Source organism: Calliphora vicina, chromosome 1 (assembly GCF_958450345.1).
Source record: "Calliphora vicina chromosome 1, idCalVici1.1, whole genome shotgun sequence".
NCBI lineage: Eukaryota > Metazoa > Arthropoda > Insecta > Diptera > Calliphoridae > Calliphora > Calliphora vicina.
The window spans coordinates 105,445,901-105,548,356 of record NC_088780.1 but is presented as its reverse complement, the minus strand read 5'-3'; the positions used below and the strand labels follow the sequence as shown (position 1 = coordinate 105,548,356).

Sequence of the window (102,456 nt, the reverse complement as noted above, 5' to 3'; positions counted from 1 at the left end):
TTTAAAAAAAATTTTAATTTATTTTAATTTTATACTTAATATTGTCGAAATATTAAGTATAAAAAACACTCACAAACCGACCGTTCCTCTCTAGGAAAAAAAGTGCTTACGACAAAATATGCAAAAATATGCTCTTAAGGGTAAATTATGCAAAAATCAAACTGTTTTAAAATTAAGATTTTTCTTTAAAAATAAGCAGAATATTTTACATATTTTTGATTGCACAGGTAATAAGTCTTTCAATGTTTCAATTATCAATCAATTCCTTTTTAAAAAAATTATGTATTTATTTATTGAAAGTATGGCCGACTTCATAAACGCAGTAATGCAAAGCAATTACAAGGCAAAGCTATACTTTGTGACATTCATGTACGCATAAATGTTTTGTAAAGAATCATAAATAAAAACAGTTCACAAATTTGACAGATGCTGCACATTTACAAGCATTGCCATACAATAATGAACTTGCGACATTGCCAAAACAAAATCTATTGCGTTTATGAACATTATGCTTTGCAGTGTTGCTTTGCAAAATGCGTTTATGAAGTCAGCCTATGTATCATAAAAAATTATAAATATAATTATAAATGTTCTGTCACATTTATAAAATACATACAATAATTGAATAGTATGAGATTTTTGACCTATTTTTTTGTATCTATCCTTCCTGTTGTGTAAATCGTAAACAAACCTGCGGGCAAATTCTCGAACTCGCAATCGAAATAAATTTCGAGCGCTTTTTAGCATTCGGGTAAAAACATACATTTTATTCGATATCGAATAAGAGAATCCCAAAATCGTGCGATTTGCCGAACATAAATTTGCATAATTCGACTATTCGTTTTTGAAATCACTCGACTTACGGAACAGGGGGTATAAACATTTCAAAGACTTTACTAACGACGTATATAACACCATGGAAATTCAGACCAACAACGGGATCGACATTGGGACAAATATTTTTCACCAAACAATTTTTTCCAAAAATTCAATTCTTAGCATCAAGTATACTTTAGTGAAGGGTACATAAGATTCGACACAGTCGAATATAGCTCTCTTACTTGTTTTAATTCGATTTAGCTAACAGTTCATGACAATTTTACATGTACATTGTTTATTTTTTTTTTTGTTATAATAACAAAACTCATGTTAAATTTTCATTCGCATGGGATATAGAAACTTTACTACCAGTATCTATATCCCATGCTAAAATTGTATGAAGTATTTTTATATAATTTGTGACTAATGAATAAACCCCCTTGTACGGTATTACCAATAAAATTTACATAAAACATTGAGGACGGTTCATTAGAAAACCTTGGCAAGAACTATCCAATAACATTTCTTTAATTTTCTATTTAACAGTTATAAAATTTTAATATTGAAAGACTTAATTACAATTCAATAAAAATCTATATATGTATACATACAACAAACATGTTATAATATTTACAAAACTACACATAAAAAAGAAATATTCCATTAAAGATTTTCACACAATGTGTAAGATTTTAATGAAATTAAACTAAAACAAATTCAGCGCGTTTTATGTATATTTACTTTAATGTTTAATATTATTATTAGTATTAATAAAATTTCAAACAACATACATACATTTACTTTAAAAAATTCCTTTACTCCTTCCTTCTCATTCATCCAAAAACTAACGTATGTTGTTGTTTTTATAATTCCGTATCTACATATACATAATATATATATATATATTTAATTTTATTATTATTATTTTAATAATAATAAATATGTAATGTACATTTTAAGTATGTAAGTTTTAATTATTTTAACCTTAATCATAATTATAATTTTTGTAACATAATATTTTTTTTTATAATTATTATTTAGCTAAATATAAACTACTAGTTATGTTTATATTTATTATTTTATTATTATATACATTTGTATTTTTTCTTATACATTTAGCTGAAGTAGTAGTGTATTTTTCCCTATTTTTTTTTTCAATTTAATTAGGTTTCATAACATAATTGCTAATGTTATATTTAATTTTAAAATAAAACAAACAAAAACGAAAAAAAAGAATTAATGCCACTGGCAAATCAAAAAATTAATCTAGTTTTTAAACTAATTTTATTTTATATTAAAATTAAAAACAATAAAAAAAATAATTTTTTTTATATACATACATATATTTATAGTTGTAATGATTAAAACAGACAGAAAAATGTTTTGCTTATGTATTTTGATAAATGTCGAGAAACAAATATATGTATATGTATTTTAAATATATATATAAAATATAAATATATTAAAAAAATAAAATAAAATGTATTTAATTTTTTTGTTCATTATTTATTGAGCTTTAATATGATACGTAAGTAAACGTTTAATTCAATTTTCAGGTTTAAATGTGAAAAATCGTCTGTCAGGGGTTTAACACGGAACTCAAGTATTTTTAGCATATTATGAGTCGTACGTGTTTATAAGTTTTAAGATTTTGCATATGTTTTGATATGCAAAATATTGGCGAAATAAAACTGAAAAATTTCCATTATTAAAACATTTGAATTTAAAAAATTGAATGAATCTGAAGATGCTAAAACAAACTCGAATAAATTTCTATCACAGAATTCCACTCCGATCGAAAGTGAAATTAATTCCGTATTTTTCTTCTTCGGAAAAATTATAACTTAGTACATACATTATTGATATTTATAGACCTACTTATGTAGGTTGCATTCAATTAGAGGCTCAACTTTCATAGATTTTAGAACCATAAACAGTTTTTAACATTTTCAATTAAATTCCACGTTCCTGAGATATAACAGTTAAAAACACGTTTTTTAGAGAAAATCTAAAAATTGAAATATTTCGAAAAAATCGTATGGTTAGATTTTTAAATTGTTGCCATAATTGTGTTCAGCGTAAAAAAATTATATAAAAAATATGTTTTGCAAGAGAAGCCCTTTTTGGCTGTAGAGTATGTATTTGTGTTTGTGTCAGTAGGTGGCAATTGGAGCTGGAGAAACTGTGCCACCTCAGAAGGTCTTAACTATAGGTCTATGGGTCGCAATTTATAGCTACTAGGACAATTAATAACAGGTGAAGTGCCAGAAAAAGGCGGGACAAAGACTCAATGAGCCAGGAATACGATAGGGAGATCAAAAAGATCAATGTGGCGTAGCTACTGTGAGAATATTGATAATCTCCTGGGAGCTATTCGGTGAAGTGCCAGAAAAAGGCGGAACAAAGATTCAATGAGCCAGGAATACGATAGGGAGATCAAAAAGATCAATGTGGCGTAGCTACTGCGAGAATATTGATAATCTCCTGGGAGCTATTCGGCTACAAAATACCTGATATCGGGATCATATCAATGGTCTATGTATGCCGAAACGTCCAGATGGCATGTACACGACCTGCAAACTTCTTCTGGATACTCATTTTACTGGTTCAATGTCCAACTTCGAAAGTAATCGTCGCACAGTGGCGCCATTTGAGTTTTTTCGTTGCAAAAATCATAACTTTTGAAACAAATGAAATAATCAAAAAATTTAATAGATAATTGATCATCATCAATTTTATAATTGATAGTTTTTTTTTTTCCATCAAAGTTGAGAAATATTGAAAAAATTGATAGTTGGTAAATATAGATTTACATGGACAAAAACAAAGCAAAAAGTACAATTTTTGTTTATTCTTTTCTTAATAATAGGTCTATCAATAGTATCAAAAATAATGACGATCCGTTACATAGTTTCGATATATTGTCTCTGAAAGCGGACCAAATTACCTAAAACTGGTTATATCTTCTGAACCAAAAATCAGATTGTAATAGTTTACTGTAAAATAGGTTTATTCAGTACTTTTAGGGGCACATGAAATTTTTGATTTTTGCAACCTCACTTGTTCTACGGGCGCCACTGTTCGTCGGTTGGTAGATATAATCTTTGGTTTAGAGCGGGTAAAGTGAGCGTGATATAAATTTAGCCCATTCAAGAACAGATGGAATTTTTCCATGCTTTCTACAAAAAGGAGGTGACATTATTGTCCCTCAATTATCGAGAATCTTCAAATCAAGTCTTTATGCAGACCAATAAGTCCCAGCTCGTTTTTCGTGAAAACGATGGAGGAACTACTCGATAATTACATAATCCAATACACCGTTTTCAATTTGCTTATCAACCTGGCAAATCTACGGTGACTGCTATCCAATTACCTACGTCATACGGTGCTATTGATCTAAAACTGCATAGGAAAAGGGTTCCGTACATAATAAGGAAATTAAGAGGATCATCCGAAACCCTTAGAGGAACTAGGGGATGCCCACAAGGTGGAGTATTATCGCCTCTATTGCAGAATGCTCTGAATATAACCAAGAGGGTTAACCATTAACCCAGTCAAGACAATTCTTGTAACATTCCAAACGGAGAGTTATTCGACTCATAAAGACTACATTGAATGACCCATCTACATGGTTTTTTAAAGGGTTAAAATATCTTGGGGTTACTTGATATGACTATCACTTGGAATTCTTACTTACCCAACACTATAAAAAAAGCTACTAGGGCAATATATGCCTGTCAGCGAATTATGGCTCATCTATATGGTTTTTAAGGGGTTAAAATATCTTGGGGTTACTTGATATGACTCTCACTTGGAATTCTCACTTACCCAACACTATCAAAAAAGCTACTTGGGCAATATATGCCTGCCAGCGAATTTTAGGTAAAACGTGGGGGTTAAAACCGAAGATGATTTACTGGTCTTTTATTACAGTTATAAGGCCAATAATAACATATGCTGTCTTGGCATGGTGGAATAAAGTGGAACAGATGACTGCGAGATCATTACTTGATAAGGTCTATCGCCTCATCTGTATTTATTTTACTGGGTCCATGAGAACTTGTCCCACTCATGCTCTGGGTACAATCCTACACATATTTTCTAATTTTTTTCTTTTGAAAATCATGATATATCTCTTGCTTTATATACCATTTTTAACATGTTTTTTAGAAATGTTGTTTGCATTGATACAAATTTGAAAAGTATACAACAAAATCAAATTTTTTCCAAAATTACAAGGTCCGTCCAATAAATTTTGATAGAGGAGACAAAAAAAAGACACGTGTATCGGCGTTTTGAAAGTTTACATCTGAATTTCATTTGAGGGAGGGTTAAAGTTCCCCACTCTGGCACATTCTTATTGTTAATCGTCATAAGATACCATGTGATCCTTACATTTTAGGTATAAAATGTGTTCAGTCGGATCAGCTATTTCTTAATAAATGCGAAATTAACCATAAGCTCTCTTTTGTTGTGTCTTATTTCTGACTTTCTGGTTGAATTTTCCGTTTTGGTGTATTCAGGGACTTATAGTAAAATTTCACGGATAATATTCAGGGACTTATAGTAAAATTTCACGGATAATATTTTTGCGGAACATTTTACCCCTTAAATCCCTGTTTTAATGGTGTTTGTTGCTCTTTATTAAAAGAAGGACAAAAAAAATACCCATGCCTTGGGGATTTAGAGGGTTAACATATTCTACAAAAATATTCTCCGTAACATTTTACATGACTTTGCTGAACACATTTTATACCTAAAATGTAAGGTATCTTATGACGATTAACAATAAGAATGTGCCAGAGTGGGGAACTTTAACCCTCCCTCAAATGAAATTCAGATGTAAACTTTCAAAACGCCGATACACGTGTCTTTTTTTTGTCTGCTCTATCAAAATTTATTGGTCGGACCTCGTTGTTGTTGTTGTAGCAGCAGTGTTTGCTGAGTTGACAGCCCTTGGCCGAGTGAACTCGGGTCATTCCGGTGCGTAGAACCGGTTGTCGTGGGATGTCGGACCTCGTAATTTTTTTTGGTGTTGTATAGTGTTATTGCTCATTGTTTGTTTAATCAATAAAATAGATATCCGAGTTAAGGCGATTAACATAGAATAAACGATTTTAAATAAATAATTTTTTTTAGGTAAACAAAATTAATTTTTTTTTTCAAAGTTGTTTTTTAATTTTTTAGAATTTTTTTAAAATTAAAATTTTTTGAAAAAAAATTTGTGAACAAAACGGGTTAAATAATATTTTTTCCGATTTTGACCCATTGTAGGTCCAACTTACTGTGGTCTTATATACGTCGTTGCAAAGGTCTTTGAAATATCTATCATTAGATATCCATATCTATATTAATGACTTAGTAATCCAGATATAGGTCAAAAATCGAGGTTGTCCTGGTTTTTTCCTTATATCTCAGCCATTTGTGTACCGATTTTCTCGATTTTAAATATCTACCGAGCCAGAAAAATTCCGGAGATATTGATGTATGAATCGTGTATGAAAGTAATTTGGGGGCTTCGGAAAGTTGATTTCAACAGACAGACGGACATGGCTTAATCCGACCCTATCCTTAATCCTTAATATAAGGATCCAGGATAGGGTCGGGAAATTACAAACGGAATGACAGTCTTATATATACCCTTCTCACGAAGGTATTGGGTATAAAAATTACTTTCTTTTCACACATACGGGTCATACAATAACAAAATACATGCAATACATTCTCATGAATTTGGTTTCTGACAATAGACTTAGGTTTTTGGTTCTCAGTTACCTATCTAGTTGTCATCTATGGCGAATAAGATTTAAAACATGAGCACTGCCTTACTGTAAGGATTTACCGCTACTCTACTTTCTATACTGTTTTATTGTGCGAAGTCATTGGTATCAGACATAACCACACTCCTCTTATCCTTACCTATTAAAATAATAAAACCATATAATTTTGTTTGTTTAATAATTAAAGTTATATTGATTTAAATTTATTAATATAAGTTCATTGTAATTTACGTAATTTTTTTGTTGTTGTTTGTATTTTTTTATTATTAAAATGTGGTTTTTATTTAATTCATAATGAAGTTGATTTATTTATTTTTGTTTCTTTAAAGTCTAAAGTTTTGTGTTGAACACTTTTATGTATTTTATTATTTTTTTACTTAATGCATGTTTTGTTTTTAATTTGTTTTATTTTTGTTTTGTTTGAAATTTTATCTATGAGGAAATTTTACAAATGAAAAACAATTAAATTTAATAAACGAAAAAAAATATCCAACAAAAAATTAGAATATTAGGAGTGAAAATAATAAAAATAAAAAAATATAATTATAATTAAAATTAAGAAGTAATAAAGAAAATAAACCAAAAAATTTTGTTTTTTTTTTGTTTAAATATAAGCACAATTAATTGTACAATTATGTATAATAGTCGATCGTATAGGATGTTAATTTTTGTTGTTGGTGTTGTTATTGTTAGTTTCTTTTTTCGAGATGATCATGCAGTATTTGTTGTGGGTAGGTGATTTGAGTTTGGGATTTTAAATATTTCTGTCGGTTTGTTTTTATTGTTTGTTATTTTTAGAGAAATTATGAGAAGCCCAGTTGAGTGAAGTTTTCCAGGAATTGGCTAAAGCCTCGCTAAATTTCGAACGGAAATGTTCAACAGCTTTTTCTTGACTATATTCTAAAACCTGAAATTGGAAAGAAAACAATTTAAATAAGTTTTATTTTCATAATTTTATGAAAATTCAAAGTTTAAGTTCGAAATTGACATATGTACGTTCATATCACTCAACACAGATTACACAGATACGATACAAATGATAGTTCTCAAAAAAGTAATATCGAACCGTATGATTATTTTCCCGTTCAACAACCCCTTTTCAATGATTGTGGTTGCAGAGTGAGAGAAAAAATAATGATTTTTTTTAAGTTTTTAAATTATGTATTTGGTTTTACAAAAAATTTCACCAATTTTTTTTTTTTATTATACAGAAAAAATTTAATATTTTTACTTTGTTCAGATTTTTTGAAAAATACCAATTTTTATTAAAAAAAATGTCAAATTGATTTGAGAATATTGACCAAATATTCGATTTCAGTTTTGGATTAGGCCAAAAATCCGCCTAATGCCAGTAGTCGATATTCGTTCAATTTATTATAGATGAAAAACAAAGATTAAGGAATTTTAAAGTACAAACATGTTTTGAATATAATTAATAGAACACAAACGTAATTTGTATCGTAAAATATCGAATATTAGATTCGAGTTCGGCATGAAAAACCCGGGTTCGGTCGAACTCTACTGATTTTTTATAGTGACTTAAGTTTAATTTATATTATGGTAAATAAAATAAAAGTTGAACTTACCAAAGTCTCTTTTAAATAATTTAAATCCTTTTCAGATGATAATTCGGGCAGACCCGTTGATATCATCATACTAAATAAGGAAAGTATAAGGCAGCCGTGTTTGCGTAAAACCAAAAATGCCTGCAACAAGAGAATAAAAAACAAAATTATAAAATAACACACTTACAAAAACCTAGTGTTGATTTACCTTTTCACACATATCTTGGAATAAACGAAATTCTTCAGCCATACGATCGGCACGACCCTTATTTATGACATACACAAAATCGTGTGTCAAAACAAATGGTACACGTTCTCGTCTAACGCCAAATTTCTCCTTGAAATGGCCTAATATGTGACCAAAATCAATATGGAAAAGCTGAAATAAAACAAATATATTTATTAAATGTGTAATTAAAACAAATTAGAAAAAAACTTACTTGACCATTACGTTTCACCATAATGTTATCTGAATGACGATCAGCTACACCCAAAACATATGTGGCTACACAATAACCAGCACAACTTAGCGTAAATTCTTTAACAGCTTTGTTCATTTCTTCTTCAGTTTTATTGTACTCCTTAAGCCAACTATATAAAGAGCCTTTTTTGAAGGGCGAGGTGGCCGAAAACATACCCTTCTCCTTTTGTATGTTGGCTATAGTTTCGGCATTGAGTACAACCTCAATCATACCCAAGCGACGCTCCATACTAATGCAATTGTATATGTTCATGCGGAAATCCATGCTAAATATATGTAAAATAAACTTTTGTTACGAACAACTTTTTGTTCAATTTACATCATTCTTACCCTTCATTTTTCCACAATTGATCCATAACTCTTAGCATTTGTAGTGTTAGCATGTCCTGTCTTAAGTCATCACCATTTTTAAAGATTATATAAATATCGTTACAGTTTTGATCGGCATTTTCGAATACAATCCATAGCGGGCGCATTTTTGAGTCCATAACTTTGCATTTTTCGGGCTTAACGCCCTTACAGCGAAAGCTGGGATTCAAGGGATTCTGTATGCTTTGGAAGACACCACTATTTCGCTGATTGCGCAAAAAGTCTTGTAAGAGATTTCTTACTTTTTCCTTGCTGCCCTTTTTTGCCAGCACCGAACCCTGTTTCAGTTTCTCTAAAACATGCAACTGTTTGCGCAGCAGCGGTACATGAGGTTTACAACCTTTGAGATAGGCCTCAAGCAATAGACCGAAACGAGTTTGCATTGAAGGCGTTTGCATTTCAGAGCGTAAATGCCAAAAGAAATAGTGTCCGATGCGTTGATTGCGCAAAGCTCGCTCTAGGACAAAGGTGGTGAGTGCACAATCCAAATAAGATTCATGTTTCATGGCCTGTACCAATTGCAGCAGATACAGTAAAAGCTCTTCGTCTCTGTTGGTTGTTTAAAAATTTGTTTCATTTATTCACGTTTGCTCACAACTTATGTATACTTACTTTAAATTGTTTAGACAACGAATGGCAAAATTTCGCACTGCCGGATCTGGATAAGCATAATCTAGTAATTCTAAAGAACGTTCTACTGATATTGTAGGCCATTCCTTAAGCAAATGCCACATTTCGGCCACCTCATCACGTTCATTCCAGTTAACACAATGCAGCAGGATAGAAAGCTCTTCGGGTTCATCTTGTTTAATAGCATATCTAAAATATGTTAGGTAATTGTTAATAAGTATTCGTATTTACAGTTAAAAAATATTGGACTGCTGGAAGACTATTTGGAGGTAAAAAAACTTCAAACTAACTTTTTTTTTCTTGGACCAGCACTCAGGGGATGACCCCTAGGAAAATAGGTTATGGGAGGAAGGATAGAGGTAGTAGTGTTTGTGGACATTTGATTTGAATTTTCCCGTATTGAAAGACTTCATGAGGAAGCTTATTCCACATACGGTCAGTACGACTAAAGAACCAATTTTCCCTGTAATATGTTGTGCGATCCACTGTCCAGTCGACAACGAATTGATGTGCCCTTGCCTAAGAGCGTGTGTTGCGTAAAAAACTACGGGTTTCGCGAAAAGTTCCCTAATTTCAGCAGAGCACATACCATTGTAGTATCGGTAGAACAGTGAAACACAACCCACATTTCGATAATGTTCCAGTGAGTCAATAGAGCTGGATAGCCTACTGTCACCGATAAGAATCTTCGCCCTCTCCTGTACGCGGTCGAGTAACTCCAAAATAGACTTCGAAGCACCGATCCACACATGAGAGTTCTATTCCATTTTGGGTCGGATATAAGTGGTGTAAATAGTAAGTAGATCAGATGGATTTAAATATGCCAGGACTATACCCGATATATTACTGTATCTATCATATTTGTAAGTTATTTGAGGGCTTTCAAATTTTGTTTTCAACATACATAATTTCCATATACAAATGTGGAAATTACAAACGAAATGGTACACTTATTCATATGTATATAAACTTACCTCTTCTCCCATATATCATTGCGATCTTGATCGTGCATTTCATAAAGTTTATTAATAGTACGTGAATACTGTGATAAAACTTTGCTAACGGTAGCCGCCGCATCCTGGGACGATCCGCGACTTAGGGGCTCTTTGCAAGCGGCTAAATTGGAGGCATATTGCAGAACTGTCTCTTCCGAAGGATACTGTATATTTTCGTAACCGTAATTATGGAATGTCAGTTGCACCACAGCACACTCATCTTTACGTGGATTTGGTTCGATCGTGCCCAACGGATGGAATATTTCATCCGACTGTATGTCATCGGCATACGTCCAGGTGTGTAGTGTTACGCAGCCCGTTTTTAATTGATGTTTGTAATCGAACAGTGTAGTATTGACCCAGGCCAACGAATTCACATTTACATTGCCATCTTTTAGTATTGTATTCTCTTTGCTAGTGTTGGATGATTTCTTGGAGCGTGATGTCTTTGTCACTTCATAGACGACCATACAGAGTCTAGTCATGCGTGGCAAGTTTTGCAGGGGAATATCTAAGACTATGTCCTTGTCAAAGGTAAATGAACGATTATTACTGCTGGCTATATCGACTGAATGTTGAGCACACAACTTGTGTTCGCCGTGATAGAGGCCGATGTGTACACCCACCTTAATGCCACGCGCCAAATCACAGTTCACATTATCAATGCGGTGCAGTCGTAGACGAAAGTGATCATCGATTTCCCATGAGTTTTTCATTTTTCTCTTTACCATTTCATTCGATTGATGGCGCAGACTTTCGGGTTTTGGTGGTCTCTTAGGGGCAGCATTTAATTCCTGTTTATAGCTAATGTATGAAGGTAGGGTATGTATGGGTTTGAGTACAACATTTGGAACATCTGAACCAGAAAGGCTTTCCTGTGTTTAATGAAAATTAATAAATAAAAATGTATTAAACGTTTATTTTATTTAACTTACCTGTATATAAATAAACTGTATTAGCGGATATTCACCAAACAAGTATTCGTCTCGACCACGCACTTTCAATATGTAGTCAGAGGCGCGATCGCTAACTTTTATTTGAGATTTACGTACTTTCGACAGGACCATTTCAACCAGTGTTCGTGGGGTATGCTGATCACTGACCGAGATCGTGAATGAGGTCTCATCATTTTCCAACTTAACAACAACTAAAAAATTTGAATTACGAAAACGTGTACGAATTATCTCTGGCATAATGGGATTGTTGGCCAAACGTAGGGGATGCTCGTACAGCAATTTTTCTGCCCAACTATACTTGGAACGTTCCAGTTCGATTTCATCGCAGAGCAGTGTCATTTTTCGACGAAAATTATCCTCTTCGGGACTGCGTTGGGCACTGTAGTCTTCGAATGATTTACCAATCATATTACTGACCAATTTCGACAATTCATAATCGCTGGAAATGGCAGTCGTATCACTACGTTCGCCCAAGCGTAAAAGGCAAAAATAAGGCTGGACTTCACACAAACGTTTTGTTTCATCTGTAAACGGCTCGACAAGAGCAATGGCCGATATACCACTGACCTCATAATCACAAGCATCTTTAATCAGATTGTGAAGTGGATAGTTTTTTGATTGTTTAACCATTTCCTAAGGTAGAATAAATAATATATTTGTGTTTTTAATTGTTATATATTTGTTATTTTTTTATTTTTTTTTTTTAGTATTATATTTACCGTTTTTATTTCTCTAATAGTGGCAGTAGCGGGTACATGCAAAGTCAGAAATATGCCATTCGGTAGAAAACATTTGAGTTCCACATCTGGGGGATCATTCTTCCAGGTGTCTATTGAAAATGAAGGGCCTGCCAACGGTGCCATTTTCTATTTATACAAAATTTGGCAAGACGTTGGCTTTTACGAATAATATTGTTAAACCAATAAAGTTGCTAAAAAAAAATAAAACATAGAAATTTAAAATTTTCGTTAAATAGAACAAAATTCAGAACAAAATAGTTGACAACACTTTTCTTTTGAAATCTATGAAACCGACCTTAATTGTTCATTATTTCTTAAGTGTTTTTGATAGTAAATAATTTTGTATCAATGACGCTACTAGCAACAAAACTGCAAAATTTCAGAATCCAAGGTATATATCTTAATTAGCTATAGTTTCCTAAAGTTGAAAAATATTCACATAGTATGTATGTATTTATATTCAGGATTGGTCTAGTGTGTCTTTTTTTATATTATGTACTATAAATAAAAATATATAAATTTTGAAGTCAACATTTTGGTTATTTTATTAGTCCCGGTCCACACTGTGAAACATTTGCTGCAAAACATTTGAGTTTGTCGATGAAAGGGGAAAGAGGAATGAAAAAGGGAACTTTGTTTCATGTACATGAAGTTTTTGTTGAGTATGTCATCCACATTTATTCGTTCGTATTCGTACTGTACAGAAATGTCAAAAACTGAAAAGCAAAAACTTCACTGTGTGGACACGAATGCAGTTTCAAAAGAGAATTTAAAAATGTTTTGCAGCAAATGTTTCACAGTGTGGACCGGGACATACATACATAAATTCATAAATAGAAATAAGTAAAAACAAGTAAGGAACTATAGTCGGTCAAGCTAGCCATATAGAAGATTATATTTGAGCTATGACTAATAAGGAGCAGTCGCCATAAAATTAGGTGGCATGTCTTTTGTGTATATGAAACTTATTTGTGTTGAATTTTATTTGAATACTCGTTAAAATTTACTTAAGTTTTTTTTTCGCTAACAAGGACCCTTTGTTTCTGAATAGTTATATTTATATATCTTTTATACAGTGGTGGCCAGCTATTTAAGACAAATACTTGAATTTTTTTCATCAACTGAATTTTAAGTGCGATAGAGCCAAAACAAAAGTATCTAAGGGTGTGAAATTTATTATTAATATTTCTAGTTTCTCAAAAGTGTTTGGAAAAATCGGTACAACATATATGGACAAAGATATGTGGAAATACGTTGACCCACCTCAGCGAACATCCGCTGTTAATAACATGTTATGACCGAAACTAATGGAACTAAAAATACGAAATTTGGTTCGAATATTTTATAATAATAAAAATATATGTATGTAATGATATAAATGTTAGAAAATATGTTTATTTAAAAAAAAAAAAAATGTTGGTCAAGTTGTAGAAAAATCTTATGTGTTCGTGGTGAATATGTATGATTTGACACAGTTGAATAAAACACACTTGTGTGTTAAAACAGTCCTCATGCATACATATTTGTGGAAATATTTGAAAAAATAATTGACAATAATTGACAATTGGCTGGGAGGCCATAGTTTTTAATTTTATTATGTTTTGTAATCATCAAGGCAAGGATTTTCATGCACTAAACAATTAAAAATATGCGCTAAAAATTACAGAAATATGCAATAAAAACAAGTTTTTAATTTGAAATATATTTATTAATAAACGAAAAATATAAATTTCCCTAATCGTAAATAACTTATATGGGGGCTAGGAGAAATAATAGACCGATTCTAACCAAATTCAGTAGATTTCGTCCTTGGAGCAATAGAAAAGATTGTACCAAATTTTTTCGAATTATCTTTGACAAAAAGACACGATTTCGTTGCATCATATGTATACATCCGACGGTAAATGCAGGTGTTATCGAATTACTTCGTTAGCAAAAGTTTAATGATTTCTTCCAAGCATTCATTTTCTGACATTAGGTTGGATAAATACTAGAACGGAATACTTGAGGTACATGGCCCTTATAGCAAAACATTGGTCTTCCCAAGACAAAAATATTGATATATCATATTTTAAGATCCGATAAAGATATAACGAAAAACATAAAAAGGCGACCCCTAATGTTCGTAACAGTCTTGCAGAAATACATTATATTAGGGGGTGTACGGGGATTTTTTTTGAAAGAAAATTAAATATGCAATAAAATGGAAAAATATGCTAATATTTGCATTTAAAAGAAAAATATGCATTTATAACAAAATATGCAAAAATATTCAACAACAAATCGGTGCCATTTTGTTGCAAATTCTTCGATTCGGAAAGATAAATGTCAAAAGTGATTTTGAGTTACTGACTACAAACATGCATTTACATAGAAATCCTTGCCCTGGTAATCATAAATAATTTGTTATACTCTGTAGTATTTACTATTAGTATTAATATGAATGTATTAGTATTAATGTTATTGGCCAAATGCGGCTTTCAAATATTACAATAAATTAAAAAAAAATGATTTTCGGAAGTGAGCCTTATATGGGAGCTATGACTAATTAAGGAACGATCGACCCCACTATGGTGGTGTATGGTATACAAATTTGTTACCAAATATTTACATATTTTGCAAAATCTACATGATAATTCCCAAATCTGTATACCTATACCTATATATTGCACAGATGTGCCAGATATAGTTTTAAGATTTGAAAAGATAACATTTCTCAACATTTTAAGAAAAACTTTTAAATACCTAGTAGTTGTTTTTTATAAATACAGTAACTAATTTCACAATAAAAATTATGAAAAAAAAACTTTTTTTGTTTTTTCAATAAGCTTTTTAAAAACATCTAATTTTTTAAGTTTATAATTTTTTATAAAAAGCTTGTTTCACAACAAAGTTTTTTTTTACAAAAAAGTGTTTAATGAAAAAAAAAAATTATTAAATAGAATTTTTCCTCTAACATTGGCTATTTATATCATGCACCACAGGAAAACAAACATATGTGATGAAGACAGTCGCTAAAAAAAAGGTGCGCAACAATTTGAATCGTAATGATAACAGATGCAATATTTTGAGAAAATTACTTAGTAATAAAAATATTTTCTCCATTTTTTAATTAAAATATAATTTTAAAAATAAAAATTTTAAACGCAATTACTTGAGGTCCAATATAAAAACAAACTTTCTACAAAACATAAACAATTGTACTCTCAACATGTAAAAATATGACGAATATTTGAAAAAAATCCTTTATGCCGCATGTGCGCTAAAATAAACCACATAGTTCGTACAAACATACAAAATTACTTAGTACTTCTTCAATAATAGTCTTGTAGTAAATACAAAATGAAAACTATTTTATTCCCCCCACTCACTCTTTATGAACAAAAACAAAAAACATGTAATAAAAACAAAACCCTTTTAACGTTTGTAAGTGTACTTTGATAAAGCAGCGCTGCCGACGTCGCGTATCTAGACGTCGTCGCCAAAAGTTTAATGTCGCACCCAAACTAATGAAAAAAAATACACACTCATCTTTAATTCATTGGAAACCCAATCTAACACTTTAACTCTTCGCTACAAATAATGCTATTTTTTAATTAATACAGATCACACTCACCTTATTTTGTTAATATCCTTTCTATATGGTTTGTTGGAAAAAATTTGGCCAACGGAACAGAAAATTCCTTTCTATTTTTTTTTACTCCAAACTGAACAAGTAGAGCGCAACCTCACTGTTTTCTAAGAATTTTTTCTGACTTGTTTTTCACTTAACAATTTGTAGCTTATTTTTACAAGAATTATTTAAACTCATATTGAATATGGAATTTGCGTAGAAACACTTAAAATTCTTTGATAATTTTACTAATTTTTGATAACTTTTTCTAGCGGAAAAAAGAATAATAAACTTTTTTTCGTGGATTTTTCTTCTTTTCAAGTATTTTTTATTTTTCTATTTGTCTACTTGCGTAGATTTATTGTAGTTTATTTTGTCTGACATTTTACCCGCACAGAGTTGCATTTACCAAATCGACGATTGTGTCAACGTTTTCAAAAAGCACTAAAACATAAAAATTTATAATTTTTTTTGAAGAATTATAGCACTATTCGAGAAAACGCCATATTTAGCCAGGAAAAGAACGGCAATGATTGATGATGTGGAATTTGTGTGTATGGATGGACGATCTTTTTTTATATATATACAAATAATCATTTTTTTTTTTATTAAAAATTGGCTAAAAAATAATTTTCAAAGTTGTGAAAATAATTGTGCACATCAATTGAGGTGAATAAAATTACACATCTAGTGACCCTAGGTCTCACGTAGCAATATTTATTGCTGCAATTGTCAAATTTGATTGCGTCAATAAAATTCGCGAATGTAGACTGCAAATTGCCATATGTAGCAATCCATTGCGCAATGATTGCTCTACTGATTGCCTGAGCAATTATTGCTAAGCAATAAGCTGTCAGTTCAGTTGTCATTAATGTAAAATTGCATCTTTCTATGATTCGGTGCGATTAATTCATAAATATTTAATTTATTTAAGATCCAATAGAAAAAAAAGCGTTTTCTCCACCTAAAGCAATCAGCAATCACTCTGCTGTTGTTCTGCCGACGTTATTGTTTGAGCTTAGCAATAAAAATTGCTACGTGGAGACTTAGGGTGAGGGAATCAGGACAACTAGAATTTTTTACTGCTAGCATTTTTTTCTGTTTATCAATATTTATAGAAATTCTGGTAAATCAATATTTTGTTACGATTTGTTAACGGTCTGTAACGTTATTTCTCAGCTATTATCATGTTATCAACATTTCCATTGGTGAAAACTTTTCCTTTTACACAATGTAGATGGCACTCTGTTATTAATATTGATGGGGAGTATGACAACATTAATGAAGCATTGGATGATCAATATAGAACAATCGAGTGTCCCCGCTAGATAATACCGGAAATATAGAATATAGTGGCAGCAGTTAATTTGTGAATCTTGATTTAGCCAACATCAAAATGGCTAATAATTTAAATATGTGTATTATAAAAGTGTATTTTTATAAAAACAGAGTGACTATCTAAAGTGTTGTTGTTTAAATTTTTTAAATAAAGTCTCGTTATAATTTTTAACGTATTTTATTAGCAATGTAAAAGAATCCGGTTTATTTAAAGGAAATAAACCACCATTTTGAAAATGTAAAAAGCTATCAATATAATGAAATTTTATCTTAAAATGTATTATAAAAAGGATAATTTTAAATATATTTAAATATATTGTTGAAATCAATTTTATAATAAGGGTGCCGTTTACATTTATATATCAAAACTTTGGAGTCCTATAACCATGGCGAATTTATTTTCAGGTAGTCCCAATACTACAAAAAATACAACTCTACAAAACAAGAACATGGATTCTTTTTTGGTAAAAATATTTTTTAGGTGTCAAAATTTACCTGAGTCAAAAATATTTCTTTTAGCACAGCAAAAATATGTATATATTTTCTCACTAGGGAAATTGTAATTTGCATTGGAACTTTGATAACGTTTGGCACACGCTCTCATAATAATAAATAAAATATGAAATATTTAAAATCATTTAACTATATTTTTTCACCACATTTTCCGTTATTATAATTATGTATATCGTATTGCTATTAACATCGTTGTAATTTCAAGTAGCGGTGTTTATAATATTGGCTATTGTGAATTGTTTACAGCAAATATATACCAAAGCTATGCCATACAAAAACTTAATATTTAGTAAAAATAAACATTTGGAGTTTTGAGATGAAAATTTTTGTTGACTATCCGCAAAAAGTGAAAAATATACGAAATAAATAGTTTAATTAGAAAATTATATGTTATTTGTTCAATACAATTATAAAAGTTTAAAAAAAAATTACAAATAGCTTGAAATAAAAGTGCAATATAGTGAATTTTTAACTAATAAAAAATATGAGTGACTCGGACGAGGGTGAGTTTATTTTGCAATTAATATTTAATTATGACGAAATAATATTATTGATTTTATATGGCTGTTCTGCATTAGTTGTGCATTTGTGATGACTTTTCTCCAGAGGTTTTGTGTAAATTTTGATAAATATAAGCCAACCAAAGTTGTTTTCATTGAGTTTTCACTTTTATTGGCTTTTAGCCATTTATTCGCAAGGGTTGCCAAGATCTGTAAATTAGAAAGAATTATGTGATAGCGAATAAGACGTAAAATTTAAATACCATATAAAGAAAATATTATAATTAATGTGTAATACCGGCCAGTCAAAATTGGAATTACGTATTTCGCTTCTTCAGAAAAACAAAAACGAAAATTTCTTTCGGATTTAAACCACATTCAAAGTGAAATTGATATTTCTTTATAATTATTGTTCTAATCGCAATAAAAGTTACGAACAGGCCTGATAGTGAACAGTTTTAATTAAAATATCAGATTGGCTACCAATTCAAAACGGTTAAAAGGAAACGCTAATTTGGATTATTTCTCATTTGGCAGTTATTTAGGTAACGGTAGCTTAGCGGTAACAGCATCTGCAGTTATTTCGTTAAAGGTATTTTAATAATAAAAGGTGGTATTTTATTATATTTAAAATTTTGTTGATTTCGTTAAACTCAATAAAAAACATTTTTTTATAATTAAATTCTTTATAGAATATCGGCAACGGTAGCTTTGCTTTAACAGTAGTTGTCTTGAAGTGTTAGCGGCAAAGTTGTTTTAAAATTTCTTGTTACTTATTGAAAATATAGCTAATATAATATCGGAAAGAACATAGATTTCGAAAAATATAAGTAAATTCCGAACTATGTATTTTGAATTTCGAAAAACGGAAAAAAACGTTTCTGTGAACTTATATGATTACATATATTTTCAGAAATGGTATCCTCAAACAGGCTAAACTTTCATTTTAGTAGGGAGCATCGATCCTTTATTTTTTATTTATATTCACATGACTTCTAAAATTAGATTTTTGAGAAGAAATTTTAAGTGTAATAAAGAATAATCTCTTATATCTAAAAAATTGTTGAACCGGGTTTGCTGATTTTCAATACCAACATTCATAAAAGCATAATGCAGGCATATAACAAATAACAGTTTCCTTATTTTTTATTTATTTTATTCATTCATGTAATGAAATGCCATACAAAAATTCATATTACATAGAAAATATCCTGAGCAAACAAATGCACTAATACTATACATTAAAACTAAGTAATTAATAATAAAATCTTCCCTAAACGGCTCACCAGCCATAACCAAAAAAAAAATAATAAAATCATCGATACAAAAAGCAATTAATAAGAAATAACCAGTCCTAATTAGTGGTGCATGTTAAGAATTGAAACAAGAATAACTAAAATAGCAAGTATAAAGTATAATAGTAAACTTATATCCCAGTTAGCTTCGGAAAGTTGTATTCAATGAATATATACAATTTCCTTAAATATAAGACCCTTATGAGTACAATACGGCCTTGTCACAATTATAGAAAAATCGCCTACATCATACAGTTGTATAAAGCTTTACGTAAAACCATGAAGACTTACAAATTTAACACATTTTCCAGTAAACATTTGTCTTTCTTATATAATAATCAAATTAAATAAATATCTTGTGCAAAAAACTAAATAATTTGCATAAAACCTATAAAGAAAACATATAGCAACAAGGCAGACTATGTTCCATATGGATGGATATATTAGATTATCATACCTAAGTGCCAAGTATCAATTACTTCCTGTTTTTCTATTTAATCTATAAAGCAAATGACATAAATTCAATTATAATATTAAAAATACCCCGCTCCAAGAGAGTACATACAATATTTATTATAAGATTTCCCTGAATAATGGAAACAAATAAATCTTGCTGTGCTTAGACCTCAATGCTGTAGTGCAACATGAGTTAAACGTGCAACAGATGGTTGCTTGGTTGAATGGATGGCTGTTTAGTTGTTTTGCCATTTAATGTGCGTGTCTTGCGCAGTTGTTGTTGCCATCCTCACCACAACTCTAAAGGCAATGGGTGGGTGGTTGTTTGGTTTTTGTTGTCATAAACAACACAATCCCTCGGCTGGACGACTGGTTTTATGAATGAAATCTAAGAAACAGTCTCATATAACATGTTGACAATTGATTTTTAACCAAATCCAACGATGGCATTTGATTTAACGAAAAACGAACGCAAACATTAGTTGGTTGAAATAACTGCACGGTTTAGGGTGTTGACTTGGGAGTACAGAATTAATTAGATTGGTAACGGAAGCATTTTTAGAGACATTTTTTGTATTGTATTTTTAAAAAATTATACTTGAATAAACTTAAAATCCACAGACACAATTAAACATTATTGAAAATGGATTGGAGTTTTGTTGAGAAACCAAAATCGGGTACAGAAACTGCTCTCGATGCTTGTGATTATTTTCTTGATGAGGTCATTGAAGTGACAAAATGTTTAGGTGAATCATTAGCATAAACATAGAACATAATAAAAATTTAAAGAATAAATATTAATCAGTTTGGTGTCAATTGTTTTTTATTTTAAGATGCCCGGGAACAGGTGCGTCTGATTAAACATCGTGAATTGAGACAAGCGGTTACTACGGGCGATGAACGAACTGTACGTGTTCTTTTGGAAGCTTTGGGTAGTGAGAGACAAATCATTGTCAATATGGCTCCGGGTGGTGCTAATACTTTGTTATTTTTGTAAGTTCTTTAATTCTTTATATTTATTAAACTTATTTTAAATGAGTATTTTGTTGTTTATATGTTTATATGTATGTATTTTTTTTATTATTTTAGAGCCTCTCAGTCTGGTTATGAAAGTATAACAAATCGTTTATTAGATGCTGGTTCGGATGGTCGTTCCCATACCGTAACAAAATATTCACCCTTGTATGCAGCTGTGCACCATGGTCATTATAATATTGCCAAAACTATGTTGGAAAAGTTTCCAGATTTGATACAGGTAAATAATAACAATTTAAATTATGAATGAAAAAACTATAAAATTCTGTACATCAGTGGTAAAGTACCGCTTAACGATATTTATTTTTGTTTATAACAATTTCACACTTCCAGCAACCCACTGTTGAAAAATGGCTTCCTCTACATGCGGCCTGCATTAATGGTCACATTGAATTGCTCGATTTACTTATCAATTTTCACTATCCCGAATACCTCTACTCAACATATCGCGATGAAGAAGGCGTATGGGAATGGCGTCTGGCCTACGATCCTAATGCTCAAGATGTCACCGGACAAACTAGTCTTTATATAGCCAGCATTTTGGGCAACAAAGCTCTAGTCAATGTTTTAGTTAAGTGGAAGATTAAAGCTCGCAAAACTTGTGCACAAAGTCCCCAAAGTAATCCCATAACACCAACACGTAAACGTATTTCCTTTGGTATACAAGCCATAATGTCGAAACTAAACATAAGTGGTGATGGAGAACAAGCGATTAAAGAAGAGTCTCTAGAATGTGAAAAATGTCCTATAAATGTTAATTTATTGTGTGGTGCAGCCCGGGAGACACCTTTATTGGCGGCGGTAAGAGGCGGATTTTTGGATGTGGTTACTGTGCTCTTGCAGAATGGTGCAAATCCAAATATTATTGCCAAACCGGTAGAGGATCACAATGATCCAAAGTGCAGTGAGGAAATCTATGGTCTGAGTAATGTTCCTATAGCGGAGGCATGTAAACAAAGATCTTTGCCCATGGTAGAGTTGTTGTTAAAGTAAGTTGATTGTTATTAAATGTATGATAATTGTTTAATGTTTAATGACTTTTGTTCAAGGTATGGTGCCCGAGACGATAATGGCTCGGCTTTAAGTGTGGCTGTTGCTTCAGAGGATGAATCTATTTTAAATTGCTTACTTGCCAAACGTGTCCACCCAGATTCTGATTATAAAATCAATAAAAAAGGCTTGCCTACACCTGTGGAAGTAAAAGTATTTCTGCCTTCTGCTACAAATATTTCCTATAGTACAATGTTTCCCAACACTCCGGTCATTATTGATTGGCACAACAATACCAATGTCCAATTGCCTTTTGTGAGGTAAGTGAAATAATATGGTTTTGTTTTAAAGGATTTAGATTTTCAGGTTTTATTTCCAACTTATCGCAAACTAAAGTACTTAAAAATTCATTTTGTGAAAGTGTCTTGTTTTTTAACGTCTATAAAACATTTAGAGTTTTGTTAAGAAATATAAATAACAATGCCATTTGTGCTATATTATATACGATATTTGCAATCTTTCTGGCGAGAACTTCAGAACTTCGTACTGTCGGATATTCTCTTTGAGCGCATCCATAGTTAGTGGTTCAAAAAACAAATTATAGTCTGTACTCATTGATTATGGTTCTCCGTCGTTAATTTTCATGGGAGCTTGTATTCCTAGTTCTTAAGAAACTGCAAAATAAAGCTATGAACTATATGCCAACGATTTTAGGATACATAAAGCTACAAATAATGCCACGAAAAGATGCCTATTCTACAAAGGATTACAGTTGTTTAACACATTACCACCAAGTGATGTAAAAAATTAAAGAAATATTAATGTATTTAAGAGAAATTGTGTTTTTTTGTGAAAAATAATGTATATCAGAGCCTTTAAAAGTAATATGAATCAAATTGTTATATAGTTATAAGATAAAGTATTTAAAATACTACTAAATAAATAATAACCAAGAAATGACAAAACATATAATATTTGTATAATAAACAATACACTACTACTAACTAGTACTAAATATAAACAAAATATACAATACTTTTTAATTAAAACATTTTCCATTGTAGTTCTGCAAAGAATTTAAAACAATTTGGAAGCCTTAAAATGTGTAACAATTCAAATCATTTTACAAATACCGCACTTGTTTTACATTTTTTAATCTTCACAGAAAATAAAATACACTATTGCTTGTCTTTATAAAAGCTGTTTTATTCATTTCCGTTTATATTTTTCTTTCAGGGTCAATTGGATGGTTAATGGTGTTTTACAATTAAATCCGAAACTTCAAGGTCACCCTAAAATCACGGAGGTGGCTTTAACCGCCATAACACGCATTGATTTTTCTCACAATCACCTTATTAGCTTGCCAATAGAGATTTTTGGTTTGGTTTCTCTAAAGTAAGTAAATGTTCAACATATTTTTCCTCTACGTCGCTAATTCTTTTAATATATCTTTAGATATTTAAATGTAGCACAAAACAAAATAACACAATTGCCAACACCTCTCGCTAATACCCCGGGAAGCCGGGCTTCCTATTCATTGCCGGTTTTAGAAGAATTCTATATACAAGATAATCAATTGATAACGATACCCGCTGAAATGTTTCATTTGCCAGCATTGGCCATATTGGATATATCGAATAATAAGCTGCAAGAAATGCCCTTTGATATGTGGAAAGCTCCTAAATTAAGGGAACTAAATATTGCCTTTAATTTGCTAAAAGACTTGCCCGTACCACCCATGCAAACCTCATCGTCACAATTGAGTTTGGATAAATTGGACTTGGAACCCTTTTCCAATTTTGACGTCTATGGCAATGATAATAAAAATAAGACCCGCATTCTAACACTACAGCCCTTGGTGCACCGAAATATATGGTCTTCTAGTTTAGAGATCACAGACAACGATATGAAATGGAATGAATCGAAGAAGGAAGAAGGTGTTTCACAGCTCAACAGCTTGAATATAGCCAATAATTTATTTACTAGCATACCGGCAGCATTGCCCTGCTTGGCCGTCAATTTGACACGTCTGAATATGTCCTACAACAGTTTGCGCTCCATGGGTCATGTCACCAGTTATCCCGCTACTCTCAAACAATTAGATTTAAGTCATAACGAAATATCTTGCTGGCCCAGTCTGCCTCGCATTACAGAATCAGATCCTCATCTTTTGTGCTACAGTTTTGTGGCTCAAAACCAAGGTGGTGAAAATGATGAAATACCTTCATTTGCCAAACATAATCCGAATAATCCCAAATCCTCATCGTTTAGAAGTACCGTATTAAAAAGTGTTTGTCGACATAGAAGACACTTGCGTTTAGAATCATTGAGGACTTTGATTTTGGCCGACAATCTATTGACACGCATACAATTGTCCACGGATGATGTGACAACGCTGTTCAATGATTCCGATGATTCAGATTGGAGTGTGGTGGGCTTAACTAAATCCAAACTCATATTTCCCAATCTCTCCATGTTGGATATTAGCAATAATTGTCTCAAAGAAATACCCACTGCATTACATGAACTCACCAGTCTTAGTGTTTTAAATATAAGTGGCAATGTGAATGTTATGGATTTACCTCCCCATTTGGGTCTACTAACACGCCTGTGGAATCTTAACACACGTGGATGTCTTTTGCAGGATCCGCTCAAGTCCATGATTGAAAGTAAAAAGTATAAAACTATGGATATCATAGGCTATTTAAAATCGATTTATGAAGATGCTCAACCCTATGCTCGCATGAAATTGATGGTGGTTGGAGTTCAAGGTATAGGTAAAACCACACTACTAGATCTATTGCGACAGGGTGTAGGCTCTCAAAGATCTAGAGCTTCGGAAAATCACTGGGCTAAACGGATGGGTCATACTAAGAACTTGTCAAAGTCTCAAAAAGGTGGCAATATTTCTACAGTGGGTGTTGATATTGGTACGTGGATTTGTGAGAAGAGAAAAAAGGCTCCTGGCTCTCATGGTCCGGTAATGTTTCGCACTTGGGATTTTGGTGGACAAAAAGAGTAAGACTTTATTTATTAATTGCTTAATTGGAGAAGTAAGTGTAAATATTTTCTTTCATTTCTAGATATTATGCCACCCATCAATATTTTCTCTCTAAGCGTAGTCTGTATTTAGTTTTGTGGAAAATCACCGATGGCCACAAAGGTCTGGCTGAGATTCTGCAATGGCTGGGCAACATACAAGCCAGAGCTCCCAATTCTCCAGTCATTATAGTGGGCACATATTTCGATGCGGTGGGTGAAACATTTTCCGCCGAAAAAGCCGAGGAATTGCAACAAATCATTAGGGAAAAATTCATTGCCATACCAGATGCTGAGAAAATTGGTCTACCTCGTGTTATAGACTCTATAGAAATAAGTTGTCGAACGATGCATAATATACGCCTTTTGGCAAATATTATCTATGATACCGCCTTTATGTTAAGATCACCTGGTTCCAAGGAGCCACTACTACTACAGAAAATACCCGCTAGTTATATTGCCCTGGAGGATATTGTCAATGTTATTTCGTGCAATCTGAGAGGAGCCGGCTTAGATCCTGTTTTAGATGCCGAAAACTATAGAAAACTAGTGACCGAAGAAATGCGCTTGCACAACTATAAAAGTTTTCGTGATTCGTCGGAACTTAATCAAGCCACCATGTTTTTACACGATAATGGTGTGATCTTGCACTATGATGATGCCACTTTGAGAGACTATTATTTCCTAGATCCTCAATGGCTGTGTGATATGCTGGCTCATGTGGTAACGGTTAGAGAAATTAATCCATTTGCTCGTACCGGCATAATGAAATTGGATGATCTAAATTTACTATTTCGCAATACGAATAGTCAGCAGGGTATGAATGCTAATCGCTCATATATAGTTAGCCTTTTGAATAAATTTGAAGTGGCTCTAACATGGGATTCCAGGACACTATTAATACCCTCGCTGTTGCCACAAAATGAGGATGTGACACCCAATACGGGGACAGTTGTTAAGGTAATAATTCTGCAGTTGTAGTGAATGTTTATATGTACTTACTTTGTCTTATTTTTTTTTTGTAGATTTCTCAGCGTACTCGTGGTCGTAACTTAAATTTAGGTTGTTCCGTTTCGAATGAAATCAATTTGAATAGTTTGTTTTATAAACCGTTGGATAACAACAGCAGCACCTCAAATAGCGATTCCAATATTTTGGAAATGGGCCTTAGGCGTATTTTACTAATGACCTATTTTCCTTCGGGTTTTTGGTCTCGTTTGATAACCAGACTTTTAGCAGACGAACAGCTAACAGAAGCAATAAAATCAGCTTATGTACCCTCGAATGATGTATGTTATTTTTAAAAATATATTATCTTAATAGTTTACAACATTCGCTCAATTTCAGCAATCTCTTGATTTCGATTTGCGTACATCTCTGGAACATGACACCCAATGGAATTTATGGCAAACTGGTGTGTCGCTGTATTACGGCCCCATATTGGTGTTCAAAATCTGGGAAGTCCCATTTCAATCGGCCGTCAATACCCAACCGTTTCGTAATACTAATAATCGTTTCAAACTTAAACTCGATGGTATCTGGAGCGATATAAATTTATGCAATTCTAGCATATTGGAAATTTATTTCCCTCTCACACACATAAATATACTGCAAGAAATCGACGATGGCGACAGGCAGCATTTGGCACGAATTGAACCAAATATGCCAGTTATTGCTAAACTGTTGGCGTTATCTGTGGATCATATTGATTTGTTGCTAGAAGATTGGTATCCCTCATTGGGTACACGTTTCGTGCACACGTCAGAGGGTCGGTTTTTAATAACTCGCCTGGTAATGTGTCCAAAGTGTTTGAAAAAGCTGGCTTTAAATGGCAAAAAATCGGATAGCAGTGATGGCGGTTCCAATGGTGAATCTTCGGATAATTCAGGGGCAATGGGTGCTGTTGGTTACACGAATAAATATCGAGCTAGAAGACCTTTGTATTTGCACAATGACAATAATGAGGATGGAGCACTCAATGTTTTTTCGGCTTATTTAAATGCCACAGCAAAAAGGGAAAGAAGATCGGAAGTGAGTTTTTATAAAGATAATCATATATTGTGAATTATTTGAATTATTATTTTACTTCTAGGATTCCCTTTGTTCAGATGCAGATTCTGGTGTGGGTCCCGACTCTGCCGGCTCTTCGCGTAACACCTCTGTAGATAGTCATCCTTTATACAATATACCCGATATATCAAATGTCTGTTATACGTGGATGATAGAAGAATGCATACTGTCCGTTTATAATCAAAACAAAATCTCTTGTCCTGTTCATCTGGAAATGCACATGTTAAATTTAGCTCCTGATGTAATATTTGCTGACATACCAGACAAGTATACCATTAATTCCGAGAGCATTATAAAAGGTTCCCTATTAGGGCGAGGAGCATTTGGTTTTGTTTTTAAAGCCACTTGTAAAATCAGAAATTCTCGTTCCTTTAGAGCGGTGGCCATGAAAATGCTGCAACCTGTACCGCCAGGCCCTAGAGCAAAAGAAAGTGCTCTAATGGCTTATAAGGTGGCTTTGGGCAAATGGGATCGTGATCCTTTACAGCATGCTTGCAAGGCTTATTGTACAGCCCGACAAGAACTAGCTGTACTATTGACTCTTAAACATCCCAATATTGTGCCACTGGTGGGTATTTGCATAAAGCCATTGGCTTTGGTCTTAGAATTGGCCCCTATGGGTGGTTTGGATTCCATTTTGCGACAACATCGTCGCAGTGGTGCTCATATAGGACCTCACACATTTCAAATATTGGTGCTGCAAGCTGCTCGTGCTATTGAATATTTGCATCGTAGACGTATTATTTACAGAGATTTGAAATCGGAAAATGTTTTAGTGTGGGATTTCCCACAGCCTCATGCGTAAGTATATGTTATATAGGCCTTCAACATGATCAACATATTTGGATAATATTTGACATGTTTGTTACATTTTTAAAATAAATTTGTTTTTATAACAGCGAGGATAGTCCACGTAATAGTGTCCACATTAAAATTGCGGACTATGGTATAAGTCGTCAAACGGCTCCTAGTGGTTCTAAAGGATTTGGTGGCACCGAAGGTTTTATGGCTCCGGAAATTATACGCTACAATGGCGAGGAGGAATACACCGAGAAGGTATTGTTGTCATTGAAGAGTTAATAACTTGATCCGGATTCTTTTATTATTTTCATGTTCTTTATGTAACAGGTTGATTGTTTTTCATTTGGTATGTTTATTTATGAGAACATAAGTCTACGTCAGCCATTTGAGGGTCATGAATCTATCAAGGAATGCATATTAGAGGGCAGTAGGCCAGCTCTCACACAAAGAGAAACACAATTTCCCACATATTGTTTGGACCTAATGGTGTTATGTTGGGATGAACTGCCTAAAAAACGGCCAACAGCCAGTCAAATTGTGTCCATACTAAGCGCTCCTGAGTGTATACATCTTTTGGATGTTATCGCTCTGCCGTACAATGATAAAGTTGTAAGCGGAGCGTTTAGTTATAATAGTACAACTAATACTGAAGGTAGGTTTTATTTAATTGTTATTGTAATTTTACTAAATATGGGCATTTCCACAGAAAGCTCCACCATGATTTTTCTAACATTATATTAAAAAATTTCTAAATTTTAATAATATAATGTATTGCTAGGTAATCTTAGTTGTTATCATGAGAAAATTTTAGTGAAAACTGAAAATATATTTTTTCTTGCTCTGCTATTTTTTTATGACATTTTCTCGTTGTTTACATATTTATATCATGATTTCATATCTTATAAAATTTCGACATTTTCGAAGCAAAAACAAACTTTGTAGTTTTATACTATAATGTTCAATAACTAAGTTAGAGTAAATGACAGATATGTACTCTTCAAAATTAAACGAAAACCGCGTTCATCTATTGTAAATACCGCAATAGTTTTTGTGAAAAAAATATAAGATTTTTGTGTAATATAACGTTTTTGATTAAAAAAATTACGTTTTTTTTTTTGTAAAAAAAGTATGTTTTTTTAAATACGATTTTGTTGCGTATTTTGTATAAAAAAAGATTAAATAAAATGTCATGCCTTTTGGGAAATGTGATACATAGTTGTTATCATAAAATTTAATTATATATTTTATGTCTTCTTTTTCTACTCTTCCAGATGATACGTCCGGTCTAGAATTATGGTTACCTGCTTACAACTCACACATAGATATTTTAGATACCACCCTACAAGGTCAATTTTTACAATCGAGTAGTATTAAATGCACAAATAAATTTTCACCCCAAGACCAAAAATCACCGCGCGTCGAAGATGCCAATCACAAATCTTCCTCCGCGTCGCCCATCAATACGCCTTCCTCCCTGCAAGCCGGCTCATCAGGCTCATCGTCTCGCACACCCTCAGCTACACGTTTGCCAAAAATCAATATGCTGTGTAGTTGCATTATTGAACAAAGCATATGGATTGGTGATGCTTCCGGTACTCTACACTCCTATAGTCTGTCCGATTATAGTCATATATTTTCATATATACTGGATCCAGCCATCAAATCGCCGCTTATAACACTTGTATATTTGCGTGATATACAACGTGTGGCTGTAGGGCTACACAATGGTCGAGTGTTTCTGGTGGATTCGTCTAAGGTGCCCTCAAATTGTGCATTTGCCGAAGGTTCGTTTGTTTTGACGGAAATTTGTTCGGGCTTGATCTTGCATTGTTCGTGTGCGGTAATGATTGAGGGGTAAGTCTCAAAATAAATAGGAATTCGAATTAATAATTTAAAAAATTAAGCCAGCAGCTTTATAATTAAATTTTTTTCACAAAAACGTAATTTATTGAATTTTTCGTTGCTTTAGCACTTATGAATTGTGGTGCGGTGAAATGGCTGGTAAACTCAATGTATTTCCTCTCAGCAAAACGGGAGTATGCGGTCATCAGGCTTTATGTCACAGTGATGAACCAAATGCCATTGAAGATTTAAAGGTGGCACGAATGTGCAGTAATGAATCTTATGTTTTTACTTGTCTTTATCCTGGTTTTATGGTTTATCAATGGCATGCCATCAATAAACAAATTGAAAATAAATTAGATTGTTCCAAACTCTTGCCCTGTTCGGAATCATTAAAAAGCATAGCTATAGACGAACATCTTAGTCTAATAAAATGTCAAATTTCTGCTCTCTGTATACATGGCAAGGAATTGTACATTGGCACCACATGGGGTTGTCTAATTATAGCTGAAGTGAATACTTTACGACCAATTACCGTTTTTCGACCATATGAAAATGAAGTGAGTTTCATTTAACATTAAAACGTTAAACATATTTTGTAATGCTCATTTTCTTTATGTTCATAATTCACTTTTACAGATCAAAACCATTATAGCTGTACCAAATCAAAATGTACCTCTCATAGCCACCGTTGGCAGGCGTTATCGTTCGCTAATCTCTCGTTATATGGATTCAGTGGAATCTTCTTCAAGACATATGGCTACACCCACTCACGCCTTTGAACATTTGAAAAATCAATATAAAAATCAACCACAGGATGTGGATAATCATATACATGTTTTGTTGTGGAAGGCAAAAAATTGGACATAAATTTTAACATAGAAATATCAACAAGATTCGAATATTACGATGTTTTTCAAAACACCAGCACTACATCTACTATTATGCACCCCTCTCTTATATAACTTTGTAACACATTGATACTCATTTATGAACAAATTTTTATTTTTAACACAATTTCTTTCTAGTGTTCTTTTTAAAACAAAACCATTGATTTGTGTCTTTAAGAAGTTTATACCTACAAGTTGCTTTCTATACAAAAGTGATTTAACAAATAATTTTATTTTTCTTATTAACAAATGCAAATCAAGGTTTTATAGACAATTAACAGTTACCAATTGTTTTGCATTATAATTTTACAAACATATATGTAAACAAATATCAGAATTTGTCGAATTTTAACTTTTCTCAAATTATTGTATTTTCCTTATATGTTTACTAATTCTTATACATTCGATTAATATTTTAGCAGTATTTTTTATAAATTTCTTTATAATATTTTAAGTATTTATTTATTTATTAATTTAAAGTTTATTTGATTTTGAAAAATTATGTTAACATTCATTCCATTTATGTATTTTAAAAATAATAAACAAAAACAAACTTTTAACTTTTTAAAAGCTTATTTTGTAAAACAACTAAATATTAAGCATTGTAATTGTTAATTATCTATGGTATTTATCTCAGCATCTAACGATTCTATATTTATGGATGAGTTGCGGCTGCGTGAATAAATCGAGGCGGAATTTTTCAATTCTCTGGTGTAGGTGGTAAATTCCAAAACAAATTTAAATTCTTCTGCAAATGCTGCCTTTAAAGGTACCTGTTTTAAACAAATATTTATTATTTATTAATTTTGTTTCTTTTCATTTCATTTGTTGTTTTATGTTTTATTTGGAAATTTATATATATATTTACCCTGTAACTTCGAGCCTTGCGAATAACAAAGCAAATCCAACTTATTATGCCATGTATCAATGCCATGCCACTGCCAAACACTAATACCCAGTAAATACCTTCCAGATTTTTCATATTCAGGGGATTGGCATCACTTTGTTCTTTTTTCGACTGTAAGTAATATAAAAATAATTATTTCAGTTACTAAATATAATGTTATAAATATGATGTTTATAAATCGGTTATTCCTAGTAAAAAATAAGTATTTCCGAAGAGGCTAAAAATTAGAATTTGAAATTTGGAATATTGTTATTTATTTATTGGCCAATAAATAAGACTTGCATATTAAAAACAAGTATGAAAGTATGGTCGGTCAAGACCCACCCTACACTTAGTAATTGAGCAAAAACATTTTCCTTTTAAAATTTCCATAATTTATTTTCGTGAGTGATTTTTGGAGGTGGTTCTTATATGCGAGCTATGACCAATTATGGACTGATCACCATGGAATTAGGTCGTGTGATTTATGTTGAATTCTATGTGAATACCAAAATTTTTAAGAGTTTTTTGCTCGTTAAAGTGATTTTCGGAAGTGGGCCGTATGTGGGAGCTATGACCAATCATCTTCATGATGATGACATGACTTCCGTATATATAAAACTTATTTGGAGCGAAACACCGTGAAACATCCATTCTAGCGGTGTGAAAAATTCCAAGTCAGGGTGAAATTACTAGGCCAGTATAGTAAAACCTCCAAAGGGTTTGGCGTTCTCAGCCCAAAATTATCTTGTATGACCTTTTATATTTTTCCTTAACTTGAAGCTTTTCAGCTATAACTCAAGAAGAATGGATGATATCTCATTTCATTGGAGCTAAGACTTAAATAAATAATTTTTATTAATATATCCATGTAAAAAAATCAAGGAGTTTTAATTTTTTCGAGAAATCGTTATTTCAGTTTTTATATACCAAATACTTACCGCACATATGCCAGCTCCCACTTCGTTCCACCATTTATTTTTCATTTTGGCTAAAACACCTTGTTCCTGCAGCTCTAATAAAGCATTATTAAATTTATCTCTATAAGCCCAATCTGAAATTATTTAAACAAAATTAAATTTATATTCATTTCTAATTTTTAATAAGACCATACTTTTTCTCATGGCAATCCCATAACCCTTTTCATCCAATGCATCGCCTATTTTCTTCAAAGCACATTCTCGAACCGTATTGTATTCAATAGTGGTCGATTCCATAAGAAAAGCATATTTGGGTTCAATATCTTTGGCATCTTTAACACGCTTGACACCCTCTTCATTATTTTCAGTTAACAGCTCCGGATGTTTATTCATAAATTCATTCATTTTTATATAACGTGGATCGGCCGAGGTCTAAAAATATATAAACATTCATAGATTATAAAATTTATTATCAATAGCTATTAATAATTACCATAAAGAAATTTCTTGTGGAGCCAGTACTCTTGGCACCATACACCACACCTTCTTTATTTTCCGCCAAATCATCAACATTTTCAATTAATACTTTAGGTGATTCAATGGTCAAAAACGCGGCTAAATTGGCGGTATAAGATGAAACCATAATCAGGGTGAAAAACCACCATATGGAAGCCATAGTTCTCACTGACAATGCTCTAAAATGTAAGTATTTTTTGTTGGCATTCAAAAAAATCTTCATAATATTTAATGATTTCTATTTGTTTATTACTTAGGTGCTATTTCAGAACCCTGCTGCAGCAGAGCTCCCGTTGTAAACCACAGCGAATTACTTAAAGTAAATTGATTTTCCAATTCGGTGGGCTCTTCTATACAAGGATAAGGATTGTCCCATTCTGTGGGCGATAAACGACCTAATATATAAAATGACAGCGCCACTCCGATGAAAGCCAAGCCCAAATATTCCCAAACATCTTTATTGAAGGGGTCCATGAAGGAAAATGTATCTGGCGCTGCTTTATGGGGTTTTAAAAATAATATCGCAATACCTTTGGGAGTAAACATATTTAAAAGGTAAGAAAATATACATATATGTATCAGTATTATTAAAATGTAATTAATAATTTTAACCCATATAAAAAAAACTGATAACACTCCTCAAATTTTATTATTAATTCTATTAAAAACCAACTATTTTTGTCCTAATGGCATTTAGCCAAATATATACGAAAGTAAGGGAAAGTTCAGCAGACTTAATTATACAATAATAAACATGTAGTACATTAGAACGTACTACGTTACAAGCAAAAACAAGTAAGAAAGTATGGTCGGCCAAGCCCGAACATATAATACCCTACACTAAGTAAAAGAGCAAAAACATTTTTCTTTTAAAATTTCAATAATTTATATTTTTGAGTGATTTTCGGAAGTAGGCCTTATATGGGAGCTATGACCAATTATGGACCGATAACCATGAAATTAGGTCGTGTGATTTATGTCTATACGAAAGTTATTTATGTTGATTTTACTTAGTGTAGGGTATTATATGGTCGGGCTTGACCGACCATACTTTCGTACTTGTTTTTTTTTTGACGAATGGCGACCCCTTTTTAAATTTTTCGTTATATCTTTGGCTTTTACAGTCGGATCTTAAAGTATGATATATCAATGTTTTTGTCTCGAGAATACCAATGTTTTGCTCTAAGGGCCATTGACCTCAAGTATCCCGTTTTACTATTTATCCACCAGATCTGTGTTTCTACCACCCTAATGTACGACCCTGATGTCAGAAAATTAAAGCTCGCAAGAAATCATTAGATAAAACGATAAATGTAAAAAGGCGACCCCTACGTTCGTCAAAAAAAATATATTAGGGGGTGTACGGGGAATTTTTTTTGAGATACGGTCTTACAGTGGTTGACAATACAATAGAAACTTTTCCAAATATTCAGTTAATAGGTCACAATTATATTGTGAAAATATAAAACAAACTAAAAAATATTCATTATTATGGTATTGACAAAACAAGAGAAACTAAGATTTCATTTTACCAAAAACTGTCTGGTCCTTTTAGTGGCTCAGATGGATTGATCCAATTATAAATTTTAATCTACCTTGGCTTCTTTAGCGACGACGAGAAACCCAATGTTTTGACTGCTGTTTGGTATCTGTTCACGCTTCGTTCACGGTTACGAAACAGAGCAAAAATTCGCGAATTTGTCACACGATTGCGTATGTGGTCGATTGTGAACAAACGCGGCACTCATCTTGCTTAAAGCTTTCTCATAAACAAGTGATCATTGAAAATTTAAACAACATGAAACACAATGAAATTTAGTAAAACGGTTTTTTATCATTGAAATTGATGGTGCAGAGTTCCTATAGTATTTATCATGCTTAGTTTGAGTGAAGTTTTTTAGTAAAACGGTTTTTTATCATTGAAATTGATAGTGCAGAGTTCCTATAGTATTTATCATGCTTAGTTTGAGTGAAGTTTTTTTTTCTGCAAAAAAGAATGCTTAATGAGTACACGAAAGTTTGGCTGTTTTAAGAGGAGTCAACTGACAGATGCTAGGAACTGTGTTGCCCTTTAAGTAAAGAAGTGGAAAATATAAACATGACGGGCTTATAGACCCACCCTCGTAGCATCTCTTATGATATTAATTGCAATGAAAAACATCCCAACACCACAATATTTCCATCGCCATCCAATCATTGTCGGAATCGGTTTTGAAAACGACTCAAAAAGTACATTGGTCTTGTGAAATCGAAAGTTATTGGTTTTATCTTCGATATAGTATTAAATACTTTATCGATTAAACAAAAAATTACATTCGATTTCATAAGTCAAATGTACTACTTGACTGTCTTATTTGTGTATTTGGGTTCCAATATATTTGGATTCATTCGAAAAGGGAACATTCCATTTCTGTCTCATCCAGTTTAAATGTTCTTTGGCAAATTGTACACAAGCGGGGCGATAGCAACCCATGCCAGCCTCATTTGCCTTGCGGCTAATAGTTCGAGAACTAATATCCAATTTTAGATTATTTTTAATCTCCCGGGAAGTAATTTTTTTAAATTTGCAACCCATGCCAGCCTCATTTGCCTTGCGGCTAATAGTTCGAGAACTAATATCCAATTTTAGATTATTTTTAATCTCCCGGGAAGTAATTTTTTTAAATTTGTTAAACTCTTGCTATATAATTATCTTGTCTTAGGGTAGTTTTACGAGGTCTTCTTGCATAACATTAATGTTTTAACATTGTTTCTTGAAGAAATTTAAAAGATACCACTGTGTTGTCAATGCTAATAAGGGAGAATCCATATCAAAACGGACATAAATCTGATATTTTCGGATTTGACATCTTCGATTTTAATGAAATTTACCACACATATTGCGGTTCCAAAGGGTTCCTCAAATCAATGACGTTTTTATAGTCAGAATATTGACATCTTTGGCTTTAAAATGGAGACAAAAATTATGCTGGTCTTTGAGTAGTTTCAAAGTTATGCGCAGTTATGTGTGTATAATTTTAACAAATTTTTCAATTTTCAAATTGCGATATATTTACATCGGAATGAGTTTCCATTGAAAACGTCACCGATATGAGAAACATAATGGATATATTATGTATGTGGTAAATTTCATTAAAATCGGAGATGGTAATTAAAATTAAGGGTAATATTTTAATATAAAACTTAAGAATTATACATTTATATTTGGTAAAAGGTAAGATTATATAGTTCAGTTTTCAAAAACAGTTTTAGATATTTCGTTCTGCAATAAAATAAAAATATAAAGACCATTCTTACCCAAATTCATGAAAGGTATAGTAAAATCTATAGCTTCTTCTCTTTCTGAAGTAATAGTCAAATCGGTTACAGCCAAATCGGCACGCTGAAATTTAATGTTTAAGGTTTTCAATAATATTTTCATAGGAAACTTCAACAACAACTTACGCCTTCCATAATTTCCTTTAACATCCCCGTCGACACATTAGAAGTCTTGTTAAATGTGCCATAATTGTTACCGCCATTAGCAAAAGTATAATTGAAACCCAACTTACCAGATAATTCCTTAATCAAATCCACACTATAACCTTCATATTGACTATTGCCATCCAATTTTTTATGACTTTCCACTAAACTGGCATAGGGTTTATTCTAAAGAAATAATCTTTCATAATTATAACAACAATTTCTGTAAATTGTACGTTAAACTTACCGGCACCGAAAGTAATATAATAAAAGTTTTATTGGCCAATGAGTTGTCCACATTTTCAAATACCGCATTTGTAGGGGCAAACCGTAGACTTGTATAGTTATTGGTTTCATCCCAAGAGCCCACTTGAACAATGCCAGATGGCTGTAATTCAATGACATCGAAAGTAAATCCCTTTCTAACATTGCCCTCAAAGTAAATGCGTCCAGTTAAAGTGTTTTCATGTATATTAAGCTGGAATTTGTGAAAAATACTAAGTATGTCTGTATGTATTTATAAAAAAACAAAATATCATATCAATAGATCATACCGATCTCATATAATTTTTAAATGTGGAACCATCATCTCGTACACTATCACTACGATCGGTGCAATTTAATGGAGTTGGTTTCAGCGGAATGTGATTGGTAGTTTCGGCAAATAGTTGAATGGCATCGTATGTTAAAGCCATTTCCATGGTTATGGGACAGGAACCTAAAAATCCCAACAAACATTGAAAACTAATTTAATAATTCATTTTCTTATTATTCCACGAAATATAATCATCTGTTATCAATTAATAGAAGTTAATTTTTTGCAATTCCGCCATTAATCTTACCATTTTGAAATCCTTCACTAACAAATGTGTATCCTAATTTTTCCATTAGTTCCTTGACTTGCGGTTTTTCCGGGGAAAACATTCTTAAGCTGGTAATGTTGGCTTCGCTATATTTAAATTCTTCCAAATCGAATGAATGGAAATCTAAATTTGCTATAATATATTTATAATCCTCGTTTATGATGCCAATCTGTTGAGCCTGTAATTAAAAAGTGTGTAATTAATCAATTCAAAAACATTTTTACTTTTAACTGGCCACCTGTTTCAAGAACTCCGGCATAGTTTCCGTTGCACCCACTACCACAATACGATTATCCAATGATTTACGCACTTTTCTCAATACCGTCTTATAGTTGCCATTCAAGTTCAAATCATAACGCAATACCGTTATTACAGGACCATTTGCGCCATATTGAGCCATTAAAACATTCAATATATTCAAATATTCCGCCGATTCATACAGAAATATAAAACGTGACCATTCGAATTCTGTCAATAGTGAATATAACGCTTTTGCCAAATCGTCTTGATGGGGATATAAATTAAAGCCCTCCGCAGCTTCACCCATAAACGAGTAAAAATATGGTATATCCTTGGCATCGCATATGGACATTAGATGAAAGGCGGTGTGTTTGGATGATGGTCCCAATACTGCCCCAATCCCCGTCTGTAAATGTTCAAATGAATGTGTTAATGTTTAGGGAAGAGTTTAAAACAAAATCATACTACCTCCATCATGCGACATAGTTTTCCGTAACTCAAAAAAGAATTTCCATATGGTACTTGATCTCTGATTATAGCTAAAGCTGTTCCTAACTCCATATTGGCATTTTCAATGGCAAAATCCACTACAATATTCATTTCTTCATGCTGCTGATCGGTTAGTAAACCTGGAAATTGTAAATATTTTAAAATTTAATGAAATCTACAATACATCTAAAGTGGTTAATTAAGCCCCCCCCCTTGCTGGATTCATAGGTCTAGGTTTATTGATTTCAAAACACACAAAATACATTGAAATGAGAAATGTACCATAGAGTCCCCCACTGTAGTTGAATTATCACTTTATTTAAAACACACGTTCCCTATTCCCTCGCCAATATACATAAATACGATAATTTTAACGCCCTAAAGCTTCACATTTTTCAAAACCACAGCCATATTTTGATTACAACATCATTGCCATTAAATTTAACAGTTCTAACATGGCTCTAAATATCTATAACTTAAACTATACAACAAAATCAAAATTTTGACAGAGGAGACAAAAAAAAGAGCTCCTTTTCTTGAATAAACGATTATTGGCAAAGTTATTAGCGAATTTAAATATTTTGAGTTTTTCTATGAAACATCGATTTTTGGTCTGAAATGTGAGTGATCACAGATCGAGCTCCTTTTCTTGATTAAACGCTTATTGGCCAAGTTATTAACGAATTTAGATATTTTGAGTTTTTATATACAAAATCGATTTTTAGTCAGAAATATGAGTGATCACAAATCGAGCTCCTTTTCTTGATTAAACGCTTATTGGCCAAGTTATTAACGAATTTAGATATTTTGAGTTTTTTAATAAAAAATCGAATTTTGGTCAGAAATATGAGTGATCACAGATCCAGCTCCTTTTCTTGATTAAACGCTTATTGTTATTAGCGAATTTATTTATAGTTAGTTTTTATATAAAAAATCGATTTTTGGTCAGAAATATGAGTGATCACAGATCGAGCTCCTTTTCTTGATTAAACGCTTATTGTTCAAGTTATTAGCGAATTTATTTATAGTGAGTTTTTATATAAAAATCGATTTTTGGTCAGAAATATGAGTGATCACAGATCGAGCTCATTTTCTTGATTAAACGCTTATTGGCCAAGTTATTAACGAATTTAGATATTTTGAGTTTTTATATACAAAATCGATTTTTGGTCAGAAATATGAGCGATCACAGACCGAGGTCCTTTTTTTGATTAAACGCTTATTGGCCGAGTTATTAACGAATTTAGATATTTTGAGTTTTTATATACAAAATCGATTTTTAGTCAGAAATATGAGTGATCACAGATCGAGCACCTTTTCTTGATTAAACGCTTATTGGCCACGTTGTTAGCGAATTTAAATATTTTGAGTTTTTATATAAAAAACGATTTTTGGTCAGAAATATGAGTGATCACAGATCCAGCTCCTTTTCTTGATTAAACGCTTATTGTTATTAGCGAATTTATTTATAGTGAGTTTTTATATAAAAAATCGATTTTTTTGTATGGCAACGAATGAGTAATTTTATTTGTTATGTAATTTTATTTCATGAATATTTTCTCGTGATCTCGTTTTCATATTTTAATTAATAACACTCTGCTACAAAATAACACTTCCGAAACATCTATCTCTGAAATATGCTGGACTTTGTATGGTAATGAAACAAAATGTAATTAATGAATACTTCTTTTCCAAATTTGCTATCGAAGGTAAAGTAACAGAGATATTAGTGATTTTTAGTAAAATTTGAACTATTTTTTTTTCATGTTAAATTTTTGGGGTACTTTTTACATAAATGTGTTAAATCACTTTTGAGACTGTGTGTATATCTTTTGTGAATGAAAAACATTTGGGTTTATTATTTGTTTACTAAGATGGCCATATCTGTCCAATAAACACAAACAACATCACGTTTTTTTTTTTATTTCAAAATCCACTAAAGAGATCTTTCAACGTACATATTTCTTAAATACTTAATGAATTTTTACACAAACAAAACAACAACTAACAAAATATATTTTCATAAACATTGAGATACAACAATCTTAAAGTATATCCCATAGACGTGCAGACACGCGTCAGACAGATACAGTCAGGGGGTATTTTATATTTGTGTTTTCATATATAAATGTGAATGAATATTGAAATAATTTTGCTTACCTATTGTTATAATGTCTGATGATGACGATGCTATATCATCGTAATGGGAATAACCATATTGAGCAGATGTTGTTATAAAAAGTATTAAAATTATGGTCAATAATAAATAAATTTTTTTAAAATACATTTTCAATTTTCTTTTAAATTATCACGAGTATAGCATTTTCTTATTATTTTGGTGTCTAGAATATTATTTTCTGTTTTCACTAATTTTGTAGTAAAAATATCTTGTGTGTTTCCGTTATGTGAACGCTTTGAAGAGAGATGTTCTACTAAACTTAAAATATTTCCAGTATTTTTAGCCACACATATATTTAAAAGTGTTTTTTTTTTAAATTCCATGTGCATACATACAAATATTTTTGGTCAAAGAGAAAAGTTTTGGAAACCAAATTTTATTGAGTACATATTCAAAAAGCTTTATTTGCAATTTTTTAAAATATATTTTCTTCAAAAGTTTTAACATATAAAATAATAATTTTGTAAATTGCTTTAATTTTCTTCACTATCTTCCATACTGCCGTCTTCACTTTCTTCACCGGAATCCGTTTCAAAAGAATCTAAAGAAGAATGTCGACTTCGCGAATAAACCGAATGAGCACTTTTCAACATACGCACATTGTTGGTAAAATCAATTAACACTTTAAATTCTTCAAATAGGGCGTCACGGAAGGGAACCTAAAATGACATTTAAATATATTAGTTATTATTTTATAGATAAATTTGTTGGCAAATATTTACATCATAGAAGCGAGCCTTTTTGCTGACATTAAAACACCAATAAATCATGCCATAACACATAGATATTGCACTGCCCACAATTAAAACGTAGTAAATACCTTCCAAATTAGCATAATCCAAAGCGCTAACCATGCCACCATCTTTTTTCGACTGAAATAAGAAAACTAAATTGAATTTAAGATTTCTAGCAATATATACAAATTTTCAGGATTTCGGATAGAAATTATTTTCCTATTAAAAAAACTTTACGCACTGTGTGAGTAAAGAAAATGTCTTGCACTGAGATAATATTCCTCGTAATTTGTATGACAATTTTTGGACTTTTGTTTTAAATGTCTAATTGTTCTTTCTTTCTCTCTACTTACATTACAAACACCAGCTCCCACTTCATTCCACCATTTTTGTTTTAATTGTGCCAATACACCCTGTTCCTGCAACTCCAATAAAGCATTATTAAATTTATCACGATAAGGCCAATCTAAAGAGAAAACAGGATCTTTATTTACATCCTTAAAAGCTAAACTATTTCCATTTACTTTTAACCATAGCAATTCCATAACCCTTCTCATCCAAAGGTTCTCCCACCTTTTGCAGCGAGCACTCTCTCACGATATTAAATTCAATGGATGTGGATTCCATAAGGAAAGCATACGTGGCACCATTCGGCACATCACTGTCAACCACACGCTGTACACCTTCTTGATTTGTTTCGGTCAACAAGTGGGGATTTTCCAGCATATATTCATTCATTTTTTTGTAGATTTCTTCCTCCGAAGTCTATTATGGAAAATATAAAGTTAAATACAATTTGTTTTATATAATTACATAGATGTAGAATACTTACTAAAAAGAAATTTCTGGTAGAACCGGTCCGTTTTGCACCATATTGTACTCCGCCCTTATTGTCGGCCAAATCTTGAACATTCTCTAGAATTTGTGTAGGATTTTCAATGGTCAAGAAGGCAGCTAAATTGGCTGTATAAGACGAAACCATAATGAGGGTAAAGAAACACCAGATAGCGGCCACAGTACGTGTGGACAAAGCTCTGAAATTAAAATTATGATTTTAAAATTACTTGGATTATGAGAATAATTCATATTTTTTCATTCACAATCTACTCACTTTGGTGCTACTTCAGAACCCTGTTGCAAAAATGCACCCGTCGTAAACCACAATGAATTATTTATTGTAAATTGATTTTCCAATTCTTCAGGTTCCTCAATACAAGGATACGGATTATCCCATTCAGTCGGTGAGAGTCTACCCAAAACAAAGAAACATATGGACACACCTAAATAGGCAATGCCTAAATATTTCCAAACTTGTTTTGAGAAGGGGTCCATGAAGGAGAAGGTAGTGGGTTCACCTTTTTGAGGTTTTAAATATAAAATGGCAATACCTATGACAACAATGTAGAAAATAGCTAAATATTTAGTATGTAATTTTGACGTACATATGTTTAGAAATATATCCAGAACGCAGATCATAGAAAACTAATTTATAATGGAAAGTTTTCCATCAAAGATTGGAAAACCCAGCTCGAATAGTTGTCGACAGCAAAAAGAAAATCGCGTCTGAGCAATAATATTTCTGCTCTTAATCTTTTAATTAAATTCTTACCCAAATTCATAAATGGAATGGAAAAATCAATGACCTCTTCCCGCTCCGAAGTTATAGTCAAATCCGTTATAGCTAAATCTGCCCGCTAAAGAGTAAAACATAATTAATTTTAAAAGTATTCTTCTTCTTTTATTTTACTTACCCCTTCCACAATTTCCTTTAACATGCCCGTTGTTACATTGGTGGTCTTGTTAAAGGAGCCATAATTATTGCCGCCTTCGATGAAAGTAAAATTGAAACCCAAATTGTCGGCCAGTTCCTTAATTAAATCTATACCATAACCCTCATACTGGGCATTGCCATGTAATTTTTTATGACTTTCCACCAAACTGGCATACGGTTTGTTCTGTTTTAAGGTAAATATTGACATTAATCGGAATTTTAAAGAAATATTCTTGATTTGAGTTACCGGCACTGCTATTAACACCCTAAAGGTCTTGTTAACCATGGAATTATCATCCGTATCCAAAATTATCTTAACTTGAGCCGGTCTTTGGAATGTAAAATTTTTATTATCTTCCCAGGTTCCAACTTTAACCAGGCCCGATGATTGCAGCTCTATAACATCCAAAGTAAAACCTTTACGAATCGTGCCCTCGAAAAAGATGTGACCGCTTAAGGTGTTCTTTTCAATTAAAAGCTTTAAAGGGAAATACATAAGTCAATAATTTTATAATTTAGCGTTTCAAAAATGTTGTTTCCGATAAAATATAGATCGATAAACAGTTACGTTAAAATATCGTAACCGATATACAATCTACAATTACTATAGTATGTATACATATAATGTGTTAATAATTAAATCAGAACAAAATTACTGATATCCTTGCAATATCGTTACCGATATATAGTTACATAATTAATTCAAAATATCGTCACCTAAAAAATCGAATTTAGCGTTATCGTTACCTTTTAAACGTTTCGATTCGGTAGTTTATCTTTTGAAAATTTAAGTAAATATTATTAATAGTTAAATAGCTAGCGAAATCGCGTTATGCCTAAAATATAGCTACCGAAATAATCCAAAATATCGTTTTAGCCTATTGAAATAATCCAAATTATCGTTACCGCGTAAAAACGTTAACCAACCTTAATATTCCTTCGTCCAACTTACCGATCTCATGTAATTCTTGAAAGTAGAACCATCTTCCTGCACATTGTCCGCAAAAGCCGAGCAATTTAAAGTCTGTGGCATGTAGTGTATATGTTTCGTAGTCTCGGCAAATGCTATAACAGCATCATAAATTAAGGCCATTTCGGTGGTAATTGGACACGAACCTAAATAATTGTTTTAATAAATAATTTAAAATATATTCACCCTTATCGTTGTTGGCGTAAACGTCATACGCCTACGACAGTTTCGTACTAGATTAAAGAAACAGTTTGCATTTTATCTTTAACCTTCGCTTTACCAAAGGTTTTTTATGTACATGATTTACCAATACCCACCCGGGTGACACTACACTTTTATAAATATATGCGACGAACGAAATTTTAAAAAATTTAAAAAACCTTATAAAAAGTTTAAAATGTTTCTATTAAATTCTTTAAATCGAAACAAAATTAAAAAAAATATTAAACCAATAAAAACGATGTGGTGGGTATTGGTAAAGTGAAGGTTAATCTAGTACGAAACAGTCGCCAACCACGATAAGGGTGATTAATTACGAATTATGTTTCCATTTACCATTTGCTATCATTTCATTCTGTTCGATGTCATCTATAAAACCCAATTCCAGCATTAAATTTTGCACTTCAGGTTGTTCGGCCGAGAACAAACGAAATCCGGTAATATTTGCTTCACTGTATTTGTATTCCTCCAGGTCGAAGGTGTGAAAATCCAAATTGCCAATAATATACTTGTAGTCCTCATTAATTATGCCAACTTGTTGGGCCTATAGAAAAGTATATTCAGTATCTTTATCAGCAAAGGTCGCATCGGACTGGTTTGAACTTAATTAAATTTATACAAAACAAGCTGTACCGAATCTTGCTGATATAGGGGATAAGGTGAATTATTCACTGATTCTCACAAAAGTTTGTAGAAAGATTTAGTTAGGTTCATATAAAACTTAATCACGATATTTATTATTCAGCCTTATTATGCAAGGCGTAGTCGTTTTAAGACAGCGGCAGTTTCGTAGTAGATTAAAGAAATTATTCAACTTGTTTCATTAATCTAGTACGAAACTGTCGTTGTAAAACACCTACGCCTTACATGATAAGTCTGATTATAAGACAATTATTAATGTTCGAGTCATTTTCTAAGGGGGCCTTGTATGGGGACTGGATTCCCCATACTTCACTGTATAAAACAAACCTTATCAACAGAGAGTATTTGTCGAAAATGACAGCCAGCTAGATCCTTTCGTTTGTTTTCAACAGACGGACGAACATAGCTAGATCGTCTTAGAATCTAATGCGGACCCAGAATATATATACTTTTTGGTTCTACTACCAATATTTCGGTTGTTACAAACGTAACATACCAATACCACCATATTTTTTGATGGTGGTTTCTTTAAAACCAAATACATTGATTGCCTGTTGCGATACGAGTCAGATTTGTAGGTTTTAGGTTGAGCTAATCAGATAAACAATAAAATATATTGATATTTTGAGTACAAGAATGTAAAACCTGCACATCTGGCAAATAATGGAACAACGTTTTTATATTATACATGCTTATTTTAAAATAAATGAAGATATTAAACTTACCTGTTTCAATAACTCCCCCACCGAGGACGTCGATCCAACCACCACAATTCTGCTATCCACTGATTTGCGTACTCTCCTCAAAACCGATTTAAAATTACCATTTAAATTTAAATCATAACGCAATACCGATATAATGGGTCCTTTCGTGCCATACAATGTCATCAAGTCATTTAAAATAGTCAGATATTCGGAATTTTCATAGAGAAATATAAAACGCGACCATTCGAATTCCGTTATAATTGCATGCAAAGCCTTGGCAATATCCATTGGATGAGGATGGAGATTAAAACCTTCAATCAGATCACTCATGTGAGAATAAACATAGGGTAGATCCTTGCTATCGCAGACATTCATAAGATGTGTGCCAGTGTGTTTGGCTGTAGGTCCAAATATGGCACCAACGCCAGTCTTTAAAAGAAAAAAAGAAGAAAATATAGATGATGTATTCAGGTATGTGATGAAAAAGGATTTAGATGCATTTAGGTGTGATGTGTTTGTTTGAATCGTTTTGCCATATTAGTTTCAAATTCCAATTTGTTTCAAAGTGAAATTATCGAAATTAAATTTTCACATTAATTAAGGTAAACAAATGCAGAGTTGCTTATTTTGTGGTTTTTTGCTATACAAATGATACAAAATGGAAAATGGATTATGAAATCAATCGAAGTTCATCACACCTAAATCGTTTTTGAGATTGATTTCAGTTTTGAAAACGATCGTTTTTCATCACGTCTGCTTATTTAAATCAAAGATGTTTTCTGTTGCTCTTAAATGCATTTTGAGAGTTCGAGATCAACATTACCATTTAAAACAGGCATCATTTGTTGTATTTTTTGAAAAAAAAAACGATATAAGTGAAAATTGTACAGAAAATATACCAACCTGCATAAGTTTACACAAACGATTAAAACCCTGTATAGTATTGCCATAATCGATTTCTTCGTGGTAACCCATTAAAGGTACATTTAAGTCGGAATTTATAACCGATATGGCATAATCAAAGGTTTGTCTTAGCAGATCCGAGTTAACATCAGTAATTAGCCCTACAACAATTAAATTATAAAATAAACACTAATAAATAATTTAATATATGTATGAACTTACCTATAGGTATGTGATAATTGGACTCAGCCGGTGGAGAAATATCAAAATTGTCCCTAGATTCGTAACATGTTATAGGTTTTATTACAAACACTAACACTAAAATCAAAATATTTATATTCTTTAAATGCATTTTGAATTTAATAACATTTGTTTGTTTTCTTTTAAAACATTTTTCTTTTAATGTTTTTTTGAAAAAATTTCAATCTATTTATAACTTTGTGTGTGTATGAACGTGTAGTTTCTCGTTTATTTAGAACAAACACTAATTTTACCGTTTCAAATTGAGACAACAGTTCTTTTTAAGAGTTCGACATCAACTGAAAGTGAAATTTCAAAATTATTAAATGAAAATTCCAAAATCTTTCCAAAGCTTTTTTTTTTAACAATGGAAAGTAAAAACTTTTAAAAAATTTAAAAAATTATTTTTATAATTTTAAAGTTCTTCTTTTAAGTTTTTGGTGTTTTTAGTTTTGGTGTTTTTAGTTTTTGTTACAATTTCTTTTATTTAATTTTTATTTTATTTTAATTTAAAATTATCACAATAATTATTAACTAACTTAAAAAAAACATGTAGTATGTATATAAAATAAGCAATTGATGGACTATTAATTATACATAGTTACAAAAGTTATTTATTGTTTTAATAAATTCTTAAATTACTGTTCGTTTGTGGCATTGGAATATTGTTGTTTTGTAGTTTTTTTGATTTAATACTATTTTGTTTTTAAAAATAGTTATATATTATAGCTTTTTCTCGGTTGTTGTCTACGTTTATAATATGATTTGATGCTGGTTGATGAATATGCTAGAAATGCTGAAATAAAAATTGAAATCATTATTAAATCAATAAATCGACTTAATTTAAATCATATAAATACATATTAAATTTTTTTTTTTCAAACTCGAAAATTATTTGAAAAATTAAAATTGTTTCTCATATTGGGTGTACGACTTAAAAATGCCGCTGAAGTACACCGATCACCAAAGCTTATGCTGAATGTGTTTCATCGGTTTCAAAGTGCGAGAGATGATTTGTGCGGTTTAGAAGTGGAGATTTTGACACGGAAGACAAAGATCGCCTAAGCGAGCCAAAAAGTTTTGAAGACCAAGAATTGGAGGCAAAACTACTCAAGCAGTCATTTCAAAACGTTTGCGAGCAGCAGGATTCATCCAAAAGCAGGGATTTTGGGTACCATACGAATTGAAGCCGAGAGACCTTGAAAGACGATTTTGCATGTCTGAAATTTTGAATTTTTGCACCGAATCATTACTTGCGATGAAAAATGGATCCATTACGATAACCTGAAGTGTAAGAGATCGTATGTCAAGGGCATCCAAACAGACAAATCGACACCAAAGCAAATATCCATGGCGCTATGGTATTTCTCTGTATTTGATGGGAGCAAATGGGTCCTATCTATTATAGGACCAGATCATCACAGCGGTACCGAATGCAACTGATTCGTTTAAATATGAGGCCAGAAACCGTAATATTCCATCATGACAACGAACTTTTTGCTTCACCCGCGTTATAGTCCAGACCTTGCTCCGTCCGACTACTATTTTGTTTCGATCGATGCAGAACAGTCTCTCTGGGATACTCTTCACTTTCACAGGGTATCCGAAATTGGCTTGATTCGTTCTTGGCCTCAAAAGATGAGCAGTTCTTTTGGCCCGGAATCCCTATATTGCCAGAAAGATGGGAAAAGGTCATAACTAACAATGACGCCAATACTTTGAATAAATTAATATTGTACAATGTTGCAAAATAAAAGTTTAAAACTCCGCATTTTTAAGTCGTACACCCAATGAAATATTTGGTTTTAATTTAAATATTATTTTTACTCGCATTTGTATAGATGGGATTGTACCCGGTATTTACCCGTATTATAGGTAAAAAAAATTTAGGCTTTTTTTAAATTAAAAACAAAATTTTTTCAAAACTCTTATTAATCACCTTATTAATATGTTCCCTTTTCCCATTTTTCGTTCATAAACTTTGTTCACGTGAAAAAATTCCCCATGTTGGGAAATTTTTAGATGGAATTCTGTAAACAATAAACAGCTGTTATGAACAAAATCAACTATTGTGAATGAAAATTTCAGGGGAATATCACGATAGCAATTTTCCCTTCGAGGGAAATGGATATTTCATGGGAACATAAATTTCACATGTTTTTCATGATAGGGGTGAATAAATAACTCTAGTTTACAAGGTTTTGCTTCACGGTGTGAAACATGGTTTTGTTATTTTTGAACGTCTTTGTCTTCCTCACGACACTCCAGCTGTAGCCTCCTAGAATATGCTTTACCCAAAAACCCGGATAATTCCGCGAAAATACAGCACAGTGGGGTCGATCTGAAGAAAAGTGGCAATAAATCTGTCTATTCTAAACTACTGGTCTGATTACAAAATGTTGAACAAACACATCGTACAGGAGGACATAAGCTTTCAGAAAATAAAATATTTTGACCACTCTATTAGAATTTAAGGTGAGATACAGGGTCTCAAGGTTGACCAAAATATAGCACCTAGTTTTTAAAATTTCTTCACAAATTATAATAAATTTATTTATTGGTATAGATCTAGGGTTGCCAGACGGCCTGGAATGGCCTGGATTGTCCAGTTTTTTTGTGTCTTGTCCAGTTTCCAGATAAAACACAATTTTTCCAGTTAAAATTTTTTTTTCATTTTGCATAATATTTTTTTATTAATTAATATTTTGTACAGAAAAAATTTGTAGAATTGTGATTGCAAATGTATAGTCAGTTTTATTTTTTCCTTACAGTGATTAGTACCAAGCGAGCAACCGACCGATTAATATATCCTGGTCAGCAGTAAAGAGGTAAAAATACCTCTTCAAAACGCTTGTCGAAAAGTCACATGGGAATATGTTATAATGATGATAAAGAATATATGGATGAAGGTTTGTCAGAAGCATATTTGCATTTTATGTATAACGTAATGCATGAACTTAAACCTAAAAGTGATTCCTTTACTATTATAGAACTGTACAGTGAGTAAATAATCTTTTGAATTGCCTTAAAAATCGGTTAAAATATGGAAGCAAAGTTGTAACTATTTAAAAAAAGATTTCATCTCTCGAAACAAAACCTTTACCATTAGAATCAAATCAATTTTTAAAAAATGATATTACGTACCTAGAGAAAAATCACTTTATAATATAATTTAAAACAATCCCTTTTATCGTGGGATAACTTATCAAAGCTTCCAAAGTTTTAGAAATATCAAATATAATTGACGTCATGCTGCTTTTGCCGTAAGATATTCCATATGTTTTTCAGAATTTTTAACACTGCGATATTTGACATTTTTAACATTACTCCGAAACCTTTTAAAATTTGATTTACACAATTTTAAGGACAGCATCTTTGCATTTAAAATGGAATCAAAAATTATGTTAGACTTTGAGTAGTTTCAATATTATGGGCAATTATGTATGTGTATATAATTTTAGACAATTTTAACAAATTTTTAAATTTTCAAATCGCGATATTTTTGAAGTGGAAAGGGTTTCCGATGATTGATTTGAGGAACCCTTTGGAACCGTAATATGTGTGGTAATTTTGATTAAAATCGAAGATGTTAAATCCGAAAATAGCTGTTTTCTCTCCGTTTTGATATGGATTCTCACACTAGTGGTATTGAAACAAAATTTTAAAATTTGGATTACAATAAAACTAGAAATATATTCTATAAAAAAGTACACTTTTCAAAATAACGTATCATCAATATCAATTTGTATGAAAAAATATAATCTTAAATAAAAAAGGAGTTTTTAAAGATACTTATTTAAATTAAAAAAAGTACTTATTAAATTTTTAAAACGATTGCCTAAAAAAATTCTATTGCAACAAATTTATTAAAGAATATAAGGAATCTACATAAAATAGGGTAAAATAGTATTTATAAATTAATTACTCAAAGCGTTAAATTTATTTTGTTTAAGAATATCATGCACTTGATGATACGTTGTTTGAATTTTGGTTATGATTTGATTATTTTTGAAAGTAAAAGTTTAAAATTTTTTACACATTCATGTGTAATATGATGTAGTAAATCGTAATCAATAATAAAATCAACTTCGAATTTTTTGGTGATACGTTGTTTTGCATTTTGTAGTACTGAATTTAACGTTTCTTTATTTTTTATTTATTTAACTTTTTTGAACTATAAGCGCATTTTTAAATTGTCCAGTTATTTTTTAAAAATCCAGGTAAATTGTTCTTATGGTCCAGTTATTTGACTTTTGTTATCTGGCAACCCTATATAGATCTGTCATTTAACAGTTCACCGTCCGCTTAAAAACGTAAACAGTGCACGGTGGTCAATTCCGGTCAAAAAACCATAACTTCTTTATTTCTTCATAAAATTTTTTGAAATTTGGTATTTGTATTAAGAATAACATAACCAACCGATCGATAAATAAATACTTCGATGTTCAAGTACAGGCTTTGGTCAAAAAAGCATGGACGTTCTAAAAGTATCAAAAAATTGAATGTAAGCGGCTGAAATTTATTCCAAAAATAATGAATAAAATATGTGATCGAATAAAATTGGTCATTCAAATTTCAGATTACATATACAGGGTTTGTCCAAACAATCATGGACGTTTTAAAAGCATCGAAAAAATTAGGTTATTCATGTAAATGCCTGATATTTAGTCAAAAAATGAAGAATAGCATAAGTGATTGAAAAAAATGGTCGTACAAATTTCAGAATACATATACAGGGTTTGGCCAAACAAACGTGGATGTTTTAAAATTATCGAAAAAGTTAGGTTATTCATGTAAAATTTTAAATTTGGTGTACATTTAAGAAAAACACACTTGATCCATCGCAAAAAATATTATAAATTGCATATATGAGTTGGCCAAATAAACATTGACGTTATAAAAGTATCGAAAAAAGTATGTAATTTTTGTAAATGGCTTCAATTAGGTTTATAATTAAAAATAACAATTGAAAAAATTTCGACATACAAATACATGGTTTGGCCAATTCAGCATAGACGTAAATAACTCTCAAACTTACATAATTTTTGAAATTGACCAAAAAAAATACAAAAAAAATGTGTAAAATATGTAGGCACTGAAATTGTTCTGGATATTAGAATGGCAGATAATTGCAGCTGAAATTTATAGTACTTACTCTTGACACATTACAGTATTAGATGTAATTTACACTTAACCTCTAATAGGCCCTTTTAATTTATTCTGGCCTCTCAAACTTTTTTTTTAATTTAGTTTCTATAGATTTTAAACTAGTTTCAAATCATTTCACTTTTATATAAAAATAAGATGCAAAAACTCCTTAATAACTACGTAGAATGGTTAACTGCTAACTGTTTTATAAAAGCATGTGCTAATTTTCCAAAAAAAACTTTAAAGAAAAAAGCACAGGCTACTTCAATTCAAAAGTAAAAAAAAAAATCACATTTTTCTAATATTAAAATGACAAGATAAAACCTTTGACTTTACAGCTCTATAAATAACCATATAGTTAGTTACTTTATAGCCAAAATAATTATGATACTGTATATTAAGAAAAATTTACCATCAACATTTTATAAAAATTAAAAAAACAAAAAAAAAAATACTAAAATTTGTTAATTTTTTTTATTGTTCATCAAATTTCTTATCTAGCTCTTCATTAAAAAATTGTGACGTAACAAATAATACTTGATAAAAATATTTTTTTTGTAAACTTGTGTTATTAATGACTTTTCAATTATGTAAATATGTATGAGTAAAGGAAATGTAGAGCAAAATATTTTGTAATTAATTGCATCTAGTTACTTTCATATGACTATGAGAATGTTTACAAATTGCCACTATAGTTGACATGTTTATATAAAACAAATAAATTTAAATTTACATCATAAAGACAGCTCTTTATTACAACAAACAATCAAAATAGGCTCCACATAAAAGAATTGCAGCATAACTCCATTAATAAATAATATTAGGGAAGCTCATGAAAGTATATTCAATATTAGTTCTAGATAATGAAAGTAATTGTTTTCTAAGACAAAATTCAAAGCGCGATACTTTTTAGTAATTTAAATTTTCGTTTTTTTTTTCCAGATATTATGAAAGATATTAAAATGGTGCCTCACTTTAAAATGCTGATGCAGCTTGAAGCTAATTATGTTAAACCTGTGAGTACCCTCAACATTTTTGTAATACCATTCATATATATTCGTTAGGGTGGCCCTTATATTATAAATTTTTGATTTTCGATGCTCTCAAGGTCTAAAATTGTTCTCAGTCATCTAGAAACCAAATGCTGAAAATTTTAGAAACATGAAATTTATGCCCTTCACAAAAGTAAACTTTAAGGAAAATATTAAAAAAATATTTTGTAAAAAAAGAATTTGGTAAAAAATATTTATGAAAAATTAATTTTATTGAAAATTTGGGTGAAAAAATCGACGTAGTCGCTGTTTTTGCTTATATCTCAGTCAATTGTGATCCGATTTTATGTTGGACTATAGCGGATATATTGATGTATCAATGTATGAAGTATGTAAGTTATTTGGGGACTTCGGAGAGATGATTTAAATATACTGATGGTCAGAATGTCAGACGGACATGTCCGCTATATATCTATAACGATCCAGAATATTTAAACTTACTTAACGGGGTCGCAAATGAAAAATGCGGAACAGGCCTAAATAAAAAAATTAATATTAAAAAAAATTCTAATACGTATTACTTAAAAATATGTTTAGCATTCAATTCACTCCCATAATTTATATTTTTTTAATTTTTTTAAATTTCGTTAAAAAAAAATTAACCGAATTTTGAAATTTATAATTTGAGATATGCATGAAATGTTATGACTTGTGTGGGCCGCCTTAATGTACATACTCTTTTTGAATATAAAAGTCATAAAAACAATAACAAGTGACAGCACGCACCACTCGACACATTAATTGAAAGTCACTGGGAGAAATTAATGGATAAATGAAAAACTAACGCAATTGAATTGAAAGAAGTAAAAAAATAAATAAATACACTACAACAACAACAAAATACGAATTGAATTGAAAACAATAACAAATGTCAAATAATACACACCAATCAGGGATACCAAATAACAATTACAAATTGTACCAATAGTAGTGACAAATTCAGCCTATATTGTAGCAATATTTTTGTACTTTTCTTTAGTGTGAAAGTCGCTTTTCACAAATTTTACCGGAGAGACAAAAAAAACGTTCTAAAATCATTTGTTTTAAATATTTCTGAATTCTATTAATGCAATTTTTTTTACTTATTTGGTATGATTTATAATGAATAAATAACCCTAGTTTAGAAGTGCGTTGGCGACTTACAAGTCCTTTTTGGGACTGAGTACATTTTCAATTACTTATTTAGTGGACTTAGCACATTTTCTTAAAGAATTTACGCATATATGCGTATCAGAATGAGTATCAGAATACGCCAGTCCGTCCGTCTGGCTGTACATGTAAACCTTGTGTGCAAAATACAGGTGTCAATCAAGCCCGACCATTTCTTACTTGTTTATGCGTAAAATTATATCAATTGAAAAGATAATCTATTTGAGAAGAAAGAAATTCAAAACAAAGGTAATATACGTTGCTCATATGTTGAAAATTCGGACCTAAAAACTTAAAATATATGCGCTTATATTTTAGTACATAAACATAAAGAAATTAACTATGATTCGCGCAATGTCCAAAAAATACACAACACTGTTCCCAACTGTTAGGACTCTTTAAATTTTACCAGGAATTAATATGGCTAAACTTTTAAAATTATAATTGTTCTTCTGAGAAAACGATAAATATATTAATTAATCTTGGTATGAATGAATGTCAGTATATTGATCGTGATGTAAAGTAGCATCCAATCTCAATTTTGATCTCAGTTGAGCAAGTAGTAAATGTTTCCCTTATAGACAGTAATTGTCACTAATGCCTGATCACTTGGCTGACTCCAATTTATATATTTTGAGTAATTTTTTATGTGCTATTACATTATAATACATCCCATGTTATCTATCGTAAAGAAAATTGTAACTTAAGTGTCTCTAAGTAATCTATAGTGTAGTCACTTTAAATTGTGTACTGCATTTGTATCTAAGTTATCCAAAAGGGTCAATTAATCCCAAGCATACGATATGCTAGTCACGTAGCTAGTTATGTAACCGGTTGTCACCCTAAATGATAGGAAAATCACTAGTTCAGGACAGTATCCTAGAACTGCTGGGAAATGACTGTAAGGAGCGGTAACTGTGTATGTGGAGTTAAAAAATCTTTCTCTTATTAATCGGAATTGCAATGAAAACAATTATGACTGTTTTCGATACATTTAATGAATTAGAAAATTAGAAATTAGAAAAAAATCTAAACTTTTTTGAAGCAAAATGTTTGAAATGATAATTGTCAACTGCTGATAGAGAAATGAAGAACTTAATGCCAGTTTCTCGATGTCGAAAGAAGTAAGTCTATAACATTCAATGATATTTCTATAACAAAGTCGACAAAAAATTATATTGTTATTAAAAACTTAGATTATATGCAATTTAATTTAAATATGCATTTTGAAGTAAAATATAACAAAATATGCATTATCAACAAAATATGCAAAAATATGCACTAACAAGTCGATGCTACATTACAGCAAAATGTGCGATTGTATAGATAATTGGTCTACATTGTATTTGGACGTTCGAGAAAAAACATGCATTTGCATATAAATCCGCCCCCTAGTCATAACTATTTGATATTAGTTTGATATTTTCTGGCAGTTATAACTCAATTTGAAGTTTACTTGTCAAAATATATGATCACAAAACTCTATCTTCTTGTGAGCAAAATGCTATTTCGTTTAATACGAATTAAATCCTTTGGGTGACTGGTTCCTTGGGAGAGCACAATTGACACCTTTATACAGATCACTGAATTAATCTATGTAAATGAACGTTCTCTTTTATCCACTCACACGGAAAATAACACAAGTTTAACAAAAAAAACAAGTAAGAGAGCTATATTCGGCTGTGCCGAATCTTATATACCCTTCACCAAATTATACTTTAGGTAAACAAAATTTATATTTTTTCCAAAGTTGTTTTTTTTTCATTTTTTTCGAATTATTTTTTTTTTTTTTTAATTTAAATTTTTTTTTTTAAACTAGAAACATTTTTTTTTTGTGGAAATTACAAACGGAATGACAAACTGATATATACCCTTCTCACGAAGGTGAAAGGTATAACAAGTAAGAGTGTTATATTCGGATGTGCCGAATCTTGTATACCCACCCACCATCAATATTTGACAATAAAATAATTTTCGGATATAGGGGTTTATATGGAGGGTAGGGTCAATTATGGATCACAAAAGTTTGTAGAAAGATTTAGGTTCATATAAAACGTGTTTATGACCAATTTCATCACGATATTAATTATTCACTTTCTGAGGGGGCCTTGTATGGGGGGACAAATGTTGCCTGATAATCAACAGTAACTCAAACAGTATTCCGAGGGACATTTGTTGAGGGGCTAGGTGAAATCATGGACCGATATTGCCCATTTTCAATACCAAAGAAACATTATCAACAGAGAGTATTTGTGGAATCATGCCGTTAGCTCCTTTCTTTAGGCCCCTATCGAGTTTTAAACAGACAGGCGGACGGACCTTTTTTAATAAATATATCAAAAGTTTGACGTCCTGGTTTTTTAAATATTTTCCCCAAAGTTAGGCGGCCAAAAATAACAACTCCATATATGTTTCACAACATGAACAAAAAAGTGTAAACTTCTGTAATTGACCGAGATATTTGTTGTACTTTTTTGAGTTTCAATTGTACCAAAAAGGTACAATTTTGTAGAAAATTTGTCAACATTGATTAAAAAATATACAACATAAAAAACAAATACACAAGTACTCACCGTTGTTCGTATTTATATAGGCAGCACGGAACGGATTCAGCTACATTCTCCACTATTGTTGGGTGAGATGAGTTTGTGTCTGTAGCATGAAGCAATTGCTGGCTACACTATGGGGGCAACAATTTAAATTGATGACAATTTAGATGAAAGCAACCTCGTAAAACGTATCGCTGATGAACCGTAGTTTAAATATAAAAAAAGAAGAGAAAATACATTTGAATACAACGAACGTTCAGGTTTGTTGTCGTTGCTTTTGTTCCAAGTGGCTATATACATATGTGATTGCTCGTGTAAAGGAACATAAAATTCGACAATTTCTTCTTCCTACATACATATAATGAAACTCTTGAGAATAATGATGATGACAATGCTGTTGCTGAATGAAAAAAATACTGTATAAATTTGTAATTCTTATTCAATTGAGGTCTTTAACATTTAACGCTCATTGTTTGTAGTTTGTTTTTTCGTTTTCGTTTTGTTTTTGTTAATTTTTCTTGATCCTTTGTTACCATACACTACATTTGTGCATTGGATTCATGGGCGATCCCAGTGGACAATTGAATTGTTTTGCAAAATCGACCGAGTTGGATAATGTTCCTATAACACGATATCTGCCCGGACTATGAATGGCTGTGTTTAGTTTATTGCGTACGGCTTCTGGTCTCATGGCACCACACCACACTTGTCCAAAGTTTAGGAAAAATAATTGTTCACCCGTCATATTGATACCGGGCAAACGTTCATCTACTGCTTCCTCTGGATTTTCTTTTAGCCATTTTTTGTAGGCATGAAATGCCTGTCGTATGCCACCATTGTCGGCAATATTTTCACCTGAAATGAGAGAAGAATAGGAAAAATTTATACGTTTTGTTAAGAAATTGCATTATCAATTTGTATTTAACTATCTGTAACGGCTGCTTGCAAGATTTATCATTTGTAGCAACAAATAGATCGGAAACTATCCTATCGAATACTTAAGTATGTTGTCATAAACCTAAGTGGTGAGAATGTATTCGAAAAAAAAAACTACGTGAATTCAAAAACAACACTGGTATGTGTTACTGTTTGAGTTTTTTTTTATGTTTCTACATATAAACAATGTTAACACGCTGTTATTAACATTGTTTATAAGTATGGCAATATTAAGCGAAAAACGCATATACATATGTAAATAGTAACAGCGAGTTGCTGAGGAGTCAGTATGTTGTTATTAAATAAATGGGATGTGGTGGGTTGGAAAAACTAGGTAACTTCATTTTTTGAAAACACGAGAAAAACACATTTAAAGTTTTAAACATATTTCACTAAAAACATAATTTTTAAATAATGTTGAAGATTTCTGGTTCCATTGAACACATTTTTGGACATTAGAACTGAAAATCTATGTCAGTTACCTTGTTTTTTTTTCGAAAAATGGAGTTACCTAGTTTTTCCAAAAAAAAAAACAATTTTTTTAATTTATTTTTATATTTTACTGAATTAAAGCAACTTTAGTAATCATTTTTGGTAAAACGTTGACTATTTGACTAGTACGTAAATTTATCAGTTATTTTTTACAAAAAAAATGGAGTTACCCAGTTTTTTTCAAAAACTATTTTTTCCTTTTAGTCTTATATACATATCAAAAATAAACCGATTTCTTTAGGTTCAAAATTTGAACTCTAGGACCCAAATTTATTCTATTTCGCTCTTTCTTTTTTAGTGTTCGAAACAACGTCGTTTTAAACTTTTAATTTTTAGTTTTTTAAGAAAATATGGAGTTACCTTGTTTTTTTTTCAAAAAATGCATTTTTACATGAAAATAATTTTTTTCACTAAGCCATTATTGGACGAGACAACTGTTTTATTTTGAATTGCATTAAATATTTATTAATGTGTAGAGTTGTGAAAGTACAAGCGTATACTTAACATACCCATTAATTATTATTAATCATACGTCTAGGTATAATGATACCAAAACTGAATACTGAGTCTACGTTTTATTCTATTTAAAGTACAATTAAAAACTGTTGGTTGATTGTAATTTTTATTGCTAATTTACATATTTTTAGAAGATTTGTTCATATTTTGTTTTAAATTAAATGCAAATACAGTGTTATCGACATATGCTGTTCATTTCATATGTTTTAATTTTTTGATGCTCACCGCTTGCCTCTTAGCCGCTCATTGCGTGGCCTCGGCCTAAGGGGAATGAAATTTGGCTTTAATATTTTTTGTAGCCTGTAAATGTTTGGTCTTGACATATTTTATTTAGAGACAAATATGTAAAAACAAATATTTTGCATATACATTTTTGGAAATGGTTGATAAATTAATTGAAAATTACAGTGAACTATAGCAAACAGTTTTTTCCCAAAAAATATATATAAAATATTTAAATAATCTGTATGAAGTCATAAAAATTCGACCTCATTGCGCATTCCATTAGCTTTTTACAAATTTTCTGCACAAAAGTATTATTACCCAGTTCCGACACAATATAAAATTAAATTTTAACAAGTAATAGTATGTTCACATTTGCAGAGTTAATCACCTCAAACGTGATTAAGCTGCAATCACATCAAAATCGAGATAATTATCCATACATGATTTGTTTATAATTTCAAATTGAATTGATTAAAACATAGAATCACATGAACATACCTTAAACTGATCATGATGTAGCATCGGCCACAATGATCATACCTTTCAGATGTACTACCGATAAATAAATTTTTCATAAACAATCATAAATAATCCATTAATGTTCACAATTCCATCATTAAAGTATTTCCTTCCATTTTGAATAAATTTGTTTGTTGTTTTTTATTCGGCAACTTAATAATTTTAGTTCCTACTTAATCAGCTCAAATGTAATGTGAACAGCTTTGGTTGACTTAATCAATATTTTGCTTAAATGCGTTTAAAAACCCAAGTGTGAACATGGTATAAGAGAGTTATATTCGGCTGTGCCGAATCTTGTATACCCACCATCAGTAGTTTTGGCTTACTATGATGACTTGAATCAGCTGTGGTCCGAACTGTACAGAATTTGATAGAGTGATTAATTTCTTAAAACTTATGTCGAAATTTATGTTAATTTAATTATATAAAATTATTTATTGACAATAAAATAATTTTCTGATATAGGGGTTATACTATATAGGGTAGATTAAATTATGGAATGATCCTCACAAAAGCTGGTAGAAAGCTTTATGTTCATTTAAAACTAGTTTATGTCCAATTTCATCACGATTTAGTCTAAACTTCTTAAATGTAATTGATGCTGAAAAAGTTTTTAAGTAAATTCATCATCCTCCATGATTTACAAATATATTTTATGTAAAAACATGCTAACTCCATGCATTTTTGGAAAAAACAAGGTAACTTAGTTTCGAAAACTTAGACAGAAAGAGCGAAATAGAACAAATTTGGGTCCAAATTTTTAACCTAAAAAAATAAAAAAAATCGTCTTATTTTTGATATGTATATAAGAATAAAAGGAAAAATTTCGTAAAAAACGGATAAATTAACGTGCTGAGTCAAATCTATATAAATATATAAATGTCTTTGTAAGTTTGTTTGTTGGTTTGTTGGTTTGTTTATTTGTTTGAGCATCAGCCTAAACGGCTGAACCGATTTTATTGAAATTTGGAACGTAGATAGATCCTTACTGGGAAGCGTCAATAGGCTATATATTTTTTATTTTACTACGACAGGGGTAGCGAAGCGCACCGGGTCAAGCTAGTAGTCAATATTTTACTACAAATGATTAGTAAAGATGCCTTAGTTCCATAAAATATAAAAATATAATTTGAAAAAACAAGTTTTTTTGGAAAAACAAGAATAAATTAATACAAGAGAAGAAGAAGAGAGAAATGTCAATAACAAAATACTTGAAATACATTCTCATAAATTAGGTTTTTGACAACAGTTGCCTATCTAGTTGTGCTACAGTTTTACATGAATTCCTTATACATATTGTTAGCTTTTATTTTGTAAACGTACTAGAAACACAAGTTTTAAATCTCTTATATACAGTGACGGACATTACAATAGAATCACTATCAATATTTCATTTAAAACTAGGAGCAATCATAAGGATTGGTGTGGGCCAGAAAATATAAAGAAGTGGCAAAATGTGTTGTGGACGGACGAAACGACCATTAATTTAATTGGTAGTGATGATAAGACATGGGTTAGACGTCGAAAAAATTACAAAAACCAAAAACGTTTAAACATGGTTGGGGAAATATTATTATATGGGGATGCTTTTCTTGGTATTGCGTTGGTCCAATTTATTGGATTAAAGAAAATATGGATAGCACTTGTATGTAAATATTTTGGAGAATGTTATAAAGCCACATGCAGAATGGAATATGCCCTTAAAATGGCTCTTCCAGCAAGATAATGACCCAAAGCACACATCAGGTCTTGCCAAAAAATGGTTTTTATATAACAAAATTCATGTTATGGAATGGCCGTCTCAATAACCAGACTTAAATCCTATGGAAAATAGTAAAAGACAAACTCGGACCTGAAAAATTTAAAAACAAGGAAGAACTTTGCCAGAAAATTCAGGAAATATGGTATGCAATTTCCTTATCTACATGCGAAAGTTTGTTAAATTCAATCCCCAAAAGATTTGATGCTGTTATTAGAAATAATTGATATGCAACAAAATATTAAGAAAACAACGAATTCTTATGATGATTTTTTATTTTTAATCATTTTAAGACTGATTGATTCTATTTGAATGTCGCATATTTTATTTAGTCTTTTAGATTTGACATCGTTTTTAACATAAGAATGTGTTATTTTTTTATTTTATTTTTTTCTATTTATTGTTTACGTTATGAGCATTAATATATAATGAACAAATTTTATTTGAATTTGAAATCAAATTTTGTAGTTTTACCGCTTTAATCGAATTCATATGTAGTGATTCTATTGTATTGTCCGTCACTGTATATTGATAAATATACACAGTTTTGAAGAGTTCGAACTTAGCACATTTTCTAATATTTATTTTGTATTTTCATAATGGCCTTAACACATTTCCTTTTAACATTTTTATACTCTTCATCATAAGTGGCAAGGGGCAGGTATATATTAGTTTGTCATTCCATTTGTAATTTTCATATTTAATATTATTTAGTCTGGATTGTTATAGCATGTCCGCCTGTCTGTTGAAATCAACTTTCCGAAACAACTTACAAACACGATTGCTTCATCATTATGTTGGACCCACAAACCATGATTGACTATGGCGTTTTTTAAGCAAACAATGTATTTTTACTTTTGTATTAAAATCTAAATTTTCATACAAAGTAGACCTAACGATATAACATTATTTTTGGAGTATATTTAAGCTAACTGAACTCTCATCAGACTTTAATGTTAAAAAATCAGTTTGAATCTGTAGTTTATCAAACTCATCTTCTCTAAACACTTCACAACTTATTAAATACATATAACAATTTTTTTTAATAAAAACACTCACCTTGTGTACTTTCACCATTCAATGCAATACCAACTTCTCCCACCGTATAGTTTCCATATTGTGATATAATACATCTGGCTCTCTCATCGAAACCCTTAATGGCTGTATCTGACCACCATTTATGTATGCTGCCATTGCGATCGAACAAACGACCCTTGTCATCGAAGCCATGCGTCAACTCATGACCAATTACCACACCAATACCACCAAAATTCAGTGATCTAGGAAAATGACGATGATAAAATGGCGGCTGCAATATGCCAGCCGGAAACATTATTTGATTTTTATTACGACTATAATAAGCATTCACTATAGCAGGAGCCGTTTGCCAAGTAGTCTTATTGACCGGTTCGTTTAATTTGTTCTGTTCGGTTTTCGTGGTATGCAACAAAACATTGAGAGTATTTTCAAAATATTTATCAGGATCTATAATAATGCCTGCATACTTTGCATTGAGTTCATCTGTGTTGAGTATAAAATCTGGATAACCAATTTTCAGAGACATGGCATTGACTTTCAGTTCGGCTAAATGTTTGGTTTGTGTATCTAACCAATCGGTGGTTTGGAGAATATCACGGAAAGCCTGCTGCAATTCGTGGGTCATTTTTAAGGTGTCCTTTTTACTATTTTCATCGAAATATTTACGCACAAACATGGAACCCAAAGCCATGCCCATATTAGTATTCACTTGTGAAATGCACACCTTCCAGCGCGAGGGACTTTCTTCTCGCCCGAAGAGAGCATGATAGAAGGTTTGCTTGACATCATCGAAGCGATCGTCTACATTGTTTATACGATGACGTACAAAACGCCAGAGGAGATAATTGGCTATAGTTTTCGAATCTGTATCGGAGAGAAGATTTACCAGTTCTTCCATATAATCTGTGGCATAAATAACAATCTCTTCACTGGGTTCTATAGGTCTTTGTTGCAAGATGGTCAAATAACGTGACCAATCTATTTCCGGTATTCTATTGTGCAGCTCACTTATGGTCATTCTACGATAGAGCTTAGTGACATTTAGACGTTTTTCAGCTGGAGCTGTAATTGAAGCCAGTTGGGTTTCGAAGATTATTAGGTCTGCTGCAGTTTTCATGGCGGTTACCTTGGGAGCACCCAGTTTGTACATTACTTCCGACATAAATCTTTGATAGGCATGCAAATATTTAGCATTCACATCTTGTAAATAATATTCTCGCGTGGGCAGACCCAAATTGGTTTGATCAAATTGTATAATATTCTCATCGGAATTCTTTATATCCGGTCCCACCCATTGCACTATAAGTATATCGTTATTGTAGCGCCTTAAATGAGCCGTCAGATTGAGCCAATCGAAATTCTGAGCATTCCACTTTGGATCTAGAACTGGCCATCCTCCTAGATTCTCTACAAGATGCAACAGGGGTTGTATACCTCTTTTTTCTAGTAACTTGTTATTTGTACACGATTGATATAAATGTCTGGCTTTGATTTGGGCATCTATTTGCGAAATATCCTGTTCATGGCCGGGGAAATGCTCCTGGGAATTGTGCAAGTCTGTGTGAGAATTGCCATGATGTTTAGTATGCGTTAGAGAATGATGTATTTCAGCAGTATGATTGCCGGTGAATCGTTTTCTCTTTGTATTTGTGAACAAACTATGGCGGCGGTAGCGCATTAAAATTTGTCCTAGAACATTACGTTTTTGTACTATGTGCTCCCTGATCTTTTCCTTTTGTAACTCTTGATTACTTTCTTCCTGCAGATTCTTGACTATATCTGCCTGTGTATTGGGCAATTGTTCATAGGTATTGGACTCAATATGTTGTATCTTTTTGGTGGGTACTTGAGAAGTTTCATGTGTCTTGGATTCCAATAGTTCCTTCAATACCACATCTAAATTTTCGCGTAACATTTCGAAAGTATCGAAGCCTGCCTTGTCTTTGGGTATGGGATGATGTTTTTCCCAATTACCACAAACATATTTATAGAAATCTTCACAAGGCTCTACAGACTCATCCATATACTTCTTCATGGTGCGAGCTTGAGCTTCGCGTATAGTCTCCTTAGTGCCCTGGGCATTCCAAAATGTTTGTAAACTGGAAGTAGTTGCAATGAAACCAACTTCATCGTTTTCAGATTTAGAAGACTCATCGTGGGAATTTTCATCATTACTGTGGTCCAATTCATCGGCGGTGTTGCCTGCTTCTTCGGCCTTATCTCTTCTTAGTCTACGCCTGCCATACGATTCCATTAAGGCTTGCAATTCAAAATCTTTGTAGCTCATGTGGGTATTGTAATTTAAATTTTCCAAACACTCTCTGGGTATAGCAGTAGTATCTCGTGGTAAAAATGATGTGCGTGCATCTTTCATAATGTCACGATCTTCCATATCCATAGTTTCGCTTAGACCAAATTTGAAGGATATACATCGTTTAATCCTCTCCGCCTCATTGCGCAATTTCTTTTTATCTACAGGCACCAGCAGCTGTTCATTGATCATGTCTTGAAAGGGATCATTGTCCAAAGAACTATCATAATCTTCCAGATAAACAGGTTCCTGTTCATACCTCGAATGTGGCCTATACTTTTGGTGCATTTGCAGGGCCATAAGCATACCGTCCATACGCATGAGTAGAATCAAAACCAAAGTTATGGGCAGCATTATGACTGGAATAATAATCAAAAGTTTACAACAAGTAAATCCAGGACACCATTGTAAACGTCCAGTCTGAGCATTGACGCCCAAACCCAATTTGAGTTTTGAACCCATTCTGGTCTTACAGCTCAAATTGGACACATTGGACGAGTGCTTAGCATAATTGAAAGAGTTATTGTGCACTTGTGGTAGATCACGTTTTTGTAACATATTTTTCACTTTTTGTACATTTGTACTACAATTCATTTTATCATTTGTATTTGCATATTTATTATGATCATTATTATTCATCATTACATTATCATGATTTGTCATATTCTTTGTGGGGAAAACTAAACGTTATTTTTTTAATTTTCTGATTTGGTTTTGTTTGTTGTCGAATTTGACTGTATTAACGATTCTATTCACAAATTAAATTGTGTATCGCGTTTTTAATTGAAGCCAATTTATACGAAATATGACTTTGATACACTTTTTATTAAGCTCTTTCTTCATCTATGTCATAAACCTCAATTACTACTACAATAACACACAAATTAACAACAATTTGTAATTTACAACACGAAAAAAAACTAAACAAAACAAAATGATCACTTATTTGATCTGAGCTGAGCTCAGAAGATGACCATTAATGTGGTCCGCCGTTTTAGAACTGACTATGACAATTTCATATTTAGTTTTTGAAGGCTTGAGTACTCAACTCATCTTTAATTGAAATTGAAAAACTGTGATTGTTATTAATGACAATGTTCTCATTCATTCTCTCTGGTATTTTCTCTATTTGTTTATTTGTAAAGATGCTCAGAAGAGTGTTTTATCGTAAGATCTTTGCGTTGCGGCAATTAAAACTTTGTTTTTATAATTAAAGTAGAATGAAAAATAACCATTTTAAACAAAACAAAACAAATAAACAAATAAAAAATTGTTTGTTTAATTTTAATATGTTTTTAAAGTCAACTAGATTTTATCTTAGGGAGTGACCCACTTTCCACTTTCTTCCAAAGAAGTTGTCAGTTTATAAATATGTGCAAAAAATTTAATTTGAACTTTGAGTTTAATGGATTTATTTCGTGCATTCTAAAAAAAATCTTATGAAATTATTAATTGCACGAAGAAATTAAATTTTTGACTAAGTTTGTTTTGGTTTTAGCTGCAAAACGTAGTGACCTCGTTATACGTACGTTAATTATTGAGAGAAGTAATTTGAATAATAAAATTGCTCAAATTTAAGTGATAATTTCATTACAAATACCGTTTATTAAACAAATTTTACTTCTAATTGTCTGATTTCATTGCAAACTGCGTTGGTAAGGTCGACCCAACGCACAGTTGGGTCGACCTTAAAAAAGTGGTATTAAATTACTGGTCAAATTGCAAAATTATGTATGAACGAATCGTAGAGGAGGATAAATGTTTTAAGAAATTGGAAGAAATGTCCGATTAATTAATTATTACAACTTTTTTTCGAACGTCCCCGCTGTTCACTGTATTAGTAATATTAATTATAAAAAATATTCATCATACGTTCACATGATGATTACATTGACAAATACAAACAATGGTGTTCAATTGCTAAAGTTTGGCTTTAAATTTGGAAATATTTCAGTTATATCTAGGATACTAAGAAATACCATTAATTTCAACAACTAGATATCTAAGGTGTAAAATATCCAGCTGATAAATTAACCTAAAAGTTAACTTGTCATCAATTTCAAATCAATATCTACGTATAAAAATTACCAACTATTTTTGCTCCATAAGTAACTAATCTCTGATAGATATCTATTTGTTGAAATTACGGGCATAAGAGACTTTATGTATATCAAATTAAATTTTTGTCCAACGAATAATGAAACATAAAATTTAATTCGGGAAATTTCATCCAGCTAGCTCCTTTCGTTTGCTTTCAACAGACAGACGAACGGGCATAGAATTTCATAAAGATCCAGAACATATGTATGTATGTATATACTTTTGTGGGTCTGCGATTAATATTTCGATGTGTTACAAACGGAATGACAAAATCAATATACCCCCTTCTTTTATGACATTTTTGTGTATAAATAAGGGCCTATTCATTTCCGAATTATTAGAATTTAAAATAACATTTTATTTAAGTTCCTACATAAATATTTACACATTTAAGCACTTATTGCGCAAAAGTAATTCTCACAATTCTACTCATACAGTTATTATAATTTCCAATCAATTTAAGTTTAATGCTAGATACTAGTACAATACCCTAATAGAATTAAAATATAATCTTGGATTTGTTGGAGGTGGGGAGAATTCTTTAATAAATTGTAAATAAACGTGTTTACAACATGAAGTACACAGAGAATACCGCCGACCGCCCGTCCGGCATTGAGTGTGTGTTTGTCCAGAATGGATATTTAAATTAATCTTGTATAATTTTTTTAGTGTCACTGCCATTTAAATTGAGTGACCGGCCTGATTGTTTACGATTATAATCGTACATTTATTTATATACATGTACGTTTTTGTATTTACAGTGGACGAATGTGTTTATTCTATTGTAGTTTAATATTTGCCGTTTATATTTAAAAACAAAATATATTTTATACTTGTATGTGCCTAGTATAACAATGAACCTTTGATGATGTTGATGATGATAATAATAACAACGATCATCATTAAAGTGATTATGATGATGTGATTTTCGTGTAGTATTTTTGTATCTTGTTGTAAGTAATGTATATCATATGTGTGATATTCTATAATTGAACTTTGAAATGGTGTAGTCTTTTTTTTTAGTTGGACACATTTAGAAATTGTATTCTTATATTTGCATAACACCATCGAATATTATGTCAATTGTTTTATTTTTGAACAATTATAATATCCTACGATATAAGCTATACTGCATACAGAACTAGGATTGAATCTAAACAGGGGCTACATATAGACCTATGATTGCAGCTAAACTGAGACTGCAATCGATACTAATATGGGAGTACGTAAAGACTAACGATAGAAGGTAACATAAAACTACATAAAGCTACCTAAATACCTACTATATATGGTCAACTACCGCTACATAAAGACTAGTGATCGAATCTAAACAGAGGCTACAATTGAAGCTAAACTGAGACTACGTAAAGACCTTCGATCCAGGTCAACTATGGCTACATAAAGACCAGCAATTGAAACTAAACTGAAACTACGATTGAAGTTGAACTGGGAATATACAAAACTAACGATAGAATCTACTAACGATTGAGTTACATAAACGATTGAGCTACATAAAGACCTATGAGTATAGCTAAACTGAGACTACATTTTAAGTTAAACTCGAACTATGTGAATCCTACAATTGATGGTCACATATGAATAATAATCCCTACGATTGAAGGTAAACTGATACTATAATTTAAGTTAACAACTCAAACCATACGATAGAAGGCCAAATGGGACTACATAAATACCTTCGATTGAAGCTGAACTTGGACCTTATAAAGATCTACGATTGCAGCTGAACTTGGACTATATAAAGACCTTCAATGGAAGCTATACTGCGCTAACCTTGGACTACAAAAGGGACTATGATTGAAGCTAACCTAGGGCTACATAAGGAACTACGGTTGAAGCTAAACTGCGACTACTTAAATAACTATGGCTGAAGGTTATCAGCATAGAATAAAATATACATAGAAGCGTTACTGAGAGACAAAAAACCTAAATCTGTTATCAAAAACCTAAGTCTTGCAACAACAAAATACAGGTAAATCAATGTATTTTGTTTTTGTGTCAGTCACTACTTTAGGCTTGATACTACATAAAGAACTACGATTGAAGCGTATCAGGGACTACTTTAGGATTGAGACTACATAAAAGCCACGATAGAAGCTTATCAGGGACTACTTTATTATTGGCCCTACAAAAATAATTAGGTTGAAGTTAAACATAGCTTAACTGCAAATACAAATCGGGTGCCCCGATAGTCTAGACCAGGGAAGCGCAAAAAGAGAAATTATAGTTTGTGTGCATGTATGGGTTAAAAATAAAAAATCCGCAACAACATCAAGCAACAGAATGAAATATTTGTATTATTACGCTCTATTGTTTGCAACTAAATGAGTTATTTGCATTTTTTACGCTCTTCTGTGTGTTTTGCTTACTTTCGGGTTGTGTACGTGTAAATTCACGAAAATGTTCGTAATCTCAACAATATGAACGCCTACCAATGGTCTAGACGATAGTGAGCTGAGGGTTGCGGGTTAGATTCCCGCCACAGACTCTGGCCCCTTACGATTGAAGCTGAACGATGTGAACTAAATTGGAACTACATAAAGACCTACGATAGAAGCTAAACTAGTACTAATCTGGGACTATATAATGGATCCGCATATGACTTTCGTATCAAGATAACCTGGGACTACGTGAAGACGCAATATTGAAGCTATACTGATAATATAAAGATCTAAGTTTAAAGATAAACTTAAGCTAAAATCAAAACGTCTTAATATAATCTGAATCTGAATTTTTATCAGCATCACTTCAGAATCATTAAAAATATCCTTAAAAATAGTAATATCGCTACCACTTCTATATGTAACTCTTACTGTGGAAGAACAATGTGTATTCTATAGTACTAAAACGTTTCTTAAGTAGTTCAAAAATTTTACGACAAATATAAATCCTCCAAAAGTTATTCTGTAATTGAACAATTAGTTCTAGTTTGTCGCGATGCCCATCTGATTCTGGTACCAGTTTTTTAATCAGGAATTTTTGCTTCAAATTATCCCTATTGGAACTAGTTGTTGGAATGTTTTCAGCAATATTTTGATTCTGGTGCAAGTTTTTTAATCATAGATTTTTGCTTGAAATTATCGCTATTGCAACCAGAAATAGACTTCTTGGAATGTATTCATCGAAATAGAAATAGACTTCTTGGAATGTATTCATCGAAATAGAAATAGACTTCTTGGAATGTATTCATCGATATTTTTAATACTTAAAATAATCTATATTTGAATTATAATCCAAAAATGTCTTCTAAAGATAGTTTCCATGATTTAATTTCTTTAAGCAACTGGCTTTCACATTTTCATGTCTGAACGGTACAATACACGTATTAATTTAAATAAATTCTATTTTTTTCTTCTTTGTATTCGATATTTTAGAATTCTAAATTTATGCGATGTAGTGATTTTTATATGTGTGCGAGTCATTTGTAGTATTTATTATTGCAATTTCAAAATATTTTCTAGTGTGTGTGTGTGAGATTGAGTGTATTGGTGTTTTTATTTTTATTTCAAAATTTGTTTGAATTGCAAATATTTTAACCTTAAACCATTTACATAATTGAATTATGACCGAAATTGATTTTGAGTGTCTCTGGCTCTAGTTATGTACTATGTACATTTGATTCTTTTATTTTTAGCAAATTGTTTGAAAAGTTTAAAATACAAAACAAAAAATAAATAAATAAGTAAATGAACATTTGAATAATTGAAATAATAAAAAATTCATTTAGATTTTTGAACAAAGGTAAAATAAACAGTGGATTTCTGTTACATTGTCTTGGGAAAAAATACAAAAATAGTCACAATTATTTCAATTTACAAAAATTTAATTATAAATGTATAAGTTACATTTTTAGCACACACAATAGAATTTTCTTTTATATAGATTATTTCATTTAAATAAGAGAATAATGGGTTTTTCCATTTTAAAACAAAATTGTTTAAATTTACTTGTCAAAAAACAAAATATGTTACTAATTTCTCTGTCTCTCTCTTTTGTTAAAATTAATTAGTTAAATACATCATTTGGTTCATTCAACGAACAATTTTGTGTGCGCACATGAATTTGTCTTGTTTGGAAATTTTTTGTTCCTGTCCACACAAGACAAATTCGTGTCTACACACTACACAAGAAATTGTAAATTGATGGCTTGTCAAGACTTAGGTTTATATCCATAGGGTAACATTGAGACGAGACATAATTGCCAAAAACCTCACTTTTGCAACAACAGACATACGATTTGGTGTATTTTTGTTTGACAAATCGGAGTGTCTCGTCTCTATGTATAATTCTATATGAATATGATATCCATCTTCTTACAAAAATAAATCGGGGAACTAGGGCGGGACTTTTATATTTTATTTAATTCATATTACTTTTTTGTGACAAAAACTTATAAATCTCAACTTAAATCATATTTGAAACCAAAACTAAATGAAGCTCTTTTCGTAGTCTTAACTGATTTATGCACTTAAATATTTTATATCTACTTTACTCCTTTATATTAAAGTAGGCCAAAACTTCACCTTTATAGTCTTTGGTTATAGCTGCACGAACTTTTACCAAATAATCGCCAGATGGAAATGGTATATATTTAAGCATATCTGGGCTTAGGACAAAGTCAGAAACAATAAGATCATGCTTGAAATAATAAAGAAAAATATGGCACGCTACAGTTTAGTTTGGAAATGAAAAATTAATACTATTATAACACACTTACGTTGTATGGACAGGAATGATTGACGTTTGAATAATCGTAAACATATGTTATCAATATTTTCCAAAATATAAAACGGTTAGGATTTTTTACAAAACTACAAAAATTGAAGGTAGTATTATAAAGAAATGGGTTATATTTTTGTGAAGAGCTTTTAACATAAAAGCCAGCATTAACCTGAAATATTTCTTAATTGTTAATCGTTATTGTTTTCAGTATTCAGAAGAACTCACCGTTATATTATCAACTGGTGGTTTTAGCAGTCGTACATAAATATTACCACTAACTTTATTGCGACCCAAAACCTTTAAGTAACAGCTTTTGAAAATAATAAATGATTTATCGTATGCAGAACATTCCAATTTCGTTAATTTTATTGTTACTGCGTTCGTCAATAATGGCTGTAGGTTTAAACATAATAATATTACAATTGAAGTTATATTTAAAATCAATAATTTAAACACTTTCATGCTGATCAACTTTCAGTCTGATTAACAATGAAAATGTTTCAGTAGTAAGTGTTTCGGCTAGATAGTTTAATGGTTAAATAATTGAGCTGTATGTACTTAGTGCTTAAATAGCTATTTAATTAGTCACTAGACAACTGCAAATACAATTAACTTGTACATTTTGATCTGAACTCTAGATATACATAATTGTTTATTGCAGGGTTGTCTGCCGCTTCGTTTAAAAGCAAGGTTGGCTACCGTTACCGCTAAGATACCGTTACCCATAAAATATCCATTCAGCTCAACTTTACCGAATAGAATTACATAAGAAAAACGACAACATGCTACAAAAATATGCAGGCCTGTTCTGAAATTCAAGTGATTTCAAATCACTAATCGTTATTAAATGACACGTGTGATTTGTGCATGTTCTGTATATCACACGTTTTAGTATTTTTCGGTGTGATTTTAAATATCCGAAAACACTGTTCAAAATAATATTGTTTCCATTTAAGCTATAATATTATTAAATTTACACAAAAAACTATTAAATTGTTGACTGTTATCAATATAACTTAAGAATATAAATTAATTTTCAGTTTTAATAGTTAGTTACTTAATTATATTTGTTATTCTGGCAAGCAGATTTGTATTGTGAACTGACTTTTTACAGCAGAAGACACTTTTTTTTACAAAAATTAGCAAATGATTTGAAATCGACAGCCACTTAGCTGAACGTTTTAAAATCACTAAATTATGTGCACAGAACACCTTTTTCGTGATTTCAAACCACTTCACTATAGTTCAAAGTATCACTTTTTCCGTGCGAAATTCAAATTTCGAAGTTGTTATTATTCATTATTTTTTGTTGTAAACCTGTTACTAAAACTCCAATGCATTCAAATTCGCAATTGGTTTTTGTAAAATACAAAATACTGCTTGACAGCACGCCTTCAAAGTCAAAGTTTCGATACATTTTTAAAAATGTGTGAATAGTATCAATATTATATTGTAACTTTTAACCGTTAATTGTGGAAAGTGTGTGAATAATTTAAATAATGTTTAAAATGGAAAACAACGAAACGTCTAAGTACTTAATTTTTCTTTCCTAAATATTTGGAAACTATTTCCCTTTATATTAAAAATTATAATTTTTAAACATAACCTTAAAGTAATTTCTTTTGATTACAAAACTTTAACTTTATAGAAGCTTTTAAAAAAATGTTAACGTTTGTTAAACTTGAAATAAAAAGAAATAAATATATTGAAATGTTGTGAATTCACTTCACTTTATTTCATACTGCGCATGTTTGCGCTTTCTGAGTAATTTAATTTTTTCTAGGTTACTGTGCTAAAAAAAAAATTAACTTTTTGAAATTTGGCTAAAAGAACGCCCAAAAGACACAAAGTATGATGCTATTATTAAATATATTGTGAAGAAAATTAGTGCTTCTGTTATTCCTAAGGGCTGTGAGAAAATATTGGATGAAAAAGACCGCCATTATGTCTACAATTACTAAAAGTAAAATGTCAAAAATGCAGAAGAAAGGAAGATAATTTTCGAAATGAAACACTATATTCATATGATATATTCAGATTTGTATCTTTGGTTACCAATGACATCCACAGTACACAATGTATTAATACATTCGAAGCAGATGATAGAAAACACAGACGAAGAAATAGGATCGTTTTAAAAATTGAACATACCCGAGGTGTCCTACTATGGGGACCCCTGGCCGCACTCCTGGTGGGCCCATGCGGTCAAAATTCAAAATTTTAACTCGTCAACACTTGCACATGTCAAATTTTATTCAAATCTAACTAAAGACTAAGGATTTATAAATAACAGATTTATTTCCCTTTTTTTCTATACCACTGTGCGAAGTTTTATTTGATACTTCAGTTAATATTTTGAATCAAATGTGTTTACAAAATGAATTAATGATTCAAATAATTTGACTGAAAACTAATATGAAATAAATTTTTTCTAATCAAAAGCAATGAATTTACTTTATTTTTCTCCTGATGGGTTAATGGTCGCCAAAGGGTTAATTTTTTCTTAAATTTGTTGAAAATATAAGTATTTCTACTTATGGTCCAATTTTGGTATCAAACAGTAGAATACTTTAATAGTTATTAATTTCGCACGGAAAAAGTGATACTTTGAACTATAGTGCACTTTTATAAAATGTGATTTGCAGAACATGCATGATGAAAATATACAAAAAAAAATATGCGATAAAAAGCTAAATACGCCAAAATATGCAATTTATTATCACTTATAACCGTTACGGTCCCCGGAGTTTCGGTTTTTTTGACAAACCGGTTTTTGTAAGACGGCTAAGCGGTTTTAATGAAATATATTTTCTAAAGCTCATTCAAACATATTTATGAAAAACTTATTTGATTGAAAATTATAGCATTTGAAAATATTTCATAAAAGATATAAAATAACTGCATAAAGATAGAGCCTTAAGAATTCAAAAATGCTAATTTTCGTAAAATTTAGTATACAATTCTTAACACATTTCCTATTAGCGTCCACAAATAAAAATAAATTTAAGGAGACTTTTTTCATATTAAATAAAAATTTTATATAAACCGGTTAACCGTTTTTTTAAAAGACAATAATCAAAATCGGTATTTTCAAAAACGCGCTTTTTCGGTTAAACCGGAAACCGGTTTTTTGGACACTCTACCTGCGACTTAAGTAAAACCCCTCAAGAAAAATTATACGGACCGATGACGCCGCCAGCCCAAAATCCACACTAAACCGTGACTTTTTCGGGATGAATTGGACACTCTTGGATCTAATGTGGATTGGTATCGTCCCAAATACGACAATTTTGTTTGTTGATCATTCAGAAACGGGCCTCACCATAAAGAACACCCATTTTGATGAAACAGTTTTATTATTTGGGCGTGTTGTTGAACGCTATATCCGCCCATGGTGAGTTGGTAAAACAAACTGAATAAATTACAACCAATTTGACAGATGTAACTTCTACAATATGGCCGCTATCAACTGTCAATGTTCGGAAGACCATTTTGGACAAATTTTGTAGTACGAGAGATTTATTCACGTTAAATTAATTTTCGTATGTGGGTCGAATATGGGTGATATAGTCAATTAAGGGTCAATATTAAGTGGTGTAATATTTACTAATATAAGACTTATAAACAAAGACATATTTAATACATTTGTCATGGCTAAAGTCTTATTATTTATTCTGAATCAAAAAATTATCTATAAAAAAACTCTGTTTTATGTACTTCTTAAGCTACAGTAGGGTCTAGATACTTTGAACACAATAATTAAAGTAAAGACTTATAAACAACTTATGTTTGGATTTTCCATACTTCCAAGGTCTAAAATTGTTCTCCGTCATCTAAAAACCAAATGCTGAAAATTTGAGCAAAATCGGATAACGTTTATATGAAATTTCGATTTTTGGGTCAAAAATGGATTTTGTTTTTCATTTAGCCCTATTATATAAATATAATAATTTTCTGACATCGATAATCCCAAATTTTACATTTTCAGTATTATTTTTAAATGAGATTTTAAAGATTAAAAAGTAATAAAACAGCATTGACAAATTTCAAAATGATTTAAAACCAATGATTTTAGAATGTTTTTTTTGTATGAAAAGGGACTTAGAACGTTTGCACACTAAGTTAAATTCGAATTTTAAGCTTTATTTTTTTTTTAAGAATTTTTTAAAGTGTCGACATTTTGTAGGCTTTTCAAAATAAAAGTGTTGTATTTTTTTTTTACCGATTTTTCATTGTTGAGATACATATGTATACACAATAACTCTTTTGCACATGCTTTATTTGTTTGTTGTTCACATAATTTAAATACGCACCAAATATTCCTTTTTATAGGATTTTTTTTTATATATGTATTTCTTTTAAAATTGAATTCACGTGTTTGTTTCACAATCGTATTTTATTTGTATTTTGTATTTAAATGCGGCGCGTATAAGAGAATCTCCCTTTAAATTAATACAAGCTGATTGATGCTCGTTTGATTTATAACTGATTTGAAAATTGTTAAGAACACTAATAAAAAGTTAATTATAAAATTTAAATCAATACTAACTAATAATGATGGTGCTAATGATGATGACGACGATTTACATGTTAATAATGAAATTGTTTTTGTTGATAATAACATATGAGGGGTATAGAAGCAAAGTCTGTAATCTCCATTTGTTTTGTGAAATTATCTAATAATTCCATCATGATCAGTCAATATGTCAAATACTAAATGAGCTTTTAATCAATGGTCATAAACTACCGATTAAATTAATGAGAGCAATTTTCTTTGGAGATAGTTAGTTAACTTTGAACCTAACTGTAAGGGCATCACTGAAGGCATAGGTCAGTTGACCCATGTTTACCACGATTTGATTTGAGGAGAAAATGGGAAAAAGTGAATTTCGCTCATTAAGCATTATTTTTTATTCAAAAAAGAAAACATCACTCAAACCAAGGCTAAGCTTCATAAATACTATGGGAACTCTACACCATAAATTTCAATGGTAAAAATATTGTCGAACGGATATTGAAAGTGCGAGAGATTGTGGAAGTCATAGGCATCTCACATGGCACAGTGGTTTCAATATCGACGAGTTTTTTTGCCGGTTCGTAACCGTGAACGAAACGTGGATCCACTACAACACACCAGAGACCAAACCGCAGACAAAACTGTGGGTTTCTCGGGATGAATCGGCGAGAAATATGGCCGATCTTTGTCAGCCCATAAAGTCATAGCCACCATTTCTAGGGATGCACATTGACTACTTTCTAAAGGGTAAACAAATCAATGGCGAATATTATGCCACTATATTGGGTCGATTTAAAGGGAATTTGAAAAAAAACGACCGCACTTGGCCAAGAAAAAAGTTATTTTTCATTAGGGTAAACATGTACAGTTTTCATGGTAAAAATCCATTTAACACCGAGTGAATATTGTTTCCCAATCTGAAGAAATGGCTCGACGGTCACTGGCCTGTCCTCGTGTATTATAATAAATATGAGAATCTTTAGAGATACAGGTTTTTCTTATTTATTAGAAAAACTAAAAAAATGTGGAGATTACAGCCTTTGCTTCTATACCCCTCATACTATATACGATGATAATGCAAATGTACAAGTTGTTTAGTACTTAAAACATCAGCAACAGCGGATAAATGTTATTGACATTTTCTGAAGAAATTAAAATGAAGATGCTGTTGCGGTTTTTTTTCAGTTCTGTTGTTGATTTCAACACAACACAGCACAAATTGATTCAGAATGTCTGCTAATGATGGTTAAATTATAATTTGAAAATTAAACAAAAAAAAAATACGTTAAATTATTATTTTTTTCTCTTACACGATACAGCAGAAAGAAGCTTTAATTAAATTAGTTGTATTATTTTTTTACAATTTCAATGGAAATTTATATAATTTGCACTTGGTCATGCTTTTTAGTTAGTATATGTTTTAGGTTATTAAATTAAGGTTTTTGGGGATTTTTAAAAATACTTTTGAAACAAGTGATCACTTTTTGAACAATTTGCGTTAATAACCTTGTTTTTGTTTTGTTAGATTTTTGCTAAAAATAATGTTACGCTTCAATTGAAATCACTTCCGTAAATAAATATTAAAAATAAATTTGTTTTGTTAAATTTGATAATTTTTGAAATTGACAAAATGTCATTGACTTTTGAAAACATTTTTATGTTAAAGGGTTTTCATGTTAAAGGGAAATTATTTTGTTTACAAATACTATACTAGAGGAATTTAATTGTGTAGATTTGTGTTCTATGTAAATTTATATGGTGATTTATGTTTAGCATTTAATTTATTAGCTTATGCAAATTTTGTTCTAAACGTAACTCATATTTAATTATATTACAAAGCGAATGGAAAGATAAATAATAACTCCATATATAATTAAGTTGTTTTATCTATCTAGTTATTTATTATTATTAATAATAATAATGAAATTGTTTAACACAATTAATTTCAATTAACAATATTTAACACACACTTACGGGTACATACATACATACATTTATATTCCGTATATACTTTTTTCAAATATACTGATCGCTTTAATAATATTTCAGTTAAGTGTTTTATTTGTATCTTTTCTAATAATTGCTTTTTTTGTGTATACCCTACACATCATTTGTATGACTACTTACAAATTAAGATCCATTACTTTTATATCTGCTATTGGTTTTTCGTAACGATAAGTAAATTGTGCTATCTGCATTTTTGTTTCGAAGAACTGAAGAACTGAGTATAAATCAATGGCAAAAAAAACTACCGATTAAAGCAAAGACAGCTGGACCAATAACACTTTTCCCTTACGAATTTGAACTTTTTGCAAACTCATTTTGCTAATTAAAGGATGTTTTATTTTAAGTCTCATAGAAAGTTTTAACAGTCAATGGAACTGTCATACTGCGCTCACGTTTTGATATTTATGATCAGAATACTCTGGCAAATCATCATGAATAGATTGACGTGTGAACAAAGCTACCAAATCTATGTTTATTATATTGTTTAACCTGAATCTAACGGAAAATTCAACCAGAAAGTCAGAAATAAGACATAACAGAAGAGAGCATAGGGTTAATTTCGCATTTATTAAGAATTTTATTTTAAAGAACATTTTAGGTATAAAATATAAAATAAAATTCTTATTAAATGCGAAATTAACCTTACGCTCTATTTTGTTATGTCTTATTTCTGACTTTCTGGTTGAATTTTCCGTTTTGATGTAATCAGGGACTTATAGTAAAATTTCACGTATAATATTTTGCAGAACATTTTAACCCCTTAAAGACCACCTTAATGGTGGTTTTTGCACTTTTTTAAAAGAAGGATAAAAAAGACCCATGCTTTGAGCATTTAGAGGGTTAACATATTCTACAAAAATATTCTCCGTAATATTTTACATAACTTTGCTGAACACATTTTATATCTTAAATGTAAGGATCATATGGATTCTTATGACGATTAACAATAAGAATGTGCCAGAGTTGGGAAACTTTAACCCCCCCTCAAATGAAATTCAGATGTAAACTTTCAAAACGCCGATACATGTGTCTTTTTTTGTCTCCTCTATCAAAATTTATTGGTCGGACCTCGTAATTTTGTTTGGTGTTGTACAGTGTAATTAGAGTTTTTCACGTGAATTCCGGAATACATATTTTCTGTCCCGAAATCCCTTGAAATTGTGCGAGAATTCCCAGGAATTATTTTCCTTAGTTTTATGTGATGTTTTCTGAACTTGATTTCCTCTAAAAGATGCTTAAAGCTCGACAAACAAAATATTTAACCCAAATAGACCAATAACAAGTTTATTATTCAAAATATTCCGAAAACTTGTTAATGTTCACGGCTGTCACAGAATTCAATTCCAATAGAAAGTGGAATTATTTTTGTATTTAAATTTATCACAAAGAGTAAAACTAAAATTACCATCTTCCGTGGAATTGAATTTTGTTTAATATTATTGGGTTTTCTTCAAGTTTTAATTAACATCGTTACTTAATTTTTGATTTAATAAGCAAAACCAGTGTTTAAAAAACTAGACTACAAGTAGCAGTAGCAACGAAAAAACATAAGTAGTCTATTAAAAAAATTAATAAAAACTCGGAGTCAATAATTACTACTACTACTGCTACCTTCACATTTTGGTAGCAGTAGTTGTAGTAGTACTAATAAAAGAAAAATTTAAAAGTAGCAGAGTAATTTATTTTCTATTGCTACCTTAAAAAAGAAAAAGTTTTGATGTAGCAGTCATTAGTTTTTTATTAATTCTGCTACTTTTAAAATTTAGTAGTAATAGAAGTAGCAGTTGAGGTAGTAGAAGAAGTAGCAGTTAAGTAGCAGTTGAAGTAGCAGCTAAGTAGCAGTTGAGGTAGCAATAAAATAAGTCAAAAATAAAAATCTTCAGCCAAAAAATTATATTATGTGTTGTTGTTGTGAATGTATATTTGTGTATGTTGGTCGTGTTGTAAACAAAAGTTCGGCTTTTTTGTTATACACACAGAAAACACGATCTTTCTGTTAGCAACACGAACATCTGAGACGAATAAAATCGAATAATTCTTTCAAACTCTCTCAAAACAAAAACAACACACAGTGTATAATTCTGTCAATTTTGGTGTTATGACTGAAGATTTTCTTTTTTGACTACTTTTATTGCTACCTTAACTGCTGCATCAACTGCTACTTTACTGCTACCTTAAAAATTAAAACTCGATATAGAGCAGTAGCAATGATTTGTATTTTTATGCTACTACTCCATTTACAATTCATGTTTTATTACTACTGCTCTGTTAAGAGTTTTATATTTAGCAGGTAGCAGTAGTTTTAAAAAAACAAGAAAACGAAAAAAGACAAATACCACTGCTACCGCTACATACACTTTTTGAAGCAGTAGTTGTAGCAACAGTTAACAATTTTTTAGTTATCGTTGATTTTTAAACACTGAGCAAAACATTGCAAATTCAAAATTAATAAAAATAAAATATTTATTTTTTGCGAATTAACAGAATTAATTGGAATCTAATGAAGGTTCTACCTAAAATCTAATATAAATTGAAACCATTCCGATACTAATGACAAATGGTGACATGTTTGTATATAACAAAAATTAGAAATCGAGTCATTTTATCACTTTATGTTAAATTTTTATTGGATATTTTTATTTGTATCCAATTACATTTTAAAAACAAAGATATTTTTTAGATTTTTAACGATTCAATAATTTGTTCTAGGCGGGAATTCTCAGGATCCCGGGAAATTTTAAAATGAATCACGATTTTCCGAGAAATGAAAAAGTGCAGGAAAAGAAAAACTCTAATTATAATAGAAATCCTTCTACTACATATTCACTTGATATTGGGCTCGACCGATTGTTTAATCTCAAAAAGTACTCTTCTGGTTAGATTTCAATACAATACAAAATTAGGCTCCAAAACATAAAATATGTTAAAATTTCATTTTAACATATTTTATAATTAAAATATTAATAGTTTTATATTATAAATGATTTAATGCACATGTTTGTATTTGTGAGTGTGTAGATTGCGTTAATTTGTCTTAATTAATGTTGACAAAAGCCTTTTTATAAAATTTATAAATTAATTTATTATAGTATTTATAATATGTAGTAATAAAGCAATCTTAACAAATAAAGAATTTGGAGTAAACATAAATATGATATTTAAAATGTTATGCGTAGTAAATCTAAATAAAATATCCAGAGTTGATTTAGAATTTATGTTAAGTATTACAAACTAGTTTAAAAGCCTGCTCGTGTTAGGAAAATCCTCCTTTCCCCGATCGAAATTAAAAAATCGATTACAAATTATACAGCCCAATTATGAATAAAAATTCCCCAGGAGTTTTTTCCCTTTTTTTCCTATTCAAATTCAATGGGAAAAAACTCCCGGGGAATTTTTTTATTCATAATTGGGCTGATAGTAATTTCTTATAGCAAGAAAAATTTTATTATAATTTGTATATGTTTATGAAAAGTCTTCCAATAAGGACTTCCGAACTTTGACAGTTGACAGCGAGCCACATAGTTGAAGCTAAATCAGTAGAATTTAGTTTGTTTTGCCAAATCACCATGGACGGATATAACGTTGAATGAACAACACGTGCAAATTATTAAATTGTTTTATCAAAATGTATGTTCGTTCGGGAAACGTTCCAAGAGCGTCCCATGCATACTTAAAAAGTCACTATTTGGTATGGTAAAATTCGTGGAAAATTGGACATTTCGGATGCACGCCAGTCAGCGAAGCCACGGCGAACATATTGGCCTTTCAAACGAATAACAAATTTCTATGCTTTCTCAGTCACACTTTGTTTTATTTAAGATATATTTAGATATTTTTACTTCAATTTCATTCTTTACTATGTATATTACTTATATATTCTTTTATTACATAAATCTCAACCTTTTTATTCTTAAACGAACTGTTGTATTTATTTCTGTTTTGTAAAAATCAAAACTAATAAAAATCATTTTGATTTACTACATCTGTTACATTTCTTTAAATTAAAATGTATAAATATTCACTTGTTCGTTCGTAATCGATCAATGAATGTAAATGAAATACAATTGCAGAAAAATCATTTAACAAAATGAATTTCTAAAATATTACACTAAAACAAATCATATTGTCAACAGTAATAGCAGCAACAAAATCAATCAATTGAAATGTAACAAAATTTACAAAACGCAAAACTACAACAGCAACAACAAAAAATCATACACAATTAAAATGTACCCACAAAGTATGGGGCAGACGTTTAAAATTGTTGTAAGACGTGGTTTCAAACATATTGGCCAATGATCGTAACATTGATTACAGTCAAATGTATTGCACAATATGTGGTCAATTTAATGTTTAGCTGAGTAAAATGCAACAGGGGCAGGGGTAGGTGTGTTTCAGAAACGTTGCGATATTTAAAATTGAACTTGAGTCAGATTAAAGCCGCAAGTAAAATACAAATTCTTGAAAACTTTTTCTCCACAAAATGTGAGACCAGGGCAGAATAATACTAAAGACGGCTATAGTGGGCAGAAAATGTATTTTGCTATGTGTCTACAAAAAATTACTTTAAAATTTTTCAAAATTATTAAAATTAATTTTTTGTTTTTCTCATATTTTATTTTTGATATTTTTTTTGGATTTTCCCTGTTATTTGTTTATTTTGCTATAAACAACGATTTTTCGATTTTTTGGTCTCTCTGCCTCAAACGAGTATTTTTTTTGAAACATGTAACTGCTTCTAGCCGCAGTTAGCTTTAACGAGACAATTTTTATACACATACAACTATGTAAACCTTCAAAGAGATTCATAGCTTCTTTATCTTCAACGGCCATATAGTTATAGTTTAATCATCCATAGACCATTTAAAAAGTATTGAAATCATTAGCATGTTTCTATTATACTTTCCTACCCTTGTTTCTATTATACTTTCCTACCCTTGTGTTATCTAGATTCCGAAAGAGAAACAAATTTCAAATCACTTAAAACGATTAATTGAAGTATGTTATCCTTATCTATGATCGTTATATAATAATCCTCAATTCAGGTTTACTCATGCTTAGATATCGTCTGCATGCATCTCTCTGAATTATTCCACAATGTGTCTATCGAGTTCTCATTTATCCCTTTACGATTTGTATACAAAGAAGGCGTACACATATGTATTTTTCAGCCCCAACAGAAAAATTCCATCATTTGGAGTGAATCATTTGATTATCACAACCAAAACTATTTTCTCTGTGTGAAAAAAACAGATCAATTTTTATTTAAAACAGAAAAAATAACAATCGACTTAAAACAAACATAAATTTTAACTTAAGGTACGGTCACACATGGCAAATATTTACTCAAAAAAGCGTAACCACTTTTTATAGCATAAATTTGTTTGACGTGTTTACTCTTACGAGTGTTTTGTAAGATCAAACAGCATCAATTAAAATAAAACTAAATATTTGTTTTGAATTGTCTTAAGTAAAAGCAGTTTTTGAAAATAAATAAAATAATTCAAATATATTTTATTTAGTGGTTACGTCTTTTTCGTCAAATATTTGCCATGTGTGACCCTACCTTTATTCTATGGATGTTCAAATTTAGAGAAATTAATGACAATAATTTAAATATTTGCTAATAATTATGTGAAATATTTATCGAATCTTTACTGGTCACTCTTATGTAATTCCATATTTAAACAATATGAATATACTTTTAAAAAAACTTAAATTTTATTGCTTTAATTCATCTTATGTTTAAGAATACTATGTTTTATAATACTTCTGTTTTATTTCAGGACATTTAAGAAGAAAAACGCTGACAAAATGAGTTACAATCTGTTTAATTTAATTATTTTATATTCACAAATATGTAAAAATACTTATAAATAATGTAATAATATAGCAACATAAATAAAGTTAAGAATTATTTCCTTTATAACCATCTGCATTTGATTCCATTGGATTTTGGTAGTTTTTTAAATTTTTAGCATTTTCATCACATACTTTAAGGCGCATTTGGTGAAAATTATCCGAGTCACCCTATGTATTAATTTAACAACAGTATGACTCAAATACTATTTACATCCCTAAAGTATGCTGTGATATTTTTTGTAAAAAATTTGCTTGCTGTGTTTCTGACATTCTGGGCTCCTGGTACATGAAAAAAATTCACGAACAATTTTAAAGAAATTGAAAAACAAAAATTTTTTTTAATGATGACGTTTAAGTAGAAATGAGTGTGTGCTACTAGAAAATGCATTATTGTGATATTTAAGGATTTGCATGGTATTTTTCATTAATAGTGATTAAATTAGTATATTAATTAATATTGAATTAATTAAGTTGAGGGTTATTTTAAATAAACTAACTCTTTTTTTGTTTAGTAAATGTCTAAAAATAAAAAAAAACACAACAATTTATTTATTTAATTTATTTACATAGTAATTTTATTTAATTTGAATTATATCAGTATTTATTTACAAATTAAATATGATTTTGAGTACATTTCATTGTAATTTAATTATTTTTTTGTATTTCACACAGTGTTGCTATTTTATTCGAAATTTATCAAGTCAGGATGGGTTAGGTATAAGTAGTAGGATCTTCAGCCCTCAAATTATAAGTTTTTCATAAATGATCTGAAATTATAGAAATTTAAATATTTTAAATTAATTTTCAGAAAAAACTATAAATAAATGTATAAGATAGAGCTACATATTTATATTGGCAACTTTTCGCAGTAACTTTTCTGTTGGTTGGGTGTAGTGTAGAAAAGCAAACGGGATAGAAAAAGTTATACGATATCTCATGGATTGTAGGGAATATTTCATATTTTGCTTTTGAATTGTTAGTTGTCAAAAATTATTATTAAAAGTAGCAAATATACGTTTTTGAAAATCGGTTGCTTTTGCGATTAATATCACTCGATTTAAAATACACAGACGAATCCTTTTCAAATATTTTTATTAACTAAATAAATAAATAATTTATTTTAATTGTTAATTTATTTATTAAATCTACAAAGTACAGATTTAAATTATCTAATTGTTTTCTATTTATTGAAAGATAGATTGATGGAAATTGATAAATTAATATAATTAATGTCGATTCCTTTGAATTTGCTTATACGAAATGTAAAATTACCCATTTTGTTTTTATTTATATTCATTTGGTGTTTACTGCGGCAGTAAATTATAATGAATGAAAATATTTAATCACAATGAACTAATGATCGAAATGATTTGTCAAGAAAACCCACACCTTTAAATTAAGACGTATTGCACAAGTATGAATGATTTGTAGAGTGTTAATTTATAATTAATTAGTACAGAGAAAAAAACTCTTATTTTAATAAACAATAAATTACAGTAGTTAATAAAATCCGGAAATATGATACTTTTAAAGTAATAGTTAGTGCAAAAAAAAAAAATATTGTCAAAAACTACTGGTGAAACATTTTGTTGGTTTTTGGTGAAAACTTTAATGCTAAATACATTTTAAAGCTTGATTATTTTAATGTTTCATATTAACATACTAGGGCGGTTCAATAAATCCCTGACTTTTTGAATTTTCCGCCTCTTTACTGAAAGGGCAATATTGCTTGAGAAGAAACTGGAAAAAGCTTGATAAATGCTTTGAGAACTCTGCACCATCAATTTAAATGGTAAAAAACGTTCTGAACCCGAAACAATTGTAAAAATTCACGATATTGTGTTGGCCGATCGGAGATTGTGGAAGCCAAAGTCTTCTCACATGGCTCAGTAGTTTTAATTTTGAATGATATTTTGGGTATGACAAAGCTTTTCTCAAGATGGGTCCCGCGTTTGCTCACAATAGACCACAAACGCAGTCGTCTGACAAGTTCGCTGTTCAGCCGCAACGAAATTTTGTTCCGTTTTGTAACCGTTAACGAAACGTGGATAGACCACAACACACCAGAGATCAAACAGCATTCAAAACGTTGTGTTTATCAGAGTGAATCGGAGCCAAATAGGCCATGGTGGATTTGTCAGCCAATAAAGTTATGGCGAACATTTTTTTTTAGATGCACGCGGTATATCCACATTGACTACATACCTTCATAAGGATAAAACAATGGCGAATAGTATGCCAACTTAATGAGTCGATTTAATGAGGATTTAAAAAATACGACCGCATTTTACCAAGAAAAAAGTTCCGTTTTTAACAGGACAATTCGAGGGTGCAAACATGTGCAGTTTCCATGGCAAAATCCTATGAATTAGGCTACAAATTACTCCCTCATCCGCCCTATTCTCTGGATTTAGCAACGAGAGACTATTTCTTGTTTCCAAACCTGAATAAATGGCATGGCGAAAAAAGATTTGACTCCAACGATGAAATCACCCACAAACAAATACCTATTTAGGTGACCTCGACAAATATTATGATCTCGGAAGGATAAACAAATTGAAGAAACGTTGCCATGTGAGTATTGTATAGAGCTCAAAGGAGACTATTTATTGCTGTACCAATCAGATTTATAGGTATTTGTTAGAAATAGTCGGCAACGATTTCCTGTAGTAATTACATCAGTGGTCGGCATAAAGAGACTATGGAACATGATTTAAAATAATATGTTATAAATATTATTTCTCTGTTGTAATCTGACCAGCTATTAATTGTGATTATAGCTTCTTTTTGATAATTTTTATGAACTTCGCTGGCATTCGTGTTGTTTACAGATAAATAACGGATCAACTTCGGCCTCTGGGACTACTGAATTACATTATGCTGCAAAATAAAAGCCTGCTAAAACCTTATTGTTTGCATTTCAAAATTTCAGATAAATTCCTCAACACAATTCAATCATTCGCTATTACAAATCTATATGTATTAATGCCTGTTTGCATTATTAAAATTAAAAATAAAAAAAAATAAAATAATTTGCAATAATTTATTTAGAATGTTCAACAAACATGTAAAAGACTTTGTAATTCTGTAAATAAATTGGAAGTGAATATTGTACGAGTACTTACATACTTAAATACTTAGCTATGCAGAATTTTTAAAAGCATGAAGGCGTTTGGCAAAATATGTATGAATATATAAAACTAAAATGCATTAAGAGCTCCGCAGACAATCAAATTGGAATATAATTACTTTGAAGCTATTTAATACGAATACAATGGGGCAAAATATGAAGTGCATATCCAATGATTTGCTATTAAAAATAACCAAAAATTGCCCAAAAAAAAAATTAAATTAAAATGTTGTTCAAAAATACTATGAAGACAAAAAAACTATAAAACGCTTTAAAAGATTATACATATATTGTATGAATGTAAATGAAATGCATACATATGTATGAATAATGTGTATACATACATATAAGTATGTATTTATTAACAAAAATACCCAGTTGGCCATGTCCTTAAAACATTTTTAATGAATTGTTCAACAAATCCTCGCCTTATATAAAGGAGAGGGATTTTTTATCGTTGACACTTGCAAAAGAACGTCGCTAAAATCGTACATGTGTGAATCGCTCATAATTTAAGATTATAGCTTCGGATCAATCGTTTAGCGCACATAATAATGTACTATCCTTTACTGTGTTTTTAGAAGAAAATATGATAAAGCTTTCGGAATTAAGACAACTCCTACGGAACATACGATAACTTAAAATAAGTAAATTCTCAATATCCAAAGATACCAGATACGGCCGCTGTAAAATTACCAAGAGAGTCAGGTGTGGACTATTCACAATTTCCATCATCAGAAAATATCAGTCTGATTTCCAGACACCTTTGAGATTTGTCAAGCAATTTGCAGGGAGTTACAGAAATTTTCTTCCGCAGACGAGCAGTTAAACTCACAGAAAAGTTTATACGATGCAGGTTTTTTGCAGATCTTATTTCCTTCTTGTGCTTAAAGCCAATTCTTCCAGGGCCATTTTGTCCTGAGGATGAGTTTCCATTACATATGCCGATATGATATCTTTTTCGCTTCGGCGGAGTTGTAAAGTACGTTTCATCACAGTATCGGCATCGTCGTTTGTACAGATAAACTTCGTTAAATGGCTTAGATTGACCTACCCTTTCTCACCAGCTGCTTCATGAACTGTTATTATATCATCCTTGATATAATAACAATGATAACTTCCATTAATTCAGTAAATATTGTTACGTTTTAACCTTTTCAAAACGTTTGGTTTATTTCCTATAAATAAAGCGGATACTTTTGATTGCAAATAAAAGCCGTTTAGTAGTTTGAAAATTGTAACAACTCTTTATTTCTTTAAAATGTACAACAACAACAGAATTAAATAGCCACTCAATGTTTTTTATACACGTTTATAAATTCTCAGAATTACAGACACAATTTATAATGTACACGAATTTACTTGAAAAACACAACACACTTTAAGGCACTTAGATGATGTTTCTTCGAAAAGCGTATCTGATCAACTCACTCACGACTGCAGATAAGCCATTTAACGGCTTCGTGGGTCCTTAATTTAATCATAAAATGTAATGTTATTATAATTATATGAAAAATTCAATAAATAAATATCAACTGTCAAAGGCACAATCGGCAAGCAACTTTCTCAAGAATTTGGTTGAAATACATATATCATAAGCGACGTGGCCCATTTTCACCTAAGTCGTATGCCATTCACGCCTGAGTTATTATTGCCTTATTTTTTAGAGGACGTCGCACAGTGGGAGAAAACCCTAATTTAGTGGAACTAAATTCGTATCTTCTAAGCGCTTGGCCAAATTAATTTCATTTATATGGAAATATTGCAGGCAAGGAGGTAAGCTAATAAAGTAATGGGTACTGCTACTTCAGTAGAATGAGTGGGAGAGGCTGCTAAACTACACTACCTCGGAAGAAATTCTATACTATTTTCAATTGTAAGAAATTATATTAATATATCTTTCAAAAATTTTAAATTATATAAGTAATTTTATTTATAGCAAGTAACTATTTAAATCTATAGATTTTGGACATTTACCCTATTGCCGGCATAGGTCGAAATATTCATATAAAATTAAACTTTTTTTAGTTTTATTAATAAGTTTATTTTTAAAAACGAATAACAATTATTAGTTATGAAATGATTTTATTTCATTATTGAATTTTTATTATGAGATTTTTATAATTTATTTAAATTAGTCGACTTCAGTAATGGATCCAACAAAAGTTGCCTAACATCTTTCGATAACGGTTCCACTTTCTTATAGCTTGCAGATGAAACTAGAGATTCTAATCGGGACTGATTTTTGAAAATCCCGGGGTTCTGGATTTGGTAAAGAATCCCGAAATCCCGACCCGGGGATTATAATTATGTTTTTACAATTGAAAGAAAATTTTTTATTTAGCAATTAATTTTTATTAGACACCAAAATGCTTAAAATACTTGCATGAGTACATTATATAAGAACAAATAACAATAAAGTATGTACATTACGGTGGGTCGATTTTTTTTTAACGAAAAAAAAACCAAGAAACGATAGGTCTAAAATCAAATCTTTTATCCAATGATATTTCAGTATTTTTTTATTGGATAAAAGGCGAAATACGCAAATGTTATATTTTTAATCTAAATAAAGCACTACCATATTTAAAAGGACTCATAATTTTAAGGCAAATTTGGTATATGGGCATTTGTTTTTAGCAACTTGTAAGAAGTTAGAATTACATAAATTTCATTTTTATATAATGTAATTACCAATAACACTTTTTATATAGAATCTTAAAAAAATAAGGAACAAATTTAGTACGAGATTTTACATCGTCCCAACGATAATAATTTCTTAAAAAAATTATATAAATTCACCTTGCACTTTTTCGCAGCTAAATTTTTTACCATATGTAGTCTATAATATGGCCTTGATATTGGTAAAAAAATTAGGACTGCATCTCACAGCATTAGTAACTGGCAACCTTCCGAAAATTCAAAAAGTAAAAAAAATAAAATTCTATAAGAATATGGCCATTGGTTATCACAAATAGCGGAAAATATATTTTTATTTTTCTGATTTACCAAGCCTCATATTCCATCTACATAAAAAAAAGTAAAAATACAACTTAAAGAAAACCTTGTACTATCCAGCTTAATAACAACTTTGAAACCAATTCAACATAAAAAAATTTCTGAAATATTTTTTACATTTAAAAAGTTGTCAATACCAAACCACTGAAGTTATTAATAAATGTTAAATATTTTTAAGTACAGCAACAACTATAGATTGAAACTACATAACAATAAATCAAATATGCGAAAGTTTTTTTTTTTTTTTTTTTTTTTTTTATTTTGCGCCCACAGTGCGTCGTGGGTAAAATTATTACTGACACTGGTGAGCAATATAGAACCATGATCAACTAGTCTTAATTGTCGCAAAATTGGACAGGAAAGCGCATCCGCACGAAAATGGATATTCTAAAGGATAACAGTGGCCGATCTCCCGATTTGATCGCTCTAGGCTTCTTTATTACGAATTTTTTTTAAGTCACGGGTGTATTCATACAGAGTCTGGTATCTGTCAAAGAATATATGTACCTGACAAAAGTGCGAGAACTTTTCGTCCAAAGTTCTCGCCACTATATTGAAAATGAGGTAAGACGTTATATAAGGAAATAAATTATGTCAGAGTTCATAATGGTGCACTATAGGTTAAATGACTACTTTTTCTGTGCTAAATTAATAACGACTACAAAATCATGGTATTCAAACCAAAACCTTAAAGAATTTCGAAAGTAAGAATAATTCTATTGAAAAAATGGAATTTAACCCACTAACGACCAAAAATTAACCCATTTTCAAAAAGGTCCTCTTCGCTTTCATTAATTTCATTGTCTTGGTGGCTAAAGTGAAATTCTTCCATGGGTTCAATGCAACATAATAGTTGAATTACTTCTGGTAGAAGTGTGGAACGTTTCCGGTTTTGTAAGCGCCTATCTAAAAATTATGTGGAAATTAATGGATCTGAGGTACAGTTTCGGACCTTAAAAAATATGTCTTCTCCGTTTCCATTAGAGCGTCTTTTTGCATCTCAAAAATTTTTCAGCAATATGAAGTAAAATAGATTGCAATGAAACTTTGGCAAGAGTCTCATTTGCTTTTAAAATTTCAATAATTATTGAAAGTATGTTCGGTCAAGCCCGACCATATAATACCCTACATCAAGTAAATGAGTAAAAATATTTTTCTTTTAAAATTTCAATAATTTATATTCGTGAGTGATTTTCGGAAGTGGGTTATATGGGAGATATGAACAATTATGGACCGATCGTCATGAAATTAGGTCGTGTGATTATTTTCTTTATGAGAGTTGAATTTTCTGTTGAATTTTATGTGTATACCAAAATTTTTAAGAGATTTATGCACGTTAAAGTTATTTTCGGAAGCGGGTATTATATGGGAGCTACATGACTAAATATCAGCTTCGAAAAGTAATAATAATAAAAAAGTAATTCATCTAGTTCATCCAAAATGTCTAATTTTATATTTTTTATTACTAGAAAATATCACCTTTTCAGATTCATGCATTTAAATGCTATCAGCAACAAAATATGTATAATTGTAAGTCCGAACAAAGTAGTTCATATATTTCCGATCCAAAACTTGTTACCGGTTGTTGTCATTTTTTGGACACAGACGTTGGCTTTTAGCAATACTTATTTGTGGCAAATTTCTAGGTCTACTCCTCGAAGGGACATTTTGGATAATTCACCCCCTAAGTCCTTCCCTGCAATTCCTATCGTGCTAGATCGTAGCTAATAGCTACATTGTATTCGAATTTTATAGGGATCCAGAATATCACCCCTATCGCGAATCAATATTTCACATGAAATATGTTCCCATTTCCCATTTTTCGTTCATAAACTTTGTTCACGTGAAAAAATTCCCCATGTTGTGAAATTTTTAGATGAAATTTTGTAAACAATAAACAGCTGCTACGACCAAAATCAACTATTGTGAATGAAAAGTTTAGGGGAATATCACGAAAGCAATTTTCCCTTCGAGGGAAATGGATATTTCATGGGAATATAAATTTCACATGTTTTTCACGATAGGGGTGTATATAAATATAATTTTGTCGGTCTATGACTAATATTTCGATGTGTTAGAACCGGATTAACTAAATCAATATATGTTCCGTCGTTTTGGTGGTGTGTATAAATAAATGAAAAGAATTGAAGACACATTAACATTTAAATAAATTTATGAAATTAATTCTTTTCAGTTTTAAGATAAACGAAATCAGAATTGGGTGATTTCAAAAACAAGCGATTTTCAAAATAATTGGAAAATGTATGTATGTTCTACAAATCGCACGTTCTACAAAACGAAAACATTATTCGGATTCTGAGAGTTTTTTTTCGGACCAACTGTTATTTTAGAAGAAAACAAAATTCTAGTCAATGATCTTATTGCTCAAAAAACGTTTATGGAAGACAACATTTTAGAATATGTCGCTCATCTTTCCACCAACAGACTTTTACTTTAAATATTTTGACAACAGCCAACATTCGACCTTATTACACTTATCTTGTATACCCACCATCAATATGTGACAATTAAATATTTTTCTAATATAGGGGTTGTATGGACCGATCCTCACAAAAGCTTGTAGAAAGATTTTGGTTTATAAAAACTAGTTTATGTCCAATTTCTTTACGATGTTAATTATGGTAAGACAATTATGAAAGTTCAAGTCATTTTCTGAAGGGGTCCTTGTATGGGGACTTGGAACACATATTGCCTGATTTTCGCCATAATTTACAGTATGGGCATTATTGTGTTTTCAACAGACAGACGGACGGACATAAGGACCAGAATATACTTTTGTGGGTGTGCGATGAATATTTCGATTGGTTTAAAATAAATCGTCCTAGACATTGTCGCCTACGATAATTTGGTTAACTGGGTACATCTTAAAGTAATTGCCTTAATCATGTTTCATTTCATTTTAATTTATTTTTCATTTATTTTATGCTGTTCTTTTTTTTTTGTTTTGTGTGAGGTTGCATGCAGGTTTAAATTAATTTTGTTTAAATACAAAATTAATTGAGCTCTTTGAAACTTAAATACATGCACCATGCAGTTTAAAGAATTTACAAAACTTTTAACAGTTTTCAAAAATGTAAATGCGAAATACAAGACGATAAACGACTAAGATCAATCATATTCAAAATAAATACTTACATTAATTGTTTAGAAATAGATTTGTGGGGAAACGAGTTCCAAGTTTAACAGGAATGATAATTTTTATATAGTTAGTACCAAAAATATGTATTTTGTAACATTTAAGCCATTATCATATAATAAAATATAATTTTAAAGATAATTTCCTTAAAATTGTCTTATTTAAAAATCATTTAAATAACCTTCAATATTACATTGTTTTATGATTTAAACTTTTGATCTTTCTAAAGTTTCGTGGAAATTTGAGATTCTAAAGGTTATTACTATTGGTTGGTTGGTTGGTTTAACCAACAATATAAGAGTAACAACAACTACATAATAATAATAATTTGCAAATACTAAAATGCAATAATCATAACTATATAATGCAGTTATACCTAATTCGTTTTCATTTCAAGCGTTGAAGCAAAGTTCCACCACTTCCACTATTTAAATATCGGTGTATAATATGCATGTATGTATGTAAGTACCAACCATAAACATTCTTGGGTGCATTCAAATAAATTTTCGGTTATAAAAAATTCACTCATCCATTACGGTCTTAAATTACATTTACTTTATTGTTACTCGTTGATCTAGTAATAAAAACTAAACTATTCGTACTTAAACAAAATACTACTGGTACAGCACACAAAAAGGAATTAATATAATTAGTATAGATTTGAATAGTAGTCATAGGGTAAGAAGTACTAAAATGCTAGTATCGTTCGTACTTTAATATAGAAGATATAAATTAAAGAAGATGTAAAGTCCCTGGTTCAAATTTGTGATAATTGCTTAGAATGTACTTATTCCATGACTCTTGAAATAGAAGTACTAAAAAAAGTTACGAATCGTGAAGTTTTAAATTTATTATAAAATAGAGAATTTATCATAGAATCACTAATGTTTTCTTGCAACTTCATTTTACTACAAGTCATACCTTGTCCGTTCCAAATTTGTTTATAATTGGTACACAGGCTCTTCATGGTCATACTAAATTTAAAGTTACTAAAAAATTTTAAATTCTCTTTGGTTTGTCTTTTATCAAAGGAGGTTCAAACTTCAAATTATATATCGTTACCTTAATATAGAAAGGCCATAGCTCGTGTTTTTTTTCCTAAATATGATATATGAGGGGATCATTTAGCGAAATAAATGGGCTTACAAAAAAAAAGTTAGGGTCTTTCTATATTAAGGTAACGATATAAGAATGATATAAAATTGCTAATCCAATTTTTACAATGTTGGTCTCATTTTAATATATTTTCCTAAAAATCATTTTCTTTTCAACACGGGATATTGAAGTAAAAAAAATTGTCCTTGAACAAAGGACATCTCAAAAACAAGTAAGAAAGTATTGTCGGTCAAGCTCGACCATATTATACCCCAGACCGAGAAGATGATTATAAACAGTTCTTTATGACTATTTTATTTGAATACCATAATTTTTAAGAAATATATACTATTTAAAAAAAGCTTGTACCAAATTTTATCGAATTATCTTTGTGGTGTAGGGTATAAAGATATCTTCTATCACTATGGTGGTGTAGGGTATAAAGATATCATCCATTTTCCAAAGGCGTCGCCTTTTTACAATTTTCGTTACATCATATTCTGCAGGTATTATCGGATTACTTCGTTAGCAAAAGTTTAATGATTTCTTGCGAGCTTAAATTTTCTGAGTTACGACCACAGATCTGGTGGATAAATACTAAAACGGGATACTTTAGGTCAATGGGCCTTAGAGCAAAATATTGGTCTTCCCGAGACAAAAACATTGAATTGGAATGATAAGAGTTACAATGTGGATTCTGCTTATACATTTATCTAATCATGAGGAAACCGAAATTTGATTTTTTGTTTCTAGTTTCCGCTCTATGAGTATTTCTCTATGATTATTACTCCCAACTACTAGTATTAGGTGTATGACTTAAAAATACGGAATTTTTTTAAAAAGTTTAACTTTTATTTTGAAACTTTTGTACAATATAAATTTATTTAAAATATTCCGAACTGCTCATCTTCGGATGGTACCCAATTTCCCTACTTTTGAATAAATCCTGTGGCTCGCAAACATTTTGAAATTGCTTCTTGAGTAGCTCCCAATGATTTTGCAAGCTCTTGTTGAGTTTGTCAACAATCTTCATGGAGTAATGCCTCCAATTCTCGGTCTTCAAACTTTTTTGGCTGGCCTGGGCGATATTTCGTCGCCCCGAAGTTATCTTCACGTAAGTCCAAAAATTTTTTTTTGCTAAATTGAATTTAAAGTTTTAACGATTTATATAAAAAAATTGAGTCGATAAAAGTGGTTCGATATTTCAGTATTATGTAGTGCTTGAAATTCTACATCGATTAGTATAAAAATTTCCAAACTCATGGAGGAAAGTTTTTAAGTTATTGGAATTTTTAGCTCCAAAAAAAATTTACCATTTTGTTGTATACGCCACTTTTTACGAAATATTTATTAATTTACGGCACATATGTGAAAATGTACTGATAAAAACTGCACTCATTTTTTTCTCCAAAATTATCTTCACGTATATGTAGGGTTCCTAAACGGGAAAAATTTCCCGGGAATTCCCGGGAATATTTTTTTGTTAATTTTCGGGAAATGTTTGTCGGGAATTTTCGGGAATTTCTTCATAAGTTTTCATCTAAAAGTTACAATATTCAGATACGTTTCGATGGCCAAATTTGTTGCGAATTGAATAATTCTATTATATCCATAGATTTTTTCGGTTCTAGCAACAGATAGTCTGTTGGCTAAGAAGTATTACTGTTGAAATAACCGAATTTTTTGTTCACTCAACTCAAGCCACAGCAGAAAAATTTGGTTGTTAAGAATGAAACAAATTTAAAGTTTTTTGTTCTTAAAGAAATTATTAAGATGCCTAACATAACAACTTTTAGGGATATTCAATGATTATTATTCATATTTAGAGAAAATAATAACAATAATAGTGGTTCAAATTTATTTATCTACAATCAGATTTAATAATTTCTCTAACTACGCATATTTTAGAGATTTAAATTCTTATGTTTTTTAATTAAACAAAGAATATATTAATTTTATATTGATTAAAACTACTAGAAAACCTTATAAAGGCTGGACCAACATCGTACAACCAAATATAGTTATTTTATACTTCATTTAAAACCCTGGTGAAATTATAAATCAATTAATTTGAAAAAAAATTTCTGGTTTTTGGTTTAATTTAGTGTTAAAAAATTCCCGGGAATTCCCGGGAACGAAACGATTTTTTAATTTCCTCCCGGGAAAGAAAAAAGTCCGGGAAATTAGGAACCCTATTTTCCCGGACTGAGTTATACTTTCAGTATTCAAAATTAACGTATGTATTTAGTAAATCGCTCTGGAATGTTATGGCAAGTTCTAAAGTGTTCTTTTTAAGCCGGATAGAACTTGAAGTTGTAAAAAATTTACAAAAAAATAAAAAATTTTAATCAAAAAAATTTGTTATTCAAAAAACATGATGATTTCGGGAATATGCCACCGTGGCTATTTTTAATGAAGCGCATTATGGACGTCCACTTTGGAATTGAATTGATGGTATGGTTCATTTCAATAAATCGATGGTTGCGGTATCTATATGGCACGTGGCGCCTTCTGTTGAAACCACATATCGCCCGGCTATATGTAATCCATATTTTCGAACAAAAAATCATTGATCATGGTTCCGTAACGATCTCCATTGACCGCAACATGCGCTACGGCTTCATTTCTGAAGAAATAAGATCCGATGATGCCACCAGCATGTAAACCGCACCAAACAGTGAATTTTTCTGCATGTATTGAAGTTTGTAGAGTTTGTTATGGATTGGTTTTACTAAATATGCATCAATTTTGTTTATTAACAAACCCGTTAAGTCAAAATTTAGCTTCATCGCTAAATGTAATTTTGCCAATATAATTTTAAAGAAGTTCCATTTGCCAAAATTAAAGTAATAAAATATAATAAATTCAATTTATTTTCTATAAGTAAAACATCTATAAGTGAAGACGAAGAGAGAGTTTTGGCAATTTTATTCATACACATGAATAAATATTTCTAAAGACAAAATGAAAGATATTCAAAGCATATACGTATGTATACCTCGTCATCAGAGCCGTGTGGTCATTTGACAGATATTTTATTCCGTAGTTAATCAGAATCTTTACAATCCAATAAAAAATCATAACTATCTCAAAAAATACATGTTTTTATTTTAAAATCAAAAATTGCATTCTTACTGAGACACCATATATATAAAAATAACCGTTATGGATTGAATGCTGTAAAATTCACGAATATAGAACGAATTCGAAATAATTCAAATAAAATATTTTTTTCTTTTTTAAAAACATGTTAAATATTTGTATCGCATACGTGAAGATAACACAAGATTTTTATATTTATAAAATTTCATACAAATTTTTATTGTATATCCACAAAAATGGCACATACGCTATCATAACACATTAAATTTTTAGCAAAAACGGATATACAACAAAATTGCTCCACAATATCTCTGAAATTATAAGAGATATAAACCTGTCGATTGAACAGATCGATAGATCTAAGAATTTTACGCCAGAAAATGGTCTTAACTAATTTTTTTTGGATTTTGTGATAACGTGAAAAATCAAAATCACCACTTCATTTATGTAGTAGTCGTAATCTGTAAGACCATTTATGGTCTTGAAGTGTCATTAGCAAAGAATAGTATTATACGTTTGAACTTTCTGGTATCACCATTAAATAACCAGTATCGAATTTTGGTTTCTATTTTAAGTATATAGTCAACAGGCAGTTGTAAATTATTAGTTAATTGATTTTCATGCCCTGGTACTTTGAAACTAGACTGCACTAAAGCGAACACAGCTTTAGACAGTACCACCCGGCAATGCTCTCAAACTGTGCTGTACATCATTATTATAAATTGACATGTAAAACTGCAAATTAATGCTTATTTCAAATAGAATCATATTTTTAAATTCGACCACTTTTTACATTTTGGTACTTTTATGAACTTTTCCGTTTAACGGTGTTGGTAAATGAAAATTGAAATTGAGTACAATTTTCATTTACCAACACCGTTAAACGGAAAAGCAAAAACAAAAAAGTTCACTTGCTTTACATTATTATTGCGCATGCGCGAAGGTGTTGTTTCTGAGCAGTTTTTACAGCATGTGCTTAAGAAATATTGGTCAGTGGTGGTTGGTATTCACCTTCTTTTTTTGTTTTTTGGTTTTTGTTTTTACTTTAGATTTTAGCATAGTTTTTCGTACACACATATCAAAAATGTATAGTACGTGTGTGTAAAAGTATGTACGTTTAAATATTAACTATTTTGTGGCTTTTTCGTGGCCGGTTTTAATCAAGATTTAATGAATTATACCAAGAAACCAAAAAATAAAACAACAAAGCCAAAACAAAACAAACCTCTTTAAGTTTATTTTTCCATTTTGACCATAAAGATAAATTGTACAAATTTGTAGCATTTGATCTTTATGTGAAAATTGCACAACACCTTCATTTTTGCTGGTTTCGTTAAGTTTTTTTCTTCTATTTTTTGGATTTAAAACATTTTAAATAGTCTTTCATATATTTCTTATCATCATACAATTAAAATGGGGTTAAAACTGTAAAACATTTTCATTCTTACAATAAGTAGAAGGAAACAAATTTAAAATGGATTCATTTTAAAACGAAAATAGTTTTTTTATAAGCTTCACCACGAGTGGCAAGCGTATAAATATGTATGTAAGTTGATAATTCCTTTTGTTTCTGCATGTTTCATTTGCGACTCCATAAAGTATGTATATTCTGGATCGTTATAGATAGCGAAGTCGATATAGTAATGTCCGTCTGTCTGTTGAAATCAACTTTCCGAAGTCCCGAAAATAATTTTCATACTTGAATGATACATCAATATATCCCCCCCATAGTTCAACATACGTTGCAATTTAAAATCTGAAAAATCGGTCAAGATATAAGAAAAAAGCAGTGACCTGAATTATCTTCAATAAATTTTTTTCCACCAAAGCATTGTTTTTCCCCAACATTTATTTCTTTTAATTTCTATCTAAATCATTCTTTGCTGAAGGGTATATAAGATTCGTCACAGCCGAATATAACACTCTTACTTGTTTTTAAATGACTTTTTTAATATTAAATATTTGTATCATTTTACCGAGTAGACCATAAATCTAAAAAAAGTTAATGGTTAATAGGATGTAGTTATTCAATTTACATAAGCCTTAGAAACCATAAAGTATTTGCGTAGAAAATTCGTGTATCATGCGTGTCCTTAATTAATCCCACCTTGTTAAATGTTGTATTTGTTGTACATATACAATAACCTGACTCTTTGTGGGTTTTGTACCCAAATCAATCATTTAAAGTGAATTTGACAGCATTAGCAACATGCGATAACAAATAGAAAAGACGAAAAGTCAGACACTAAACCGTTGTCATATTAAATATTCTTGTATTTGAGTTCGAGTTTTATGTTCGAATAGTAGGCGAATTTTCATTATTTTGTACCCTTCACTAAATTGTATAAATAAAAGAGTTGGAAATGATTTTAAAGGTTCTAGAAGAAATTTTAGAAATATAAATATGTAAATAATTTGTGAAGGTTGTTACATACATAATCTTAAACTAATTCCATTTCCTGTCTTACTGTAGGTGATGAATATAAAATGTCCAAAATATTCATATATTTAGATTCATTAATTTGCATATAAAAACTGTCAAAAACGAAAACATACGCAGATTTATATGACAATTTCTTTTGAATTATACAATATTATTAAAAATCATATGTACATTAGGGATATAACTATTGACATTTTTTGCAAATATGCAAATTGGCAAAGCATAGTCGAATAGAGCACTAAAAATATGAAAAACCATGTTATTCACCCCTATAGTGAAAAACATGTGAAATTTATGTTCCCATGAAATATTTATTTCCCTCGAAGGGAAAATTGTTATCGTGATATTCCCTTAAACTTTTCATTCACAATAGTTGATTATGTTCGTAGCAGCTGTTTATTGTTTACAAAATTTCATCTAAAAATTTCACAACATGTGGAATTTTTTCACGTGAACAAAGTTTATGAACGAAAAATGGGAACATATTTCATATGAAATATTCACCCCTATCGTAAAAAACATGTGAAATTTATGTTCTCATGAAATATCCATTTCCCTCGAAGGGAAAATTGCTATCGTGATATTCCCATGAACTTTTCATTCACAATAGTTGATTTTGTTCGTAACAGCTGTTTATTGTTTACAAAATTCCATCTAAATATTTCACAACATGGGGAATTTTTTCACGTGAACAAAGTGCATGAACGAAAAATGGGAAAAGGGAACATATTTCATGTGAAGTATTGACTCGCGATAAGGGTGATTGATTCGCGATAGGGGTGATTATTTTTTCGCGGTTGTTAAAAAAGTTCACGCACCAAACGCAATAAAGTTTTCATTAAATATTTTAATTTTTTTTTTTAAATAAAATACAAATTATATTCCTTCGGTAAGTTATTTTTATAATTAATAATAACTGCGGACATTGTTCAAAAGATAATTTTAGTATCCCTCACACTTCCAAAAAAAGTTGAAATTATATAGTATATAATTTTTCAGAGAAAAAAAAAATTTGGATTATTTTAGAAATTGGTGTTGGTGCGTGATGTTTTTGATTCAAAATGACCTAAAAGAATGATTTTCATTACTTATATAACATTGGGCATCACGTGGTGGTATGCCAAAAATTTCGCCAAAATTAGTTATATACCTAATGTACATATATAGATACAGCGTTTTTATTTGTGTTTTCGATATTTGAATTTGTTAATAATGTGTATACAAAATGATTATATTAATAATGAAGTAGGCGGTAACTGATTTTACTTGACAAAATTTTAAATATAATTTTCATTTGTAAAGAAAAAATTAGAATCGAGAGTGAAAGATTTACATTTTTTTTGTAGATGTGAAATGCTACACAGAATAAAAGGAAATAAGATGGAAATAAATCTGTAACTTCTAAAATCTTAGTCAGATTTGAATAAAATTTAAGTTAAAGTTTTGAATTTTGACCGCATGACCCACTTGGGGTGCGGCCAGGGGTCTCCAAAGTAGGACACCTCTGGTATGTTCAATTTTTAAAACGATAATATTTCTTTGCCTGTGTTCCGATTACAAAAAAGTTACATACATATGGGCATTTCCCCTGAATGGTCTACCAGTATCGAAAAATAAAATGTTATAATCATCGTGTTTTATTTTTTATAATTTAAAAAACAGTCTATGTTTTTATAATAGAATGGTTTCATAGCATATCTCAGCAGTTTTAATTGAGAAATTTGGGCTGGAAACTGGAAAATTTTATATTTTCTTTTTAAGCTAGTTCTAAAGACATTTTTATATTTAATTATTTTACATGTAAAAAAAAATCACTCTTTTACAATCAATTAAGAAGAGAAAAGTGTAAGGAGAACAAAAAAAAGTTCGATTAACGGTTAATTTTTACTTTGTTTCTTATCTATGTTTTAATCGTACGTTCGCGACCGAAAACATAATTTTATTGTAGTTGCTTTGCATTAAACGTCAATTGGAGCCAGACGTTTGTAAATTAAAAAAAAAAATTCTGGGTTACAATTAAATAAAGTTTTTTTTTTATTTGCAAAATTTCGTACGTTCGCGACCTTAAGTAAATTTTTTCATAAAGAATGCATTTATTTTCTTAATACGTATCAGAATGATGCATTCGATCTTCTGTGATTTTCTGCGACACAAAATAACTTTCTGAGTCGATCTGAAACGATGCTCGTCCGTTCGTCTGGCTGTCCATGTAAGCCTTGTGCGAAAAGTACAGGTCGCAATTGATCGACTTGACCGATCATACTTTCTTAATTGTTTGTTAAGGAAATTTGAAGATATTTATGGGAAAGGCATGGTGATAATAAAAAAAAACATGGACAAAATCGTACGTTCGCGAACCGTACATTCGCGACCGGTACTTAGCCAATTAAACAAAAACCAATAGAGATATCTTATTGTATAAATACTGTATAGAGACCTACATTAATACACTTTTAAAATAAATTAATCGCTTTTAAATATTCCGTTCTTTTTGTCAGATTATTATATTTCACTACTGTTAGCCAAAGTTGACTTCTATTTTGCGTACGTTCGTTACCACATGTTTATAACTATCATTATGAAAACTTAAAGTCGATGGAATCCATCTTTTGCGCTAAACATAAGGCTACGAAAATGCTATCGAATCGCAAAAAAAAATGCTAGGAAATGTTTTTCTCTATATTCTTTGGACATCAGGAAATGCCCATATATAGAATCTCCTCGCCGAGCACTACCAAAAACCTCTGAGAGTTGTTAAGTTTTCCCTAATTAATTTTTCACGTAAAAAACATAAGGTAGACATATTATATATCAAAGAATAGGGGATTTTGTCTATGTCTCTAAATTATATATAACATTTGACAATTAAAAAATTCATGGAATATTTTTTGGAAAAATATGACAAATATTCAGTTTTTGCAAAGATAGTAAGAATTGTTCAAATTGCAATTAAATTTTTATTTATGAATATTTTTTAATGAAATTTTATATAAAAACAAATCTTGAAATTTGTGATCAGGAATCCCGCAAATCCCAAAAAAGTGTTGAAAAATCCCAAAAATGGGATTTTTTAGTTTTTTAGCTATAATATCAGGGACAGGGTTATCGGTACCCTTTACAAAATAATGAACATAATA

The 102,456-nt window shown here is 30.7% G+C and overlaps 5 protein-coding genes across 5 annotated transcripts; 1 reads left to right on the top strand and 4 right to left on the bottom strand.

The window, feature by feature from the left end:
- Positions 1–6,763: 6,763 nt before the first annotated feature.
- Pi3K92E (phosphatidylinositol 3-kinase 92E) lies at positions 6,764–16,289 on the bottom strand. Its single transcript, XM_065515392.1, has 10 exons — positions 15,952–16,289; positions 12,315–12,526; positions 11,575–12,228; positions 10,619–11,514; positions 9,627–9,833; positions 8,976–9,563; positions 8,605–8,911; positions 8,373–8,543; positions 8,186–8,305; positions 6,764–7,506 (listed from the first exon to the last, which is right to left on the bottom strand). Exons 2-10 carry the CDS (start codon positions 12,456–12,458, stop codon positions 7,378–7,380), a joined length of 3,216 nt encoding a protein of 1,071 aa, XP_065371464.1. The 5' UTR covers positions 12,459–12,526; positions 15,952–16,289; the 3' UTR covers positions 6,764–7,377.
- A 1,885-nt stretch (positions 16,290–18,174) lies between these two features.
- Lrrk (Leucine-rich repeat kinase) lies at positions 18,175–30,877 on the top strand. The gene is made up of 16 exons (XM_065515391.1): positions 18,175–18,302; positions 20,884–21,043; positions 21,140–21,305; positions 21,419–22,074; positions 22,135–22,395; positions 23,312–23,470; positions 23,531–25,093; positions 25,159–26,074; positions 26,140–26,403; positions 26,462–27,145; positions 27,207–27,985; positions 28,084–28,240; positions 28,313–28,637; positions 29,257–29,839; positions 29,955–30,387; positions 30,467–30,877. The coding sequence occupies exons 1-16, from the start codon at positions 18,284–18,286 to the stop codon at positions 30,695–30,697; spliced, it is 7,356 nt and encodes a 2,451-aa protein (XP_065371463.1). The 5' UTR covers positions 18,175–18,283; the 3' UTR covers positions 30,698–30,877.
- Positions 30,871–46,708, bottom strand: LOC135952005 (uncharacterized). Its single transcript, XM_065501782.1, has 28 exons — positions 46,438–46,708; positions 46,216–46,376; positions 45,334–45,741; positions 44,303–44,510; positions 43,730–43,893; positions 43,025–43,255; positions 42,758–42,961; positions 42,616–42,700; positions 42,118–42,394; positions 41,839–42,040; positions 41,531–41,771; positions 41,360–41,472; positions 40,995–41,144; positions 40,750–40,931; positions 40,254–40,390; positions 38,073–38,233; positions 37,603–38,010; positions 37,344–37,542; positions 37,056–37,219; positions 36,749–36,979; positions 36,484–36,687; positions 36,337–36,421; positions 33,293–33,569; positions 33,017–33,218; positions 32,718–32,955; positions 32,545–32,657; positions 31,586–31,735; positions 30,871–31,490 (listed from the first exon to the last, which is right to left on the bottom strand). The coding sequence occupies exons 1-28, from the start codon at positions 46,565–46,567 to the stop codon at positions 31,329–31,331; spliced, it is 5,487 nt and encodes a 1,828-aa protein (XP_065357854.1). The 5' UTR covers positions 46,568–46,708; the 3' UTR covers positions 30,871–31,328.
- A 224-nt stretch (positions 46,709–46,932) lies between these two features.
- On the bottom strand, positions 46,933–65,044 carry Nep4 (Neprilysin 4). Its single transcript, XM_065515390.1, has 3 exons — positions 61,860–65,044; positions 56,378–57,208; positions 46,933–47,251 (listed from the first exon to the last, which is right to left on the bottom strand). Exons 1-2 carry the CDS (start codon positions 64,810–64,812, stop codon positions 56,883–56,885), a joined length of 3,279 nt encoding a protein of 1,092 aa, XP_065371462.1. The 5' UTR covers positions 64,813–65,044; the 3' UTR covers positions 46,933–47,251; positions 56,378–56,882.
- Positions 65,045–70,755: 5,711 nt separating this feature from the next.
- LOC135951995 (uncharacterized) lies at positions 70,756–76,219 on the bottom strand. Its single transcript, XM_065501771.1, has 4 exons — positions 76,124–76,219; positions 71,215–71,382; positions 70,985–71,158; positions 70,756–70,905 (listed from the first exon to the last, which is right to left on the bottom strand). Exons 1-4 carry the CDS (start codon positions 76,217–76,219, stop codon positions 70,756–70,758), a joined length of 588 nt encoding a protein of 195 aa, XP_065357843.1.
- Positions 76,220–102,456: the final 26,237 nt, after the last annotated feature.

Bases quoted from the DNA above. Each gene is read 5' to 3' on its own strand.
- Nep4 (XM_065515390.1), bottom strand. From the start codon at position 64,812: ATGACAAATCATGATAATGTAATGATGAATAATAATGATCATAATAAA. The intron at 57,209-61,859 runs GTGAGTGTTTTT...CTCTCATTTCAG, and splicing joins GAATGGTGAAAGTACACAAG to GTGAAAATATTGCCGACAAT.
- Lrrk (XM_065515391.1), top strand. The intron at 22,075-22,134 runs GTAAGTTGATTG...CTTTTGTTCAAG, and splicing joins ATGGTAGAGTTGTTGTTAAA to GTATGGTGCCCGAGACGATA. The intron at 28,638-29,256 runs GTAGGTTTTATT...CTACTCTTCCAG, and splicing joins TAGTACAACTAATACTGAAG to ATGATACGTCCGGTCTAGAA.
- LOC135952005 (XM_065501782.1), bottom strand. From the start codon at position 46,567: ATGCATTTAAAGAATATAAATATTTTGATTTTAGTGTTAGTGTTTGTA. The intron at 46,377-46,437 runs GTAAGTTCATAC...TAATTGTTGTAG, and splicing joins CAATTATCACATACCTATAG to GGCTAATTACTGATGTTAAC. The intron at 45,742-46,215 runs GTTGGTATATTT...TTTCTTTTAAAG, and splicing joins GTTTGTGTAAACTTATGCAG to ACTGGCGTTGGTGCCATATT.
- LOC135951995 (XM_065501771.1), bottom strand. From the start codon at position 76,219: ATGGTGGCTATGACTTTATGGGCTGACAAAGATCGGCCATATTTCTCG. The intron at 71,383-76,123 runs GTGTGTTGTAGT...TTAAACCTACAG, and splicing joins TGTCTGCGGTTTGGTCTCTG to CCATTATTGACGAACGCAGT. The intron at 70,906-70,984 runs GTAAGTGTGTTA...TATTATTTCAAG, and splicing joins ATCATTCCTGTCCATACAAC to CATGATCTTATTGTTTCTGA.
- Pi3K92E (XM_065515392.1), bottom strand. From the start codon at position 12,458: ATGGCACCGTTGGCAGGCCCTTCATTTTCAATAGACACCTGGAAGAAT. The intron at 8,912-8,975 runs GTAAGAATGATG...ACATATATTTAG, and splicing joins CAATTGTGGAAAAATGAAGG to CATGGATTTCCGCATGAACA. The intron at 7,507-8,185 runs GTAAGTTCAACT...TTCCAATTTCAG, and splicing joins ATTATTTAAAAGAGACTTTG to GTTTTAGAATATAGTCAAGA.